Source organism: Heterodontus francisci, chromosome 2 (assembly GCF_036365525.1).
Source record: "Heterodontus francisci isolate sHetFra1 chromosome 2, sHetFra1.hap1, whole genome shotgun sequence".
NCBI classification, from domain to species: domain Eukaryota; kingdom Metazoa; phylum Chordata; class Chondrichthyes; order Heterodontiformes; family Heterodontidae; genus Heterodontus; species Heterodontus francisci.
In genome coordinates this window covers 52,848,781-52,992,959 of record NC_090372.1, presented here as the reverse complement: position 1 = coordinate 52,992,959, position 144,179 = coordinate 52,848,781, and the positions used below count along the sequence as shown (strand labels likewise).

The following is a 144,179-nucleotide window of genomic DNA, read 5'->3' as shown; positions in this document are numbered from 1 at the left end:
CCCCATCCAAGCCCCGAGCACTAAGTGAGACTCAGTCAATATAGGGGAAGTTAAAATCACCCACCATTACAACCAACTATCTACATATCTGCTCCTCTACCTCTCGCTGGCTGTTGGGAAGCCTGTAGTAAACCCCCAACATAGTGACTGCACCCTTCCTATTCCTGAGCTCCACCCATATTGCCTCGCTGCATGATCCCTCCGAGGTGTCCTCCCACTGTACAGCTGTGATATTCTCCTTAACAAGTAATACAACACCCCCACCCCTTTTACATCCCACTCTATCCCACCTGAAGCTTCTAAATCCTGGAACATTTAGCTGCCAGTCCTGTCCTTCCCTCAACCAAGTCTCTGTAATAGCAACAACATCATAGTTCCAAGTACTAATCCAAGCTCTAAGTTCATCTGCCTTACCTATTATACTTCTCGCATTGAAACAAATGCACTTCAGACCACCAGTCCCGCTGTGCTCCGCAACCTCTCCCTGCCTGCTCTTCCTCTTAGTCTTACTGGGATTATTTACTAGTTCCGCCTCATTAATTTCACTTGCTGTCCTACAGCTCTGGTTCCCACCCCCCCTGCCACACTAGTTTAAACCCTCCCGAGTGACGCTAGCAAACCTCGCAGCCAAGATATTTGTGCCCCTCCAGTTTACATGCAACCTGTCCTTCTTGTACAGGTCCCATCTGTCCCTGAAGAGATCCCAATGGTCCAGATATCTGAAACCCTCCCTTCTAAACCAGCTGTTCAGCCACGTGTTTAGCTGCACTATCTTCCTGTTTCTAGCCTCACTGGCACGTGGCACAGGGAGTAATCCAAAGATTACAACCCGAGAGGTCCTGTCTTTTAACTTTCTACCTAACTCCCTAAACTCCCCCTGCAGGACCTCATCACTCTTCCTGCCTATGTCATTGGTACCGATGTGTACCACAACCTCTGGCTGTTCACCCTCCTCCTTCAGAATGCCCCCTGTCCATTCAGAGACATCCTTGACCCTGGCACCAGGGAGGCAACATACCATCCTCGAGTCTCTTTCACGTCCACAGAAGCGCCTATCTGTGCCCCTGACTATAGAGTCCCCTATAACTATTGCTCTTCTGCGCTTTGTCCCTCCCTGCTGAACAGTGCCAGCCGTGGTGCCACTGCTCTGGCTGCTGCTGTTCACCCCTAATAGGCTATCCCCCCCAACAGTATCCAAAACGGTATACTTGTTCGAGAGGGGAATAGCCACAGGGGATTCCTGCACTGACTGCCTGCCACTTCTAGCAGTCTCCCATCTATCTGCCTGCACCTTGGGTGTAACCGCTTCTCTAAAACTCCTGTCTATGACACTTTCCGCCACCTGCATGCTCCTAAGTACATCCAGTTGCCACTCCAACCAATCCATGCAGTCTGTGAGGAGCTGCAACTGGGTACACATCCTGCAGACGTAGTCATCCGGAACGCTGGAAGCGTCACGGACCTCCCACATCTCACAGGTGAAGCACTTCACCCCACTGACTGACATTTCTAGCACTAATTAATAAATTAATTTAAAATAAATACTTATTAAATCCTTACTAAATTGTTATAATTAACTATATGGTCCCTCGTGCTAGATTCCTACTATGAATATTAAATGCTAAGTAAATACAGTAATCTCCTCCCTCTGGTTTAGTTACTCTACTTATTAGTTAGTTAATTAGGGTTTTAATCAATTTTTATCAATGTTTTATTTTCAAATTCAGTAAAACTTCTGAAGAAGGGTCACTGACCTGAAACGTTAACTCTGCTTCTCTCTCCACAGATGCTGCCAGACCTGCTGAGCGTTTCCAGCATTTCTTGTTTTTATTTCAGATTTCCAGCATCCGCAGTATTTTGCTTTTAATTAAGGGTTAGGCTGACTAGTTACAGGCCAGAGATAATGGTGTAGAGGTACTGATACTGAACTAGTAATCCAAAAACCCAGGCTAATGTCCTGGGGAAACAGGTTCAGATCCCACCATGGCTGTTGCTGGAATTTAAATTGAATTAATTAATAAAAAATGTGGAATTGAAAACTAATCTCAGTAATGGTGCAATGTAACTGACATCGATTGTTGTAAAATCCCACCTGGTTCACTCATGTCCTTTAGGAAAGGAAATTTGCTGCCCTTACCCAGTTTGGCCTGCATGTGACTCCAGACCCACAACAATGTGGTTGATTCTTAATGACTGTCTGACATGGCCTAGCAAGCCATTCAGTTGTCAAGGACAATGAGGGATGGTCAAAAAATGCTGACCTTGCCAGTGATGCCCACATCCCTGAAAGAATTTTAAAAAAAAGTCAGCCTAACTTCAGCAGCGGGCAAATTATTGGGAAAATCCTGAGGGACAGTATAAATTGTCATTTAGAAAGGCACAAATTAATCAAGGGAAGTCAGCATCAATTTGTTAAGGGAAGGTTGTGTTTATTAACTTGATTGGATTTTTTGAGGAGGTAACTAGGAGGGCCAATGAGGCTCGTACCTTTGAAGTAATCTGCATGGATTTTAGCAAGGCTTTCAACAAGGTCCAACATGGCAGACTAATCAGAAAAGTAGAAGCTCAAGGGATCCAAAATTGGCTCAGAGGCAGGTAATGGAGAATGGTCAACAGATATTTTATGATTGGTTAACTGTTTCCAGTGGGAATCTGCAGGGTTCTGTACTTGGTCCCTTGCTTTTCATGTTATATATCAATGATTTAGAATGAAATGTAGGGACATGATTAAGACGTTTGTAGCTGTTAGAATAATTAACCATATAATTGCTAGTGAGGAAGAAAACTGGAGACTGCAGGAAGATATCAATAGAGTTGTCCGGTGGGCAGAAAAATGGCAAATGAAATTTAATCTATAGAAGTACGAGTTTATGCATTTAGGGAGGTGGAAGAAGGCAAGGGAATACACAATAAACGGCAGGATACTGAGAGGTGTAGAGGAACATAGGGACATTGGAGTGCATGTCCACAGATTCCTGAAAGCAACAGGACAGATAGATAAGGTGTTTAAGAAGGCTTATGAGATACTTTCCATTATTGTGAGGCATAGAATCTAAGAGCAGGGAAGTTATGCTGGAACTGTATAAAACACTAGTTAGGCCATTGCAAGAGTACTGCATACAGTTCCGGCCATCACAGTAGAGGAAGGATGTGATTGCATTAGATAGGAGATTTATGAGAATGGTGTCAGGAATGGAGAATTTTAGCTATGAGGAGAGATTGGATAAATTGGGGTTGCTTTCATTTCAACAGAAAGTTGGCCCGAAAGCATAAATTCGCAGGAAAGAGCAAACCCGAGCGGCGGTCCCGAGAACATAATCCATTGGGAGAGAGCAAGAGAAGAGGTGGCAGTATTTATTCAAAAACATCAACAACAAAAATAATCAAGCAGTGACATCACCAGACTGCAGGTAGGCGATTGGTTAGTGAGTATTACACTTTGTTTGGCTCTCTAAGGTTTGGGAGTGGGTTAAACTCGGAGCTGAGAAACTAAAGCATGCTATTACTTTATTAAATTAATAACTTAAATTAGATAATTTAATTAATTAACAACACTAAAATCAGCAATTGAATAAAAACCTTAACTGATTAAATAAATAAAACAAGGCTAGATAGAGATGGCAAGACAGGTGGTGTGTCGTAACTATGAGAGTTTGTGGAGACCAACGAGATACAGCAACCACATTTGCGATAAGTTTCTGCAACTTCATCAGCTTTGACTCAGAGTTGTTGGGCTGGAGTCCGAACTGAAGACATTGGGCTGAATTTTATCAGCCCGTCGTGGGTCCTGGCAGATCAGGGTGGGGGTCGCCGTTTGTCACGTGTGCAGCCAGCTGACCGCGATCATGTGGCGGCCGACTGATTTCAATGCAGGAGGCGTGAGGTCCATCCCATTGGAAGATGGCGTCATCAGCGGAGACAGATGCTGGTGCCATATTTAAAGCACTGTCAGACTTACTTAAACTGCTGCTTTGCCTTTGATGCTGCTTTGTTTTTGCTGCTGCTCTGCTGCTGACCCCCGCTGCCTGGAGTCCCCGTGCTGCGGATTCCCTGCCTAGAGTTCCTGTAGTGCTATGCTGCTGATCAAGGCCTCAAAAGGTCAGGTACTCTCTGGAGGCCAAAGAGGGATAATGTCAGGAAGAAGACATCGTCTGGTCCAATGGTTCAGAAATGAGTCCCTTCAGATTCTCCTCCCGGTTGTAAGGGAAAGGCAGGAGGTTCTCTTCCCAAGGGACGGATGGAAGAGATTCTCCAGCCTGACCAAGCAAGCCTGGACAGAGATCGCGGAGGGGCCATGGGGTCACCCTCCAAAACTGGGTCCAGTGCTGCAAGGGAATCAATGACCTCCTTTGTTCCACCAAGGGGAGTCCTCCATATCCATCTCATCTTTGGGGCTTGCGGTCACACGGAAGGGAATGTGACATGGTCAGGGAGTAGCTGCAAAGTGGGTGGCAAGAAGCTGAGGCAACAGTAGATCATGTTGGACGCATGGTTGCATGCCAAGACAGCCAGTCTTCTGTTCGAGCTTGCCCCCTGAGGGTCCCTTGAGAGCAGACGTGAGAGGAGGCATTCGGGAGTTCCCAACAGGGTCCAAAGAGCTGTCACCAGAACAAATGGCCTGCTGGTCTCCTTGGGAAGACTAACAATGTTCCTCTTTCTGCTTGCAGGAGGAAATGGCACAGTGGCGCAGTGGTTTGCAGCGCAGCCTCACAGCTCCAGCGACCCGGGTTCAATTCTGGGTACTGTCTGTGTGGAGATTGCAAATTCTCCCTGTGTCTGCGTGGGTTTCCTCCGGGTGCTCCGGTTTCCTCCCACAGCCAAAAGACTTGCAGGTTGATAGGTAAATTGGCCATTATAAATTGCCCCTAGTATAGGTAGGTGGTAGGGGAATATAGGGACAGGTGAGGATGTGGTAGGAATATGGGATTAGTGTAGGATTAGTATAAATGGGTGGTTAATGGTTGGCACAGACTCGGTGGGACGAAGGGCCTGTTTCAGTGCTGTATCTCTAAATCTAAATCTAAATCATAACAGTAGGGAAAGGGTGAAGACTGAAGGTGGGATCCTGGACATCTGAGAATTGGCCCTGGAACTAGAGGGTTCCCAGGATGGCCCATCCAGAGCAAATGGAGAGGCTGGAGTGTCCACCCAAGAGAGTGAGGAGCCATTGTTATCATGTGGTAACCACCAACCTTCTCGAGAACCACATCTTGCATGGTTGGCATGGGAAGATCCATGCAGCAGAACCCTGAAATGTTTGTATTTTCTCATGCAGGTCATGGCACCTTGGAGGGAAGATCATATGCTGGTGCGTCTGGAATCCTGTTGGCCTCTGAGGACGAGGAGGAAGAATCCACAGATGGTGCACTGTCATACCATTCCCCTGTGCCCTCCACCAGTGCAGATACTCTCACCTTGGTGGGTATGTGCTCGGGCTTAGATGCAGGGTTACAAGTGGGTGAGAGCACCACATGAGCGTTCAAGCAGCTGACAGAAGCTGTAACTGGCAAGGCCACTAACAACTGGAGGACATCCCTCTTGTGACAACAGCACAGAACATGCTGGAGTTGCAGAGATGTAGTGGACAAGGGCTTCATCATCCCATGATGCCTGCTTGGTGTCCTCCTCCATGTTCCCCTCATTGGATGAGGAATGGTGTTCAATCATGTCCTCTTGATGCAAGGACCCTCTCACTGCCGCAACTGCAGTGCTAGATTGTGCAGAGCACAGCAAACCACAACGATATGCAAGACCCTCACTGGGGCATACTGCAGGGCTCCACAAGATCGATCGAGGCACCGGAATCGCATCTTCAGCAGCCAATGGCCTGATTAATGGTTGCTCAGGTGGACCCATGGCAAGTGTTGTATCTCTCCTCTGCTGCAGTGCGAGAATTCCTCACAGGGGTGGGTCACCATGACTTCAGTGGACAGCCTTTGTCCCCGAGAATCCATCCCTGAAGGTGACCGGGGGTCCAGAAATGTTGTGGCATCTAGGGCTGCCGAAGTATGTAGGTGTCGTGGCTGCTTCCCAGGAAGTGGGAACACATCTGTAGGTAGCACTTTCGGTGGTCGCAGTCCAGTTGAACATTGAATGGAAGCCCTTCCTGTTGATAAAGGCCGATGGCTGCTCCATGGGAGCCTTGATCATCACATGCGTGCAGTCGGTGACACCTTGCACCTGGGGTAATCCAGCAATTGCTCCAAAGCCGATGACCCTCTCTGCCTGACTGTCATGGTCAGTCCAGTACCGCACACAATTGCCGGCCCTCTTGAACAAGGCATTGGTCACCTCCTTGATGTAGTGGTGGGCTACTGCCCGGGACACCCCACACATGTCCCCAGTAGATCCCTGGGAAGATCTGCAGGCATAAAAGTTGAGTGCCACTGTGATCTTCAGGCCCACAGGCATAGGATGTCCATCGAAGCCCATGGGTCACAACTCATCCTGCAGTATGGTGCATAAGTCGGTGACGCTGTCCCTGGAGAGCCGCAGTCCTTGCTGGCACTGGCACTCCAACATCTGGAGGTAACTGAGGCGAGTCCGTTTCACTCTGCCACAGATCAGCCCTTCTTGCTGCCGCCGGCTGCTGTGGCTCCCCTCGTCAATCTTCACCAGCTTGCCCAGCCACCGCATGGCCCTGCCTCCCTCTGAGTCTCTGCATGGGGATTCACAAAGACTGGGTGTATGAGACCCATTTCAGCTGGTCCTCCTCACTCCTGTGTGCTGTCAATGGAGATATGAGCTTGCCTTTGGAGCCTTTCCCTTTCCTCTCGCCTCTGATCATGCACTGACGCCCCCTCTATGCCCACCCTTGCTCTGAGGGCTGCACTGCTGTCTGGCAATGGCTGCCACAAACCCCTGTTCTCCTTCCTGGAGTCATGTACCACTTCCTATCTCTGCCTTCCTGCCTCATCTCGGTACCACCACTTTTAAATGGCCGGGGATCTGAAGGCACGTGATCGCTGTGCACCGTTTAGTAAATAGGAAACCCCCCATTAAATCCAAGTCAGGCCGATGCAGATATATGCTGAATACCTTTTCAAAAATTATTACTGCAGTCCCGCCACGTCATAGTGGCATCGTCACTTTGGAGCTTTCCTGCCACTCACAAAATCCGGAACCAACTTCACAGCATTGGGTTTCCAGGCCAGAGCTTCCCAACACCTCCACTCTCACTCCTGCTGGCCAGATTAAAACAAGCCCATTGTGAGCACTAAAATAAAAGCAAAATACTGCGGATGCTGGAAATCTGAAATAAAAACAAGAAATGCCGGAAATACTCAGCAGGTCTGGCAGCATCTGTGGGGAGAGAAGCAGAGTTAACGTTTCAGGTCAATGACCCTTCCTCAGAACATTGCGAGCACTTTCAGGCAATGGGTAGAGTTATCTGGACACTTTGTTCCAGGAGGCAGTTGGGTAGTACTTTAGGTAATCAGTGATCAGGGACAGGAGGGTCATAGAGTCATAGCGTTATACAGCACAGAAACAGGCCCTTCGGCCCATCGTGTCTGTGTTGGCCATCAAGCACCTAACTATTCTAATCTCATTTTCCAGCACTTGGCCCATAGCCTTGTATGCTATGACATTTCAAGTGCTCATCTAAATACTTCTTAAATGTTGTGAGGGTTCCTGCCTCTACCACCTCTTCAGGCGGTGCGTTCCAGATTCCAACCACCTTCTGGGTGAAATTTCTTTTCCTCAAATCCCCTCTAAACCTCCTGCACCTTACCTTAAATCTATGCCCCCTGGTTATTGACCCCTCCGCTAAGGGAAAAAATTTCTTCCTATCTAACCTTTCAATGCCCCTCATAATCTTGTATACCTCAATCATATCTCCCCTCATCCTTCTCTGCTCTAAGGAAAACAGCACAAGCCTTTTCAGCCTCTCTTTATAGCTGAAATGCTCCAGCCCAGACAACATCCTGGCGAATCTCCTCTGCACCCTCTCCAGTGCAATCACATCCTTCCTCTAGTGTGGTGCCCAGAACTGTACACAGTACTCCACCTGTGGCCTAACTAGCATTTTATACAGCTCCATCATAACCTCCCTGCTCTTATATTCAATGCCTTGGCTAATCAAGGCAAGTATCCCATATGCCTTCCTAACCACCATATCTACCTGTGCTGCTGCCTTCAGTGACAAGTACACCAAGGTCCCTGTGACCCTATGTACTCCCTTGGGTCCTACCATCCATTGTATATTCCCTTGCCTTGTTAGTCCTCCCAAATTGCATCACCTCACACTTCTCAGGATTCAGTTCCATTTGCCACAGCTCCGCCCATCTTACCAGCCCATCCATATCGTCCTGTAATCTAAGGCTTTCCTCCTCACTATTTACGTCACCACCAATTTTTGTGTCATCTGCGAACTTACTGATCATACCTTCTATAGTCATGTGCAAATCATTAATGTACACTACAAACAGCAAGGGTCCCAGCACCGATCACTGCAGTACACCACTGGTCACAGGCTTCCACTCACAAAAACAACCTTCGACCATTGCCCTCTGCCTCCTGCCACTAAGCCAATTTTGGATCCAATTTGCCAACTTGCCCTGGATCCCATGGGCTGTTACCTTCTTAACCAATCTCCCATGCGGGACCTTATCAAAAGCCTTACTGAAGTCCATGTAGACTACATCTACTGCTTTACCCTCATCTACACATTTCATCACCGCCTCAAAAAATGCAATCAAGTTAGTCAGACACTATATCCCCCTGACAAAGCCAAGCTGACTATCTTTGATTAATCCCTGCCTCTCCAAGTGGAAATTAATCCTGTCCCTCAGAATTTTTTCCAATAGTTTCCCAACCACAGATATTAGACTCACCGGCCTGTAATTACCTGGTTTATCCCTGCTACCCTTCTTGAATAATGGTACCACATTCGCTGTCCTCCAATCCTCTGGTACCTCTCCTGTGGCTACAAAGGATTTGAAGATTTGTGTCAGAGCCCCCGCTGCCTGCGCCTACTACTCCTCCTGGTGGTCACCCATCCCTTTTCTGCCTGTGCAGCCATTACCTGCGGTGTGACCACCTCACTAAACGTGCTATCCATGATGTCCTCAGCATAGCGGATGCTCCACAGTGAATCCAGTCAGCCAGTAGCTGCAGCTGGACACACTTCCTGCACACATGGTCACCAGGGACACTGGTTTCCCCCTGATTTCCCACATAGCACAGGAGGAGCATGCCATGGGGCTGAGCTCTACTGCCATGACTTAGCCTTAGATTAAGCTCCTTAGTTACTCCCTTTAATTTAGAGTACTAATTACGCTAGGGACCTTATTCTACTCCAAACACTACCTACAACAATCTAAATTCCCTACCTTTACTTTTACTTCAGCTATTGAAAGTAGTAAAAAGGGGTAGAAAATACTCACCTGTTCCTACTTAACAATCAGCTGCCTCCCCTTGCAATCCGTCACTTTCTGAACTGTGATGTCAGTCCTGAAACTCTCTTGCTGTCCCTGTGAGAGTGTGTGAGAGTATGTGAGCCACTGAAACTACCACTCGCCAGTGGCTGTCTCCTCGCAGGTCCACTCGGTCTCGCTCTATCCCTGGCTCTTGCAGCCTCTTTTCAACTGCTGGAACTCACACTTGCCGGTGCCTGTCTCCTCGCAGGTCCGCTCAGTCTCGGTGTGACTGCAAGTCAGGCAGGGGACTCCAGGGGCAGTACGGCCCTTGAACTTGTCCGACATGTGTGATGTACTTGAGACATTTGTGAATGGGAACAGGACTACAGGGAGGATGGGCAAACTGACCATAGCACCATGGTACAGGAGGCCATCCAAGTGGGGGGAAAAATGAAAGTGACATTGGTAGGGATAGTACAGTCAGGGGAAAAGACACTTCTCTGTTTCCACAACTTGGACTTCTGAAGGATATGTTGCCTGCTCGGTGCTAGGGTCAAGGATATTTCATTGCTGCTGGAGAACAACTTGGAGTTGTGGGGGTGGATGGGAGGAGGTTTAGTGGGAGGAGGAGGAGGATCCAGTTTTTTTGGTTCACGTAGGAATCATAGTTAGAACTATGAATGAGATTCTGCGGAGGAGCTAAGGTCTAAATGAATAAGCAGAACTCCAAGGGTAATAATCTCCAGATTAGTACCTGAGCCACATGCAAATTAGCATAAGGACAAGAGAGTTAAATGTGCGGCTCAGAGTGTTGTGGGAGGCGGGGGTTTTGATTCAAGGGTATGAAGAAGCTATTCCATTGGGATGGGCTTTACTTAAACAGTGATAGGTTCAGTGTCCAGGAAAATCAAATAAGTTAAAGAAAATAACTTACCTGAAGACAGGAGTGGCGGCGGCTGGTGGACCTGGGCGGAAGCTGGTCTGGAGCGGGAGCTGCAAAAGAGAGTGCAGGGCTCGAGGCCCTCACTTACCTGAAGACAGGAGTGGCGGTGGCTGGCGCACCTGGGCGGAAGCTGATCCGGAGCGGGAGCTGTAAAAGAGAGCGCGGGGCTTGAGGCCCTCACTTACCTGAAGACAGGAGCGGTGGCGGCTGGCGGACCTGCAAGGTGATTGGTTGGGTGAGTAGCAGCTGTTAGTGCATTTAAATCGCTTAAAAAATAAGGAGAATGTTTTTTTTATTGAAAAAAAAGCCTCTTGTGATAAGGTGAGTACTACTAAAGTGTTTTTTTTAATTCAGTGTAACTCATTAAGGACTTTGGATTGTAGTGGGTAGAACAAGGCCCCTAGTCTAAATAGTATGTTTTAATTAAGAATGGTATGTTGCCTCCCTGGTCAAGGATGTCACGGAGTGGCTGCAGGACATTCTGAAGGGGGAGGGTGAGCAGTCAGAAGTCGTGATACACATTGGTACAAACGACATAGGTAGAAAGAGGGATGAGGTCCTGCAACAAGAATTTAGGGAGCTAGGTAGCAGATTAAAAAGCAGGACCTCAAAGGTTGTAATCTCTGGATTTCCCCCTCTGCCACATGCTAGCGAGTATAGGAATAGGAGGATAGAGCAGATGAATGCGTGGATGAGGAGGTGGTGCAGGAGGGAGGGCTTTAGGCTCCTGGATCACTGGGTCACTTTCTGGCAAAGGTGGGACCTGTACAAGTTGGACGGGTTGCACCTGAACCAGAACGGGACCAACATCCTTGCAGGGAGGTTTGCTAGTGCTGTTGGGTGGGGGGATGGGATACAGAGTGGAGGTACAGTAGGAGGTGAGGCACAGCCAAATATAGAAGAGAAACTGAGTCAGTCTGGAAGGCAGAGCAAATATAGACCTGTTAAGGCACAAGTGAAAAATGCAAAGCTGTATTGCATCTATTTTAATGCAAGAAGTCCAACTGATAAGGCAGATGAATTGAGGGCATTGATTAGCGCATGGCATTATGATATTTTTGCTATCACAGAGACATGGCTGAGGGAGGGGCAGGACTGGCAACTCAATATTCCAGGGTATAGAATCTTCAGGCATGATAGGGGAGGGGATAAAAGAGGAGGTGGCATTTGCACTGTTGATCAAGGAGTCAATTACTGCAGTAAGGAGGGTTAATGTCTTAGAAGGTTCCTCAAATGAGGCCATATGGGTAGAACTGAAGAACAAAAGGGGGCAATCACTTGGTTGGGCGTGTACTACAGGCCTTCAAACAGTCAGGGAGAGATAGAGGAACAGATATGTAGGCAAATCTCAGAGAGGTGTAAAAATAATAGGGTAATAATAGTAGGGGATTTCAACTTACCTAATATCAACTGGGATAGTCTTTAGTGCAAAAGGCTTAAAGGGGGAGGAATTCTTAAAATGCATAGAGGAGAGCTTTTTGAGCTAGTACGTAGAAAATCCTACAAGAGAAGGGGCAGTACTGGACCTAATCCTAGGGAACGAAGCTGGACAAGTGGTAGAAGTATCAGTGAGGGTGCATTATGTGGATAGTGACCATAATTCTGTAAGATTTAAGGCAGTTATGGAAAAGGACAAATACGGGCCAGAAATAAAGGTACTGAATTGGAGGAAGGCAGATTTCAATTTGATAAAACAGGATCTGGCCAAAGTGGACTGGGAGCTACTACTTGTAGGAAAGTCTACATCAGGCCAGTGGGAGTCATTCAAAGAGGAAATAGTGAGGTTTCAGAGCCAACATGTACCCATTAAGGTGAAGGGTAGGGCCATCAAGTCCAGGGAACCCTGGATGTCAAGGGATATAGATTATTGGATCAGGATAAAAAAGGAGGCTTATGGCAGATTCGGAGCATTGGAAACAGTGGAGACACTGGAGGAGTATAGTAAGTGTAGGGAGGTACTTAAAAAAGTAATTAGGAGAGCGAAGAGGGGACATGAAAAAACATTGGCGGTTAATATAAAGGAAAATCCTAAGGCATTTTATAAGTATATTAAGGGCAAGAGGATAACCAGGGAAAGAGTAGGGCCCATTAGGGACCAAAGTGGCAATCTGTGTGTGGAGCCGGAGGAGATAGGTGAGGTTTTAAATGATTACTTTTCATCTGTTTTCACTGTGGAGAATGACAATGTAGGTGTAGGGATCAGGGAGGGGGATTGCGATATACTTGAACATATTAATATTGAAAGGGAGGAAGTATTCACCGTTTTAGCGGGCTTAAACGTGGATAAATCCCTAGGCCCGGATGAGAATTATCCCAGGCTGTTATGTGAGGCAAGGGAGGTGATAGCAGGGGCTCTGACACAAATTTTCAGATCCTCTCTGGCCACAGGAGAGGTGCCAGAGGACTGGAGGACAGCAAATGTGGTACCATTATTCAAGAAGGGTAGCAGGGAAATGCGAGGTAATTACAGGCTGGTGAGTCTAACATCTGTGGTAGGGAAACTATTGGAAAAAATTCTGACGGACAGGATTAATCTCCACTTGGAGAGGCAGGGAATAATCAGGAATAGTCAGCACGGCTTGGTCAGGGGGAGATTATGTCTAACTAACTTGATTGAATTTTTCGAGGAGGTGACTAGATGTGTAGATGAGAGTAAAGCAGTTGATGTAGTCTACATGGACTTCAGTAAGGCTTTTGATAAGGTCCCACATGGGAGATTGGTTAAGAAGGTAAGAGCCCATGGGATCCAGGGCAATTTGGCAAATTGGATCCAAAATTGGCTTAGTGGCAGGAGGCAGAGGGTGATGGTTGAGGGTTGTTTTTGCGATTGGAAGCCTGTGACCAGTGGTGTACCACAGGGTTCGGTGCTGGGACCCTTGCTGTTTGCAGTGTACATTAATGATTTCTTCTTTCTTTCTTTCTTTTGGGCCTCCTTATCTCGAGAGACAATGGATACGCGCCTGGAGGTGGTCAGTGGTTTGTGAAGCAGCGCCTGGAGTGGCTATAAAGGCCAATTCTGGAGTGACAGGCTCTTCCACAGGTGCTGCAGAGAAATTTGTTTGTTGGGGCTGTTGCACAGTTGGCTCTCCCCTTGCGCCTCTGTCTTTTTTCCTGCCAACTACTAAGTCTCTTCGACTCGCCACAATTTAGCCCTGTCTTTATGGCTGCCCGCCAGCTCTGGCGAATGCTGGCAACTGACTCCCACGACTTGTGATCAATGTCACACGATTTCATGTCGCGTTTGCAGACGTCTTTATAACGGAGACATGGACGGCCGGTGGGTCTGATACCAGTGGCGAGCTCGCTGTACAATGTGTCTTTGGGGATCCTGCCATCTTCCATGCGGCTCACATGGCTCACATTAATGATTTAGACGTGAATATAGGAGGTATGATTAGTAAGTTCGCAGATGACACGAAAATTGGTGGTGTCGTAAATAGTGAGGAGGAAAGCCTTAGATTACAGGACGATATGGATGGGCTGGTAAGATGGGCAGAGTTGTGGCAAATAGAATTTAATCCGGAGAAGTGTGAGGTGATGCATTTTGGGAGGACTAACAAGGCAAGGGAATATACAATGGATGGTAAGACCCTAGGAAGTACAGAGGGTCAGAGGGCCCTTGGTGTACTTGCCTATAGATCACTGAAGGCAGCAGCACAGGTAGATAGATAAGGTGGTTCGGAAGGCATATGGGATACTTACCTTTATTAGCCGAGGCATAGAATATAAGAGCAGAGAGGTTATGATGGAGATGTATAAAACGTTAGTTAGGCCACAGCTGGAGTACTGTGTACAGTTCTGGTCACCACACTATAGGAAGCATGTGATTACACTGGATTCACCAGGATGTTGCCTGGGCTGGAGCATTTCAGCTATGAAGAGAGACTGAAAAGGCTAGAGTTAGTTTCCTTAGAACAGAGAAGTATGAGGGGAGACATGATTGAGGTATACAAAATTATGAGGGGCATTGATAGGTTAGATAGGAAGAGAGTTTTTCCCTTAGCGGAGGGGTCAATAACCAGGGGGCATAGATTTAAGGTAAGGTGCAGGAGGTTTAGAGGGGATTTGATGAAAATAAATTTCACCCAGAGGGTGGTTGGAATCTAGAATACACTGCCTGAAGTGGTGGTAGAGGCAGGAACCCTCACAACATTTAAGAAGTATTTAGATGAGCACTTGAAACACCATAGCATACAAGGCTATGGGCCAAGTGCTGGCAAATGTGACTAGAATAGTTCGGAACTTGATGGCCGGCACAGACACGATGGGCCGTAGGTCCTTTTTCTGTGCTGTATAACTCTATGACTCTTTGACTGTCAATAGGAGATAGCGAAGTGTGGCAAGAAGGGACAGAGAAAATAGTAATAGCACATCAGCGAATAAGGATATAAAGTAGCAGACGTAGGCCATTCAGCCCCTCTAGCTTGCTCCGCCATTCAATAAGATCATGGCTGATCTGTTTGTGTTTCAAATTCCACACTCCCATCTACCCCTCATAACCTTTGATTCCCTTGCCTAACAAGAATCTATCTACTAAGCCTTAAATATATTCAATGACCTCACCTCCAACACCTTCTGAGGCAGAGCGTTCCAAAGTCACACAACCCTCTGAGAAAAAATATTTCTCCTCATCTCTGTCCTAAAAGGGCGACCACTAATTTTAAAACAGTGCCCCCTAGTTCTGGACTCCCTCACAAGAGGAAACACCCTTTCCACATCCACCTCTCAAGACAGTTCAGGATCTTATAAACTTCAATCAAGTCTCTGCTCACTCTTCTAAACTCCAGTGAAAACACACCCAGTCTGTCCAACTTTTCTTCATAAGACAACCTGCTCATTCCAGGTATCAATCGAGTTAGTTAAAGCAAAATACCGCAGATGCTGGAAATCTGAAATAAAAACAGAAAGTACTGGAAATACTCAGCAGGTCTGGCAGCATCTGTGGAGAGAGAAGCAGGTTTCAGGTCTGTGTCCTGTCATCAGAATTGAGTTAACTCTGCTTCTCTCTCCACAGATGCTGCCTGACCTGCTGAGTATTTCCAGCACTTTCTGTTTTAATATCAATCTAGTAATCCTCCTCTGAATCGCCTCCAATGCATTTAGATCCTTCCTTAACAAAGGAGACCAAAACTGCACACATTATTCAAGGTGTGGTCTCACCAATGCCCTGTATAACTGAAGCATAATATCCTTACATTTATTTTCAATTCCTCTTGTAATAAAGGATAGCATTCCATTAGCCTTCTTTATCACTTGCTGTGCCTGCATACTAATCTTTTGTGACTTATGCACTAGAACACCTAGATCCCACTATAGCTTGGAATTCTGCAGTCTTTCTCCATTTAAGTAATACTGTGCTTTTTTATTCTTCCTGCCAAAGTGAACAACTTCACATGTTCCCACATTATTGTCCATCTGCCAGATTTTTGACCACTCACGCAACCTATCTATATTGGTCTGCAACTTCTTTATGTCATCTTCACAGCACACTTTCCGACCTGTCTTTGTGCCATCTGCAAATTTAGCTACCATGCCATCGCTCCCCTCATCTAAATCATTGATATAAATTGTATAAAGTTGAGGCCCCAGCACAGGCCCCAGCAGAACTCTACTCGTCACATGCTGCCAATCAGAAAAGGACACATTTATGTATACTCTGTTTTCTGGCTGCCAGCCAATCTTCTATCCATGAATCACAGAATCACAGATTAATACAGTGCAGAAGAGGACCTTCAGCCCATCAAGTCTGCACCGATGCATTAAAACACCTGACCTGTCTACCTAATCCCATTTGCCAGCACTTGGCCCATCGCCTTGAATGTTATGATGTGCCAAGTGCTCATCTAGGTACTTTTTAAAGGATGTGAGGCAACCTGCCTCTACCACCCTCCCAGGCAGGGCATTCCAGACCGTCACCACCCTCTGGGTAAAAAAGTTCTTCCTCAAATCTCCCTTAAACCTCCTGCCCCTCACCTTAAACTTGTGTCCCCTTGGAACTGACCCTTCAACTAAGGGGAACAGCTGCTCCCGATCCACCCTGTCCATGCCCCTCATATACTGTACACCTCGATCAGGTCACCCCTCAGTCTTCTCTGCTCCAGCGAAAACAACCCAAGCCTATCCAACCTCTCTTCATAGCTTAAATGTTCCATCCCAAGCAACATCCTGGTGAATCGCCTCTGCACCCCCTCCAGTGCAATCACATCCTTCCTATAATGTGGCGACCAGAATTGCACACAGTAGTCCAGCTGTGGCCTTACCAAAGTTCTATACAACTCCAACATAACCTCCCTGCTTTTGTAATCTATGCCTCGATTGATAAAGGCAAGTGCCCCATATGCCTTTCTCGCCACCCTATTAACTTGCCCTTCTGCCTTCAGAGATCTATGGACAAACACGCCAAGGTCCCTTTGTTCCTCGGAACTTCCCAGTGTCAGGCCATTCATTGAATACTTCCGTGTCACATTACTCCTTCCTCACACTTTTCAGGGTTAAATTCCATCTGCCACTTTTCTGCCCATTTGACCATCCCGTCTATATCTTCCTGTAACCCAAGACACTCAACCTCACTGTTAACCACTCGGCCAATCTTTGTGTCATCCGTGAACTTAATATGTTACCCCCAATACCATGAGCTCCTACTTTGCGCAATAACCTTTTATGTGGCACCTTGTCAAGTGCCTTCTGGAAATCCAAATACAGTACGTCAATGGGCTTCCCTTTATCCACAGCACATGTTACTCCTTCAAAGAACTCCAATAAATTGGTTAAACATGATTTCCCTTTCACAAAACTGACTATTCCCGATTACCTTGAGTTTTTCTAAGTGCCCAGTTATAGCCTCCTTAATGATCGATTCTAACACCTTCCCCACGACAGATGTCAAGCTATCTGGCCTATAGTTACCTGTTTTCTGCCACCCCCCTCACCTCCCCCCATCCCCCTTCTTGAATAGATGGGTCATATTTGCTGCTTTCCAGTCTGATGGAACTTTTCCAGAATCTAGAGAATTTTGAAAAATTAATATCAACGCATCTGCTACCTCATTAGCCACATCTTTTAAGAACCTAGGATAAAGTCCATCAGGACCCAGTGACTTGTCAGCCCGCAGCTCCATCAGTTTTTTCAGTACCGCTTCCCTGGTGATTGTAATTTCCCTAAGTTCCTCTCTTCCTTCCACCTCCTGGTTTACAGCTATTACTGGAATGTTTTTGTATCCTCTATAGTGAAGACGGAAGCAAAATATTTGTTCATTTCATCTGCCATTTCCTTATTATCTACTGTTAATTCCCCATTCTCACTCTCTAGAGGACCAACACTCACTTTACTTACTCTTTTCCTTTTTAAATGCCTGTAGAAACTCTTGCTGTCTGTTTTTACATTTCTAGCTGGCTTCCTCGCATACTCTAATTTCTTTCTCCTGGTTAACCTTTTAGTCATTCTCTGTAGTTCTTTACATTCGGACCAACCGTAACGACCTGCCACTCACCTTTGTGCAGTTATATGCTTTTTTCCTTAAGTTTCTTGTTTTCCTTAACTTCTTTAGTTAACCACGGATGATGGGTCCTCCCTTTAGAATTTTTCTTTATAGTAAGGATATACTTATCCTGAGTATTCTGAAATAGCCTCTTAAATGTCTGCCACTGCTTCTCTATTGATCTATCTCCTAGCCTTGTCACCAAGTTCACTTCAGCTAGCTCAGTTTTCATGCCCACATAGTTGCCCTTATTTAAGTTTAAAATACTAGTCTTAGACTCACTCTTCTCTCTTTCAAACTGGATGTAAAATTGAATCATGTTGTGGTTGCTGCTACCTAGAGGTGCCTTTACTCTGAGGTCATTAATTATTCCTGTCACATTACACCACACCAAGTCCAATATAAGCTGCTCTCTGGTTGGTTCCAGAATGTGCTGCTCTGCGAAACTATCTCGAAAACATTCTACGAACTCCTCATCCAGGCTACTTTTGCCAATCTGATTTTTCCAGTTTATATGTAGATTAAAATCACCCATGATTTTTGGTGTCACTTTATCACAAGCACCCAATAGTTCTTCTTGTATACTTTGTCCTACATTGTGGTTACTGTTAGGAGGCCTGTAGACTGCTCCCACGAGTGACTTCTTTCTCCTACTATTCCTCATCTCCACCCAAACCAATTCTAAATCCTGATCTCCTGATCCAAGGTCATCTATAAATATTGCCCCAATGCCATCCTTGATTAACAGTACTACCCCTCCACCTTTACCTAGCTTCCTGTTCTACTTGAATTTCATATACCCGTCAATATTCAGGACCCAATCCTTGTCATCCTGCAGCCAGGTCTTGGTCTTGGTATTGGCTATCACATCATATTTATTTACTTCAATGTGCACTATCAGTTCGTCTACTTTGTTATGAATGCTATGTGCATTCAGATACAGAACCTTTAGTTTTGTCTTTTTGTTATTTTTGTAACATCTAGTCTTGACTGTTGGTGTGTCCTTAGGTTTTTTTCTCTCTGTCCCTTCTTCTGACATTCTCTGACCTTCATTTCCCCTATTACTATTCTGCTGTTCTGCCTTGGTTCTACCCCTTGGTTTGCTACATCTACCTAGGCTTGATCCCTCCCCCCTCTCCCCCCATCCCCCCAATTTAGTTTAAAGCCCTCACTACTTCCCTAGTTATACAGTTTGCTAGAACACTGGTCCCAGCATGGTTCAGGTGCAGACCTTCCCAACGGTACAACCTCCACTTTCCCCAGTACTGGTACCAGTGCCCCACAAAGCGAAACCCACTTCTCCCACACCAGGCTTTGAGCCATGTATTCATTTCACTAATCTTATATGCCCTCTACCAATTGGCACATGGCTCAGGTAATAATCCAAAGATTATTACTCTTGAGGTTCTGCTCTTCAATTTGGTGCCTAGCTCCTCATACTGTCTAAGCAGAACCTCTTTCCTAGTCCTACCTATGTCATTGGTACCTACATGGACCATGACAACTGGATTCTCCCCCTCCCACTCCAAGTTCCTTTCAAGCCCTGAGCAGATGTCCCAAACCCTGGCACTGGGTAGGCAACACAGCCTTCTGGATTCACGTTCTCGGCTGCACAGAACAGTGTCAATCCCCCTCACTATACTATCCCCTACTACCACTACATTCCTTTTTGCTCCCCCACTTGAATGGCTTCCTGTACCACAGTGCCATGGCCAGTCTGCTCATCCACCTTGAGGACCTCGCTTTCATCCACACAGGTTGAGAACACCTCAAACCTGTTTGACAAATGCAAAGTCTGAGGCTCCTCCACCACTTCTGCTCGGTCCCTTTACCTGCCTCGCTCACAGTCACATCCTCCTGTCCCTCACTGCTGATCATAACAGATGATCCTGTCCTAAGAGGTGTGACCGTCTTCCGGAACAAAATGTCCATGTATTTCTCCCCCTCCCTTACGTTGCGCAGTGGTTAAAGGTTAAAGCAGAGAATAATGGTAAGAAATTAAAATTAACGGCTCTTTATCTGAATACAAGAAGCATTCGTAACAAGATTGATGAACGAGTGGCACAAGTAGAGATAAATGGGCTTGATTTAATAGCTATTGCAGAGATGTGATTGCAAGGTGACCAAGGTTGGAAACTAAACATTTCTGGATATTTGACATTTTGAAAAGACAGGCAGAATGGAAAAGTATCCCTGATAATAAAGGATGACATCAGGTCAGTAGTGAGAAAGTATCTTTGCTCAGAAGACCAGGAAGTAGAATTAGTATGGATGGAAATAAGGAATAACAAGAGAAAAAAACACTGGTAGGAATAATTTTTCAGGCCCCCTAATAGTAGCTATACTGATGGACAGAATACTAATCAAGAAATAATAGGAGTTTGCAACAAAGTTTAGACAATAATCATGGGGTCATGAATCTTCATATAAATTGGACAACCAACTAATATAAAGATATATTAGAACTTGTATTGTGTAATGAGATAGGGTTAATTAGTAATCTCATACTGACGAATCCTATGGGGCATAGTGATCATAATATGATAAAATTTTACAATAAGTTTGAGAATGACATACCTAAGTTGGAAACAAGAGTCTTAAACTTAAAGAAGGCCAATTATATTGGTATAAAGGGCAAGTTGGACAAGGTTGGTTGGGGAAATAGATTAAAAGGTAGATAAGCAGTGGAAAATATTTAAAGAAATAATTCAAAATTCTCAACAAAACAGGAGGAGCAGGAATTTAGCGAGACCGGAGCAGATAAGAAGAGCAACAGCAGAACCTACCCAAGATACAGAGGAGTGGGAACTCAGTGAGAAAGAAGGGGACAAGAAAGCAGTGCCAGAACAGGCCCAAGACCAGGAGGAGAGGGATCAAAGGAAATCAGGTAATTGATTGGTTGGCGATTATTTCCCTTTTTTCTCTCCAAACTAGGGCATTCATCTAAATGAGGAACTGGGATATTAAAAATTTCAAGCGAGGTTAGTAAAACAGCAAGTGAGTTACAGCATTAGCACAGAGCAGGTCTAGAGGCATTAATCAAAATTAAAAGTTTAAACAAGGTTAAAAACTAGATTCTTTTGAGATCATGGATGGGCAACTGAGAGCTGTTGCATGCAGTTCCTGCTCCATATGAGAACTTCAGACGCTTCAGGCTGGATTATGTAGCACCGGCAGAGCTCTCGGTGACGGGCCAAAAAGGAGAGGGGAACCCGCCTCGGCCTTTCCAGGCCCCCCCTGCAAGACCTTGTGTTGTTCCGGCACTTAAGTGGCTGGCACCGGGATCCCCATGCCCTTAAAGACAGGGATCTCACCTCCAAGAGCTGCAGTTCAGAAGTATCAGCAGCGCCACTGGGAGTGGTGGCCACTGCCAGCACTGCAGAGGCCTTGGACTCAGGCCCAGTGCTGGAGACCTGGACTTCAGATAAGTGAGGTAGGGTCGGCGGGGCCAGTCGGAAGGCCCTGATGATGGGGTGGGGGTAATTGAGGGCGGGAACCTAGTGCAGGAGGAGGGGGGGCCAGGGAGTTGGAGTTTGTCCTGACAGTGGTCCTCCATGTGCCACAGAGGAGGGACCCGCCCCAAGCCGGCAGAGAGGATGCCTCATATTACTGGGTGACCTTCCCGCATGGAAGAGGCAACCCGCACCCCGCCCCATGCCCACAGTGGCGGGGGAAAGAGCCCCTGACAAAATCACTTGGCAAAAGGGAGGCGACGGGCCCTCTGCCCCCCACCTCCCATTGCAATTCTATGGGCTCCTCTGCCTCAGGCCCCGCCTCAAGGGAGGGGCGCATAAAATCCAGCCCATTATGTCTTGGCGGAATCGTGTGGAGGAAGTGTCTTCAGCTGCTTAAATTCAAACTCAAGGTTTCCAAGCTTGAGATGCAGCTGGAGTCACTGCAGAGCATCAGGGAGGATGAGAATATCCTGGATCATATGTTCCAGGAGGTCGTCACCCCACAGGCAGTGAGAGCTCAGGATAATAGATGAGTAGCCATCTGGAAGAGTAGAGGCAGGAAGTCACAGAATCACAGAATTTTTACAGTGCAGAAGTTGGCCATTTGGCCCATGGTGTCCGCACTGGCTCTCTGACAGAGCAATTCACTCAGTTCCATTCCTCTGCCTTCTCCCCATGATCCTGCACATTTTTTCCTTTTCATATAACATTCTAATTCCCTTTTGAATACTTCAATTGAACCTACCTCAACCACACTGTCAGGCAGTGCATTTCAGACCTTAATTACTCGCTGCGTGAAAAAGTTTTTCCTCATGTCACTTTTGCTTCTCTTACCAAATACTTTAAATCTGTGCCCTTTCATTCTCGATCCTTTCACGCGTGGGAACAGTTTCTCTCTATCTACTTTGTCCAGACCCTCATGATTTTGAATACCTTTATCAAATTACCTTCTCCAAGGAAAATGATCCTAACTTCTCCAATCTATCTTCATAACTGAAGTTCCTCATTCCTGGAACCATTCTCATGAATCTTTTCTGTACTCTCTCCAATGCCTTCACATCTTTCCTAAAGCACGGTACCCAGAACTAGATGTAATACTCCAGCTGAGGCTGAACGAGTGTCTTATACAAGGTCAACATAACTTCCTTGCTCTTGTACTCTATGTGCCTATTGATAAAGCCCAGGATACTGTATGCTTTATTAACTGCTCTCTTAACCTGTCCTGCCATCTTCAATGTATGCACACATACACTCAGGTCCCTCTTCTCCTGCACCCCCTTTAGAATTGTACCCTTTATTCTACATTGTCTCTCCATGTTCTTCCTATCAAAATGAATCACTTCACATTTCTCTGCATTGAACTTCATCTGTCACCCGTCTGCCCATTCCACCAACTTGTCTATGTCCTTTTGAAGTTCGACACTATCCCCCTCATGGATCACAATGCTTCCAAGTTTTGTATCATTTGCAAACTTTGAAATTATGCCTTATACACCAAGGTCTAGGTCATAAAATATATCAGGAAAAGCAAGGGTCCCAACACTGATCCCTGGGGAACACCACTACAAACCTTCCTCCAGCCTGAAAAACATCTACTAGCCACGACTCTTTGTTTCCTGTCACTCAGCCATTTCTATTTGCATGTTGCTACCTTCCCTTTTATTCCATGAGCTCTCACTTTGCTCACAAGTCTGTTGTGTGGCACTGTATCAAACACCTTTTGAAAGTCCACGTACACCATATCAACAGCATTGCCCTCATCAACCCTCCCTCTTACCTCCTCAAAAAATTCCAGCAAGTTACTTAAACATGATTTTCCCTTAAGAAATCCATGCTGGTTTTCCTCAATTAACCCGCATTATTCCATGTGACTATTAATTTTGTCCGGAGTTATTTTTTCTAGAAGTTTCCCCACCACTGAAGTTAAATTGACTGGCCTGTAGTTGCTGGGCTTATCTTTACACCCTTTTTTGAACAAGGGTGTAACGTTTGCACTTCTCCAGTCCTCTGGCACCATCCCCAAGTTTAAGGAAGACTGTAAAATTATGGACAGTGCCTCTGCAATTTCCACCCTCACTTCCCTTAGTATCCTTATATGCATCTCATCCGGTCCTGGTACTTTATCCACTTTAAGTACAAACAGCCTATCTAATACATCCTATTTTTCAATTTTAAACTCTTCTAGTGTTTGAATTACCTCCTCTTTCACCATTGCCTGGTTTGCATCTTCCTTGATAAAAACAGATGCAAGGTATTCATTTCATACCTTAGCTATGCCCTCTGCCTCAATGCGTAAATCCCCATTATAGTCCCTAATCAGCCCCACCTCTCCTTTTTACCACCCTTTTACTACTTATATGCACATGGAAAACTTTGGGATTCCCTTTAATACTAGCTGCCAGTCTCTTTTCAAGTTCACTCTTTGCTTCTCTTATTTGCTTTTTCACTTCCCCTCTGGACTTTCTATCTTCAGCCTGGTTCTCAATAGTATTTTCTAACTGGCTTTTCTCATCCAGGGAGCTCTGGTTTTGTTTGCCTTACCTTTCCCCTTTGAGGGAACATACCTTGATTGTGCTCGAACTATCTCTTCTTTGTTCATCTACTGTTTTTCCTGCCAACGTTTGACTCCAATTTATTTGCCCAAGCTCCATTCTTACCCCATTGAAGTTAGCTTTCCCCCAGTAATTATTCTTACTCTGGATTGCTCTTTGTCCTTTTCCATAGTCAGCCTAAACCTTATGATACAATGATCACTGTTCCTTAAATGCTCTCCTACTTGATCCACTTGGCCCACTTCATTCCCAAGAACCTGGTCTAGCAGTGCCTCCTTTCTTGGACTTGCAACATTCTGCTGTAAAAATGTTTCCTGAGTACACTCTAGGAATTCTTGCCCCTCACTGCCCTTTACACTACTACTATCCCAGTCTATGTTTGGATAATTAAAGTCCCCCATTATAACTACCCTTTACTTTCTGCACCTCTCTATAATTTCCTTGCAAATTTGTTCCTCCACCATCCTTCCCACTAGCTGGTGGCCGATAAACACTAAGCAATGCAACCAAACTTTTTTGTCAGGAGAGCAAAGAGGGGATATGAGAAAGCTCTGGCTGGTAAAAATAGGGAAAATCCCAAGATATTCTATAAGGACATCAATGGGAAGAGGATAACCAGGGAAAGAGTACGACCCATTAGGGACCAAGGGGGAAATTTGTGGGTGGAGCCAGAGGACATTGGTAGGGTGTTGAACGAATACTTCACATCTGTCTTCACCCAAGAGAATGAGGATGTAGATATGGAACTTAGAGAGAGAGACTGTGAGGTTCTTGAGCAAATTGTCAGAGGGAGTGACAAGGTATTGGAGGTTTTGGAAGGCTTAAAAGTGGACAAATCTCCAGGTCTGGACGATTTGTGTCCCAGGATGCTGTGGGAGGCGAGGGTGGAGATTGCAGGGGCTCTGACCCTAATTTTTAATTCCTCTCTGGCCACGGGGGAGGTGCCAGAGGACTGGAGAACAGCTAATGTGGCCCCACTATTTCAGAAAGGTTTTAGAGATAAGCCAGGGAACGACAGACCAGTGAGTCTCACGTCAGTGGTAGGGAAACTATTGGAGAAAATTCTGAAGGAGAGAATCGATCTCCACTTAGAGAGGCAAAATTTGATTAGGGATAGTCATCATGGCTTTGTCAGAGGGAGGTCATGCCTAACAAATTTGATTGAGTTTTTTGAGCATGTGACCAGGTGTGTAGCTGAGGGTAGTGCAGTTGATATAGTTTACATGGATTTCAGCAAAGCCTTTGACAAGGTTCCACATGGGAGACTTATCAAGAAAGCAAATGCACATGGGATACAAGGTAACTTGACAAGGTGGATTCAAAATTGGCTTCGCTGTAGGAGACAGAGAGTGATGACAGACGGCTGTTTTAGTGACTGGAAGCCAGTGTCCAGTGGCGTACGACAGGGATCTGTGCTGGGTCCCCTATCGTTTGTCATTTATATAAACGACATAGATGACTATGTCAGGGGTAGGATCAGTAAGTTCGCGGATGACACAAAGATTGGCCGAGCGGTTAACAGTGAGGTGGAGTGTCTTAGGTTACAGGAAGATATAGACGGGATGGTCAAATGGGCAGAAAAGTGGCAGATGGAATTTAACCCTGAAAAGTGTGACGTGATACACTTTGGAAGGAGTAATGTGACACGGAAGTATTCAATGAATGGCCTGACACTGGGAAGTTCCGAGGAACAAAGGGACCTTGGCGTGTTTGTCCATAGATCTCTGAAGGCAGAAGGGCAGCTTAATAGGGTGATGAAAAAGGGATATGGGACGCTTGCCTTTATCAATTGAGACATAGATTACAAAAACAGGGAGGTCATGTTGGAGTTGTACAGAACTTTGGTAAGGCCACAGCTGGAGTACTGTGTGCAATTCTGGTCGCCACATTATAGGAAGGCTGTGATTGCATTGGAGGGGGTGCAGAGGCGATTCACCAGGATGTTGCCTGGGATGGAACATTTAAGCTATGAAGAGAGGTTGGATAGGCTTGGGTTGTTTTCGCTGGAGCAGAGAAGACTGAGGGGTGACCTGATCGAGGTGTACAAGATTATGAGGGGCATGGACAAGGTGGATAGGGAGAAGCTGTTCCCCTTAGTTGAAGGGTCAGTTACGAGGGGTCACAAGTTGAAGGTGAGGGGCGGGAGGTTTAAGGGGGATTTGAGGAAGAACTTTTTTACCCAGAGGGTGGTGACGGTCTGGAATGCCCTGCCTGGGAGGGTGGTAGAGGCAGGTTGCCTCACATCCTTTAAAAAGTACCTAGATGAGCACTGGGCACGTCATAACATTCAAGGCTATGGGCCAAGTGCTGGCAAATGGGATTAGGTAGTCAGGTCAGGTGTTTTAATGCATCGGTGCAGACTCGATGGGCCGAAGGGCCTCTTCTGCACTGTATTATTCTGTGACTCTGTGTTCCGTGCAGAGTCTTCAGGGTGTGTGCCACTTTTAAGCTGGTACTCAGCATTTGAGACTGCTGGGAGTGACGACATTGTGAAGGAGTGCAGTCCAACCCATGGCACCAATGGGCAAGGGACTGCACGGGGGAACAGCAAAGCATAGAAATGCAGTCATTATCGGAGTTTCTGTAATTAGGGGGACAGGCAGGCATTTTTGTAAGTGTCTGTGAGACCCACATAGTGTTTGGCCTCCCTGATGCCAGGATAAAGGACATCATAGAGAAGGTGCGATGGTACCAATAGACTTTCAGGAGCTAGGAAGGAAGTTAAAAGTAGGACCTTGAATGCTGGCATGAGTAAAAATAGTAGGAAGCTATCAATGCATGGCTTGAGGCATGGTGTATTGGGGCAAGGCTTCAGATTCTTGGGGCATTGGGATCAGTTCTGGGGCAGAAGGCCAAAAGAGATGGGTTGCACCTTAACAGGACTGAGACCACTGTCCTTGTGAGGAGGTTCGCGAGTGTGGTTGGGGAGGGTTTAAACTGAATTGGCAGGGAAGAGGACACCAGCATATAGAAGTAAAAAGGTGATTAAGGAGTGAGAGTGTTGGATAGTAGTAGAGAAGAAAGTAGCATCATATTAGATTGGAGCACACTAAGAGGACTATAAGGAGTACGAAGACAGGTTTAGAATGCATGTATGTAAACACAGAAAGTGTGGTGAATAAGGTTAGTGAGCTATAAGCACATACTGTGTGGGAATATGATATAGTGGCAATTACAGAAATGTGGCTTAAAAATGGTGAGGACTAGGTACTTAATGTTCAGGGATACAAGTGTTCAGAAAAGATAGGGAAGGCAAAAAGGGAGGTGGAGTGGCAGTGCTGATTAGAGAAGAGATAGTAGTGTTGGAAAGAGAGGACGTCCTTGAGGGGGCAAAGACAGAATCCATTTGGTTAGAGCTGAGAAGCAAATAAAGTATGATCATGCTACTGGGTGTACTCTATAGGCTTCCAAATAGTGAGAGAGATGGAGGAGCAAATCTGCAGGGAAATCACAGATGTGCAAGAACTATAGAGTGGTGATATTAGGGGACTTCAATTACCCAAATATCGATTGGGATAATGTTAGAGTTAAGGATAAGAAGGGGGAGGAATTTCTGAAATATGTTCAGGAGAACTTCTTTTACTAGAATATTTTTTTTTATTCATTCATGGGATGTGGGCGACGCTGGCCAGGCCACCATTTATTGCCCATCCCTAATTGCCCTTGAGAAGGTGGTGGTGAGCTGCCTTCTTGAACCGCTGCAGTCCATGTGGGGTAGGTGTACCCACAGTGCTGTTAGGAAGGGAGTTCCAGGATTTTGACCCAGCGACAGTGAAGGAACAGCAATATAGTTCCAAGTCAGGATGGTGTGTGACTTGGATGGGAACTTGCAGGTGGTGGTGTTCCCACGTATTTGCTGCCCTTGTCCTTCTAGTTGGTAGAGGTCGCTGGTTTGGAAGGTGCTGTCTAAGGAGCCTTGGTGCATTGCTGCAGTGCATCTTGTAGATGGTACACACTGCTGCTACTGTGCGTCAGTGGTGGTGGCAGTGAATGTTTGTAGATGGGGTGCCAATCAAGCGGGCTGCTTTGTCCTGGATGGTGTCGAGCTTCTTGAGTGTTGTTGGAGCTGCACCCATCCAGGCAAGTGGAGAGTATTCCATCACACTCCTGACTTGTGCCTTGTAGATGGTGGACAGGCTTTGGGGAGTCAGGAGGTGAGTTACTCGCCTCAGGATTCCTAGCCTCTGACCTGCTCTTGTAGCCACAGTATTTATATGGCTACTCCAGTTCAGTTTCTGGTCAATGGTAGCCCCTAGGATGTTGATAGTGGGGGATTCAGCAATGGTAATGCTGTTGAATGCCAAGGGCAGATGGTTAGATTCTCTCTTGTTGGAGATGGTCATTGCCCGGCACTTGTGTGCCGCGAATGTTACTTGCCACTTATCAGCCCAAGCCTGGATATTGTCCAGGTCTTGCTGCATTTCTACACGGACTGCTTCAGTATCTGAGCAGTCATGAATGGTGCTGAACATTGTGCATTAATCAGCGAACATCCCCACTTCTGACCTTATGATTGAAGGAAGGTCATTGATGAAGCAGCTGAAGATGGTTGGGCCCTGGACACTACCCTGAGGAACCCCTGCAGTGATGTCCTGGAGCTCAGATGATTGACCTCCAACAACCACAACTATCTTCCTTTGCGCTAGGTATGACTCCAGCCAGTGGAGGGTTTTCCCCCTGATCCCCATTGACCTCAGTTTTGCTAGGGCTCCTTGATGCCATACTCAGTCAAATGCTGCCTGGATGTCAAGGGCTGTCGCTCTCACCTCACCTCTTGCGTTCAGTTCTTTTGTCCATGTTTGAACCAAGGCTGTAATGAGGTCAGGAGCTGAGTGGCTGTTGGATCCCATTAGTTACACAAAGAGAGACGAAGTCCGACTGTAGCTTTAAGAAACTTTATTGCAGTACTTCTTGGTTACATCATCAGCAAAGCAAACAACAACATCACCTGGGCTCTTCTCTCCTCTCCTGCCTGAGCAGGGAAATCAAGCCTTTCTTATAGTTCTTCATACAAATCAGTGACACCCCCTTTATGTTCCCAATTGGTTTACAAACTCTGCAGTTTCTTGGTGTCATGGCCTGATTGGGGTCCTGCCTTGTTACCTTCCCCTCTAGCAGTTTCTCATCCCCCCTATCTCCTTGGACCGTTAAGCTGATTGCTATACAATGGGCTACTATTAAACAGCTTGCAGCTGTCCTGTTAGTTTTTGCTTGTTGTCTACTTCTAATGATAAGCTGTCTGTGCAGCCCTGAAACTATGGATTCTGATAAGCTGTCTCTGCAGCTCCGAGGTTAGTTTGTTAGTAGTACATGATTGATTAACTATTTCACCTTAAATATCCCCATATTAGTCTGTCCCCACAGTGGCCCTGGCGGAACCCAAACTAAGTGTCACTGAGCAGGTTATTGCTAAGCAAGTGCCACTTGATGGCACTGTTGATGACACCTTCCATCACTTTACTGATGATTGAGAGTAGGCTGATGGGGCGGTAATTGGCTGGGTTGGTCTTGTCCTGCTTTTTGTGTACAGGACATACCTGGGCAATTTTCCACATTGCAGGGTAGATGCCAGTGTTGTCGCTGTACTGGAACAGCTTGGCTTGGGGCACGGCATGTTCTCAATCCAACTAGGAAGAAGGCATTGCTGGAGCTGCTACTGGGGGAATAAAATAGGCCAAGTGGACTAACTGTGGGTGAAGTGATCATCATATCATAAAGTTTAGATTAGTAATGGAGGAGAGCAAGGAACAATCTAAAGTAGTACTTCTAAATTACAAGAGGGCTAACATCAATGGGATGAGAGGGGTCTAGCAAGAGTAAAATGGAAACAAAGACTGACAGGAAAAACTGTAACTGAACATTGGGTGATCTTTAAGGAAGAGATCCTTCAGGTAAAAGCTAGGTACATTCCAACAAAAGGGAAAGGCAGCAGAACCAAAGGCAGGGCTTCTTGGATGATGAGAGAATGTGATGAAAAGAAAGAGTGTATGATTCATGTCAGGTGGCTTCTTCAAGCCAGAACCAAGCCAAATACAATAAGTTGAGAGGGACAGGGAAGAGGAAAATATGATGGGCAAAGAGAGAATATGAGAATAGAATGGCAGTTAACATAAAAGGGAACCCCAAAAATCTTTGACTGACATGTAACTAGTAAGCGGATAGCAAGAGATGGGGTAGGACCTATTAGGGACAAAGAGGGTGATATATGCTTAGAGGCACAGGGCAAGGCTAGAACACTTAATGAGTGCTTTGTTTACGATGTTTAATAAGGAAGAGGATGCTGACAAACTGTCGGTAGAAGTGGAGATGGTACAGTTAATGGATGGGGTGAAAAATGATAAGCAGGATGCAATGGAAGGGCTGGCTATGCTTCGGGTGGATAAGCCACTTAGTCCGGATGCCTTGTATCCCAGGTTTTTAAGGGAAGTGGGGGTGGAGATAGCGGAAGGGCTTGGCATGATCTTCCAATCTTCCCGAGATACGGGAGAGGTGCCAGAGGATTATAAAGTGGCAAATGTGACACCCATTTTCAGGAAAGCGTGTAAAGACATTCCTAGTAATTATAGGCCAGTCAGTTTAACATCAGTGGTGATTAGGTTTTAGAAACAATAATCAGGGGGGAAAAATCAACAGGCACTTGGAGAAGTTTGAGTTAATTAAGGAAAGCCAGCACAGATTTATTGAAGGCAGATCGTATTTGACTAATCTAATTGTATTTTTTGATGAAGGGATGTTGTCTGTATAGATTTTAAGAAAATGTTTGTCAAAGTACCATATAAAGGCTGGTTAACCCTATTGAGCTCATGGAATAAGAAGTCAGTGTCAGCTTGGATAAAAAATTGGCTTATGGTCAGAAAACAGCAAGTCATGATAGATGGTTATTTTTCAGACTGGAGGATGGTCGACAGTGGTGTTCCCCTAGAGTCAGTGCTAGGACTCTTTTTTTGACATATATAAATTACTTAGATATTGGAATGCAGAGTAGAATTTCACAATGTGCTGATGATTCTAAACTTGGAGGAGTGTCAAACAGTGAATATAATACCAATTAACTGCAACAGGCCATGGATAGGCTAGCAGACAAGTGCCAGATGGAATTTAATACAGAGAAGTGTGAGGGGATGCATATTGTCAGAAGGGATAGGGAGAGGTAACATATGCTTAATGGCACAGTTCTAAAGGGTATACGGGAACAGAGGGAACTGGGGGTTCATGTGCATAGATCTTTGAAGGTGGCAGGACATATAGATGGAGTAGGTAGCAAAGCATATGGCATCTTGGGCTTCACAAACGGAAGTATTGAGTACAAAAGCAGGGAAGTTAAGCTGAACTTTTATAAAGCTCTGATTAGGCCACAACTGGAGTATTGCATCCAGTTCTGGTCACTACACTTTAGGAAGGATGTGAGAGTTCCTCAGTGGGTAAAGAGGAGATTTACAAAAATGGTTCCAGGGATGAAAAATTTTAGCTACAAGGTTAGGTTGGAGAATTTGGGGTTGTTCTCCTTCGCACAAAGAAAGTTGAGGAGGGATTTGATAGAGGTGTACAAGATTATAACAGGTTTGGATAAGGTAGGCAAAAAAAAGCTGTTCCTATTAGCGGATGGTACAAGGACTAGGGAACATGGAATTAAGGTTTTGGGCCAGCGATGTAGGGGGTATGTGAGGACGAACTTATTTTACACAATGAGTGGTAATGACCGGGAACTCGCTGCCTATGAGGGTGCAGACGATGAATGATTTCAAAAGGAAGTTGGAATGTTGTACCATTGTTTACTGCAAACATTATACTGTTGTTTAAAAAGGGTGCGAGGAATAGGCCATTATTTATAGGCCGGTCAGTCTGACCTCAGTGGTGGGTAAGTTATTAGAATCAATTCTGAGGGACAGGATAAATTATAACTTAGAAAGGCACGGATTAATCAGGGATAGTCAACATGGATTTGTTCGGGGAATGTCATGTCTTACTAACTTAATTGAGTTTTTTGAGGAAGCAACAAGGAGGATTGATGAGGGTAGTGCAGTGGAGGTGGTCCACATGGACTTTAGTAAAGGCCTTTGACAAGGTCTCACATGGCAGACTGGACAGTAAAACGATAGCAACAAAAACAAGAAATGCTGGATTCACTCAGCAGGTATGGCAGCATCTGTGGAAAGAGAAGCAGAGTTAACGTTTCGGGTCAGTGACCCTTCTTCGGAACTGACAAATATTAGAAAAGTCACAGATTATAAACAAGTGAGGTGGGGGTTGGGCAAGAGATAACAAAGGAGAAGGTGCAGATTGGACCAGGCCACATAGCTGACCAAAAGGTCACGGAGCAAAGGCAAACAATATGTTAATTGTGTGTTGAAAGACAAAGCATTAGTACAGATTAGGTGTGAATATACTGAATATTGAACATCAGCAAGTGCAAACCTGAAGAAAAACAACCTGAAAAAAACAATGGGTAAGCAAACTGAACAAACTAAGATGAAATGAAATAAATGCAAAAAAAGATTGTAAAAAATGTAAAAAGGAATGCAAAAAAAAAAGGAAGAAAAAATAACTAAAAATGACTAAAAATGAAAGTAAAGTGGGGGGCTGTCATGCTCTGAAATTATTGAACTCAATGTTCAGTCCGGCAGGCTGTAGTGTGCCTAATCGGTAGATGAGATGCTGTTCCTCGAGCTTGCGTTGATGTTCACTGGAACACTGCAGCAATCCCAGGACAGAGATGTGAGCATGAGAGCAGTGGGGAGTGTTGAAATGGCAAGCAACCGGAAGCTCAGGGTCCTGCTTGCGGACTGAGCGGAGATGTTCCGCAAAGCGGTCACCCAGTCTGCGCTTGGTCTCCCCAATGTAGAGGAGACCACACTGTGAGCAGCGAATACAGTATACTACATTGAAAGAAGTACAAGTAAATCGCTGCTTCACCTGAAAGGAGTGTTTGGGGCCTGGGATAGTGAGGAGAGAGGAGGTAAATGGGCAGGTATTACACCTCCTGCGATTGCAAGGGAAGGTGCCCTGGGACGGGGACGAGGTGGTGGGGGTAATGGAGGAGTGGACCAGGGTGTCGCGGGGGCAACGATCCCTTCGGAATGCTGACAGGGGAAGGGAGGGGAAGATGCGACTGGTAGTGGCATCACGCTGGAGGTGGCGAAAATGGCGGAGGATGATCCTTTGGATATGGAGGCTGATGGGATGAAAAGTGAGGACAAGGGGAACCCTGTCACGGTTCTGGGAGGGAGGGGAAGGGGTGAGGGTAGAGGTGCGGGGAATGGGTCGGACACGGTTGAGGGCCCTGTCAACCACAGTGGGGGGAAATCCTCGGTTGAGGAAAAAGGAGGTCATATCAGAAGCACCGTCATGGAAGGTAGCATCATCAGAGCAGATGCGTCGGAGACGGAGAAACTGGGAGAATGGAATGGAGTCCTTACAGGAGGTAGGGTGTGAAGAAGTGTAGTCGAGGTAGCTGTGGGAGTCAGTGGGCTTATAATGGATATTGGTAGACAACCTATCCCCAGAGATGGAGACAGAGAAGTCGAGGAAGGGAAGGGAAGTGTCAGAGATGGACCATGTAAAGGTGAGAGAAGGGTGGAAATTGGAAGCAAAGTTGATAAAGTTTTCTAGTTCGGGGCGGGAGCAGGAAACGGCACCGATACAGTCATCAATGTACCGGAAAAAGAGTTGGGGGAGGGGGCCTGAGTAGGACTGGAACAAAGAATGCTCGACATATCCCACAAAAAGACAGGCATAACTAGGACCCATGCGGGTACCCATAGCGACACCTTTTACTTGAAGGAAGTGCGTGGAGTTGAAGGAGAAGTTGTTCAATGTGAGAACAAGTTCCGCCAGGCGGAGGAGGGTGGTGGTGGATGGGGACTGGTTGGGCCTCTGTTCCAGGAAGAAGCGGAGAGCCCTCAAACCATCCTGGTGGGGGATGGAGGTGTAGAGCGATTGGACGTCCATAGTGAAGAGGAGGCGGTTGGGACCAGGAAACTGGAAATTGTCAAAATGACGTAGGGCGTCAGAAGAGTCACGGATGTAGGTGGGAAGAGACTGGACCAGCGGAGAAAAGATAGAGTCTAGATAGGAAGAAATGAGTTCAGTTGGGCAGGAGCAGGCTGACACAATGGGTCTGCCGGGACAGTCCCGTTTGTGGATTTTGGGAAGGAGGTAGAAGCGGGCTGTCCGGGGTTGCGGGACTATGAGGTTGGAAGCTGTAGAGGGAAGATCTCCAGAGGAGATGAGGTCAGTGACAGTCCTTTGGACGGTGGCTTGATGTTCGGTGGTGGGGTCATGGTCCAGAGGGAGGTAAGAAGAGGTGTCTGTGAGTTGGCGTTGAGCTTCTGCAAGGTAGAGGTCGGTACGCCATACAACAACAGCACCACCCTTGTCTGCAGGTTTGATGACCATGTCGGGGTTATACCTGAGAGAACGGAGTGCCTCAAGTTCAGAGGGGGACAGGTTAGAGTGAGTGAGGGGGGCAGAGAAATTGAGACGACCAATGTCTCACCGACAGTTTTCAATGAAGAGATCAAGAGCGGGTAAGAGGCCAGGGTGAGGGGTCCAGGTAGAGGGAGAATGCTGGAGGCGGGTGAATGGGTCTGCTGGTCGGGGGGAGGACTCCTGGCCGAAGAAGTGAGCCCGGAGGCGGAGGCGACGGAAGAAGAGCTCAACGTCATGCCGAGCGCGAAATTCATTGAGGTGGGGGCGTAAGGGGATAAAACTGAGACCTTTGCCGAGTACAGAACGCTCAGCATCAGAGAGGGGGAGGTCAGAGGGTATAGTGAATACACGGCAAGGGGTCAGATCAGAAGGGGTGGGGTCAGAGGGAAGTGAAGCGGAAGGAGAATCTGGAGGGGCATTAGTCCCCATCAGCTGCTGGAGCTTGCGTTCCTTAACACCTGAAAGGAAGAAAAAAAGAAAAAAAGTAAAACGATAGCCCTTTGGAAGCAGGAGAATGTGGCAGGTTGGATCCAGAATTGGCTCAAGGACAGGAAACATAGAAACATAGAAAATAGGAGCAGGAGTAGGCCATCCAGCCCTTCGAGCCTGCTCCGCCATTCATTATGATCATGGCTGATCATCCAACTCAGTAGCCTGTTCCAGCTTTCGCTCCATATCCTTTGATCCCTTTAGACCCAAGAGCTATATCTAACTCCTTTTTGAAAACATTCAATGTCTTGGCCTCAACTGCTTTCTGTGGTAGCGAATTCCACAGGCTCACCACTCTCTGGGTGAAGAAATTTCTCCTCATCTCAGTCCTAAAAGATTTACCCCATACCCTTAGACTATGACCCCAGGTTCTGGACTCCCCCATCGTCGGGAACATTCTTCCTGCATCTACCCTGTCAAGTCCTGTTAGAATTTTATAGGTTTCTATGAGATCCTCCTCACTTTTCTGAACTCTAGTATAATTGCAGCAAGACATCCCTGCTCTTGTACTCGAATCCTCTCACTATGAAGGCCAACATATCATTTGCCTTTTTTACCACCTGTTGCACCTGCATGCTTACCTTCAGCGACTGGTGTACGAGAACACCCAGGTCTCATTGCATATTCCCCTCTCTCAGTTTATAGCCATTCTGATAATAATCTGCCTTCCTGTTTTTGCTACCAAAGTGGATAACCTCACATTTATCCACATTATACTGCATCTGCCATGCATTAGCCCACTCACTCAACTTGTCCAAATCACCCTGAAGCCTCTCTGCATCCTCCTCACAACTCACCCTCCCACCCAGTTTTGTGTCATCTGCAAATTTGGAGATATTACATTTAGTTCCCTCATCTAAATTATTAATGTATATTGTTAGTAACTGGGGTCCTAGCACCGATCCCTGCGGTACCCCACTAGTCACTGCCTGCCATTCAGAAAAAGACCCATTTATCCCCACTCATTGTTTCCTGTCTGCCAACCAATTTTCTATCCATCGCAATACACTACCCCCAATCCCATGCCCTTTAATTTTACATGCTAATCTCTTATGTGGGACTTTGTTGAAAGCCTTCTGAAAGTCCAAATAAACCACATCCACTGGCTCCCCCTCATCAACTCCACTAGTTACATCCTCGAAGAATTCTGGTAGATTTGTGAAGCATGATTTCCCTTTTGTAAATCCATGCTGATTCTGCCCGATTCTACCACTGTTCTCCAAGTGCACTGCTATAAAATCTTTGATAATGGACTCTAGAATTTTCCCCACTACTGACGTCAGGCTGACTGGTCTATAATTCCCTGCTTTCTCTCTACCTCCCTTTTTTAATAGTGGGATTACATTAGCTACCCTCCAATCTGTAGGAACTATTCCAGAGTCTCTAGTTTCTTGAAAGATGACCACCAATGCCTCTACTATTTCTAGGGCCATTTCCTTAAGTACTCTGGGATGCATACCATCAGGCCCGAGGGATTTCTCAGCCTTCAATCCCATCAATTTCCCCAAAACCATTTCTCTACTAATACTGATTTCCTTCAGTTCGTCTCTCTCACTAAGCCCTGTGTTCCCCAACATTTCTGGTATGATATTTGTGTCGTCCTTTGTGAAGACAGAACCAAAGTATGCATTTAGTTGGTCAGGAATTTCATTGTTCCCCATAATAAATTCCCCTGTTTCTGACCTATATTTGTCTTCACCAATCTTCTTCTCTTCACATACCTGTAGAAACATTTACAGTCAGTTTTTATGTTCCCCGCAAGCTTGCTTTTGTACTCTATTTTCCCCTTCTTAATCAATCCCTTGGTCCTCCTTTGCTGAATTCTAAACTGCTCCCAATCCTCAGGTCTGTTTTTTTTTCTGGCAGATTTATATGCCTCTTCCTTGGATCTAATGTTATCTCTAATTTCCCTTGTAAGCCATGGTTTGGCTACCTTCCCCATTTTACTTTTGCGCCAGACAGGGATAAACAATTTTTTGCAGTTCATCCATGCACTCTTTAAATGTTTGCCATTGCCTAACGACCATCATCCCTTTAAGTGGGAGGTAAGGGTCGCCAAGGGTGTCCCTGCTGACTGCATCTGCGGGAAGTGCACCCAACTCCAGCTCCTCGAGAACCGCGTTAGGGAACTGGAGCTGGAGCTGGAGGAACTTCGGATCATTCGGGAGGCGGAGGGGATTATTGAGAGGAGTTATCGGGAGGCAGTCACACCTCAGGTAAAAGAAGAAGGTAGATGGGTTACCGTCAGGGGAAGGAGAGGGAACCAGCAGGCAGTGCAGGGATCCCCTGTGGCCGTTTCCCTCAACAACAGGTATACCGTTTTGGATACTGTTGGGGGAGATGACTTACCAGGGGTAGGCAATGGGATACAGGTCTCTGGCGCAGAGTCTGTCCCTGTTGCTCAGAAGGGAAGGGGTAAGAGGAGCAGAGCGTTAGTCATTGGGGACTCCATAGTTAGGGGAACAGATAGGAGGTTTTGTGGGAACGAGAGAGACTCACGGTTGGTGTGTTGCCTCCCAGGTGCCAGGGTTCGTGATGTCTCGGATCGTGTTTTTGGGATCCTCAAGGGGGAGGGGGAGCAGCCCCAAGTCGTGGTACACATAGGCACCAACGACATAGGTAGGAAGACAGATGGGGATTTAAGGCAGAAATTCAGGGTGCTAGGGTGGAAGCTTAGAGCGAGAACAAACAGAGTTGTTACCTCTGGGTTGTTGCCCGTGCCACGTGCTAGCGAGGTGAGGAATAGGGAGAGAGAGGAGTTGAACACGTGGCTGCAGGGATGGTGTAGGAGGGAGGGTTTTGGTTTCCTGGATAATTGGGGCTCTTTCTGGGGTAGGTGGGACCTCTACAAACAGGATGGTCTTCACCTGAACCAGAGGGGTACCAATATCCTGGGGGGGAGATTTGCTAGTGCTCTTCGGGGGGGTTTAAACTAATTCAGCAGGGGGATGGGAACCTAAATTGTAGTTCCAGTGTGCAGGATGTTGAGAGTAGTGAGGTCAGGGATAAGGTTATAAGGACACAAGAGGGCACTGGCAAGCAAGAGCTTGGTTTAAAATGTGTCTACTTCAACGCCAGGAGCATCCGGAATAAGGTGGGTGAGCTTGCAGCATGGGTTGGTACCTGGGATCTCAATGTTGTGGCCATTTCAGAGACATGGGTAGAGCAGGGACAGGAATGGATGTTGCAGGTTCCGGGATTTAGATGTTTCAGTAAGAACAGAGAAGATGGTAAAAGAGGGGGGGGTGTGGCATTGTTAATCAAGGAAAGTGTTACAACGGCAGAAAGGACGTTTGAGGACTCGTCTACTGAGGTAGTCTGGGCCGAGGTTAGAAACAGGAGAGGAGAGGTCACCCTGTTGGGAGTTTTCTATAGACCTTCAAATAGTTCCAGAGATGTAGAGGAAAGGATAGCAAAGATGATTCTTGACAGGAGCGAGAGTAACAGGGTAGTGGTTATGGGGGACTTTAACTTTCCAAATATTGACTGGAAATACTATAGTTCGAGTACTTTAGATGGGTCTGTTTTTGTCCAGTGTGTGCAGGAGGGTTTTCTGACACAGTATGTAGACAGGCCAACCAGGGGCGATACCACATTGGATTTGGTACTGGGTAATGAACCCGGCCAGGTGTTAGATTGAGAAGTTGGTGAGCACTTTGGTGATAGTGATCACAATTCGGTTAGGTTTACCTTAGCGATGGGCAGGGACCGGCATATACAGCAGGGCAAGAATTATAGCTGGGGGAAAGGAAATTATGATGCGATTAGGCAAGATTTAGGATGCGTAGGATGGGGAAGGAAACTGCAGGGGATGGGCACAATCGAAATGTGGAGCTTATTCAAGGAGCAGCTACTGCGTGTCCTTGATAAGTATGTACCTGTCAGGCAGGGAGGAAGTGGTCGAGCGAGGGAGCCGTGGTTTACTAAAGAAGTTGAAGAGCTTGTCAAGAGGAAGAAGAAGGCTTATGTTAGGATGAGACGTGAAGGCTCAGTTAGGGCGCTTGAGAGTTACAAGCTAGCCAGGAAGGATCTAAAGGGAGAGATAAGAAGAGCAAGGAGAGGACACGAGAAGTCATTGGCGGATTGGATCAAAGAAAACCCTAAGGCTTTCTATAGGTATATCAGGAATAAAGGAATGACTAGAGATAGGTTAGGGCCAATCAAGGATAGTAGTGGGAAGTTGTGTGTGGAATCGGAGGAGATAGGGGAAGTGTTAAATGAATATTTTTCGTCAGTATTTACAGTGGAGAAAGAAAATGTTGTCGAGGAGAATACTGAGATACAGACTACTAGGCTAGATGGGATTGAGGTTCACAAGGAGGAGGTGTTAGCAATTTTGGAAAGTGTGAAAATAGATAAGTCCCCTGGGCCAGATGGGATTTATCCTAGGATTCTCTGGGAAGCCAGGGAGGAGATTGCAGACCCTTTGTCCTTCATTTTTATGTCGTCATTGTCGACAGGAATAGTGCCGGAAGACTGGAGGATAGCAAATGTTGTCCCCTTGTTCAAGAAGGGGAGTAGAGACAGCCCTGGTAATTATGGACCTGTGAGCCTTACTTCGGTTGTGGGTAAAATGTTGGAAAAGGTTATAAGAGATAGGATTTATAATCATCTGGAAAAGAATAAGTTCATTAGAGATAGTCAGCACGGTTTTGTGAAGGGTAGGTCGTGCCTCACAAACCTTATTGAGTTTTTCGAGAAGGTGACCAAACAGGTGGATGAGGGTAAAGCAGTGGATGTGGTCTATATGGATTTCAGTAAGACGTTTGATAAAGTTCCCCACGGTAGGCTATTGCAGAAAATACAGAAGTCTGGGATTGAAGGTGAATTAGTGCTTTGGATCAGAAATTGGCTAGCTGAAAGAAGACAGAGGGTGGTGGTTGATCGTAAATGTTCATCCTGGAGTATAGTTTCTAGTGGTGTACCGCAAGGATCTGTTTTGGGGCCACTGCTGTTTGTCATTTTTATAAATGACCTGGATGAGGGTGTAGAAGGGTGGGTTAGTAAATTTGCGGATGACACGAAGGTCGGTGGAGTTGTGGATAGTGTCGAAGGATGTTGTAGGTTACAGAGGGACATAGATAGGCTGCAGAGCTGGGCTGAGAGATGGCAAATGGAGTTTAATGCGGAAAAGTGTGAGGTGATTCACTTCGGAAGGAGTAACAGAATTGCAGAATACTGGGCTAATGGGAAGATTCTTGGTAGTGTAGATGAGCAGAGAGATCTTGGTGTCCAGGTACATAAATCCCTGAAAGTTGCCACCCAGGTTAATAGAGCTGTTAAGAAGGCATATGGTGTGTTAGCTTTTATTAGTAGGGGGATCGAGTTTAGGAGCCACGAGGTCATGCTGCAGCTGTACAGAACTCTGGTGCGGCCGCACCTGGAGTATTGCGTGCCGTTCTGGTCACCGCATTATAGGAAGGATGTGGAAGCTTTAGAAAAGGTGCAGAGGAGATTTACTAGGATGTTGCCTGGTATGGAGGGAAGGTCTTACGAGGAAAGGCTGAGGGACTTGAGGTTGTTTTCGTTGGAGAGAAGGAGGAGAAGAGGTGACTTAATAGAGGCATATAAGATAATCAGAGGGTTGGACAGGGTGGATAGTGAGAGCCTTTTTCCTCGGATGGTGATGGCAAACACGAGGGGACATAGCTTTAAGTTGAGGGGTGATAGATATAGGACAGATGTCAGAGGTAGTTTCTTTACACAGAGAGTAGTAGGGGCGTGGAACGCCCTGCCTGCAACAGTAGTAGACTCGCCAACTTTAAGGGCATTTAAGTGGTCATTGGATAGACATATGGATGAAAATGGAATAGTGTAGGTCAGATGGTTTCACAGGTCGGCGCAACATCGAGGGCTGAAGGGCCTGTACTGCGCTATAATGTTCTGTGTTCTATGTTCTATAAGTAACGTTTCCCAATCCTACATAGCGGTCGACGGATGTTTTTGTGAATGGAAAGCTGTTTCCAGTGAAGTTCCACAGGGCTCAGTGTTGGGTCCCTTGCTGTTTGTGGTATATATTAATGATTTGGACTTAACTGTGGGAGGCATGATTAGGAAATTTGCTGATGACATAAAAATTGGCCAAGTAGTTGATAGTGAAGAGGATAGCCATAGACTCCCAAAAGATATCAATGGTTTGTTTGAGTGGGCGGAAAAGTGGCAAATGGAATTCAATCCAGTCAAGTGTGAGGTAATGCATTTGGGGGCAAATAAAGCGAGGGAATACACAATATACAGGAGGATATTGAGAGGGGTAGAAGAAGTGAGAGACCTTGGAGTGCATGTCCACAGGTCCCTGAAGGTAGCAGGACAGGTAGCTAGAGTAGCGAAGAAGGCATATGGAATACTTTCCTTTATTGGCCGAGGTATAGAATACAAAAACAGGGATGTAATTCTGGAACTGTATAAAACGCTGGTTAGGCCACAGTTGGCGTATTGTGTACAGTTCTGGTCACCACGTTACAGAAAGGACATAATTGCTCTGGAGGGAGTATGGAGGAGATTTACAAGAATGTTGCCAGGGCCTGAAAGTTGCAACTATGGGGAAAAATTGGATAGGCTAGGGTTGTTTTGCTTAGAACAGAGGAAGCTGAGGGGTGACTTAATTGAAGTGTACAAAATTATGAGGGGCCTAGATAGAGTAGACAGGAAGGACATGTTTCCCCTAGCAGAGAGGTCAATTACCAGGGGACACAGATTTAAGGTGATTGGTAGAAAGATTAGAGGGAACATGAGGAAAAACTTTTTCACCCAGAGGGTGGTGAGTGTCTGGAATTCAGTGCCAGGAATGATGGTGGAGGCAGAAACCCTCAATTCATTTAAAAGATACCTGGACATGCACCTGAAGTGCTGTAACCTGCAAGGCTATGACCAAGTGCTGGAAGGCGGGATTGGATTTGGCAGCTAGTTTTTTTTTTTGGCCAGCATGACCCGATGAGCTGAATGGCCTCCTTCTGCACTGTAATTTTTCTATGGTTCTATGGATGGACACTTGAGGGAAATAACGTTGCAGGGCCATGGGGATAAAGTAAGGGATTGGGAGTGATTGGGTTGCTTCACAGAGAGCAGGCATGGACACAATGGGCTAAATGGCCTCCTTCTGTGCCTTAATGAATCGGTGACTCTATGGGCTGAATTTTACCATCCCCTCGATGTCGGGGGTCATGGCGGGGGTGCCCCATAAAATTCTGCCGGAGAGGCCCGCCTTGACCTCTGTTGTCGAGAAGGCTCCGCCACATTTTTCTGGCAGCGGCAGGACCTCGCTGCGCTCCCCCCTGCCGCTTAGCAGCAGAACCCCAATTAACATATGTAAAGTGCCACTTACCTTTCCCGATTATGCATCCCACTGCCTGCCGCTCCCCACTTCCATATTTTTCGCTGAACGGGCGGCTGTCACATGCTGTCCCGTTCACGAATATGAAACCCAGACAGGACAACAGTGCAGGTAAGTCCGGGATGATCATGATCTCAGCTCTGCACTCTTAAAGGGAGCTGGGAGGGAGTCTGGGATGATCGGGGTCTCAGCTCTGCACTCTTAAAGGGAGCTGGGAGGGGGTCTGGGATGATCGGGGTCTCAGCTCTGCACTCTTAAAGGGAGCTGGGAGGGGGTCTGGGATGATCGGGGTCTCAGCTCTGCACTCTTAAAGGGAGCTGGGAGGGGGTCTGAGATGATCGGGGTCTCAGCTCTGCACTCTTAAAGGGAGCTGGGAGGGGGTCTGGGATGATCGGGGTCTCAGCTCTGCACTCTTAAAGGGAGCTGGGAAGGGTCTGGGATTACTGGAGGGAAAGCTCTGCAGACATGAAGGGAGGTACTGCGTACCTTCCCTCCATAAACAGTGCATGCTCTGCATTTGTTTGTTTTTGTGAAGGAGCAATGGCACTCTAGTCACCCTGTGTGTGGGGAGGGTGCTAGAAAGGGCAAGAGCGTTAAGGTTATATGAATGGTGGAGGCAATCAATGCAGCTGGTAGGATCTTTATGTGGTCATGCTGTGCCACTCAGTGTGAGCCAAGATGGGCAATGCCATGCCACGCCACATAGTTGATCCATGAAACCACCTGATTACCTGTCAACACCAATCCCTGCCCTGTTTGGAAGCTTCAAATAAATGAAGGATACAACTTTATTTATCACATGGAAATGGGTATGGCTCATCCTTGATTGTGTGATCCGCTTCTCCTGAAGATCCATACGCGCAGGAGGCAACATCAACAGGCAGGTATGATCCACATAGAGGCCCCCATCATAAGCAAAAGTCCCCAAGGGGAGCTCACCATTACAGGTCACCTCGCAGCTGCAGGCCCCACATGACATGGATGTCAGAGCATCAGTGTCAGAGGCGATTGCACCTGTAGAGAGTGTGGTGACACATCTCTGTGCCCTGCTTAATGATGACCTGCAGCCCTTGGGCTTCGGTGGACATCCTATGCCTGTGGTCCTCAAGGTGGCAGTAGCTCTTAAGCTTGACGCTATGCAGCATTTCAGGGGCCGACCATAGTCCTTTGTGGGGTCACACAGTCAGCAGTGCACCACTGCATCAGGGAGGTCACCAGAGGGCCAGTGAGTATGTCCGCTTCGGGACGGACCTTCACAGCCAGGGCCAGAGGGCTATCGGTTTCGGAACCTGGATAACCAAAGGTTTTAGGGTTCATAGACTGCACCCATATGGCCATCAGGCCTCCCGCCAACTGCAGAGTTCCCATTAAAGGAATTCTCTTAATTTAGGTGCAGCTGGTACATGATCAACCGAGATGCTTCATGCAAATCTGTGCCCACTTCTCAGACAGCTGCCATGACACCTGGGTCCTGCTCCAGTCCCAGCTGCCACTGCTGTTCACTGAACTGGCTCAGATGGAGGGGTGGCTTCTTGGAGACAAGGGCTATCCCTTGTAGATATGGCTCCTGACACCAGTGAGAGACACCACCACTGCTACAGAGGAGAGATACAACGCCAGCCACTGAGCTATAAGAGCCTCTATTGAGCAGGAGATCAGCATGCTGAAAACACCAGTCGCTGAAGGTAAGCATGCAGGTACAACAGGCGGTAAAAAAGGCAAATGGTATGTTGGCCTTCATAGCAAGAGGATTCAAGTACAGGAGCAGAAATGTCTTGCTGCAATTATACAGGGCCTTAGTGAGGCCACACCTGGAATATTGTGTGCAGTTTTGGTCTCCTTATCCGAGGAAGGATGTTCTTGCTATCGAGGGAGTGCAGCGAAGGTTTACCAGACTGATTTCTGGGATGGCGGGACTGACGTATGAGGAGAGATTGAGTCGATTAGGGTTATATTCGTTGGAGTTCAGAAGAGTGAGGGGGATCTCATAGAAACCTATAAAATTCTAACAGGACTTGACAGGGTAGATGCAGGAAGGATGTTCCCGATGGTGGGGGAGTCCAGAACCAGGGATCATAGTCTAAGGATACGGGGTAAATTTTTCAGGACTGAGATGTACAAAATCATGAGAGGTATAGACAGGGTGGATAGCAAGAGGCTTTTTCCCAGAGTGGGGGTTTCAATTACTAGAGGACACGAGTTCAAAGTGAAAGGGGAAAAGTTTAGGGGGGATATGCGTGGAAAGTTCTTTACGCAGAGGGTGGTGGGCACCTGGAACGCATTGCCAGCGGAGGTGGTAGATGCGGGCACGATGGATTCTTTTAAGATGTATCTAGACAGATACATGAATGGGCAGGAAGAAAAGAGATACAGAACCTTAGAAAATAGGCGACATGTTTAGAGAGAGGATCTGGATCGGCGCAGGCTTGGAGGGCCGAAGGGCCTGTTCCTGTGCTGTAATTATCTTTGTTCTTTGTTCTTTGAGATGAGGAGAAATTTCTTCACCCAGAGAGTGGTGAGCCTGTGGAATTTGCTACCACAGAAAGCAGTTGAGGCCAAAACATTGTATGTTTTCAAGAAGGAGTTAGATGTAGCTCTTGGGTCTATAGGGATCAAAGGATATGGGGGGAAAGCGGGAACAGGTTGCTGAGTTGGATGATCAGCCATGATCATAATGAATGGCGGAGAAGACTCGAAGGGCCGAATGGCCTACTCCTGCTCCTATTTTCTATGTTTCTATGTTTCAATGCTGCTCTGCACAAGTACCCACCCAATAGAGGGCATGCCTGGCATGATGAGGAGAGATGTCAACAGAATTCCTCCTCGGACAATGAGGACGCTGAGGACCTACAACAGGAAAGGCACATGGGAGGGCAGATGGCACCCAGGCTCTGTATGCATGGCTAGCTGTGATCTAGGGATGTACAGCTCTCTGCTCCATAGAAACCGACATGAGCTCTGCAAGCCACACATCACCCTCACTTACCTGCTGTGCACCAGTCCACATCTGCAGCATCTCTCTGTAAACCATTAAAGCCTGCAGCTGACTAAGCCAATGTCCATGTCACCATATTCGTGGTGACGCTCATGAGCAATGGTGGCATGGCAATGATATTGCATACATTGGCTTTTCTGAAGGGCCAACGGTGCAAAGGGTTGTGACATTGGCGCTACATGCTGGCGCACATCATTCACACAGAGAAAAGTACACACATGTTGGTGAAGAACATTTAGTGTTGACGTATTTACATTGCTGTGACACCTGTGCATTCCTATTTGTGTCAGTGTGTTCTCTTTAAATGCTTGTGAGTATCCCTTCTCGATGCAACCTCTGCGCTAGCAGCCTGACTGGAGGAAGGCTGCTGATCTGATTGCCCTTTGGCTGTGGATGACTTTGGTGGTCGTCCTGTGTGTGCACAAGGCCTGGAGGGCCCCGGCTGGCTGGGGGAATAATCGGTCATCCTCTTCCGACATTGGACCCTTTGACACCGGATGGCCCCACGGCTAATCACCTCCCTAGCCATCTCCAGCCAGGCTGCCTTGATCAGGCGGGAGGGCCTCGTCTTACCATCACTGGGGAAAAGGACCTCCTGCCTTGCCTGCACAGCCTGGAGAAGAGTGAGCAGGGAGGCATTGCTGAACTGTGGGGCCATCCTAGAGTGCCCCTCTGCCATCCTCGGATTTTGGTGTGGTCCTTTAAATGCAAAGGTGACTCCACAGTGTAACTGCTCTAACTTCTGGCTGCAAGGTTTTTCTTGCACATGTTTTAAAACCAATGTAGGACCGGTGAGGAAATCTGAGCTGTTGTCATGGTTTTTCATCTATTACATATCAACACATGTTCACATACACTTTGCTTCTGCAGCAGTTGATCATAATTATTGATGTAATATTTCTAGTTGGTATTGCAGCTAGAATATGAACATATTTTCCTGCTTCTTTACAAAGATCGTTTAATTGCTGTTACATGTCTTTTCACATAACAGTTAGCAGAGTAATGGATACTGATTCCAAATGTATATTCATCTGTGGCTTTTCACAGATGATTAGAAGCCCGTAGTATGTTTTTTAAAATTCATTCATGGGATGTGGGCGTCAGTGGCCAGGCCACCATTTATTGCCCATCCCTAATCACCCTTGAGAAGGTGGTGGTGAGCTGCCTTCTTGAACCGCTGCAGTCCATGTGAGGTAGGTACACCCACAGTGCTGTCAGGAAGGGAGTTCCAGGATTTTGACCCAGCGACAGTGAAGGAATGGAGATATAGTTCCAAGTCAGGATGGTGTGTGACTTGGATGAGAACTTGCAGGTCGTGGTGTTCCCATGCATTTGCTGCCCATGTCCTTCTAGTTGGTAGAGGTCGCAGGTTTGGTAGGTGCTGTCTAAGGAGCCTTGGTGCATTGCTGCAGTGCATCTTGTAGATGGTACACACTGCTGCCACTGTGCGTCGGTGGTGGAGAAGTAAATGTTTGTGAATGGGGTGCCAATCAAGCGGGCTGCTTTGTCCTGGATGGTGTCCATCCAAGCTTGCTGATGATACAAAGTTAGGTGGGAATGTAATCTGTGAGGAGATCAGAAAGAGGCTGCAAAGGAATATAGACAGGTTAAGTCAGTGGTCTATAAGGTGACAGATGGAGTGTAACGTGGGGAAATGTGAGGTTATTCACTTTCCTAGGATGAACAGAAAAGCATAACATTTTTTTAAATGAGAAACTTTTAAATGTTGATGTTCAGGAATATTTGGGTGACCTCATACAAGAAACACTGAAAGTTAGCATGCAGGTACAATTAGGAAGGCAAATGGCTTGTTGGCCTTTATTGCAAGGGAGTTGGAGTACAAGAGTAAGGAAGTCTTCCTACAATTGTACAGATGACAACTGGAGTACTGTGCACAGTTTTTTATTCTCCTTACCAAAGGAAGTATACACTTGTCTTGGAGGCAGTACAGCGAATGTTTGCTGGATTGATTCCTGGGATGAGAGGGTTGACCGATGATGAAAGGTTGATTAGAGTGGCCTATACTCTCTTGAATTTAGAAGAATGAGAGGTGATCTCATTGGAACATATAAGATTCTTGATAGGGTAGATGTTGAAAGCTTGTTTCCCCTGGCTGGTGAGTCTAGAACTAGAGGCACAGTCTTAGGATAAGCAGTTGATCATTTAAGACAGAGGAATAGGAATTTCTTCATTCAGATATTTGTGAATCTGTGGAATTCTCTACCCTAAAGGGCTGTGGATGCTCAGTCGTTGAGTATATTCAAGGCTGAGAGGGATAGATTTTTCTCGGGGAATCAAAGGATATGGAGGATAAAAACAAGAAATACTGGAAGTACGCAGCAGGTCCGGCAGCATCTGTGGAGAGAGAAGCAGAGTTAATGTTTCAGGTCAGTGACCCTTCATCAGAACTGGCAAAGGTTAGAAATGTAATAGGTTTTAAGCAAATAAAGTGGGGGTGGAGCAAGAGATAGCAAAAGGCAAGGTGTTGATAGGACAGGGTCACAGAGAATAACTGACCAGAAGGTCATGGAGCAAAGGCAAATGGTATGTTAATGCTGTGTTGAATGACAAAACATTAGTGCAGAGAGGGTGTTAATGGACAGAAAAATACACAGCCCTGGCCCAAAGTACAAACATGAAAAAACAGTGGGCAGGCACATGGTAAGAAAAATGAATGATGAAACAAACAAAAGGATATGGGAGATCTGGCACAAAAGTGGAATTGAGGTCCAAGATCAGCTATGATCTTATTGAATAGCAGAGCAGGCTTGAGGGGCCATATGACCTACTGATTAGATTAGATTAGAGATACAGCACTGAAACAGGCCCTTCGGCCCACCGAGTCTGTGCCGAACATCAGCCACCCATTTATACTAATCCTACACTAATCCCATATTCCTACCAAACATCCCCACCTGTTCCTATATTTCCCTACCACCTACCTATACTAGTCACAATTTATAATGGCCAATTTACCTATCAACCTGCAAGTCTTTTGACTTGTGGGAGGAAACCGGAGCACCCGGAGAAAACCCACGCAGACACAGGGAGAACTTGCAAACTCCACACAGGCAGTACCAGGAATCGAACCCGGGTCCCTGGAGCTGTGAGGCTGCGGTGCTAACCACTGCGCCACTGTGCCGCCCCTATTTCTTATGTTATTATGTTCTGAGGTGAGATTTAATTGAGGTGTATAAAATTATGAGGCCCCAGATAGAGTGGATAGGGAGGGCTTATTTCTCTTGGCAGTCAGGGCAATAAACATAGATTTAAAGTATTTAGCAGAAGTGCTAGAGTGGAATTGAGGGGAAAAAAATCACCCAGGGGGTAGTGGGGGCCTGAAACTCTCTGCCTGAAAAGAAGCAGAGACTGTCATTGCATTTAAAAAAATACTTGAATAACCACAGACCGAGAGCTGGAAGTGGGATTTGGCTGGATAGCAGTTTTTCGGCTGGCAGATACAACAGGCTGAAGGGCCTCCTTCTGTGTCATAAATTTTCGATGTTTCTAACTTTTCCATATTCCTACATAATCTAGATAGGGGATTGTTTACATATTTTAGTTACATGGCGTTCCAGAAAGGATTTGATAAGGTTCCGCAAAGGGAATATTAGCAAAAATGAGAATGCACGGAATTGGAGGTAATCTTTTGATTTGGGTTGCCAAATTGGTTGGGTGGTAGAAGACAAAGCGTGGGATAAATGGGACTTACATTGATTGGCTGGATGCGACAAATTGTCAGAGATCTGTTCTAGGTCTTCAACTTTTCGCTTTATTTATTAGTGATTTGGATGCAGGAATGTAGAGTTGTAGATTGAAGGGCTGAATGGCCTACTCTTGCTCCTATTTTCTATGTTTCTATTAAGTTTTCAGATGACGCTAAGTTAGGAGGACGGTGGGCTGGATTTTAAGTTCAGCGGGAGAGAGCCATCCACCGGCCGAAAAGTCAGTGGCAATACCGCCTCCGCCGGGCCTGGGGATCCAGAATGGATTTTATGGTCCCCAGGCCTTTAATTGGTCTTGGGCAGGACTTTCACCTCATTGTGGCCACCGCTGGGACTGTAACCCAGCTTGAGGATGAAGATGACAGAGAGCACCAGAAAAGAGGTAGGTTTTTGGTGCCTCGCCGGGGACAATCAGTCGTCCCTGGCGAGGCAAGGGGGTTTGGTTAGGGGGAGGGGAGGCATGTTGGGCATTGGAGGCGGTTGGGGTTTCTGGTGCGGCTCTCTGTGGGGCACAGGGTGCCCGATCAGGAGGGCCCCACTGCCAGAAGGCCACCTAGTTTTATCAAGCGACTTTTCTGAGGCCTCAGCCATCCGCCAACCAACCGTAAAATCCCTGTGGCGGCAGGCGGAGGCCCTTATGTGGCCGTTAATTGGCCACTTAAGGGACTTGATTGGCCTGGGGCGAGCAGGCTGTTTCTCACCTCTGCTGCCCTGCGTAAATTGACAGCGGAGGTGGGAGCAGGTCAGGATAGGCCCCCCCAGCCTCCCATTCCATTTTGCGCACCCCCCTCCCCATCCCCAACTGCCACCAGCCTGCTCTTTTGGGGGGCATAAAATTCCAGCCAGTGAGTAGTGCAGATGGGAGCAGGATGTTGCAAAGGGATTTAGACAAATTAATTGACTGGGGAAAGCTATGGCCAATGGAGTTCAATGTGGACAAGCATGAAATCATCTACTTTGGACCCAAGAAAGATAAATCAGAGTATTTTATAAATTATGAGAAACTAGGAATTGTAGAGGAGCAAAGAAACTTATGACTCCAAGTACATAAATCGTTAAAAACTAATAGGTACAAAATGCAATCAAAAAGGTTAATCAAATGTTGGCCTTTATCTCAAAGAGGCTGGAATAAAGAGAGGAGAAAGTTATTTTCCAGTTGTACAGAGCCTTGGCCAGACCCCCATCTGCAGTACTGCATTCAGTTTCGGACATCACAGCTCAGGAAGGATATATTGGTCTTCGAAGGGGTGCCTTCCAGATTCACCAGAACAATACCAGGATTTAGAGAGTTGAGGAAAGGTTGCACAAACTTGACTTGTATTCCATTGAGTAGAGGAGATTGAGGAGGAATCTGATTATGGTGTTTAAAATGTTAAAAAGATTTGATTGAGTAGATACAGAGAAACTATTTCCTCTGTTGGGGAAATCAAAAAAGGAAACATCATCTTAAAAATATAGCCAGTCCATTCAGGTGTGAAATTGGGAAGCATCTTTTCACACAAAGGGTAGTAGAAATCTGGAACTCTCTCCTCCATAAGGTTGTGGGTGTTAGGACAATTTGAGCTTTTAAAGTCAGAGATCTTTGTTCAGTAATTATATCAAGGGATATGGAGCAAAGGCGAGTAAATGGAATTGCGGTGCAGATTAGCCATGATGTAATTGAATGAGGGAACAGACTCGGGGCACTAAATGGCCTTGTTCTGTTTCTAATGTTTCTGTAGCAGCATCCCTGGGACAGAACCTGACAGAAATGGAATCTGTCACAGCATCACGTTTCTCCAATATATTTACACCTCAACTGCACACCAAGAAGGTGCTGAATCTCTGCTATATATGTTTTAAAGGTATGTAGAAAATGTATAAATTGTAACACCAAAAATGGTGCTAGGTGTCAGCCATGGTTGAGTTGTTAGTTCTCTCACCTCTGAGTAAGAAGGTTATGGTTTCAAATTCCATTCCAGAGAGTTGAGCATAAAATCTGGGGTGACACTCCAGGACAGTATTGAAGAACTGCTGCACTGTCTGAGGTGTTACCTTTCAGATGAGGTGTTAAACCAAGGTCCTGTGTGCCCTTTCAGGTGATGTAAAAAATACCATGGCACTATTTAAAGAACAACTGGAATACTAAGATCATAGGAACCAAAGGCGCAAGGGGAGAGCCAACTGTGCAACAGCCCCAACAAACAAATTTCTCTGCAGCACCTGTGGAAGAGCCTGTCACTCCAGAATTGGCCTTTATAGCCACTCCAGGCGCTGCTTCACAAACCACTGACCACCTCCAGGCGCGTATCCATTGTCTCTCGAGATAAGGAGGCCCAAAAGAAGGAACCAAAGTAGACCATTCAGCTTCTCAAGTCTGTTGTGCTACTCAACGAGATCATGGCTGATTTGTATCTTAACTCCATTTTGTTTTTTAACCTTCAAGATGTTTGCCGAGCAAAAATCTAGCAATCTCAGTTTTGAAATTTTCAATTGACCGAACCTCAAACAGTTTTTCGGGGGAGAGAGTTCTAGAGTTCCACCAGCCTTTGTGTAAAGAATTGCTTTCTGACATGACCGTTGAAGGGTCTAGCTCTAATCTTAAGGTTATGCCTCCTTGTTCTGGACTCTCCTAATAGAGGAAATAGTTTCTTTCTATCTACCCATCAAATCCTTTATTCATCTTAACACCTCAATTAGATCAACCTGTAATCTTCTATTACAAGCTTAGTCTATGCAACTTACCCTTATAATTTTACCCTTTTAGCCCCAGTATAATTCTGGTGATTCTGCACTGCACCCCCTCCAAGGCCCATATATCCTTTTAAATACAATATTTCAGATGGGGTCTAACGAGAGCTCTGTACTGCTGGAACATCATTTCCACCCATTTGTATTCCAAATCTCTTGAGATAAAGGTCAATACTCCATTTGCCTTTCTGATTATATTTTTGTTGTACCTGTCAACTAGCTTTTAGTCATTTCTGGAGCTCTAAATCTTTCTGTTCATCCACAGTTCCTAAGCTTCTCACCATTTGGAAAATACTCTGATCTTTCTTTCTTTCTTAGATCTATAGTGAATGACCTCACACTTCTCTGCATTGAACTCCATCTGTCACAATTTTGCCCACTCACTTGATTTGGCAATGTTCATTTGCAATTTTCTGCTCCCATCTATACTATTTAGGTGGCACAGTATACACTATAGTGTCATATCCCATTGTCCTGGCCAATATTTATTCCTTACCCAACATCACTAGGAATCAAATTATTTGGTCATGTATCTCATTGCTGTTTGTGGGACCTGGCTGTGTGCAAGTTTTTTTTCCTCCATTAGAACAGTGACCACACTTCAACAACTTAAAGATGTCCCAAGGTTGTGAAACACATTATATAAATGCAAGTCCTTTCCGGTTCCTTTTTAAAATGACTTATCAGGTGATTGGATGGCTCTGTCAGCTCATCCTATTTAAGTGGCAGCTTGGCTTAATGGTCGTACACCTGTTTCGGAGATAGAAGATTATGGTTCAAATACTAATTCAGTGCTTGAGAGGATTTTACGTGGTGAGAAGTGGAACTTTTTGGATGAGAAATTAAATTGTCTGCATGTTTTGCACTTTTTTTTTAAGACAAACCAGGAGTTTTCTCAATGTCCTGACCAATGTTCCCTCTAATTCCCCTTCACTGTGCAAGGCCCATTTGTTGCACCGAATGGTCCCTTTAAGATTGCCGTGTGACTGCATATATGCGCATCTTAAAGAGACCCACTGCTTGCGCACAGCTTGTTTTCGGGATAAATGGGTCTTTTTCGGAATGGCAGGCAGCGACTAGTGGGGTACCGCAGGGGTCGGTGCTAGGACCCCAGCTATTCACAATATATATTAATGATTTAGATGAGGGAACTAAATGTAATATCTCCAAATTTGCAGATGACACAAAACTGGGTGGGAGGGTGAGTCGTGAGGAGGATGCAGAGAGGCTTCAGGGTGATTTGGACAAGTTGAGTAAGTGGGCTAATGCATGGCAGATGCAGTATAATGTGGATAAATGTGAGGCTATCCACTTTGGTAGCAAAAACAGGAAGACAGATTATTATCTGAACGGCTATAAACTGAGAGAGGGGAATATGCAGCGAGACCTGGGTGTTTTTGTACACCAGTCGCTGAAGGTAAGCATGCAGGTGCAACAGGCGGTAAAAAAGGCAAATGGTATGTTGGCCTTCATAGCGAGAGGATTCGAGTACAGGAGCAGGGATACCTTGCTGCAATTATACAGGGCCTTGGTGAGGCCACACCTGGGATAATGTGTGCAGTTCTGGTCTCCTTATCTGAGGAAGGATGTTCTTGCTATCGAGGGAGTGCAGCGAAGGTTTACCAGTCTGATTCCTGGGATGTCGGGACTAACGTATGAGGAGAGATTGAGTCGGTTAGGATTATATTCGCTGGAGTTCAGAAGAGTGAGGGGGGGATCTCATAGAAACCTATAAAATTCTAACAGGACTTGACAGGGTAGATGCAGGAAGGATGTTCCCGATGGTGGGGGAGTCCAGAACCTGGGGTCATAGTCTAAGGATATGGGGTAAACCTTTCAGGACTGAGATGAGGAGAAATTTCTTCACCCAGAGAGTGGTGAGCCTGTGGAATTTGCTACCACAGAAGGCAGTTGAGGCCAAAACATTGTATGTTTTCAAGAAGGAGATAGATATAGCTCTTGGGTCTATAGGGATCAAAGGGTATGGGGCGAAAGCAGGAACAGGTTACTGAGTTGAATGATCAGCCATGATCATAATGAATGGCGGAGCAGGCTCGAAGGGCCGAATGGCCTACTCCTGCTCCTATTTTCTATGTTTCTATGGAATGTGCAAAGTTCTGCTGAGATCACTCTCAGATATCTCCCGAGGAACTAAATAAAAATACAAGTGATGCAGAGACATTCAGTAACATTCCAACTCACAATCAGACCATTTTTAGGTTGTACATGTTTAACACCAAGTCTAATACGTTTATTTAATCATATTTTATATCAAGCATTCAACTATACACATACTAAAAGCTTTCCTAATGACCAGACTGTGAACTATGAGCATAGAAATATACAGGAGATGAAATAATTATAGTCTTTAATCGAGCAAGTCTCAATGGTAGAATTTCAGTACTATATCTGAAATATATATGTTTCAGGTTGGCCATAACTAAAGAAAGTTTTTAAAGAAGTGGAACAGAGATTTGGAAACAGTTCAGTTCAGTTGATTCCACTCAGGCTTTTCCTGGTTTCACTGGGCTTTTTTAAAGAAAAATGTGGGATTTTATCCTGAAGGTCCCAAATTAAATAAAAGTTTTTTTAAGCATCAGCAAAATACACATTCTAATTAAAAATTATGCTCAAATTATAAATTCATTTTTGATGCAAACAAAGGTTTCCATTTAGGATTCGAAAGCATTCAATAACACTGTCACTTGCAAACCAGGTTTTGAGTAGTTTGAAATTCCAAAGGGATACTGTGCTTATAAAGAATTGAGGATCAGGAGCATGGACATTGGGTGACATGTAGGACTGGATTTTACGGTGGGCGGACAGGAGCCAGCCTCCAACGTAAAAGTCGGTGGCGGACACGCTTCTGCCTCGCCTGGGGCTCCGTTCCGTATTTTATGGGTCCCCAGGCTTTAATTGTTCTGAGGCAGGACTTCCATCCGCTTGAGGTAGGAAGTCCTGCCTAATAGAGCTGCCGGCCAATCAGACGGCCGGCAGCTCTTAGTCCCAGCAGCGCCACCGGGAGCGGTGGCCACTGCTGGGACTACAGCCCAGCATGAAGAAAGGATGCCTGGGAGCTGGGAAATAAGGTAAGTTGTGGTTGCCTCGCCGGGGGTAATCAATCGGGCCCCAGCGAGGCAAGGGTGGTTATTTGATGGGGGGGTGGGGGAGGGGGGGGGCGTGGTGGGGCTTGGGGTGGTTGGGGAAGCAGGGGCGGCCTTCCATCGGGCACTACGTAAAATCCGCATGGAGGCGGGCGAAGTCCCTTAAGTGGCCGCTTAAGGGCCTTGATTGGCCTGGAGCAGGCGGGCCGTTTCTCCCCCTGTCCCCCCCACCCTACATAAAGGGAGGCGGGAGCAGGTTGGGAAATCCTCCTGGAGCCTCCCGCTCCATTTTACACCATTCCCCCCACCCCCGCTACCATCCAGCTCGTTGGGATGGTATAAAATTCCAGCACTAAGCTCAAAAAGATGAATATTTTGATCAGTTCATTTTCAGTATTCTCCTGTATCATATCTGAAGGAGTGAGCTAATCGGTCAGTGTAGGAGTTTGTGGAATAACCTCCATATCTGTAGCTTTCCTGTCCTTCGGTCCGCTCTGTTTTAGAGGGCCCTTCCTGTTGATACGCTGATTTGATCATGCCATTATCTTCTTGGAACTTTGCCTCGGGGTAAATGGTAGGAGGTATAGAGTCTGCCAAATGGTTGCAGTTTGGAAGATTTTTGGCATCACATATGTTGTCGCCAAGCTTAGTCACAGGTTTGTAAGTTTGGTAGGAAACCTTAGTAGTTGTGGTTATGATAGTCTGCAAAGCTGGAGGAGTAGAGCCAGTGCCACTCAATCTGCAGGGGTATTCTCCATTGTAATAATGACTCGCATTGGGTGTGATATGCCCACACTCATTTCTGTCTCCATATCCTCCTTTCAATATTTGCTTCCATCCATGATGTTTACTTGGCCCATCAAAGTTCCGATCATGGACATTCAGAGTGCCCATACTGTGCTGGGATCCATTAAGTTGCATACACATCTTTCCTGAGTCAGCTTCAGATTGCATATTACTGGAATCTTTATAAAGAGCTGGATAAGAGTTGGAACCCATGTAGCCAGGCATAGTAAAATCATAGCCACAGGAGCCTCGAGGTACGTAGATCCTTGGGTTAGAGACCTTCTGAAGTGGGGAAGCTGTTTCCATAAAACTGCCGCTGGGATCATAAGCAGGTTTGAAAGACTCTGCATTTTGGAATGGTGAGTAATGATGTGATGAAATAGGAAAATTTGATTCTGCTATTATGCCAAATCTATCTGGAGCTTCCATACAAGGCAAGTGGTGGAGGCTGCTGAAGGGACCACCACTGTCATGGTATCTACTTGCCTGGAGAGAAGCAAATAACAAAAATATTAACTATAATAAGCAGTGCAAGAAATACATACAAACACACGAATTAGGAGCAGGAGTAGACCACTCGGCCCCTCAAGCCTGTTCCGGCCATTCGACAAGATCATGGCTGACCTGATTGTAACCTCAACTCCACATTCCCGCCTATCCCCAATAACCTTTGACCCCCTTGCTTATCAAGAATCTATCTATCTCTGCCTTAAAAATATTCAACGATTCTGCTTCCACTGCCTTTTGAGGAAGAGAGTTCCAAAGACTCACGGCCCTCTGAGAGAAAAAAATTCTCCTCATGTCTGTCTTAAATGGGCGACCCTTTATTTTTAAATAGTGACCCCTGGTTCTACATTCTCCCACAAGAGGAAACGTCCTTTCCACATCCACCCTGTCAAGACCCCTCAGGATCTAATATGTTTCAATCAAATCGCCTCTTACTCTTCTAAATTCCAGCGGATACAAGTCCAACCTATCCTCATAAGACAACATGCCCATTCCAGGTATTAGTCTAGTAAACCTTCTCCGAACTGTTTCCAACACATTTACATCCTTCCTTAAATAAGGAGACCAATACTATACACAGTACTCCAAATGTGGTCTCACCAATGCCCTGTATAACTGAAGCATAACCTCCCTACTTTTGTATTCAATTCTCCTTGCAATAACCAATAACATTCTATTAGCTTTCCTAATTACGTGCTGTACCTGCATACTAACCTTTTGTGATTCATGCACTAGGACTCCCAGATCCCCCCGTATCTCAGAGCTCTGCAATCTCTCACCATTTGGAAAATATGCTTCTTTCTTATTCTTCCTGCCAAAATGGACAATTTCACATTTTCCTAGAAAATCTAGAAAAATTGTGCTTTATATATTAGAAGTGCATGATGTTAAGAGATTGCTGGTAATACTGTCATTTTACCACCATAATATTTGTCTATCTATACAAAGTACAGAAATTTATCTCCAGAAAAATGTTGTTCTAAAAGTAAATCTGACTATTTTCAAATGTTGCCACTTTTGGAGTGGGAAATAGCTTTGTTATTTTTAACCTTTGTTATTTTTAAGGGCGGCACAGTGGCGCAGTGGTTAGCACCGCAGCCTCACAGCTCCAGGGACCCGGGTTTGATTCCAGGTACTGCCTGTGTGGAGTTTGCAAGTTCTCCCTGTGTCTGCGTGGGTTTGCTCCCACAAGCCAAAAGACTTGCAGGTTGATAGGTAAATTGGCCATTATAAATTGTCACTAGTATAGGTAGGTGGTAGGGAAATATAGGGATAGGTGGGGATGTTTGGTAGGAATATGGGATTAGTGTAGGATTAGTATAAATGGGTGGTTGATGTTCGGCACAGACTCGGTGGGCCGAAGGGCCTGTTTCAGTGCTGTATCTCTAATCTAACCTCTCTCATTCTACAGTCAGCCCATGACATCATGACTCACATGACTAGCAGAGTGTGTTGCACACTTTGAGAGATATTTTCTCTGTTTAACCACAGTGGTAGAGACATAAATTAAAACTGACAGCAAACTGCAGGATATGCTGAAATCACCATATATTTTCTGTTCTAAGTTACTTCCAATTTTCCACCCTCATATAAAGGGAGTAGTAAAATCAAGAATATTTTTTGCTGCAAAGTTGCATGATGAAGCCCTACCAGCTAGCTTCCAGGGAAAAATATGTCAGTTTTCTGGAGAGGAAATGAAAATGATCAGATAGGACTTAGCTCATCCTTGAAATTGGAATCAGTTCAAAAATGGAGCAGTCAAATACTTCAGTGGAAAATCTGTTCAGCATAGACTTTGCTGAAAATATTATTTTAAGTTGCTCTGTGTTTGAGAGAGGGCTGCCCAGGAGGGCAGGCTTTACTGGAGACTAAGTACTAACCTAGTGACAGGGCTAGTTCTAGTCCATTGCCCTGATCTGCATTTTAATCAGTTGAATAATGTTCAGCACAGAGCAATGGGTGGATTTACCAATGTGCTGCTCAGCTGTATATTTCAATATCATGGGCAGAGTTGGATTCAGTATTTTTGGTTCTCTGGGCATCAAGAACATTCGGGCTTCTTCACACCCTCTGCACAAACCCAATCACACCAGGTGCAAAAGCCACATTATCAGCCACAAGCACCCCCCACCCTGCCCCACAGCCGACAGAACTACCCCCAGAATCCCTGCACTAACCTCCCATCCATAAAACATAAACGTGTAGTAAACTGCCTGTGCAGAGTTTGCAAGTTCTCCCTGTGACCGCGTGGGGTTCCTCCGGGTGCTCTGGTTTCCTCCGACATGCCAAAGACTTGCGGGTTGATAGGTAAATTGGCCATTGTAAAAATTACCCCTATTGTAGGTAGATGGTAGAAGAACTAAGGGAAGCCGGGGATGTGAAAGGAAAAAAATAGGATTAATGTAGGACTAGTATAAATGGGTAGTTGATGGTCGGCGCAGACTCTGTGGGCCAAAGGGCCTGTTTCAGTGTTGTATCTCTCTATGACTCTAAAATGCATACAAAAGTAGTTCCATAGAATATTTGCATACCACATCCATATTAATTAAAATCATCTCACATAATGCTTAAATGAAACTGGTCCAACAGATATATTGTTACAAAAGTACTTCCATTTTTTGTTAAATTTTTTTGAGGACTTGTGTTTTAAAACTGAAAAGGATTCCATAAATGCTGGAATGCGTTTTTTTTTTAAAAAGAGGTCATTGGAAGGTCTTTTGGACTTGGTTTGTAAACTATCCTTACTGGAAGTCATCTGTCTACACATAAGTACCCAACAGGGACTTTTTGACCTGGGAAAGATGTTTACGGAGAAGTGACAGGTCAGGATTTATAGGGGTCAGGAGACTTGACTCTTGAGATATTGTTTTGGTTCCACTTTGGACAGTCAGTTGGGGTGTGGACAGTGTTTTGAGAAGAGTTAAAAAATCAACCTGTCAATGACAAAACCCCAGCTCAGCCTTTTTCCATCTCTTTGAAAAACCTGACAACTTTTCCATTTCTTTGAGAAGCTCTTAGAAGCGAGTGTGAGCAATAGAGAAATTGATGCCGCATTCCTCCTGAAAGGCCTGCTAGAAACCCTGTTGCCGCATTTCTCCTGGAAAGCCTGTCAAACTGATTTTCAACATCACCTGAAAAGAACTGTTCTAGGAAGATCCCAGGGGCAGCTGTCTATGCATATTTGGGACACCACAATAAAGGCCAACTGACATCTTTCCATATCTCTCTTTTTCTTCAAGAATTAGCAAGTATTTGGCCAAAGTATTCTTTTTGTGTCTTTTTTTTGTAACGGAGCTCTAAAGAGAAAATCTCTTTATTTTTTGGTTAACGTGTGTGTTGTGTGTGTGGACTAAGGTAAAAAGGGAACTTTCATATTTCAATCAGTGTGTTAAGCTCTGCTACATTCCTGGCTGAGTCTTGTTTTATAATAAACCAATAACGTTGTTGTTTATTAAAGAAACCTGGTTGGTGTATTTTATTCAGGGATAAAAAGTTGAGTAAATGATTGACCGCATCGGTATCTGGGTAAATATTTAAATATATGTTGTGACCTTTTGGAGAAATGGAACTAGGAAAGACAGTGCACTACTTGGTCATAGCAATATACTGTACAGATAGATACAGTATCTCTGTGTTATGTTGAGTTTTACCAGGGGGTCTATATTTGGCTAGAGTCTCTGGGTGCAAGTACTGTAGGCTGCTGGTTATGGGGACTCACTTAGATGTTTAAATAATTCATCACAGGCACAAAGAAAGCCAGAATTAAGAACTAAATTTAAATATAATTTTTAAACAACCAAAAAGTAAAGCATTTAAGAATGTGAATTGTGTACCTTTTGTGTCTGATTTCAAAACTCAAGAGATTGATTAGAGATATAAGTTTGGCCCTAATACCATGGGTCGCTAAACTCTCAGCACCTTGCTGCATGGCTGTGAAACATGGGCGACTTACAGCTACCAGGAAAAGAAGCTCAATAATTTCCACCTTTGTTGTCTGCGGCACATGGGTATATCCTGGCACGACAAAATCACAAGTGCAGCGGTCCTCTCAAAGGCAGAGCTCCTGCCTTTGTATGTTGGCACTAATCAAACAGAGGTGGCTTCGGTGGATCAGACACGTCTGCAGGATGGAAGACGGTCACATACCCAAAGACCTTCTGCATGGTGAGGTATCTGGGGACAGATGACCAGTGGGGTGTCCAAAGCTCCACCTCAAGGATGCTTGCAAGCATGACATGAAGGCCCTAAATGTCGACTATCACACATGGGCGTCACTAGCTGGCGAAAGAGGGAAATGGAACACATTCTGTGTGTGCACTACAATGACAATCAGTTGCCACATCAGCTTGGCAACAGGTGCCAACGTCAAAAACAACAACTCACAGCGTCACTTGGCAGCTCCATGTGCAGCATTTGTGGCAGAACCTGCCTCTCAAGGATTGGCCTTCACAGCCATCAGCAAAGGTGCACCAAGTGAAGACACCGCACCTAAATGGATTGTTTGCTGTGTGTCCATCATCTTTCATAGATGGAAGGATGCCAACCAACTAAGCTTGTGTTTCAAACGCAGAAATATCCATGTTGATGAATCAAAAATGTTTGCCCTGAGATTTATGGGGAAGCGGGTGAGGCCAAAAATGCCCAAAGAATCTGGTAAGGCCAGAGACGTGGAGGCCACGCTGATCTTAACAGCAGGGACTCATTTGCATATTTTAGATTTATCAGAATGGTTCCAGGGATTTTTTTGATTTTTTTTATTCATTCATGGGATGTGGGCATCGGTGGCTAGGCCACCATTTATTGCCCATCCCTAATTGCCTTTGAGAAGGTGGTGATGAGCTGCCTTCTTGAACCACTGCAGTCCATGTGAGGTAGGTACACCCACAGTGCTGTTAAGGAAGGGAGTTCCAGGATTTTGATCCAGCGACAGTGAAGGAACAGTGATATAGTTCCAAGTCAGGATGGTGTGTGACTTGGAGGGGAACTTGCAGGTGGTGGTGTTCCTGTGGATTTTGGTTACAAGGTTAGGTTGGAAAAGCTGGGGTTGTTCTTCTTGCAGCAAAGGAGGTTGTGGGGAGATTTGATAGAGGTGTACAAGATTATGACAGGCTTAGATAAGTTAGACAAGGAAAAGCTGTTCCCATTAACTGATGATACAAGGACTAAGAGGACACAGTTTGAAGGTTTTGGGCAAGAGGTGCAGAGGGAATGTGAGGAAGAACTTTTTACACAGCGAGTGGTGGTGGAAGCGAAGACAATCAATAACTTCAAAAGGAAATTGGATGGGCACTTGAAGGAAATAAAGTTACAGGGCAATGGGGATCGAGTGGAGGTGTGGGACTAACTGGATTGCTCCGTTGGGAGACGGCATGGACTTGATGGGCCAAATAGCCTCCTTCTGTGCCGTAAATGTCTATATTACTCTATAATCAGAAACATGTGGGTGTAGAACATAGGAACATAAGAAATAGGAGCAGGAGTAGGCTATTCAGCCCTTTGAGCCTGCTCTGCCATTCCATAGGATCATGGCTGATCTGGTTGTAGTCCCAAGTCCACTTTCCTGTCTGCCCTCCATAACCCTTGACTCCCTTGTCTATCAAAAATCTATCTAACTCAACCTTGAATACATTCAATGACCCAGCCTCCACTGCTTTCCAGGGTGCAGAACTCCATAGACTAAAGACCCTCTGAGAGTAAAAGTTTCTCCTCATCTCCATCTTAAAAGGGAGACCTCTTATTCTTAAACTGTGTTTTCTAGTCTAGTCTCCCCCATAAGTTAAGAAGGCAAATGGTATGTTGGCCTTCATAGCGAGACGATTCGAGTACAGAAGCAAGGATGTCTTGCTGCAATTATACAAGACCTTGGCAAGACCACATCTGGAGTATTGTGTGCAGTTTTGGTCTCCTTATCTGAGGAAGGATGTTCTTGCTATGGAGGGAGTGCAGCGAAGGTTCACCAGACTGATTCCTGGGATGGCAGGACTGACGTATGAGGAGAGATTGGGTCGAATAGGCTTGTATTCGCTAAAGCTTAGAAGAATGAGAGGGGATCTCATAGAAACCTTCAAAATTCTAACAGGTCTGGACAGAATAGATGCAGGAAGGATGTTCCCGATGGTGAGGGAGTCCAGGACCAGGAGTCACAGTCTAAGGATAAGGGGTAAGCCATTTAGGACTGAGATGAGGAGGGGTTTCTTCACCCAGAGGGTGGTGAACCTGTGGAATTCTCTACCATAGAAAGCAGTTGAGGCCAAATCATTAAATATATTCAAGAAAGGGTTAGATATAATTCTTAGGGCTAAAGGGATCAAGGGATACGGGGGAAAGCGGGAACAGGTTACTGAGTTTGGATGATCAGCCATGATCATATTGAATGGCAGTGCAGGCTCGAAGGGCCGAATGGCCTATTCCTGCTCCTATTTTTCTATGTTTCTAAGAGGAAATCTCCTTCTGGTATCCACTCTATCAAGTCCCCTCAGGGTCTCATATGGCTCAATAAGATCATCTCTCATACTTATAAACTCCAATGGATATAGGCCCAGCCTGTTCAACCTTTCTTCATAGGATAAGCCCTTCATCCCCAGAATGAGTTGAGTGAACCTTCTCTGAACTGCTTCTAACTCAATTATATCCTTTTTCAAATAAAGAGACCAAAACTGTACATAATACTCCAGGTGTGGTCTCACCAAGGCCCTGTACAACTGCAGTAAAATTTCTATACTTTTATCTTCCATTCCCCTTGCAATAAACACCAATATTCCATTTGCCTTCCTAATCATTTGCTGTACCTACATACTAACTTTTTGTGATTCATGTACCAGGACACCCAGATCCCTCTATACCACAGAGTTCTGCAGTCTCTCTTCATTTAAATAATATTATTTAATAATGCTCTTATATTCTTCCAGCCAAAGTGGACAAGTTCACATTTTCCCACATTATACTCCATCTGCCAAATTTTTGTCCACTCTCTTAACTTATCTATATCCCTCTGTAGACTCTTTACCTTCTCTTGACAACTTACCTTCCTTCTTACCTTGCTGTCATCGGCAAATTTGAAACCATGGAGATTGGAGGACCAAAAGGAAACTCTACTGCCTCATTGTAAATGGGATTTCAATTAAAAATCCCAATTAAATCTTATAGAGTCATTTACAGCAAATCCATGCCAGCTCTCCACGGAGCTATACAGTTAGTCCCACTCCCCAGCTCGATCCTCATAGCCCTGTAAGTCTATTTCTCTCAGGTGGCCATCCAACTTCCTCTTGATTGTCTCTGTTTCCACCATCCTTGTGGGCAGCAGGTTCCAGGCCATTAGCACCCGCTTCAACATAACTTCCCTGCTTTGTACTCAATGCCTCTATTTATGAAGCCCAAGATCCCATATGCTTTACTAATCACTCTCTTGTTATGTCCTGCCACCTTCAAAGATCTATATACCTCCAGGTCCCTCTGTTCCTGCACACTCCTTAGAATTGTGCCATTAAGTATATATTGCCTCTTACTATTCCTTCTGCCAAAATGCATCCACCTCAAACTTGTCAGTACTAAATTTCATCTGCCACCACTCTGCCCCTTCTACTAGCCTATCTGTGTCTTGTTGTGGGTGGTTCATATCATTCTCACTGTTTGCCGCACTTCTAAGTTCGGTGTCGTCAGCAAATTTGTATTCCAAGATCTAAGTCATTTATATATAGCAAAAGAAGCAGTGGTCCCAGCACTGACCTTTGGGGAACACCACTGTCTACCATCTTCCAGTCTGAAAAGCAACCATTTACTATGACTGTCCTTAAGCCAATTTCTTATCCAATTGAACACTGACCCTCCTATCCATGAGCCTCAATTTTCTTTACCAGCCTTTTATGTGGTACCTTATCAAATTCTTTCTTAAAATCCATATAAACAACATACACCGCATTCCCTTCACCAGCCTTCTCTGTTACTTCATCAAAACATTCAATTAGATTAGTCAAGCATGATCTGCCTTTTACAAATCCATGCTGGCTCTCCTTAATTAACTTGAACCTCTCTAAGTGTCCATTAATATTGTCCCTGATTATTGTTTCTAAAACTTTACCTACCACTGCTGTTAAACTAGCTGGCTTTTAGTTTGCTAGGACTGTCCTTACACCCTTTCTTGAATAAGTGTGTCACATTTTGCACTCTCCAATCCTGTGGCACCTCCCCCATATCCAGGGAAGATCAGAAGATTATAGCAAGCCCTTCCAATATCTCCATTCCTAGTTCCTTTAGCGACCTGGATTGCAAGCCATCCGGACCAGGTGACTTATCTACCCAAAGCAGAACCAGCCTTTTTAGTACCTCCCCCCTCTCAATTTTTATCCTATCCATTTCCTCTACTCTCTCTGCTTCTACTGATATTTTGTCAGCCTCCATTTCCTCAGTGAACACTGATACAAAGTATTCATTAACTATATTCGCCTTGCCTTGTGCCTCTAAGCATATATTATCCTCTTTATCCCTAATAGGCCAAACTACTCCTCTTACTATTTACATGCCGGTAGAAGGTCTTTGGGTTCCCTTTTACATTGACTGCCATTATATTTTCCTCTTCCCCTCCCTTCTCAACTTATTGAATATGGCCTGGTTCTCACTTGATGAGTTCCAATGACATGCATCATACACCCTCTTTTTTGTTTCATTGTCATCTCTATCTCCCTCATCAACCAAGGAGCCCTGTTCTTTGTTCCCCTAACTTTCACCCTGGTTGGAATGTTCCCAGCCTGTACCTGAAGACTTTCTTTCTTAAAGATAACCCATTGTTCCAATACAGCTCTTCCTGCCTGTCTTTGGTTCCACTCTACCCTGGCTAGATCCCTATCATTGCATTGAAATTAACCCTCTTCCAATCTAGACATTCTACCTTATTTTGTTCCTTGCTTTTCTGCATTACTAGTCTAAATCTTATGATACAATGCTCCCCACTAAACACTTGGTCCACATGGCCCACCTCATTTCCCAGCACCAGATCCAGCAATGCCTCTTTTCCATTTGGGCTGAGAACGTACTGATCAAGGAAGTTCTCTTGAACACACTTTAGAAATTCCCCCCTCTCTTTACCCATTACTCTAAAATTATCCCGATCGATATTTGGGTAATTAAAGTCCCCCAATATTACCACTCTACAGTTCTTGTACATCTCTGATTTTCATGCAGATTTGCTCCTCTATTTCTCTCTCACTATTTGGAGGCCTATAGAATACCCCGAGTAGCGTGATCATACCCTTTTGCTCCTCAACTCTAACCTTCAAGAACATCCTCCCTTTCCAGCACTGCAATGTCTCCCATAATCAGGACTGCCACCCCACCTCCCTTTAATCAAAATACATAGACGTTATAATACAGAAATAACACGTTCAGACCAATCGTTCGATGTCGGCACTTACCCACCACAAAGGTTCTAACTTTTTGAAGTTATAAATGTTATCAATTATTCATTTCAAATGACGGTGAAGCAAACTGTACCTCCCAGCGCACAGTCAGTGTTATTTGGGGGTGGGGGTGGTTTGGGAGATGGGAAGAGAACCTAAGTAGTCCTGTTGCAATGTATTGCCAGCTGACTGAGCAATTAGTGGAAATATCCTACCCTTATTGCACCATTACTACCAAAGTCTGAAGCAAATCTCTTCCGATCTGTCTCCTACCTCTGATTCCATATGCCTCTTTTTCTGTGAAAAGTGTGGGGAGGACATTCGTCTCTTAACAGCACTTCTTCTTGCTTCTGTTTCCGATTTACTCTCTGGTCTTGGATGGTCATGCACTCCTTTAGCCTGTGTTTGTAATATGTAAATTTTGATAAGTATGGCCCTTACATAGCCCCGACCAACAGTATGATAGCCAAAAATGTTATTTTACATTAAAGAGAAATAATTTGTTTATGTTTAGAAAATTATACATTATTAGGCTGACCCAGAGATCATAGTTTCAAATGATCGTACATGGAAAATATGTGAATAGTTACATTTATTATCATTGTTCACTCACAATAAGATAAAAATGGATGTGACATAATGACATACCATATTTAACAGTCCAATTCAAACTGATTACAATGGGAAGTATACAGTAAATGGCACAACCCTTAGAAGTATTGACAGGCAGAGAGATCTGGGCGTACAGGTCCACAGGTCACTGAAAGTGGCAACGCAGGTGGAAAAGGTAGTCAAGAAGGCATACGGCATGCTTGCCTTCATCGATCGGAGCATAGGGTATAAACATTGGCAAGTCATGCTGCAGCTGTACAGAACCTTAGTTTGGCCACACTTGGAATATTGTGTGCAATTCTGGTCGCCACACTCCCAGAAGGACATGGAGGCTTTGGAGAGGGTACAGAAGAGGTTTACCAGGATGTTGCCTGGTCTGGAGGGCATTGGCTATGAGGAGAGGCTGGATAAGCTCAGATTGTTTTCACTGGAACGATGGAGGTGGAGGTGCGACATGAGGTTTACAAAGTTATGAGTGGCATGGATAGAGTGGATAGTCAGAAGCTTTTTCCCAGGGTGGAAGAGTCAGTTACTAGGGGACATAGGTTTAAGGTGAGAGGGGAAAAGTTTAGAGGGGATGTGCGAGGCAAGTTCTTTACACAGAGGGTGGTGAGTGCCTGGAACTTGCTGCTGGGGGAAGTGGTGGAAGCAGGTAAGATAGGGACGTTTCAGAGGCATCTTGACAAATACATGAATAGGATGGGAATAGAGGGATACAGTCCCCGGAAGTGCAGAAGGCTTTAGTTTAGACAGGCATCAAAATCGGCGCAGGCTTGGAGGCCGAATGGCCTGTTCCTGTGCTGTACTGTTCTTTGTTCTTTGTATGAAACCTGGTTATATCGGTTAAAGTTTTCAAATGCATGCTCCTGGTATGGACTCTCATCCATCAGCAGCAAATTTCAGAAAACTGCAGACATGCTCCCTGTGATTTTTCCATCTATTGGACAACAAATTGTGGGAAGTGTGTCAAAGATTTCCCAGCGCGCCCTTCCGGTCAGTAAAGGTCAGACTGGGAGAAAATATGTAAAATATACTATTTTTTACTTGCTCCTATTATATAACAATATTGCATTGAATATTTCTACAATCTACATAATATTATAATGCCTTTTTGTCAGTCATGTGCTTTCCCATTCATCCATTCTTCTCTGTGTAGCACAATGACAGTTATGGGTTTTTCTTCATAAAACATTTACTCACTATAACATACTTCCAGCCATTTTATAATCTCTGTGCCATTCATCTATACAAAACTGAAACAGAGCCAGAAAATGTTGGAAACACTCAGCAAGTCATTCTATGTCTGTGGAGAAAACAGATAAGTTAAAATATCAGGTGTCGCTATCTTGTCAAAACTAGGTTTGCAATCTAACACAGGACCAGATTTTACTTATTTATTTATTTAGAGATGCAGCACTGAAACAGGCCCTACGGCCCACCGAGTCTGTGCCGACCATCAACTGCCCATTTATACTAATCCTATATTCCTACCACATCCCCTATATTCCCCTACCACCTACCATTACTAGGGGCAATTTATAATGGCCAATTTACCTATCAACCTGCAAGTCTTTGGTTGTGGGAGGAAACCGGAGCACCCGACGAAAACCCACGCGGTCACAGGGAGAACTTGCAAACTCCGCACAGGCAGAATCCAGAATTGAACCCAGGTCGCTGGAGCTGTGAGGCTGCGGTGCTAACCACTGTGCCACTGTTTGTTGCGAAGATGCTGGTCCTGCCATTGGGTCTGGAAAAGGGTGCGCGGCACATCGGGGGCATATGCAGCTGGCCGCACGCGAACCAGTGGCTGACGGCCAATTAAGGGCAATGAGGCGCGGGACCCGACCATTTGCGTGGCCAGAGACAGATTCAGAGGAGGAGAGGCTGGCAACAGCTGATGCCTCGGCAGGTGCTGGCACCATCTTTAAAGGACTGACAGTCCTGCAGTTAATGTTGCAGTCTGCAGTCTGGGAGAGGAGGTCATAGAGGATACGGACAGATGACTGACAGTAGACCCTGGGCGGCCCTTAATGCCTCCCTCCAGAACACCAGGGACAGGAAACACATTCTATTCCAGAGGGATGGGTAGGAGGAGACCTGGCAGCCTAAACAAACAGACCTGGCTTCACATAGCAGAGGAAGTCAGCAGCCATGGGGACTTGGATCCAGTGCCTCAAGAGGCTCCATGACCTCATCAGGGCAGCGAAAGTTAGTATCTCTTAATGCCTTCTCCTCTTGGGCCTTGCATCTGACAAAGCAGGAGGGTGCGGTGGGTGGAGAGGGAGTATCCACCCAGAAGTGGACAAAGGGCAAGGGGATGCATGCAAACTGACTGCGCCATGGCGAAGTGGCCCTGAAAGGAAGCTGCTTCTCATCGCAGATCCTCGCAAGGTCCCTGGACTGAAGAATGGACGTAGCGTTGCAAACGGTTAGACAGGGGTACCTTCCCAACACAGTAAACAAGGTCGTCATGGGGCACAAGGGTGCATCTGCTTATCAGGCATTTGGTGTCTACAGGGGTCTCCAACATAGTAGCACGTGATAGGGTCTCTGTTTAAAAATAAGGTGTCACCTATTTAGACAGAGATGAGGAAAAAAAAATTTCTCTCAGAGGGTCATCAGTCTTTGGAACTCTCTTCCTCAAAAGGCAGTAGAAGCAGAGTCTTTGAATATTTTTAAGGCGGAGGTAGATAGTTCTTGATAACAAGGGGGTGAAAGGTTATTGGGGTAGGTGAGAATTTGGAGTTGAGGGTGCAATCAGATCATCCACCATCTTTTTGAATGGCAGGCTCGAGGGGCCAAGTGGCCTACTCCTGCTCCTAATTTGTATGTTCGTATGTTGGGAGGGGAGGCCCTTGACCCTTACATGGCTATGTCCTCTCATGCAGGTCATGCCATGCGTGCTCAACAAGTCTCTGAGACTGCGGGAGAGCCTGCCACCTCTGAGGAGGAGGGTGGCACCCCAGAAGGTCTAGTGTCACCCCATACCTCTGCACCCTCCACCAGTGCAGATACCAGCACAATGGTTAGATCTGGGCACACAACCCGGCGAGCACAGCACACACACACCCAAGCAACTAGTGAAGGCTGTGACTGCCCAGGCCTCTGACAGTCGGAGGGCTGTGGGAACCCACACCCATGCTGAGCCCTAGGCTCATGACGTGCCTCTGGTGTCGCCTGCATCTTGGGAAATGCTGCAGCTGCAGCGAGAGGTCAGGCAACATCTAGCAGAGATGCCAGAGACAATATGCACCCAAGGGTGGGCACAGCAGGAATCTATCCAGGCCTCGGTATTTTCTCTGACTGGTGGCATCCTCCATTGAAAAGTTGCTGGCTTTGACGGAGATCCACATCCAGCAGGGCATTCAATGTCTGCAGGACAGTTGTGCAGATCTGCATACCCTCATCTTGACCATGGAAACAAGGCACCAGTGGCAAGGCGAGAAAGTGGTAATGCACTTGGAGTCACCACCAGGTCCCCTAGACTCTCAGGTCAGCAGGGAGCCAAATGATTGCCTTGCTAGGGAGGAGGAGCGACTGCCTCTTGCAGCTCCTAGTACAGGTAGCTGCTCCTCTGCCCCTCTGCCAGTGCTCCTCCTTCATCCTTGCCAACAGAGGGTGGTACTGCTTCTGTGTAGGGGTCCCTCAGCATGCCAAGGCCCGGAGGCCTAAGGCATCCAGAGGATGCCTGCCAAGGGGCAACAAGGTCAGCAGCCTGCCTTCACTTCAGCTGACAGCATACTGGTCTTAGACCCACACTTCTCACCCATTTTAGACAGAGATGAGCAGAATATTTTTCTCTCAGAGGGTCGTTAGTCTGTGGAATTCACTTCGTCAGAGAGCAGTAGAGGCTGGGTCATTGAATATATTCAAGGCTGAGTTAGAAAGATTCTTGATAGACAAGGGACTCAAGTGTTACGGGGGACAGACAGGAAAGTGGAGTTGAGGCCACATTCATCAGCCATGCTCTTATCAAATGGCAGATCAAGCTTGAGGGGCCAAATGGCCTACTCCTGTTCCTAATTCATATGTTCGTATCTGTGTCCCATCTCCTGACTCCCCAAAACCTCTGTTCAGTCTAAAAGATGTAAGTAAGGAATGTGACGAAATACTCTCCACTTTGCTGGCAGTCCACTTGATCAGCAACACATCCACCACCATAAACATCCACTCCCTCCACCACAAGTGCACCGTGGTTTCATTGTTTAGTATCCATAATCCAAAACTGCAACTTGCCAAGGCATTTTTGCTAACACCTCCCAAACCTGTGACCTCCACCACTGAGAAGGACAGGGGGTATTGAGATTGGGAAATCGGCATCCGTCCATCTGCATAAGATGATGGGAATACAGCCCTAGAACTTTGGTGAGGTCAGATGAGATCATCTCTGCACTTCTTATGATGGTTGAACAAGCCGAATCTGGAAAGGCAAAGTCTGCCAATAGTGCCACACATGAAGGTGTCCCTTTTTTGTTTGGGTCATATAGTGATACAGCACTGAAACAGGCCCTTCGGCCCACCGAGTCTGTGCCGACCATCAACCACCCATTTATACTAATTCTACATTAATCCCATATTCCCTACCACATCCCCTCCTACATTAATCCCATATTCCCTACCACCTACCTACACTAGGGGCAATTTACAATGGCCAATTTACCTATCAACCTGCAAGTCTTTGGCTGTGGGAGGAAACCAGGGCCAAAGCAGAAACCCACACAGTCAGAGGGAGAACTTGCAAACTCTGCACAGGCAGTACCCAGAACCGAACCCGGATCACTGGAGCTATGAGGCGGTGGTGCTAACCACTGCGCCACTGTGTCACCCTTGCCAGTGGTGTACGTTTTTACTTTGCCTTGTTGTTTCGTGATTTCTTTTGATTTCACTCTGACATTCTCGTTGGATGGCAGTGATTGCTAAAGAATGGTCAGCGGCCTGCAAATATAGCGACCAATCATAAGTGCGGCTGCTATCTTTCTGGTCAAAGAGTGTGGGGTGAATCGATATGTGCGAAGTATGATATGAATAGATTGTTCAAAGGTTTTCCCCTCTGACATGGTCGCTCTCAAACTGTCCTTGATCACTGTGTTGAAATGCTCGATGCCACCATTCGAATGCAGGTTGTATCACGATGTCAGATGGTGGTGAATTCCATAGATTTCTAGGAACTCCATGAACTGACTAGAAACAAACTGCAGTCCATTGTCCATAATGCTAGTTTCCTGCAAACTCCACTTTGTAAACAGCTTGTCTAGAATGTCAATGACCGAAGTAGTGGTTACAGAATTTGCTGTAGTGATTTCCGGCCACTTGTCATGTAGATCACAAATAACAAGGAAAAAATGTTGATTGCTAGGAGCTGCATGCACTTCCCCGAAAATATCTTCTTGGAGTTGTTGCCATTGTTTCGTTGGCCATGGTTACAAACATACATATGAACATTTGGGGCAGTGCAGTGGTTAGCACTGCAGCCTCACAGCTCTAGCGACCTGGGTTCGATTCTGGGTACTGCCTGTGTGGAGTTTGCAAGGTCTCCGTGACTGCGTGGGTTTCTGCTGTGTGCTCTAGTTTCCTCCCACAGCCACAGACTTTCAGGTTGATAGGTAAATTGGCCATTGTAAATTGCCCCTAGTGTAGGTAGGTGGTAGGAGAATTGTAGGGATGTGGTAGGGAATATGGGATTAATGTAGGATTAGTATAAATGGGTGGTTCAGTGCTGTATCTCTAAATAAATAAATGAACATACGAATTAGGAGCAGAAGTAGGCCACTTGGTCCCTCAAGCATGCTCCACCTTTCAATAAGATCATGGCGGATCTGTTTGTGTCTTGCATTCCACACTCCCATCTACCCCCAATAACAAAGAACAAAGAACAGTACAGCACAGGAACAGGCCATTTGGCCCTTCAAGCCTGCGCCGATCTTGATACCTGCCTAAACTAAAACCTTCTGCACTTCCGGGGTCCGTATCCCTCTATTCCCATCCTATTCATGTATTTGTCAAGATGCCTCTTAAACGTCTCTATGGTACCTGCTTCCCCCACCTCCCCCGGCAACAAGTTCCAGGCACTCACCACTCTCTGTGGAAAGAACTTGCCTCACACATCCCCTCTAAACTTTGCCTCTCTCACCTTAAACCTATGTCCCCTAGTAACTGACTCTTCCACACTGGGAAAAAGCTTCTGACTATCCACTCTGTCCATGCCGCTTATAACTTTGTAAACATCTATCATGTCGCCACTCCACCTCCGTTGTTCCAGTGAAAACAATCCGAGTTTATCCAACCTCTCCTCATAGCTAATGCCCTCCAGACCAGGCAACATCCTGGTAAACCTCCTCTGTACCCTCTCCAAAGCCTCCATGTCCTTCTGGTAGTGTGGCGACCAGAATTGCACGCAATATTCTAAGTGTGGCCTAACTAAAGTTCCGTACAGCTGCAGCATGACTTGCCTATTTTTATACTCTATGCCCCGACCAATGAAGGCAAGCATGCCGTATGCCTTCTTGACTACCTTTTCCACCTGCGTTGCCACTTTCAGTGACCTGTGGACTTGTACGCCCAAATCTCTCTGCCTGTCAATACTCCTAAGGGTTCTGCCATTTACTGTATACTTCCCACCTGCATTAGACCTTCCAAAATGCATTACCTCACATTTGTCCGAATTAAACTCCATCTGCCATTTCTCCGCCCAAGTCTCCAACCGATCTATATCCTGCTATATCCTCTGACAATCCTCATCACTGTCCGCAACTCCACCAATCTTTGTATTGTCCGCAAACTTACCAATCAGACCAGCTACATTTTCTTCCAAATCATTAATACTTACTACAAACAGCAAACCTTTGTTTCCCTTTCCTAAAAAGAATCCGCCTACCTCTGCCTTAAAAATATTCAATGACCCCACCTCCACCATCTTCTGAGGCAGAGAGTTCCAAAGTTGCACAACCTTCATAGAGTTATACAGCACAGAAACAGGCTCTTCGGCCCACTGCGTTGGCACTGGCCATCAGGCACCTATCTATTCTAATCCCATTTTCCAGCACTTGGCCATAGCCTTGTACGTTTTGGCGTTTCAAGGGCTTATCTAAATACTTCTTAAATGTTGTGAGGGTTCCTTCCTCGATCACCCCTTAAGGCAGTGCATTCCAGATTCCAACCACCCTCTGGGTGAATTTCTTTTTCCTCAAATCCCCTTTAAATCTCCTGCCCCTTACCTTAAATCTATGCCCCCTGGTTATTGACACCTCCGCTAAGGGAAAAAGTTTCATCCTATCTACCCTATCAATACCCCTCATAATTTTGTATACCTCAATCAGGTCCCCCCTCAGCCTCCTATCCTCTAAGGAAAACAACCCTAGCCTTTTCAGTCTCTCTTCATAGCTGAAATGCTCCAGCCCAGGCAACATCCTGGTGAATCTCCTCTGCACCCTCTCCAGTGCAATCACATCCTTCCTATAATGTGACGACCAGAACTGTACACAGTACACCAGCTGTGGCCTAACTAGCATTTTATCCAGCTCAATTATAATCTCCCTGCTCCTATATTCTATGCCTTGGCTAATAAAAGCAAGTATCCCAAATGGCTTCCTAACTGCCTTATCTACCTGTGCTGCTGCCTTCAGTGATCTATGGACAAGTACACCAAGGTCCCTTGACCTTCTGTACTTCCTAGGGTCCTACCGTCCATTGTATATTCCCTTGCCTTGTTAGTCCTCCCAAATTGCATCACCTCACACTTGTCAGGATTAAATTCCATTTAATGCTCATCTTACCATCCCATCTATATCATCCTGTAATCTAAGGCTTTCCTCCTCACTATGACACAACCAATTTTCGTGTCATCTGCAAACTTACTATTCATACCTCCTATATTCACATCTAAATCATTAATGTACACAGCAAACAGCAAGGATCCCAGCACCGATCCCTGTGGTACACCACTGGTCACAGGCTTCCAATCGCAAAAGCAACGTTCAACCATTACCCTCTGTTTCCTGCCACTAAGCCAATTTTGGATCCAATTGCCAAATTGCCCTGGATCCCATGGGCTCTTACCTTCTTAACCAATCTCCCATGCGGGACCTTATCAAAAGCCTTACTGAAGTCCATATAAACTACATCAACTGCTTTACCCTCATCTACACACCTTGTCACCTCCTCGAAAAATTTAATCAAATTTGTTGGACACGATCTCCCCCTGACAAAGCCATGCTGACTATTCTTGATTAATCTCTGCCTCTCCAAGTGGAGATTAATCCTGTCCCTCAGAACTTTTTCCAATAGTTTTCCTACTGCTGATGTTAGACTCACTGGCCTGTAATTACCTGCTTTATCCTGACTACCGTTATTGAATAATGGTACCACATTCGCTGTCCTTCAATCCTTTGGCACCTCTCCTGTGGCCAGAGAGGATTTGAAAATTTGTGTCAGAGCCCTTGCAATCTCCTCCCTTACCTCACATAGCAGCCTGGGATACATCTCATCTGGGCCTGGGGATGTATCCACTTTTAAGCCCGCTCCTCATCTCTGTCCTAAACGGGCGACCCCTAATTTTAAAACAGTGCCCCCTAGTTCTGGACTCACCCACATCCTTTCCACATCCACCTTGTCAAGACCATTCAGGATCTTATAAACTTCAATCAAGTCTCCCCTCACTCTTCTAAACTCCAGTGAAAACAAGCCCAGTATATCCAACATTTCCTTACAAGACAACCCGCTCATTCCAGGTATCAATCTAGTAAACCTCCTCTGAACTGCCTCCAACGCATTTACATCCTTCCTTAAATAAGGAGACCAAAACTGCACACAATATTTGAGATGCGGTCTCACTAATGCCCTGTATAACTGAAGCATAGCGTTCTTACTTTTATTTTCAATTCCTCTCGTAATAATGGATAGCATTCCATTAGCCTTCTTTATTACTTGCTGAACCTACAGACTGACTTTTTGTGACTCGTGCACCTCAGAATTCTGCAGTTGCTCTCCATTAAAGTAATACTCTGCTTTTTTATTCTTCCTGCCAAAGTGAACAACTTTGCATTTTCCCACATTATACTGCATCTGCCAGATTTTTGCTCATTCACTCAACCTATCTATATCGGTCTGCAGCCTCCTTATGTCCTCTTCGCAACATACCTACCTGTCTTTGTGTCATGTGCAAATTTAGCTACCATGCCGTGGCTCCCCTCATCTAAGTCATTGATATAAACTGTAAAAGTTTGAGGCCCCAGTTGGTTGTCGAGTGGGGGGCACACTTTAGCAGATTGTTCACTGAGTGTACATGCTATGCAGTTTCTGATGAGCTCTTCTATGTGGTGATCTATTGCTGGCCACCAGACTGCTTCACAGGATCATTATTTCATCTTAACGACACCTTCATGGGCAAGATGCAACACCCGTTGCAAGACAGTTGTCATCAAACAATGCAAACTCATTGTGTACTCTGTAGTATGGAACCAGTTCTTCCTCTATTTTGCGATGCCAGTCAGTTTTTGGGTACTGGCTCACTTTCTGCAGTATGCTGTTTGCCGCCGGCTCTGCCTTCAACTCCTCTCACATCACAAGATTCGCGATCACATACAAAATCACTGCAACTACGTAGTCTTCGATGCTGCAAGTCACTTCGCTATCACTAACACTGTCTGTGATACTAGTGCGGCTTAGTATGTCAGCTACTTGATTGTGTGAACCTGCAAGACACTCAACCTCAAAGTTGTACTGATGAAGGCGATCAGACCATCGGTCGATGCGTGGTGGTAGATGACCAGATCCTGACATGGCTAACAATGTAGTCAGCACTTGGTGATCAGTACGGAGGGTGAATTTCCTGCCATAGAGATACATGTGCCATTGCTCACAAGCGTAGATGCAGGCTAGTGCATCCTGCTCTCCAGTGCAGTATTTGCGTTCAGTTTTTGATAACGGGCGTGACGTGTACGCAATCGTTCATTTGTTTCCTGCTATGTACTGTCAGAGTACAGTTCCTATCGCATTTCTTAGTGGGAAAGTATATTTCAAATCCAGAAATCTATCTGTCACACAGAATGGGAGGATCTCCCGGCAATGACAGGAAAGGCGCTTGCGCCGCTAAATTTAAATTGCTCACCATCTTCGTCTGCAGAAGTTATGTTTCATACCCCAAGTATGAAGAAACTAGACTCACAATTTCTGTGTGTGTCGGCTTTATTCAAGATGACTGCCCGGATCTGTCTTAGTTTCATTTTTGGAACCACGCTCCCTCAGGGTTGACTGACAGCATAATGAGCAGTCTTACAAACACAGCACAGAGTAATCAATCACTCAGCAATCAAACACAACATACAAAAGGACCTAATCATAAATTTAGATTCTAGCTCTGTAACAAAATAAAAATGTAATTCCATAAACTGCCTTTTGTCTAATACCTGATTACATGAGCATCAGATACTAATATCATAACCGTTTTCTTAATAAGTTTGCAGTACAGCACAAGAAAATCAAATGACAAATTAGTTTAAAAGTTTCACGCGGCATTGATGAGTTAAGTCATAATTTTCATACAAAAGCTATATAACTGAGAATACAGTCACTGGTATATATCTGGTGTATAACTCACATAATTCAAGGGAGAAATTAACAAAAATACCAACAAATGGAACATGATATTTGACTACATCTGTGCACATGGCAAACAGATGTCAGCTTTGTTCAACAAATGGGGCCAGATTTTCCACTGTTCCTCGTCATGGATGAAATGTGTCAAAGAGTCATAGGGTCGTACAGCATAGAAACAGGTCCTTCGGCCCACCACGTCCATGCCGACCATGATGCCTATCTATACTAATCCCACCTGCCTGCATTAATTCCATATCCCTCTATGCCTTGCTCATTCAAGTACCTGTCCAGATGCCTCTTAAATGTTGCTACTGTTCCTGCCTCCACCACCTCCTCAGGCAGCTCATTCCAGATACCCACTATTCTTTGTGTGAAAAATTTACCCCTTTAATCCCCTTTAAACCTCCCCCCTCTCACCTTAAATCTATGCCCTCTAGTTTTACTCACCCTTACCATGGGAAACAGACTCTGGCTATCTACCCTATCTATGCCTCTCACAATTTTATATACCTCTATCATGTCCCCTCTCAGCCTCCTTCGCTCCAGGGAAAACAGACCCAGCCTATCCAATCTCTCCTTTATAACTCAAGCCTTCCAAACCAGGCAACATCCTTGTGAATCTTTTCTGCACCCTCTCTAGCTTAATCACATCTTTCCTGTAGTGCGGCGACCAGAACTGCACACAATACTCCAAATGCGGCCTAACCAATGTTATGTACAACTGTAACATGATGTCCCAACTCTTGTACTCAATACCCAATATCCAGTCACTTTTTACAAAATATTGCCAACCTTAACACTGTATCATTCTGCTTTCTCCTTCCTTCTTTTTGACTTTCAATGCACATGTATAATCATATAGTTGTTTAATAGTACAGAACTTGAGTTTTGCTGAAAATAGAGACATGTTGTCGAAGCTTTTCGTCTTGCACTCATCAGGACAATCTGAAAGAATAACCAACGTAAGGGAAAAGAACAACTTATATGCATGAGAAGAGAGTGCTAATTGGTTGGCAAGTGAATTGGACACAAAGCAATTGGACAACATTTGCTAAATGATCCACAGTGTGCTAAGAATTACGTTGACAACCAATTTCAGATTGTCAGTAGGGCTCGCAGTGTGGCGCATTTGCATGTACTGTAAGCTACATATATTAATACACAGGGCCCTGTTCTTTACAGACAGAAAGAATACTTACAAACATTGCGTCTGTTTCAGCTGAACAAAATAAGTGACAGCCATTCGCTGGTTCATTCCTCAGGACAATGCCTTGACCAGAGTCAAGTTGCCTGGTTTAAATTTCAAATAAAGCTTGGCAGTTAACTGTCAGTCACCATAAACCGGTACATTCTCCATGGCAACACCTCTACCAATCAGAGTTCACTTGCCAACCAATCAGTACTCTCTTCTCATGTTGTTTTCCCTTACATTGGTTATTCTTGCGGATTGTCCTGATGTATGCAAGATAAAAAGCTTCAACAACATGTCTCTATTTTCAGCAAAACACATGTATAATCCTTTCAGACAGTCCTCTTTTTACTTTGATATTGTTGTCCCAAGTATAATCTTTCTTCAATTTATTTTTCAAAAAGATTGGTCAAGCAGGCTAATACAGCTGGACCTCATTCCCCATTTGCTCCCTTGTTGCTAATTAGAAGTAATAAAGGGAGAAAAAATACATGCCACCCCTTCTCGTATGACACGTCTTATTGCTCCTGGTGCAAATGTATATGAGCGGTGTCAAGAATTGGATGAGACCTGCACCCTTTAACTGTGTCACATCCCAGGCTGAAGAATCACACCTGAAGTCACAGATTTAATTTTATCAAAGATTTAACAAGCTTTAATAAAAAGACTTCTGTAGAGTTCTTGCTTACTGCTGCTCACTACAGCAGCATACGCTTATCTGAACTTACAACAATCCCCAGATCAGGTGTTTTCCTCAAAACACTGAGTTCCTTTCAGTTTCACTTCCAAGTACCATATAGTATCTAATACTCAAACCCACACATACAATCATGACAGTGTTGTATAAGTAATTTTTTATATTAGATGTATAATTTTTAACTTTTAATCGAGACAGCTTTTTGTGATCAAGATGGATAGTTTCTGGGAAGATTAAACCCGAGTTAAGATTTTCTCCATTTTTATGAATCCATTCCACACAAGAATTGCAAACCTCACAGTTGGATTAATAACATTTTTTGCAATTGTATTAGTTGCAATCTGGTTACTTGGGAAGTGTGAGAGGAGTATTATCACAGGAATATTGCTCCTAATTGTTTAAATATTCACAAAATTTGTATGCAGACCTATCACTCTCAGCTTGATAATTACTTTTGCTTGATAGCTTGTGAAAATGTACAAAAAATTTTGGTATTAATATTTTTCTGCTAAAGAACATATGAGCATATATGTTACAACAATTATCAAAAAGGAGCAGTATGTTTGAGGGAGTTGGTGTGGTGGTAGACCAGGCTGAAGCAACAGCTCTGGGTTTATTATTGGGGTATTTTACTATGTTAAATGCTATATAAATGCAAGTTCAATTCAATGCACTGAATATTGTGATAGAGATGCCTCAAGCAGATGAAAGAAATTGGCAGGTGGTTTGAGACTTGGCTGCTCGCACCACTTTTTAGTGACCATTACAGAGATCTCAATTGGAGGCTTTGGAGCAGGTCATCCTCTCTACCTCAATTATTGACCCGGAGTTTGCAGTTAGCTATAAAAGGAACAGTGCTCACCAGGAATAAAAACAAGAAATGCTGGAAATACTCAGCAGGACTGGCAGCATCTGTGGAGAGAGAAGCAGAGTTAACGTTCGGGTCAGTGACCCTTCTTCAGAACTGACTCTGCTTCTCTCTCCACAGATGCTGCCAGACCTGCTGAATATTTCCAGCATTTCTAGTTTTTATTTCAGATTTCCAGCATCTGCAGTATTTTGCTTTTATTTTAGTGCTCACCAGGAACGTGGTGGGGCTAGCAACAGCATGGCTCTTTAACTAATTAGACTGAAGAATCCTCACTGAGCCATACAGGGCTAAATTTTCATTATTGGGGTCGGGAACCTGACACCCAGAACATTTCCGGGACACGGCACTATTATTAAATGGAAATCACTTCATTGATCTGGGTGTGAAGCCTGCGCCGGATTAGAGGTGCAAGAAGCGTCCTAGAGGCAGGAACACATAACTGAGGGCAATTTTTTTTAAAAGCAGCAGCCATAACTGGGCTGCTGTTGCCTTCAGTAATGCAGCACTAGGGAGATTGGAGGATTTGTGTGGCCATGGGCATGCATATCTGGGTGGCACCCCACTTCTCTGATGCCTCCCTGGAGACATTCATTGATGCAGCGGCAGAGAAGAGAGAACAGTTCTTTCTGGCCTCAGGGAAGAAAAATCCACCTAGCGAGACCACGATGGGATAGATGGAGGTGGCCACAGAGGGCAGCTGCCGGGAATCCACGAGACAGACTTGAGTCCAGTGTAGAAAAAGGTTCAATGGCCTCTTGAGGTCTGGTAAGGTGAGTGGCCAGCGTACCTGGTTCATTGGGCACCAACTCTCTTAAGCACCAGAATGCACACGAGCTGACCTTACAGAATGTCTGTAGTCCTCCCTCACATTGTCAGAATAAGTGAACGGTCGCAACACTGAGACACAGCCATGCTCACATATGGGGCGACATTCAGATGGAGACATCACTGAGGGGGCCATCAGCACACATGCATGTCATGCTGGAAGAGATAAGAGAGGACAACCTACTTATGAATCTTTCTCCTCTCATTCTACAGGGCGGCACAGTGGCGCAGTGGTTAGCACCGCAGCCTCACAGCTCCAGCGACCCGGGTTCAATTCTGGGCACTGCCTGTGTGGAGTTTGCAAGTTCTCCCTGTGTCTGCGTGGGTTTTCTCCGGGTGCTCCGGTTTCCTCCCACAAGCCAAAAGACTTGCAGGTTGGTAGGTTAATTGGCCATTATAAATTGCCCCTAGTATAGGTAGGTGGTAGGGAAATATAGGGACAGGTGGGGATGTGGTAGGAATATGGGATTAGTGTAGGATTAGTATAAATGGGTGGTTGATGGTCGGCACAGACTCGGTGGGCCGAAGGGCCTGTTTCAGTGCTGTATCTATAAACTAAACTAAACTAAAAGAGAGCCCATAATACATGGGAAATGGCCAGATCAGGCAGCTCCACATGCTGACAGCAGTAGAGCAGGTGGCACTGGAGATCGTCAGGGTGCCATTGAGGCATTTGGTGGGGGATGGCAAGACAGGAGGACATAAGCAATAGGGTCATTGGATAGCTCTTCCTTGAGGTGAAGGGCATGAAGGAGACTCCTGCCCAATGTGTGCTATAAATCTTAGACTACTGTCATCTGAAGGGGTGGTTGTGCTGAGGCACGTGTTGAGAAGGACCAGTTCTCATTGCCATTTTCTTGTGCCCCCCGCAGGGTCAGTTGCAGAGCAGGACCAAAGTGGACCTGGTTTATCAGTGCCATCATCCTCGACTGGGCTGGGGGGAGGGAGTCAATGGAACCTGCACCGTCACATCATACCTCAGCGCCTTCCACCACCACAGCACACTCACCCCAGTTGGGTCACATATTAACATAGAAAGGGGAGCACTGGGTGAACCTCATAGCACATGAGCAGGAGGAGGAGGGTGAGGCAAAGTCACCTGTAGCGGTCCCCCTCAGAGGACGGAGAACAGTCACAACGATGCTTCACTGGGCAAAGAAGCAGGGCCTCGGGTGTAACAGACAAGGAGGGCCTTCCTCGAGAACCAGACGCAGATAAGTTCTTGTTTGTCGGAGTTCCCTGAGGCCTTGAGGAGCCATAGGCAGACAGTGGAGGAGTCCATGCAGCTCATGTGCTCTGTCATGCCTCAGGGATTCGATTGTATGAGCTCCTCCATTGAGAGATTGGGCAACCTCTTAAAGAGCCATTCGCAGGACCACTCTGATTGGCTGCAGGAGCAGCAGGCTGATAAACACAGTAAGAGTGAAACTTTCTGTAGCATTGACTGCAGTGTCGCTGATGGCGCAAAGATGCTTGGAATGGATGCCAGCTGCATCCCAGTCGGAGGCTGCTTCCAGAACCACGGGCCCCAGGAAAGGTCCTAGCAGCAGAAAAAGAAGCCACCACTCCGGGGCACCGCTGTTATACTTCGGCTCCTCACTCCCACCGACTCAAGAGCTATCTGTATGCCAGCGCACTGTGACAGAGGCAGGCCTGCATGACGCAGGTGCAGCAGTCACGGGCACCTCCAAGATGAGGATGGAAGCCACAGGCATATCAGCCGGAGGCAGAGAGTAGAGAGCAGGCTGTCTCCACCTCATCCTTTGCCACAGGCGGAGCATACTGTAGAAGTGTTAGTTAGAGGAAGGTGCCATGATGTTTAATTCACTTAATGGGTCCCTGAGTGCTATTGTCTACATCTGGATGTTATTTTGTTTCCTTCACAATATCACTTCTTAATTTCACGACTCAGACAGGTATGTTGTTGATATCTCATCTCAAAAGGGGGATGTTGCATTGTGGGGAGTGTGGTAAGGACTTTGGCCCTCAGAATGTTATGTACCAATGTCTTATGATGTTGGACAATGGTGGAAGGAGGAACTCTCCATCTGCATGCTCATGGCTGCCAATGGAACCTCGCAGTTAAGGGTCATTGCACTGAAATAGCTCTGTACGCTGGAAGGTGAGCTTTGGGGTCATCAGCTGCTAGGGCTTGGGGGTGATCAGGTGAAGCGTTGCTGAATCAGTGTGGCCCTTGCTGCCATACCCACCTGCAGTTCACCATGAGGTCTGGCACAGAATGGCCTGGCATCATCCACTGCCTGGCCGCATGGCCAACTCTGGAGTGATCTGTTCCTCCTCCTCTTCCTCCTCCCAGTTCTTCTCCGAGGTGGAGAGGCGTTCCAGCTTCTCTTCCTCATCCATCGCCAGGCCTCTTTCCAGTGGCATGTTGTGCAGCAGACGATCACGATACAGGAGACACTGATGGCTCGTACTGGAGCGCACCACCTGATCGGACAAGGCAACAGAAGTGCATCTTCAAGAGGTCAATGGTCTGCTCAATGCAGGTCCTTATTAGGACATGGCTCTGGTTGTGGTACTTCGTTCCATCCATAACTAGGTTTTGAAAGGGTGTCAGGAGCCACCTCCTTAGGGGATAACTCTTATCCCTCAGCAGCTACCCATGGAGTATGGATGCGGGTCTGAAGCGGGGCAGCACCTGGGACTCTCTCAAGATGAAGGAGTCATAACAGCTGCCCAGGAACCAGGCACAGACCTGCAAGCTTTGCTTCCTGTGGTCACAGATCAGCTGGCCATTCAATGAGTGGTAGCCTTTCTGGCTGGTCTGTCAGTGCCTTGATGACTATGTGGGTGCAACCGATGAGCCCTGGATCTGAGGGAATCCATCGATGGCAGCAAAGCCCAATGCCCTCTGTGCCTGTGCAGGTCCATCTGTGTCAAAGTGGATGTAGTCCTCCACCCTCCCGGATGTGGCAACTGTGACCTGCCTGACTGCAAGATACCACCTAGGTCCACAGCTGATCCCTGAAATGACCCGGTTACATAGAAATTACCTTGACAGTTGCAGGTAAGGGTATGCCATAGAGACCGCGAGGCCTCAGGTCATTGTAGATCAGAGCATGCAGCTTCAAAACCATCTGCCTGGATAGGCCTAGCCTCTTACGGCACTAGCACTCTGTCATTTGCAAGTTGCTGACTCTTGGGTGGTAGACCCAATGTCATCCCCCCTTGCAGCCCCTCTCTGTTCTCCTCTGGCCTCCTGCTGTCCAGCAAGTTGCGTCTTCTGAAGCTCATCCTGGCTGCTGTGGCCAATGTTCCCATCTGAACTCACTCATCTGGGCTTGGTGTGTTCAGTAGGCCTTCTCCTGCCAACCCCAGCTGCCCAAGTGATGTCAGTGGTCTCATGTCCCTCCCCAGATTTCTACCACTCACCACTGAGCAAAGCAAGTCCTACAGCTGCAGCAATGGCCACTCTGTGGCACTTTTGGAGCAGCTGAACTTTGTTTTGTGCCTCTGCATTTTTTAAATAAGCCCTTCTCACAGCCCTGATTCCCCCCGCAGTGTTCATGACTTGTACACCCTGCCATGTTCCTGACATGGCATTATCCACGTTCCCTTCCTTTAAAAATTGCAAACTTCTGCTGAAAAACCTGTTAATGAGCTCTTCAATGAGCTCAACTGGCACTCAATTGGAGGTGTGCAGGGTTGTCGTTCCATCCCTGCCAGTGTCCCTTTAAAAGTGGTTTCGCGTTCCGGAGGCAGTGGGACCCAGTGCCAACCAGCGAACATGCGATCTTTAAATCGCACACGCATTTGCTTCCACCCCCAGTGGGGCTTTAAAACTCTGGCCTGCAGAGTCTAAACCAGGAAGTTTAACCAGGATTACAATCATAGAATGGATACAGCACAGAAGGAGGCCATCCAACCCCATCACGCCGTGCCAGCTCTCTGCAAGAGTAACTGAGACAGACCCACTCCCCATCCTTTCCCTGTAGCCTTGCAAATCGTTTCTCTTCAGGTGCTTTTCCAATTCCCTTTTGAAAGCCATGGTTGAATCTGCCTCCACCACATGCTCAGGCACAGCATTCCAGAGCCTCACCACTCGCTGTGTAAAAATGTTTTTCCTTATGTCGCCTTATGTTGGTTCTTTTGCCATTCACCTTAAATCAGTGCTCCCTGGTTCTCGACACTTACACCAGTTTCTCTCTATCGACTCTGTTTTATCCCATCATGATTTTGAACACCACTATAAAATTTCCAATCAACCTTCTTTTTAAGGAGAACAACCTCAGCTTCTCCAATTTATCCATATAACTGAAGTCCCTCACTCCCTTGAACCAGGCTGGGCCTTCCCAGTGTCAAGGCCCATGGCAGGCCTCTGCCGGAGGCATTTTCCTACACCCCCCGCCACGACCCCCGACGTCGGAGGGGGGAACTGTAAAATCCAGCCTATTGCCTCTCCTCGTTTTCCTGCCAAAATGTATCACTTTACACTTCTCTGCATTAAATTTCATCTGTCACGTGTCCGCCCATTCCACCAGCCTGTCTATGTCCTTGAAGTCAATCACGATCCTCCTCAAAGTTCACAATACTTCCAAGTGTTGTGTCATCTGCAAATTTTGAAATTGTACCCTGTACATCCTAGTACTGACGCCGAACAGTTCACGCAGAACACTTCAACTAGATTTTGCACCTCCAATTCTTACTCAGGACAGCTGACTTTAGATAGATTGTGAAATGAAAGGAAGAGAAGCATTTACTGTGAAACACTGTATACCTTCCTCCAGTCCGAGAAACAACTCTTTGCCACTACTCATTGTTTCCTGTCACTCAGCTAACTTTGCTTCCATGTTGCCACTATCTCTTTTATTCCATGGGCTTCAACTTTGCTGACAAGACTATTATGTGGCACTTTATCAATTGCCTTTTGGATGCTCACGTACATCATATCAATCGCGTTACCCTTACTGACCCTTTCTGTTACCTTATCAAAAAACTCAATTAAGTTAGTTAAACACGATTTGCCCTTAACAAATACATGCTGTCTTTCCTTAATTAATCCACATTTGACCACATGACTGTTAATTGTGTCTCGATTTATTGTTTCTAAAATTTTCCCACTACTGATGTTAAACTGACCGGCCTGTAATTTTGGGTATATTCTTACACCCTTTTTTGAACAAGGGTGTAACATTTGCAATTCTCCAATCCACTGGCACCATCACCAATTCTCAGGCGGATTAGAAGATTATGGCCAGTGCCTCTGCACTTACTTCCCTCAGTGTCTTCAGATGCATTCCATCCAATCCTGGTGACTTATCAACTTTAAGTACTGCCAACATTTCTAATACCTCCGCTTTATCAATTTTTATTCCACCAGTATCTCAGCTACATCCTATTTCATTTTGACTTTGGCAGCATCTTCTTTCTTGGTAAAGACAGAGGCAAAGTACTCATTTAGTACCTCAGCCACACCCTCTGCCTCCACGTGTCCATTTTCGGTCCCTAATTGGCCCCACCTCTCCTCTTACTACCTTTTTACCATTTATATGCCTATAGAAGCCATAAGAACATAAGAACATTAGAAATAGGAGCAGGAGTAGACCATACAACCCATCGAGCTTACTCCACCATTCAATACAATCATGGCTGACCTTCGGCTTCAACTACACTCTCCTGCCAGCTCACCTTGATGCCCTGAGAGACCAAAAATCAGTCTAACTCAGCCTTAAATATATTAAAAGCTGGAGCATCCACAACCTTCTGGGGTAAAGAATTATAAAGATTGAAGAAATTTCTCCTCATCTCAGTCCTAAATGATCACCCTCTTATCCTGAGACTGTGCCCCCTCCCCGAGTTCTAGATTCCCCAGCCAGGGAAAACAATCTCTCAGTGTCTACCCTATCAAGCCCCTTTGGAACCTTGTATCTTTGTATCTGTCAATAAGATCATCTCTCATTCTTCTAAACTCCAGAGAATATATACCCAATTTACTCAGCCTCTCATCACAGGTCAACCGTCTCTTCCCATGGACCAATCTAGTGAACCTTCACTGTAGTGCCTCCAAGGCAAGTATATCCTTCCTTATCTATGGAGACCAAAACTGCACACAGCTGGCTGGATTTAGTGAAGCCGGCAGGGTTCTCAACGCCAGGCCAAAAAGGCAGTGGGAAACCCGCCAGCCATTTGGAGCTCCCCCGGCTCTATTTAACAGCGCCTGGTCAATTAACTGTCCACGAATGGGGCCCACCCCTTTAATGATGGATCCAGCCTTTCAGAGCTGCCAGCCAGTCAGAGGGCTGGCAGCTCAGTAGTATTGGCAGGACCACCAGGAGCAGTAGCTACTGATGGTGGTGCAGGATGTCTAGGAACTAGACTCAGTGCTGGAGACCAGGACACAAGGTAAGTGAGGCGGGGTTGTCAGGGCCAGTTCGGCAGGCCGTCAATGAGGGGAGGGTGGGTATTGAGTGCAGGGGGACTGGGGTTCAGGGAGGTGGGTTGTTTTCTATTGGGGGCCATCCATAGGACACAGATTGCCCAAAGAGGTGGGGGCTGCCCCCTCCAAGCCCACAGGAAGGTCTCCTCATTTTACTAGGAGACTTCCCTGCTTGCAGAGGCCCCTCCCCCACCACTAGCTTAATGCCAGCAGCAGGGTGACGAAGCCCTTAAGTGGCTGATAATAGGCCTCTTAACGGCCTCAATTAGCCTCTTGGCGGGAAGGCCGTTGTCAGCCTATCCCACCCCAACTAAATTGACGTGTGACAGGAAGATGACGGGCCCTCCGCCTCCTGCCTCCAGCCACAACTCTATGGGATCCCGCCTCCCCAGCCTATCTCCGGGAGGCCCAGTATATCCAGTCCAGTATTCCTGGTGTGGTCTCACCAAAGCTCTGTACAATTGTAGCAAGACTTCTTTATTCCTGTACTCCAATTCCCTTGCAAAAAAGGCCAAAAATGTTATTTGCCTTCCTAATTGCTTACTGTACGGGCGGCACAGTGGCGCAGTGGTTAGCACCGCAGCCTCACAGCTCCAGCGACCCGGGTTCAATTCTGGGTACTGCCTGTGTGGAGTTTGCAAGTACTCCCTGTGTCTGCGTGGGTTTTCTCCGGGTGCTCTGGTTTCCTCCCACAAGCCAAAAGACTTGCAGGTTGGTAGGTAAATTGGCCATTATAAATTACCCCTAGTATAGGTAGGTGGTAGGGAAATATAGGGACAGGTGGGGATGTGGTAGGAATATGGGATTAGTATAGGATTAGTATCAATGGGTGGTTGATGGTCGGCACAGACTCGGTGGGCCGAAGGGCCTGTTTCAGTGCTGTATCTCTATCTCTATCTATCTCTAAACTGTACCTGCATACTAGCAATTTGCTGTGTTCCTTGTACAAGTACACCAAGTCCCTCTGAACATAAACATTTACAAGTTTCACGCCTGTTAAAAAATATTCTTACAACCAAAGTGAATAACCTCACACTTCTTCACATTATACTCTATCTTCCACCCTGTTGCCCAGTCACTTAACCTGGCTATATCTCTTTGCAGCCTCCTGGAGTCCTCACAATTTTCATTCCCACCTGGCTTTGTATCATCTGCAAAACCTAGATAAATTACTCTTTGTCTCTTCCTAAGTCATTAATATAGATTGTAAATAGCTGAGGCCCTAGCACTGATCCTTGTGGCACTCCATGTGTCACAGCCTGCCAATTTGAAAATACCCTATTTATCCCTACTCTTTGCTTCTTGTCCATTAACCAATCCTCTATCCAAGCTATTACATTAAACCCAACTCCAGGAGCCCTTATCTTGCATCCTTCTGTGTGGCACCTTGCTGAATGTCTGTTGGAAATCTAATTACTAAGTACATCTACTGATTCCCCTTTATCTATCTGATTAGTTACATCCTCAAAAACCTCTAATAAATTTGTCAAACATGATTTCCCTTTTTTAAACCATGTTGACTTTGTCTGATCATACTATGATTTTCTAACTGTATTGTTAAGACTTCCCCAATAAAAGATTCCAGCAACAACTGCTGTCAGGCTAACTGGCCTGTAGTTCCTTGTTTTCTCTCTCCCTTCTTTCTTGAATAACAATGCTCCATTTCCTTACATCCAATCTGCTGGGACCATTCCAGAATCTAGGGAATTTTGGAAAATCATAACCAGTGCATCCACTATCTCTGCAACTACCTCTTCTAGAACCCTAGGATGTAGGCCATCAGGTCCTGGGGATTTGTCAGATTTTAGTCCCTCAAGCTTCTCCAATACTTTTACTCTGCTGATATTAATTACCTTAATTTCCTCACTCATATTAGCCCCTAGGTTACCCTTTATTTCTGGTATGTAATGTGTGTCTTCGCCTGTGAAGACAGACACAAAATATTTATTCAATGTCTCTGCCATTTCCTCATTTACCATGATAATTTCTCCTGTCTCTGACTCTAAGGCACAAGTTTTACTTTAGCTACTCTCTTCCTTTTGATATACCTATAAAAGCTCGAATGATCTGTTTTTACATTCCGGGTTAGTTTACTCTCATAATATTTTTTCCCTTTTCATCAACTTTTTCATGGCCCTTTGCTGGTTCTAAAACACTCCCAATCCACAGACTTACTATTATTCTTTGCAAGATTATAAACGTCTTCTTTTAATCCAATACTGTCCTTAACCTCCTTAGTAAGCCAGGATGGATCTTTCTTGCTGAATTTGATTTTTCAATTGAATATATTTTTGTTGAACATTTTGAATTGTTTCTTTAAATCTTTTGCACTGTTTATTTACTGTCATACCTTTTAGTCTATTTATCTAATCAACTTTATCCAGCTCTCCCCTCATACATATGAGATTGGCTTTGTTTAAATTTATGATTCCTGTTTGTGATTGGAGTATGTCATTGGAATTCAACTGTATTATGATCACTATTTCCCAGTGGATCCTTTACTATTAGAACATTAGAACATTACAGCGCAGTACAGGCCCTTCGGCCCTCGATGTTGCGCCGACCTGTGAAACCATCTGACCTACACTATTCCATTTTCATCCATATGTCTATCCAATGACCACTTAAATGCCCTTAAAGTTGGCGAGTCTACTACTGTTCCACGCCCCTACTACTCTCTGAGTAAAGAAATTACCTCTAACATCTGTCCTTATCTATCACCCCTCAACTTAAAGCTATGTCCCCTCGTGTTTGCCATCACCATCCGAGGAAAAAGACTCTCACTATCCACCCTATCTAACCCTCTGATTATCTTATATGTCTCTATTAAGTCACCTCTCCTCCTCCTTCTCTCCAACGAAAACAACCTCAAGTCCCTCAGCCTTTCCTCGTAAGACCTTCCCTCCATACCAGGCAACATCCTAGTAAATCTCCTCTACACCCTTTCCAAAGCTTCCACATCCTTCCTATAATGCGGTGACCAGAACTGCACGCAATACTCCAGGTGCAGTCGCACCAGAGTTTTGTACAGCTGCAGCATGACCTCGTGGCTCCGAAACTCGATCCCCCTACTAATAAAAGCTAACACACCATATGCCTTCTTAACAGCCCTATTAACCTGGGTATCAACTTTCAGGGATTTATGTACCTGGACACCAAGATCTCTCTGTTCATCTACACTACCAAGAATCTTCCCATTAGCCCAGTACTCTGCATTCCTGTTACTCCTTCCAAAGTGAATCACCTCACACTTTTCCGCATTAAACTCCATTTGCCATCTCTCAGCCCAGCTCTGCAGCCTATCTATGTCCCTCTGTACCCTACAACATCCTTCGGCACTATCCACAACTCCACCGACCTTCGTGTCATCCGCAAATTTACTAACCCACCCTTCTACACCCTCATCCAGGTCATTTATAAAAATGACAAACAGCAGTGGCCCCAAAACAGATCCTTGCGGTACACCACTAGTAACTAAACTCCAGGATGAACATTTGCCATCAACCACCACCCTCTGTCTTCTTTCAGCTAGCCAATTTCTGATCCAAAGCTCTAAATCACCTTCAACCCCATACTTCCGTATTTTCTGCAATAGCCTACCGTGGGGAACCTTATCAAACGCCTTACTGAAATCCATATACACCACATCAACTGCTTTACCCTCATCCACCTGTTTGGTCACCTTCTCGAAAAACTCAATAAGGTTTGTGAGGCACGACCTACCCTTCACAAAACCGTGCTGACTATCGCTAATGAACTTATTCTTTTCAAGATGATTATAAATCCTGTCTCTTATAACCTTTTCCAACATTTTACCCACAACCGAAGTAAGGCTCACAGGTCTATAATTACCAGGGCTGTCTCTACTCCCCTTCTTGAACAAGGGGACAACATTTGCTATCCTCCAGTCTTCCGGCACTATTCCTGTCAACAATGACGACATAAAGATCAAGGACAAAGGCTCTGCAATCTCCTCCCTGGCTTCCCAGAGAATCCTAGGATAAATCCCATCTGGCCCAGGGGACTTATCTATTTCCACACTTTCCAAAATTGCTAACACCTCCTCCTTGTGAACCTCAATCCCATCTAGCCTAGTCGTCTGAATCTCAGTATTCTCCTCGACAACATTTTCTTTCTCTACTGTAAATACTGACGAAAAATATTCATTTAACGCTTCCCCTATCTCCTCTGATTCCACACACAACTTCCCACTACTATCCTTGATTGGCCCTAATCTAACTCTAGTCATTCTTTTATTCCTGGTATACCTATAGAAAGCCTTAGGGTTTGCCTTGATCCTATCCGCCAATGACTTCTCGTGTCCTCTCCTTGCTCTTCTTAGCTCTCCCTTTAGATCCTTCCTGGCTAGCTTGTAACTCTCAAGCGCCCTAACTGAGCCTTCACATCTCATCCTAACATAAGCCTTCTTCTTCCTCTTGACAAGCGCTTCAACTTCTTTAGTAAACCACAGCTCCCTCGCTCGACAACTTCCTCCCTGCCTGACAGGTACATACTTATCAAGGACACGCAGTAGCTGCTCCACATTTCGATTGTGCCCATCCCCTGCAGTTTCCTTCCCCATCCTACGCATCCTAAATCTTGCCTAATCGCATCATAATTTCCTTTCCCCCAGCTATAATTCTTGCCCTGCGGTATATACCGGTCCCTGCCCATCGCTAAGGTAAACCTAACCGAATTGTGATCACTATCACCAAAGTGCTCACCTACATCTAAATCTAACACCTGGCCGGGTTCATTACCCAGTACCAAATCCAATGTGGCATCGCCCCTGGTTGGCCTGTCTACATACTGTGTCAGAAAACCCTCCTGCACACACTGGACAAAAACTGACCCATCTAAAGTACTCAAACTATAGTATTTCCAGTCAATATTTGGAAAGTTAAAGTCCCCCATAACAACTACCCTGTTACTCTCGCTCCTGTCGAGAATCATCTTCGCTATCCTTTCCTCTACATCTCTGGAACTATTCGGAGGTCTATAGAAAACTCCCAACAGGGTGACCTCTCCTCTCCTGTTTCTAACCTCGACCATTACTACCTCAGTAGACGAGTCCTCAAACGTCCTTTCTGCCGCTGTGATACTCTCCTTGATTAACAATGCCACACCCCCCCCCTCTTTTACCATCTTCTCTGTTCTTACTGAAACATCTAAATCCCGGAACCTGCAACATCCATTCCTGCCCCTGCTCTACCCATGTCTCCGAAATGGCCACAACATCGAGATCCCAGGTACCAACCCATGCTGCAAGCTCACCCACCTTATTCCGGATGCTCCTGCCGTTGAAGTAGACACACTTTAAACCAAGTTCTTGCTTGCCAGTGCCCTCTTGCGTCCTTGTGACCTTATCCCTGACCTCACTACTCTCAACATCCTGTACACTGGAACTACAATTTAGGTTCCCATTCCCTTGCTGAATTAGTTAAAACCCCCCCGAAGAGCACTAGCAAATCTCCCCCCCAGGATATTGGTACCCCTCTGGTTCAGGTGAAGACCATCCTGTTTGTAGAGGTCCCACCTACCCCAGAAAGAGCCCCAATTATCCAGGAAACCAAAACCCTCCCTCCTACACCATCACTATGAGATTACGAATTAGCCCTGCCTCATTACACAAGGGTGGCACAGTGGTTAGCATCGCAGCCACACAGCTCCAGCAACCCGGGTTTAGTTCTGGGTACTGCCTGTGCGGAGTTTGCAAGTTCTCCCTGTGACCGCATGGGTTTCCGCCGGGTGCTCCGGTTTCCTCCCACAGCCAAAGACTTGCAGGTTGATAGGTAAATTGGCCAATGTAAATTGCCCCTAGTGTAGGTAGGTGGTAGGGAATGGTGGGGATGTGGTAGGGAATATGGGATTAATGTAGGATTAGTATAAATGGGTGGCTGTTGGTCGGCACAGACTCGGTGGGCCGAAGGGCCTGTTTCAGTGCTGTATCTCTAAATAAAATAAATAAATAAAATATTAGATCTAAAACAGCCTAGTTGGTTCCACAATGTATTACTCCAGGAAATTGACATGGAAGCATTCTACAAACTCATCTTCCAGATTACCTTTGTCAATTTGATTGGTCCAGTCTATATGAAGATTATTTGGGACATTGGAACAGGAGTAGGCCTTTCAGCCCTTCAGACTTGTTCCGCCATTCAATTAGATCATGGCTGATCATCTACCTCAATGCCACTTTCCCATGCTATCTCCATATACCTTCTTGTCATTTGTCTCCGGAAATCTATTGATTTCTATCTTGAACATGCTCAGTGATTGAGCTTCCACAGCATGACATTGCTTTTGTTGCATGCTCCAATAATTTCTTGTTCAATGCTCTGTCAAATGGTTTAGCTACTGTCATGGGAGCCTATAAACTACTCCCACCAGCATTTTCTGACCTTTGCTATTCCTAATCTCCACCCTTAATGACTCTACTTCATGATCTTCTGAGCCAAGATCCATTCTCACTAATGTCCTTATGTCATCCTTTACTATCAGGGCTACTCTTCCTCCTTTTCCATTCTGCCTGTCTTTTCGAAATGTTGTGTACCCTGGAATACTTATTTCCCAAACTTGGTCACCTAGTAACCATATCTCTGTCATAGAGTCATAGAGCCAGAGAGTTATACAGCACTGAAACAGGCCCTTCGGTCCATCGTGTCTGTGCCGGCCATCAAGCACCTAACTATTCTAATCTCATTTTCCAGCACTTGGCCCATAGCCTTGTATGCTATGGGATTTCAAGTGCTCATCTAAATACTTCTTAAATGTTGTGAGGGTTCCTGCCTCTACCACCTCTTCAGGCAATGTGTTCCAGATTCCAACCACCCTTGGATAAAAAAAATTCCTCAAATCCCCTCTAAACCTCCTGCACCTTACCTTAAATCTATGCCCCCTGGTTATTGAGCCCTCCGCTGAGAGAAAAAGTTTCTTCCTATCTAACCTATCAATGCCCCTAATAATTTTGTATACCTCAATCATGTCTCCCCTCAGCCTTCTCTGCACTAAGGAGAACAACCCTAGCTTTTTCAGTCTCTCTTCATAGCTGAAATCCTCCAGCCCAGGCAACATCCTGGTGAATCTCCTCTGCACCCTCTCCAGTGCAATCACATCCTTCCTATAGTGTGGTGCCCAGAATTGTACACAGTACTCCAGCTGTGGCCTAACTAACGTTTTATACAGCTCCATCATAACCTCCCTGCTCTTATATTCTATGCCTTGGCTAATAAAGGCAAGTATCCCATATGCCTTCCTAACCACCTTATCTACCTGTCTTCAGTGATCTATGGACAAGTACATCAATATCCCTCTGACCCTCTATACTTCCTAGGGTCCTACCATCCATTGTATATTCCCTTGCCTTGTTAGTCCTCCCAAAATGCATCACCTCACACATCTCAGGGTTAATGGTGATTAGATCTAAACCATTTATCTCTATTTGTGAGACTCATTTATCTAACTTATTGTGGATGCTCTGTGCCTTCAGATAAATAGGCTTTAATTTTATGTTTTACTTCTATTCCCTGCATGGACCTTACTCGTTGTTGCCCTATTACCATTCGATGCTCTGTCCCTTCCTGTCCCACTCTGCTTGTCTTTACCCACATCATTACACTGTTCTATTGCCTCAACCTTTCTCTTTGGATTTCCAATTCTCCCTTCACCTGAACCCTACCCCTCAACCACCACCCCACCCCCCCATTAGATCAAAGCTGTATCCACAGCTCTAGTTCCATGTTTCTCCAGGACACTTGTTTCAGCCCAGTTTAAGGGGAGCCCATCCCAACAGAACAGCTACCTCTTTCCTGAGTACCGATGCCAGTGCCCCATGAATTGAAACCCCTTCTTCCCACACCACTCTTCAAGCCACACGTTTAATTCTCTAATCTGCTTGCCCCTATGTCAGTTGGTGCATGGCTTAGGTAACAGTCTAGAGATTATCACCTTTGAGATTCCACATTTTAATTTGGACCCTAACTCCTCAAACACTCTCAGCAGAACATCATTCCTAGTTCTAACTATATACCCAAGACTTTTCGATTCTCTTATTTGTTCACTGCCAGTCTCTTCTCATATTCTCTCTTTACCTCTCTATTTCCTTTTTCACTTCCCCTCTGAGCTATCTATATGCAGCCTGATTCTCACTTTTCTTATCAATCTAACATCTGTCATACGCATCCTTTTTGTGCTTCTGATCCCTGAAGGTAGCTGGACAGGTTGATAAGATGGTTAAGAAGGCATATGGAGTTCTTTCCTTTATTAGCCAAGGTATAGAATATAAGAACAGGGAGGTTATGCTGGAACTGTATAAATCATTAGTTAGGCCACAACTTGAGTAGTGTGTGCAGTTCTGGTCACTTCATTATAGAAAGGATGTAATTGCACAAGAGAGGGTACAGAGGAGATTTACAAGGATGTTACCAGACTGGAAAAATGCAGCTATGAGGAAAGATTGGATAGGCTGGGGTTGTTCTCCTTGGAACAGAGAAGGCTGAGGGAACATTTGATTGAAATGTACAAAATTATGAGGGGTCTGGATAGAGTGGATGTGAAGGGCCTATTCACCTTAGCAGAGAGGTCAGTGACGGGAGGCATAGATTTAAAGTGATTGATAAAAAGATTAGAGGGGAGATGAGGAAAACGTTTTTCACACAGATGATGGTGGGGGTCTGGAACTCACTGCCTGAAAGGGTAGTTGAAGCAGAAACCCTCAATTCATTTAAAAGGAGTCTGGATATGCACCTCAAGTGCCGTAACCAGCCGGGCTATGGACCAAATGCTGGAAAGTGGGATTAGGCTGGGTAGCTTGTTTTTACCGGCGCAGACACGATGGGCCATGTAGCCGCTTTCTGTGCCGTAAATCTTCTCTGATTCTGTGATTCATCTTACTTTCTATCCCTTTTTTCATCCAGGGATCTACCTTTTCCCTCATGGGAATGTACCTCGACTGTACCAGAACCATCTCCTCCTTAAAGGCACCCCATTGTTCAATTACAGTTCTGCCTGTCAATCTTTGATTCCAATTTAATAAAAGCAAAATACTGCAGATGCTGGAAATCTGAAATAAAAACAGAAAGTGCTGGAAATACTCAGCAGGTCAGGCAGCATCTGTGGAGAGAGAAGCAGAGTTAACATTTCAGGTCTGTGACCTTTCATCAGAACTAGCAAAGGTTATAAAAGAATTAGGTGTTAAGTAAGTCAAGGGGGTGCAGTTGGTGGGGAAGGGAACAAAAGGGAAGGTGTGTGATAGGGCAAAGGGCAGGAGAGATTAAATAACAAAGCTGTCCTGGGACAAAGCAAAGAGTGTGTTAATGCTTGTGGTGAAAAACAAAGCATTAGTCCAGAGAGAGTGTTAATAGCAGAATAATGAGCAGCTCTGTCTACATGAAAAACAGGCACATGGTTAAAAGATAAAATAAACTAAAATGAATTTAAAAAATAGAAAAAAAGGCCAGTCATGCTCTGAAGTTATTGGACTCAATGTTCTGTCCGCAAGGCTGTAGAGTGCCTAATCGAAAGATCAGGTGCTGCTCCTGGAGCTTGCATTGATGTTCACTGGAACACTGGAGCAGGCCAAAGACAGAAATGTGGGCATGAGAGCAGGGGCGGGTGTTGAAATGGCAAGCGGCCGGAAGCTCAGGGTCATGCTTTCAGACTGAGCGGAGGTGTTCCACAAAGTGGTCACCCAATCTGTGTTTGGTCTCCCCAGTGTAGGAGAGCACGTTGTGACCACATTGGATACAGTATACTAAATTGAAAGAAGTACAAGTAAATTGCTGCTTCACCTGGAAGGAGTATTTGGGCCTTGGATAGTGAGGAGAGAGAAGATAAAAGGGCGAGTATTAAACCTCCTGTAATTGCATGGGAAGGTGCCGTGAGAAGGGGAAGACGTGATGGGGGTGATGGAGGAGTGGACCAGGGTGTCGCGGAGGGAACAATCCCTTCGGAATGTTGACAGGGGAGGTGAAGGGAAGATGTGCTTGGTGGTGGCATCACGCTAGAGGTGGCGGAAATGGCGGAGGATGACCCTTCGGATGTGGAGGCTGGTGGGGTGGAAAGTGAGGACAAGGGGAACCCTGTCACAGTGCTGGGAGGGAGGGAAAGGGGTGAGGGCAGAAGTGCGAGAATTAGGTCGGACACAGTTGAGGGCCCTGTCAACCACAGTGGGTGGGTGAGGGGAATCCTCAGTTGAGAAAAAAGGAAGACATGTCATAACCGCTGTTGTGGAAGGTTGCATCATCAGAGCAGATGTGTTGGAGACGGAGAAACTGGGAGAATGGGATGGAGTCCTTACGGGAAACAGGGTGTAAGAAAGTGTAGTCAAGGCAGCTATGGGAGTTGATGAGTTTATAATGAATATTAGCAGACAGTCTATCTCCAGTGATGGAGACAGTGAAGTTGAGGAAGGGAAGTGTCGGAGACATGTAAAAGTGAGAGTAGGGTGGAAATTGGAAGCAAAGTTGATGTAGTTTTCCAGTTCGGGGCGAGAGCAGGAAACAGTACCGATATAGTCATTAATGTACTGGAAAAAGAGGTGAGGGATGGGGCCTGAGTCGGACTGGAACAAGGATTCTAATTTACTTGGGAGAGATCTGTTCTCACACCACTGAAATTGGCCCTCCTCCAATTAAATAGTTTTACTCCAGATTGTTCCTTGTTCTTTTTCATAGTTATCCTAAATCTTATGATACAACGATCAGTTTCCTAAATGTTTCGATACTGACATGTGATCCACTTGGCCCATGTCATTTCCCAGAACCAGATCCAACGATGCATCCTTTCTTGTTGGGCTGGAATCATACTGATTAAGAGAAAACTGCTGAACAAACTTCAGAAACTCCTTACCCTCTCTGCTCTTGGCACACTTACTATCACAGCCTATGATAAGGTGATTATAGTCCTCCATTATCACTATTCTATGGTTTTTGCACTTCCCTGTGTTTTCCCTGCAAATTTACTCCTCTATATCTTTCTGATCAGCCTATAGGATATACCCAGGTATATAAAGGTATCTTTTTGTTTCTTAACTGTAAACACAGGGGTGACGGTGGCATAGTAGTAATGTCACTGAACTAGTAATCCAGAGGGCAGGCTAATACCCCGGTGGAATTTAAATTTAATTAAATTCAGTCTGGAATTGAAAGCTAGTATCAGTAATGATGCCATGAAACTATCATCGTTTGTCATAAAAACCCATCTGGTTCATTAATGTCCTTTAGGGAAGGAAATCTGCTGTCCTTACCTGGTCTGGCCTACATGTGACTCCAGACCCACAGCAATGTGGTTGACTCTTAACTACCCTCTAAATGGCCCAGCACTCAGTTGTCAAAGGCAATGAGGGATGGGCAACAAATGCTGGCCTTGCCAGAGACACCCACATCCCATGAAAGAATTTTAAAAAGAATTCTGTCCTTGATCCCTCCAGGACATCCTCTCCCTCCAGCATTGTAATATTCTCCTCAAGCAATAGCGCTACGCCTCCTTTTTTTTCTTCCCTATCTTTCCCGAACACCTTGGGCTGAATTTTTGGACCCAATGGGTTCGAGCACAGAGGCGGGTGGGCACCAATTTTAGCACCGCTGGCCGGAGTGTCATCCATCCACAGGCCATTTTCATGGGGTGTGACATGGTTACCCTGCCACAAGCAGTGTGCAGCCAATTGAGCTATTTAAAGGCCATTTGAGACCTATTGTCAGAAGCCAAATGAAATTTTCTAGTCCCTGGAGGGCCTCCCGAAGGCAGACCAGTGGGGCCAGCACTCTAGGCAGGCTTTGGGGCCTTCCCCGCCTGCCAGGCTTCAGCTGCAGCCACAGTCCACCGTGTGTAGGGGTTCCCCTCTTGAAGCACCCATTCTCTCACTTACCTGAAAATGCACCCTGCTGCTTCTTCAGCACTGGGGGGCCTGCTATTGGCCCTACAGCTTTGAGAGCCCAGCCGCCGTCCTTAATTGGATGGAGAGCCCACCCTCTAGCCACTAATTGGCTAATTCGGGAAAAATCGCTGACGGGTGACTGTTTCCCCCACAGTCCAGGCTTCTGACCCCGATTTGACCCTGATATTGGGGTTATGAGGCCAACAGGGAAAAGCCTGCCCCTTGTATACAGGACTATTTAGTGCCCAGTCCTGCCCTTTTATGAGCCAGGTCTCCGTTACTGCCACAACATTCCTATCTGCACTGCAGGTCAGCAACCTTATTTACGCTTTTTGTGTTTGAGTATATGCACTGTAAACCTAATTTAGACCTTATTGCATTCTCTCTTAGTCTGAACCCACATAATGCCTTACTATTTCTTATTCTACTGCTATCTGACTCTCCCAATCCTTTGTGCACCTTGTTTCTCCTTTCTAATCCTACATTCTGATTCCCAGCCCCCTGCCAAGTTAGTTTAATCCCCCCAACGGTCCTAGCAAACTGTCTCATGAGGACATTGGTTCCAGCTCCGTTGAGGTACAATCTGTTCAGCCTGTATAAGTCACACCTCCCCTAGAGCCAGTGCCAATATCTCAGGAATCTAAAGCCTTCTCTCCTGCACCATCTCTCCAGCCGCGTATTCATCTGCTCTATCCTCCTATTTCTATACTCATTAAAAAATCATGTACAGAAAGTAAAATAAATAGAGGGAAAGAAAGATGGGATTGAGAGTGAAAACAGAGGCAGAAAGAAAAAGATTTTTGTTTAATCCAACATTAATTAAATTCTGAAGAAATGAGAGTATAAAATTAAACTTTCAGTGCCAGAGAGATTGTTTGGCAGTAATTATGATTTATCACAGTGTTAGAAATTCATTTACACCTTAATTCACAATCCCTCACTTTATTAGGCATGTTTAGTGGGTATCTAGTGGGTAAGTATGGCAACTTCACCTTCTTACATGGATTTCAATGCTAAGTCTCTTGGCAAGCTTTGTCTTGGCATAGCCTGTAGAGGAGCAGGGTAATTCAGACAGCAGCTTTCAGATTTCTGCATTTAACTGCACATATATGGACTCCGGAAGTTGCTGTCCAATTTACTCCATAATAATGGTGAGCACAGTTAGCATCGTTATTATTCTCAATGCAAAATTCAGGCAAAGTGTGGCACAGAGGACAGATAGAGAAATAGTATGATAGTTTGTCTTGAAAAAGATTGAAGAATGTGTTTAATATTTTCATTTAATTAAACACCTTTGTGTCTATTATAACTTACCTGAAAAAATATGGCTTTGGTATCAAGTCTCCAAAAGTTTGTAACTGGATAGCCACTGTGACCTCGACATGATATCAGTTCCAGTGCTGAGTTACAGTTCGGACACACTCTTTCTGCAAAACATGAAACTACACATTAGGACTATTGCAATTACAGGAACAGGGAACAGTAAAGGCCCGCTTACTATTTCAGTGTTGTTTCAAATTTACACCTGAGAAGTAATTTTTGAATTAGTGTTACCAGTGGAGAGCCTCGCCCACTGGCTGCATTTATCAAAGATTCAAACTTGTGTCTCAGCTTCCATTATCCAAAGCCACAGGGTGAGGCTTTTCACTAGAGGTTGAAATTCCAAGATTACCCCTCTAATTTCCACTAAATAGCATATAATCTATGTTAACAATTCAGTACAGTACTGAGAGAATGCTACAATGTCTTTTAGATGAGACAGTTAAAAAAAGATTCCATGCCATTATTTGAAGAACAGCAGGGAAGTTAGGCTATTTAGGAGTAAAAGCAGGAAGCACTTTTTCACACAAAGGGTGTGAAAATCGATACCAAAAGGTTGTGGATGCAGGATCAATTGAAATTTTCAAGATTGAGATTGAAAAATTATTAGGTAAGGTTATCAAGGGATCTAGTGTAAAGGTAGATAATTAATTTGAGGTGCAGACCTAACTGAATGGGAGAATAGTCATATGCATAAATGATGCACATATAGGCATAGAGAGTTTAATTTTGAAGTTTGCGGATGACACAAAACATGGCAACAGAGTAAGTAGTGAGCATGATAGTAGCTGACTTGAGGAGGACAAGATCAGAGGGATCTGACAGTGCAAATTCACAAATCTTTGAAGGTGGCAGGGCAAGTTGAGAGATGGTTAAGAAAGAATGGGATGCTTAGCTTTGCAAATAGGGCCATTGAATACAAAAACAAGGAAGTCATTCTAAACTTTTCCAAATCCTTGGTTAGGCCACAGCTTACATATTGTGTCCAATTCTGAACACCCCATTGTCAAAAGGTTTGCCAGGATGATATCAGGGATGAGGGAGTTCCATGTGGAGAGATCGGAGTCCCACTGCTGCAGGAAGATGCTGCGAGGTAAAGCCTGGTGGTCTCCTAGCAGAGTGGTGGGAGTCTTTCCTTTAGGGGCAATCCAGGGCCCCTGGTGGGCCCTCCCAGTGGGGATTGCCATGCCCCCCCAACCCCAGGAAGACAACCCCACCCTCACTAACCCCACTTCCTGTTGGTACTACAGAGCTGCCAGCCTTCCAATTGGCCGACAGCTCTGAAGGTAGGATCTCGTCCCTCAAAGGAATAGCATCCCCGACTGTGGGCAGTAAATTGCCTGCTCACCGTGCAATAGCTTTGAGGGTCTGATGGAGGCCCAAGCATGGGTCTCCTCCAGCCTTCTGGCCTGCCACCAGAAACCCCATTACACAATAGAATGCAGCATTTTAATTCTAACAAGCTTGAGGGGCTGAATGGCCTTCTCGAATTCCTATGCGTCCTGACTAACATTTATTCTTCAACCCCCAAAAATAGATTATCTGATCATTTAGCTCATTGTTGTCTTTGGAAATTGCTTTGAACAAATTGACTGCTGCATTTATCTACATAACAACAGTAATTACACTTCAAAAGTAATTAATTGACTCTGAAGTCATTTGGATGCCGTGCAAGGCCAAGATTACTCTCAAACTGAGACAGTCTGATCATACAGGTTCTCTCAGTACAGCGTACTAGTTGTTGTAAAGTTATTGGTGGGTATTGCTCCTGTTCCCTGAAATGCAGAGGATAAAAAAAAGAGAGCAGGGGAACAGCATGGATCTGATCGGTGTTTTTCCAAAAACAGCAAGGAGTGATGTCTGAGGACAGCAAGTTGGTTGGTAAAAATTAATTTAGTTTTTAACTAGAGCATTGGTTTAACCTAGGACTAGGAAACTACAAAATACTGTATTAAATATATAGCTTAGCTAGTTAAACTAATAGCATTTCAATCAGGGTAAGGGAATTAGTATTAGCACAGAGCAGGTCAAGAGGCATTAATTAAAATTAATAGTTTAAACAAGGTACTAACTAGATTCTAAAAGAGAGAATAGATTTTTTTTTGATCTTGGATGGGCAGCTGAGACCTGATGCTTGCAATTCCTGTGCTATGTGTGAACTTCAGGATGCTTCATGTGTATTGATGACCACGTGTATAGGAAGCGTCTCCAGCGGCTTGAGCTTTGAGCTCAGGATTTTCAAGCTTGAGGGGCAGCTGGAGTCACTGCTGAGCATCAGAGAGGATAAGAGATTCCAGGAGGTGGTTATCCAGAGGCAGTGAGAGTTCAGGATAGTAGATGGGTGGCCATCCGGAACAGTAGGAAGATGCAGGAGGTGCAGGAGCCTTTGGTAGAGCTTTGAAGACTGTTGGCAGTGACGACACCTTGATGGAGTGCAGTCCAGACAATGGCCAGGAAGGAACAGCAAAGGGTAGAAAAGCAGAGGTTCTATAGTTCAGGGGACAGACAAGCATTTCTGTAACCATCATCGTGAGTTCCTCATGGTGTGTTGCCTCCCTGGGTAAAGGACATCATGGAGACGGTGCAGAATATTCTGCAGGGGAAAGGGAGTGAGCCGGAAGTTGGGTACATATGGGTACTGATGACATGCAGAGAGCAGGTATTGAGGTCCTATGGTTAAATTTTCAGGAGCCAGGGAGGAGATTAAGAAGTAGGATCTCGAATGTAGTAATCTCTGGATTACTGCCAGTGCTATGCGTGAGCAAAAGTAGAAATAGGAAGCTAGGGAGAATCAATGCTTGAGGCATGGTGCATGAAGGAAGGCTTCAGATTCTTGGGACATTACAACCAGTTCGACGACAGGAGACACCTATTCAAAAGAGATAGGTTGCACCTCAGTAGGACTGCGACCAATATCCTCACAGGGAAGTGCACTAGTGTGGTTGGGGAGAGCTTAAAATAAATTGGCAGGAGGATAGACACCAACATATAGAAGTAGAAAAGAGGAATAAGGCGCATTAAGGAGTGAGAGTGTTGGATAGTACTAGAGAGGAAGTAGTACCATATTAAATAGGAGCAGACTAAGAAGGACTATGAGGTTTACAAAGACAGGTTTACAATGTATGTATGTAAATGCAGAAAGTGTGGTGAATAAGGTTGGTGAGCTACAAGAACAATTAGCCTTGTGGAAATATGGTGTAGTGGAGGTAACGGAAACGGAGCTTAAAAATTTTGAGGACTGGATGCTCAATATTCAAGGAAACAAAGTGTTTAGGCAAGATAGAGAAGGCAAAAAGAGAAATGGTGTGGCAGTACTGATAAGGGAAGAAATTGTAGTGTTGGAAAGGGAGGATGTCTTTGAGGGGGCAAAGACAGAATCCAGTTGGTTAGAGAGTTGAGAAGCAAAAAGGGGATGATCACGGTACTAGGATATTCTATAGACCTCCAGATAATGAGATAGGGGAGCAAAACCGCAGGGAAATCACAGAGATGTCCAAGAACTGTAGTGTGGTGATTTTGGGGGACTTTAATTACCCAAATATCGATAAGGATTATGCTGGAGTAAAGGGTAATGAGGGGGAAGAATTGCTGAAATATGTTCAGAAGAACTTCCTTGACCAGTATGTTCTTGGTCCAACTAGGAAGGAGGCACTGCTGGATCTGGTGCTGGGGAATGAGGTGGGATTGGCAGGAAAAACTATAACGGAACAATGGGTGCTCTTTAAGGAGGAGATGTTTCAGGTGCAGGCGCGGTACATTCCAACAAGGATGAAAGGTAACAGAACCAAAGCCAGGGCATGACCAAGGAGATAGAGAATATAATGAAACTAAAAAAGAGGGTGTATGATGCATGTCAGGTGAATTCTTCAAGCGAGAACCAGCCCAAAGACAATAAGCTGAGGGGAGCTGAAGAGGAAAATAAGACTGGCAAAGAGAGAATATGAGAATAAAATGGCAGTTAACATAAAAGGTAATCTAAAAATCTTCTACCGGCATGTTAATAGTAAGCTAGTAGTAAGATGGTGGAGCCTATTGGGAACAAAGAGATTGCTATTTGCTTAAGGTACAGGGCAAGGAGTACTTAGTGCCAGTGTTTACTAAGGAATATGTCCTCAGAGACCTTGGATTCCCAAGGACATACTTCGTGATTTCTTGTTTGCCAATGACGGTGCACTAGTTGCCATTTCAGAGCTGGATATGCAATGTTGCATGGGCTTGTTTTCCATTGCATGCGACAACTTCGATCAACACAAAGAAAACTGAAGTAATGTGCCAGCCTGCTCCAGGAAAGCCCTATCATGAGCCCAAGCTTTCAGTACATGATCAGAATCTGTCAACAACAGATAAGTTCACTTATCTCAGCAACATATTCTCTCGAGCTGTCCATATCGATGACGATACACATGCAAGAACTGGCAGTCTAGAAATGACAAGGAGTAAGTCTGCCTCCCAAATTGAAAGTCGATAGAGCAATAGTCCTGTCCACTGCTGCTGTATGCATGTGAGACTTAGACTGTGTACCAGCATCATGCCAAGAAGCTCAACCACTTTTACTTGAGCCGCCTTCAGAAGCTTCTGAACATCAGATGGCAGGACAAAATACTGAGGTGCTCACCCAGGCTGGCATCCACACCACACTGAGGCAGTTACAACTGAGTTGGGCTGGGCATGTAGCCAGAATGCCTGACACTCGCTTACCAAAGTGGATCTTCTACGGAGAGCTTGAGTCTGGGGTGTGCTCTCATGGCGGTCAAAGGAAGCACTACAAGGACACTCTGAAGGTTTCACTTAGGAATTTTCATATCATCTCCAAGTCCTGGGAGAAGATTGCCCAGGATCACAGCACCTGGCACAATGAAATAAAAAAGGCTACAGCCTCCTTTGAAAGCAAATGCAAATCAGAGGCAGTAAGATAACACAAGGAGAGGAAACCCTGACCTAGCAGCTCATCCAAAACTCAATCGTCTGTAGTGTCCTGCCCTTATTGCAACAGAACCTTCCAGGTGCAGATCAGCCTTAGAAGTCACCTGCGTACCCATCGGAACACTATGAAACTAGCCAGATGATGGACATGGTCTGCTTCGTCTCAAAGGATGAACAACTAAGGAAGAGAATGCTGACAAAATATCAGTAGAGGCAGCGGTGGTAGAGGTAATGGAAGGGGTGAAAATTGATAGACACAATGTACTGGAAAGGTTGGCTATAATTAGAGTGGATTAATCACCTGATCTGAATGACTTGCAACCCCGGTTGCCATAATCTTCTAATCTTCTCTAGATCCAGGGGAGACGACAGAGGATTGGAGAGTAGAAAATGTGACAACTTTATTCAAGAAAGGGTATAAGAACATTTCTAGTAAGTAGTACCAGTTTAACATCAGTGATGGATGAGATTTTTGAAACAATAATCAGAGGTTTGAGTTAATTAAGGAGAGCCAGCACAGATTTGTAAAAGGCAGATTGTGCTAGCAAATCTAATTGAATTTTTTGATGAAGTAACAGAGAAGGTTGATGAAGGGAAATAAATGGATATTGTCGAAATGGATTTTAAGAGTTTGTCAAAGTATCACATAAAAGGCTGGTGTACAAAATTAAGGCTCATGGAATAGGGGGTCAGTATCAGCTTGAATAAAAAATTGGCTTTAGGACAGAAAACAGCGAGAAGTGGTAAATGGCTGTTTTTCAGACTGGAGAATTTTAGTCGATGGCATTCCCCAAAGTTCAGTGCTCAGCCCACTGTTTTTTTGATATTCATAACTGTCGTGGATATTGGAATACAGAGCAAAATTTCAAACTCTGCTGATGGTACCAAGCTTGGAGGTGTGGCAGACAGTTAGGATACCAATCAACTGTAACAGAACATAGATAGACCAGTAGAATGGGCAGACAAGTGGCAGTTTAATGTAGAGGTGATGCATTTTGGCAGCAGGGATAGGGTGAATCAATATAGACTAAATGGCACAGTTCTAAAGGGTATACAGGAACAGAGGGACCTGGGGGTTCATGTGCATAGATCTTTGAAGGTGGCAGGACATATTGAGAGAGTAGTTAGCAAAGTATATGGGTTCATGGGCTTCATAAATAGAGGATTGAGTACAAAAGCAGGGATGTTACGCTAAACCTTTATAAAGCTCTGGCTAGGCCACAACTAGAGTATTGCGTCCAATTCTAGTCACTACACTTTAGGAAGGATACAAGGGTCCTTGAGAGGATGCAGAGATTTACCAGAATGGTTCCAGGGATGAGAGATTTTAGCTACAAGGTCGGGTTGGGGAACCTGGGGTTGTTCTCCTTGGAGCAAAGGAGATTGAGGGGAGAATTCATAGGAGATTACAAGATTATGACAGGTTCAGATAAGGTAGACAAAGAAAAGCTGTTCCAATTAGCCAATCATTCAAGGACTAGGGCACACAGATTTAATGTTCTAGGCAAGAGATGCAGGGGGGATGTGAGGAAGAACTTGTTTATGCAGTGAGTTGTAATGTCCAGAAACTTACTACCTATGAGGATGGTGGATGCAGAGACAATGAATGACTTCAAAATGAAATTGGATGGGTGCTTGAGGGAATTAAATTCGCAGGGCTTTGAGGATAGAGTGGAGAAATGGGATTGATTGGATTGCTCGACAGAGAGCCAGTATGGACTTGATGGGCCGAATACCCTTCTTCTGTGCCGTAATGACTCTTATGACTATGACTCTTGTAATGTAGTGTAGTGGTGACCTCACCTTTAAGTAACCTTACCCTTAAGAGACCAGGTCACTGATGTAACAGATGACATCACCATATGCAAATATATATGTGTGTATATATATTTTTTCTATTTGTTCATGGGATGTGGGTGTTGCTGGCTAGGCCAGCATTTATTGCTCATCCCTAACTGCCCTTGAGAAGGTGGTGGTGAGCTGCAGGAGACACCATCTTGAAAGGAGACACTGAGTACGCGGCCTGCAAACGGAGCACACACAGCAGCATGGACAAGACCTGGACCTGAGTAATGTGTAGAGCTCATACAATGTAAATAATTAAGGTAATAGAGTGTTGTGTTGAATGTGAATGTCAAGCCTGTGTCTATCCTTAAGAAGACCCAGCTCTACATGAAAAGAAACGCAGCACAACATTACATTTTCTAACGATGAGGAGAAAAATAGAAAAAAAAAGACAAGGCACAGAAGAATCCAAGGAATGGGGACACTGAAGGAGAAAACGATGAGAGAAAACCAGGACTAGATCAGAGAGAAAACGTGGACTGGTATAGGGAGAAAACCTGGGCTGGAACAAAGAAGAATAAAAAAGCTACATAGAAATAAGAAAAAGAAATGTGATGCAGCCATAAATTACTTATTAAAAGGGGTGCAAACCTGAACATACTAGCCATTTTAAGAAAAAAAAGGGTTTACGAGAAGGCAAACCACACAGACAATGCGGGAACATACAGAAGAGTTGCATCGACGATTCCAGATTTAAGCAAAAAGAACCACCATGGGGCTGAATTTAGTGAGCCTGCCCCCGGAAATGGGCGCCATTGCCGAATGTGACGTGGACAGCCGGCCCACCACAATCAGTCAGCAGGCGACCGTTTTACATATTGCAGGACAAGAGAGTCCACAGCATGAGGGAGACGCAACAGACTGACAGAGGGATCCCTAACATTAGGCCTCCTCTCCATGGTGGAGGAGGAGGCACTCGAACTGGTGGGGACCCAGGGCAGCCGCTCCATAGCGGATGGCAAGTCTTGAGTCTCCACAGAAGAGAGTGAGGATTAACTCCCATCAACATACAGTTGAATTCTGTAGACCCACATCACGCATGGTTGGCATGGCCAGATCTACTCATCCTAACCCGCACAGATTTGCGCTCTCTCATACAGGTCGGCATCCGCTGGAGACCGAGTGGAAGGGGGACAAAATTCCACCTCTAAGAAGGAGGAGCAGTCAGAAAATGCATCGTCCCATGACTCTCCTGCACCATCCACCAGTGCAGATACTTTCACCTCGGTGGGTTTGCGTTCGGCTGTAGAATCAGGGTCACAAGCTAATGAGAACACCACATACCCATCCAAGCAGCTGGCTGAGGCAGAGACAGCCAAGACCACTGACAGTCAGAGGACTATGGGTAGCCAGGCCCATGCTGAGCCCCAGGATGATGACAAGCCTTTGCTGTCGATAGCACAGGGCATGCTGGAGTTGCAGAGAGGGGTAAAGGCAACATCTGGCGAAGATGCCAGAGGCTATGCTGAGCATTCAACACACAATAGAGGAGTCTATCCATGCCATGAGTGCTACCATGTCCCAGGCATGCAAGCACATGGCTTCCTTCATTGAGAGGTTAGCGACCCTCATGGAGAGCCGGATTGCAGATAGGCACACAGCTGCTTACCATCGCCTTGGCCAGGAGCTCAACACAGCAGTGGCAAAGCGAGAGAAGCAACAGGAGCCTGGAGACATCTCCTGTCCTCATCCTTCTCTGCTGAGCAGGGAGATTCAAGTGAATCTTGAAAGGGAGGAGGAGAGGCTGACCTCCACAGCTAGGGGCTCCCGTCAGGGCACTCCAAGTATGGACACAGCTCCTCAGCCCCTCTCCCAGTGAGCCCAGCTCCAGCAGCCGCGAGGCCTGTGGAGAGTCATGCATCTGTTCCTGAAACCCTCAGTCAGTTGGGACCCTCCAGGCCTCAGGCACCAGAGGACGCCCATTGAAGTCATCTCAGGCCAAGGGGCAGACTGGTCAGCAGCCTGCCTCCAGTCTAGCTGCTGTCGCAGGGTCACACCATGTAGGAACACTCAGAAGCGTATTAAGAAATCCACCTAGCCTCACTTGGGGACTCATGGATGTAGAACATATGCAATTTATTGATAATTAAAAGTTCTTTTGTTATAATCATTAATGATCATTGTCTGAAAGCCTTTTTCCATGATGCCTTTATTGTGAGCTGCTGACTTCCCAGTTCCTCCTTAATGCAATGCCAATGTGCCCATAGCCCTCATTAACATATGTTCTCCCATAGGCGGGCAACATTTTGGAAACACAAATGGAAAGGAAGCAACCGAATACATGCGCTAAAGTGAGTCTTTATTGGATTCTCTGAGTGGATTTCAGGGTGCCTGGAAGCTGAGGTTTCTCTTGCCTCCTTGGCATTTCACTCAATCTGCCTGGCCTCCGGTGCAACAGCTTCAGTATCCAGTGCTGCTTGCTCCTCTCCCTCCTCTGCATCCTCCTCATCCATGGAGAGGTGTTGCTCAGGCAGCTCAGCTTCATGTAAGGCCTCCCCCCTCTGCAGGGCTAGATTTTACAGAGTACAGCAGACCACCAAGATGCGCGAGACCTTCACAGGATTATATTGCAGGGTTCCACTGGATTGATCGAGGCACTGGAATCTCATCTTCAGTAGGCCAATGGCCTGTTTGATGGTCACTCGGGTGGAGCCATGGCAAGTGTTGTACCTCTCCTCCACTGCAGTGCGAGGGTTCCTCACAGGCGTGAGAAGCCAAGTCTTCAATGGGTAGCCCCTGTCCCCGAGAATCCATCCCTGAAGGCGAGTGGAGGGCCTTAAAAGTGTCATCTGGAACTGTCAAAGTATGTAGCCATCGTGGCTTCCTCCCGGGAAGCGGGCAGAGGCTTGCAGGAAATGCTTTTGGTAGTCACAGAACAGTTGAACATTGATTGAATGGAAGCCCTTCCTGTTGATGAAGGCAGCTGGCTGGTCCGTTGGAGCCTTGATGGCCAGCTGCTGCTACTGTCATCGTGGAGCTTCACGGACAGGCGCAGAGGCCTGTTGGCCCTCCCTCTGTCGGACACACCGCATCACGCCATGGGGGTCCAAAAAGATAGGGTGTATGAGACCCATGCCAGGTGACCTGTGAGTCTACAGGGTGCTGTCGATGCAGAAATGACCCTGCCTTGACAACAGATCTTTTCACAAACCCAACCTTGCAGATAGCCAATCTTCTCTTCCAGCTGCATATGTGAACAAACACATCACACAGCAGTTTGGTAACCCATTTCAGGCCCCCGAGACTCCGAGCCCCCTTGCAGAGTCCCCGAGACCCTGAGACCCCTTGTTGAGCCTCCGAGACCCCAAGCCCCCTTGCAGGGCACACAACACCCCGAGCTCCCTTACAGAGCCTTACAGCTTACAGAGCCCACAAAACATGGAACCCCCTCGCCGAGCCCCCGAGACCCCTTGCTGAGCCCCTGAGCCCCCTTGCAGAGCACACAGCACCCCGGGCCCCTTGATAGAGCCCCCGCGACTCCGAGACCACTTTCAGAGCAGACGGTAACACAGTCTGACAGTAGCCTGCTAATCCCACTCTTCACCTATACAGCAATGCCTAGGTCTCCCTCCCTGTCGAGGCACTGAAGCCTCTCGCCTCGGTGCTGCCAAGTTTTAACGGTTGTAAACCCAAAGGCATGTGAGTGCCACCCATCATCCACTAAATCCGGAGTTAACCATTAAATCGCAAATAATGATATGTAAATGCATTATAAACATCATCTCAGCAATTTAATACAGATTCTCGTCATGTAGGGGCAACATTGCCACCTTGGTGCTGTCCCACTGCTGACAAAATCTGGATTTCTGGGCAGACGGTTCCAAAATGATTCTCTGTGCCCCCATGCCACCATACCTGCATTAAATAGCCACATTAAATTCCGCCCTAGAAATGCAAATTCCTTCTTTTAAAAGCTACCGAGATAAACCAAGGACATTCGACTGGAGTACAGAAATGCCATTTAAGGGAGGGATGATGGGCCAAGTGACTTCTTCAGTACTGAGATTTCAGATTTTCAATTCTTTGTTGTCAAGATAAATAGATCAGTGAGTAGAAAAGAAAATTCAGGGCATCCTGAGATGTCGACAATATACGTGGTTAGCTTAAGTCACAGACAACAGTATTATTAGTATTGTGTTTATATGAACTTACTTTGTGCACTATTTTAACAACAGCATTGCATGGCAATATATTAGTAATAACACATAGTGAGATTTCACCGTAGACTTTAAAGTCTATACATGTTCCAATTCACAGATGTATTTAATCTCATCAGTGCCATCTGAAATATTCCATAAATTTAGGATCTGTGGGTTTTGTTAAAAACCCTAGTTACTAGCCTCTTCCTTTAACCTTATAATGTCTAGGTGGCTCATGAAAATTACTTTGAAAGTAGTCTATTGTTCCCAAAACAAATGACTTAATGTAGATGAACTTCCAGATTAAACAAATGATTCAATGGAAATAGTATGAAAAAAACTTGCATTTATATAGCGGCTTCCATAACCACAGGACCTCTCAAAGTGCTTTACAGCCAATTAAGTAGTTTTCGAAGTGTAGTCACTATTGTAATGTAGGAAAAGCGGCAGTCAGCTTGTGCACAGCAAGTTCCCACAAGCAGAAATGTGATATTGACCAGATAATTGTTTTTGTGATGTTGATTGAGGGGTTAAATATTGGCCAGGTATAACTCCCCTACATTTCTTCGGAATAGTGCAGTCGGATCTTTTACATCCACCTGAGAGCACAGATGGGGCCTTGGTTTAATGTCTCATCTAAATGACGGCACCTCCATATTATAGCATGATAAAATAAGTTGCTTATGATGTTATGTTAATTGCATCTACTGTTTATTGAATAAGAAATCCTTATGTAAAAGGCAAAAGCTAGGAGTTGTGACACTACTGTGAGGAAGGTTCTGGGCTGGAATCCCACTGAACCTTTTAAAATGTGCACTGAGAAAATTGAACATATACTACTTTCTGCTTATTATGCATAATCCATTTTCATCATTTAGAATAACAATAATTCAAAAGAAGTTATTTTACAACATCCTGATTCTTCTTGACGCAGCGCACAAGTTAGAGAGCAGGGTGATGTGCAATATCAACACTAGTATTGAACCAGCTATACATAAGGCTTGAGTCCACTCTGTAAGTGGTGGATAGTTCAAATGTGACTCAGGATCGAGTTAGGTAGAAATTTCTCCTGGATAGGAGTGCAAAATCAGTGGCATGGAATAGACACTGCCAATCTGCTATTGTTCATTTCAAGCTGCCACCCAAGACAAAATTTTACCCTGTTGTATCAGCAGATGTAGGTCAAAGGCTGTATTTGCATAATATGAACTGGTCTTAATTTGCACCATTGCTGCAATTTTCATGTGAATGCAGCTTGAATCCAGATCAGGGCCCCATCTGACACTGAAAAACTACCTGGTGGAGAGAGTTTCATTCCACTTTGCTCCAGAATCATTTGGGTCTGAACACTCCATAGAACCATAGAAAAATTATGGCACAGAAGGAGGCCATTCAGCCCGTCATGTCCATGCCAGCTGAAAAAAATTAGCAGCCCAATCTAATCCCACCTTCCAGCACCTGGTCCATAGCCTTGCCGGCTACAGCACTTCAGGTTCATGTCCTGGTACTTTTTAAAAGAATTGAGGGTTTCTGCCTCCACCACCGTTCCTGGCAGTGAATTTCAGATGCCCACCACCCTCTGGGTGAAAAGGTTTTTCCTCATGTGCCCTCTAATTCTTCTACCAATCACCTTAAATTTGTGCCCCCTGGTAATTGACCTCTCTGCTAGGGGAAACAGGTCCTTCCTGCCTACTCTATCTAGGCCCCTCCTAATTTTGTACAGTTCAATTAAATCACCCCTCAGCTTCCTCTGTTCTAAGGAAAACAACCCTAGTTTATCCAATCTTTCCTCATAGATGCAACTTTTGAGCCCTGGCAACATTCTTGTAAGTCTCCTCTGTACTCTCCCTCGAGCAATTATGTCCTTTCTGTAATGTGGCGACCAGAACTGTATGCAATACTCCAGCTGTGGGCTAACCAGTGTTTTATACAGTTCCATAATTACATCCCTGCTTTTGAATTCTATACCTCAGCCAATAAAGGAATGCATTCCATATGCCTTCTTCACCTGTCCTGCCACCTTCAGGGACCTATGGACATGCACTCCAAGGTCTCTCCTTTCTTCTACCCCTCTCAATGTCCTCCCATTTATTATGTATTCCCTCACTTTATTTGCCCTCCCCAAATGCATTACCTCACACTTATCTGGATTGAATTCCATTTGCCACTTTTCTGCCCACTCAACCAAACCATTGATATCTTTCTGGAGTCTACGGCTATCCTCTTCACTATCAATTACACGGCCAATTTTTGTGTCATCAGAAAATTTCCCAATCATGCCTCCCATATTTAAGTCCAAATTATTAATAGATACCACAAACAGCAATGGACCCAATACTGAGACCTGTGGAAAGCCACTGGAAACAGCTTTCCATTTGCAAAAACATCTGTTGACTTCTCAACTAACACTATACAAATTTGGCGCCTATGTAAAACTGGTAGTGTATGTGAAACTCTATGATCACTCTATGACCATTTTAATTTATTCTTCATGATTCCAAACATTGACAACATACCCATCCTTGGCTTTGTCCTGTCCTTCTAGCAGACCAGAAAGGTGGGGACTCAGTGGTATACTGTTGAGTGGGAGATGTTCTGGAAGCTCTCAACAATTACTCTGCATCCCGTGATGTCTCACGGCTTCAGATCAAACAAGGTCAGGCAAACCTCCTGCTGATCATAGCATACTGATCTCTGTAATTCATGAATCAGTCCTCCTGTATGTTGAATGTCATTTGCATGCTCACCGCCAAAAGAAGAATTATGTGATCCCGCAGCCAACAAATCAGAACAATTTTCCAGTCCTACCATCTCCAGTCAAGAATGATAGTTACCTGGCTGGGCACTAACAGGAAGAGACACTGTACATTTCCCAGTCTCAACCACGGTGGAGCCCAGCACATGGGATGTTTGCAAGTGTCTTCAGTCAAAAGTGTTGAGTGCATGATGCTACTTGACCCCTTCCAAGGAATCTACCATCTGAAATTCCAGTGTCCAGCTAAAACAGTTCACTACAGATTACATTAAGAAGCAGTTCAGCACACTGGACACAACAAAGGCTTTGGGTCCTGACAATATCCAGGCTGTACTGCTCAGGATTTATCAAAAGCTAGCTCTTCCCCAGGCTAATGTTTACAGTATTGTAGTTCTGTTACAGAAGTGATTGTTTTCTTGGTTTTGGCCTTCAGCCAGTTGAGGTTGACGAGTTTACCATCAGTGCAGTAATGTTTACAGTATGATACTAGTATTGATTCCACAATGTGGAGGTTTGCCCACATAAAGCCTATTCACAAACAAGGGCAAATATAGGCAGATCAATTACCACTCTATCAGCCTCTTCTTGATGGCATCCGTCCGTTCTAATACATCTAATTTATCAATATCGTGCTGGAAGGACTCATCAATTAGCATGCGACATCTATTCAGTTAATAGACTTTTCACCAATGCTTAGCTTTGCCAGAACTACTCTGCTCCATTGATGCAAGAGCCATAAAATCATAGTTATTATAACACAGAATGAGGCCATCAGCCCATCGAGTCCATACCTGCTCTCTGTAGAGCAATCCAAATCAGTCCCATTCCCCTGCTTTATCCCAAAAGCCCTGCAAGTTTATTTCACACCAGTGCTTATCCAATTTCCTTCTGCTTCCACCACCCTCGTAGGGAGTGAGTTCAAGGTCATTGCCACTCTTCACAGCCCCACTGTATCTCTTGCCCAAAACCTCAAATCTGTGTCCCCAAGTTCTTGTACAATTAGCTAATGAGAAGCAATGGGAAAAACCACTGCCGATAGACTGAGTTTAGTGTCGGGTCTGATATCACAATTCTCAAAAACTTGAGTAATTTACCTAGCACATTGAATTTGGTGGTGTACCTTTTCATCAATGTCAGTTTTTTGGGATAGATAGCTTCCAAGATATGGGAAGTGAAGGGCATTTTCCAATAATTCACCATGAATTTCAGTTGAAGATGTTGGATTTGATACATTTGGTGTGGGTTGGTAGAGGACTTTGGTCTTCCTGGTGTTCATGGCAGGTCTTATGCTCTCATAAGCTTCAGTGAATGTGTCAATTATCATTTGTAGTTCTTCTTCAGAGTGAGCACTAACTTATGCGTTGTCAGCATATTGTAATTCTGTTACAGAAGTGATTGTTTTCTTGGTTTTGGCCTTCAGCCAGTTGAGATTGAAAAGTTTACCATCAGTACAATAAGTTATTAGCACACCTGGGAGGAGCCTGTCAGTAGTAAGCTGCAGCATTGCTGCAAACAAGATTAAGAATAGTGTTGGTGCAAATGACACACCCCTGTCTAACACCTGTTTTGACAGGGAATGAGTCTGTAGTGGAGCCATTGGATAGTAGGCTGTTCCTCTGGTGGGTTAGAAGGTGCACTGGACCTCTGGAAGGACCTCCTCTGTAATTGTCGAAAGGCGATTAAGAAGTATCCTAGCCAGGGTTATGCCAACAGCTGAGAGCAATGCTATGCTGCTGTAGTTACTATAGTTTGACTTGTCTCCTTTCTTAAGAATTGCGATCATCATGGCGTCTCTAAGGTCACTTGGAATTTTTTCATTCTGCCAGAGCTTCACAAATAGGACACGCATCAGAGAGATCAGTATGCCTCCTCCATGTTTCAGTACTTCTACATGGATATTGTCAGTACCAGAAGCTTTGTTGTTTTTCATCTGGTTGACAGCAGTTATCACTTCATCGAGCACTGGATCATCGTCCAGCTCATTTCTGATTGTATGTTGTGGGAGGTTCTTCAGCAGCTGCATGTCCACCGTGGAGTTCTGATTGAGTAGTTCTACAAAGTGTTCTTTCCAGCAGGTGTTGATACTATCCATGCCTTTGAGAAGAGTTTTGCCATCTTGGAATCTTACCGGTGTTGGTCCATTTGTTGAAGGTCCATAGATTTCTTTGGTTACGCGGTGTTATGCATGTCATTGAGGAGTTGAATTTCCTCAGCCTTCTCTGTCCACCACTTGTTCTTCAAATCGCAAGTACTTCTTTGAACTTCAGCTTTGGCTCTCTGGTGAATGAGCTTCCTTTCTGTTGAGTCTGAATCCCGTTGCCAGGTTTGGAATGCTGTCCGTTTACAATCGATTAGTTTGCATATTTCTGCATTGCTCTCATCAAACCAGTCTTGGTGTCTTTTAGTGGTGTGTCCAAGGATGTCTTGGCATGCATCAGTGCTGATGGATTTCAGTGATTTCCAGTCATTTTGGACGTTGCTTGATGGTGTGGCCATCCATTCCTATAGCTTCCGATTGATTTGTTCTTGAAATTCTTTAAGTTTGGTGTTGTTTGATAGGCCAGAAAGCTCAAACTTTCTCCATCCCTGTTGCAGTTGTCGGTTCCTTTTGGGGGCTGCCTCAAGTGCCAATAACAAGCGAATAAGTCAGTGGTCTGTCCAGCATTCATCGGCCATAACCATAGCATGTGTCATGTGCACATCTTTTTGATCCTTGGTCCTGACTATCACATAGTCTATTAGATGCCAGTGCTTCAATCTTGGATGTTGCCAAGATGCCTTGAAATGGCTTTTTTGGCACAAAGGGTGTTAACGACCACAAGATTGTGTTCAGTGCACAAGGTAAGGAAGCTTACACCATTGGGGTTAGTAAAGGAAGAGATCAATGCTGTAGTGAGAAATGATATAGGCACTGGAGATCAAGATGTAGAATCAGTCTGTTTAGAGATAAGAAGTAGCAAGGGAAAGAGGTCCCTGGTGGGAGTAATCTATAGGTCCCCAAACAGTTGTTCCGCAGTGGGGCACAGTATAAACCAGGAAATACTGGGGGCTTGTAAGAAAGGTACGACAATAATCATGGGTGATTTTAATATGCATATAGACTGGATTAATCAAATTGGCAAGGGCAGCCTCGGGGGAGAGTTCATTGAATGTATTAGAGATTGTTTTTTGGAGAAATATGTTGTGGAATCAACCAGGGAGCAAGCTATTCTCGATTTGGTATAATGTAATGAGGTGGTATTAATTAATGATCTAATTGTTAAGGATCCTCTAGGGAAGAGTGATCATGATAGAATTTCAAAGTCAGTTTGAGGGCAAGAAACTGGAGTCCCAAACTAGGGTTCTGGAGTAAAACAAAGGTAATTACATAGGCATGAGGACAGATTTGGCCCCAGTAGACTGGGCAGGAAGACTAAAAGGTAGGACAGTTGATGAGCAATGGCAGATGTTTAAGGAGATATTCAATTCCTCCCAACTAAAATATATTCCAGAGAGGAAGAAAGATTGTAAGAGGGAGAAAAACATCCATGGCTGAGCAAGGAAGTTAAGGATAACATAAAGACAAAAACTAAGGCCGACCATATTGCAAAGGCCAGTGGCAGGCTGGAAGATTGGGAAACTTTTAAAGATCAACAAAGGGTTACTAAAAAAGTAATAAGAAGAGCAAAGGTAAAATATGAAAGAAAACGAGCACAAAATATAAAAATGGAAAGCAAAAGCTTCTATAAGTATATAAAAGGGAAGAGAGTAGCTAAAGTGAATGTTGGTCCCCTGCAGGATGTGACTGGGGAGTTAATAGTGGGGAACACAGAAATGGCGGAGACACTACATCAGTATTTTGCCTCAGTTTTCACGGTGGAGGACACTAGTACCATCCCAATAGTAACAGGTAATGCAGAGGTTATAGAAACGGAGGAATTTAGAACAATCATCATCACTAGGGAAAAAGTACTGAGAAAACTATTGGGATTGAAGGCAGACAAGTCCGCAGGACCTGATGGCCTACATCCTAGGGTCTTAAAGGAGTGGCAGCGGAGATAGTGGATCCATTGGTTATAATATTCCAAAGTTCCCTGGATGTGGGGAAGGTTCCAGTAGATTGGAAAAATGCTAATATAATGCCCTTATCCAAAAAGGGAGGGAGGCAGAAAGTAGGAAACTATAGACCAGTTAATTTAACATCTGTCGTTAGGAAATTGTTAGAATCCATTGTTAAGGAAGTAATAACAGGACATTTAGAAAGTCAAAACGCAATCCATCAGTGTCAGCATGGTTTTATGAAGGGTAAATCATGTTTGACTAATTTGCTAGAGTTCTTCAAAGATGTAACAAGTAAAGTGGATAATGGGGATCCTGTAGATGTAGTATATCTGGACTTCCAGAAGGCATTTGATAAGGTGCCACACAAAAGGTTAATACACAATGTAAGATCACATGGGCAATTTATTAGCTTGGATAGAGGATTGGCTAACCAACAGAAAACAGAGAGTCGGGATAAATGAGTCCTTTTCTGGTTGGTAAGATGTAACTAGTGGGGTGCCACAGGGTTCGGTCCTCGGGCCCCAACTACTTACAATCTATATTAATGACTTGGATGCAGGGATAGAAGGTACTATAGCCAAATTTGCTGATGACACTAAAATAGGTAGGACAGTAAGTTGCAATAAAGAAATAAGAAATTTACAAATGGATATGGATAGGTTAGGTGAATGGGCCAAAATTTGGCAGATGGAGTTTAACGTGGATAAGTGTGAGGTTATCCATTTTGGTCGGAAGAATAGCAAGGCAAATTATTATCTAAATGGAGAGAAACTTCAGAGTGCTTCGGTGCAGAGGGATCTGGGTGTCCTTGTGCATGTATCGCAGAAAACTACTATGCAGGTGCAGCAGGTAATAAGGAAGACAAATGGAATTTTGACAGTTATTGCTAAAGGAATAGAGTATAAAAGTAGGGAAGTGTTGCTGCAACTGTACAAGGCATTAGTGAGACCACACCTGGAGTATTGCATACAGTTTTGGTCCCCTTACTTGAGGAGGCAGTTCAGAGGAGGTTCACTAGATGGATTCCAGAGATGAGAGGTTTGTCTTATGAAGAGAGATTGAGCTGTTTAGGCCTTTACTCTCAGGAGTTTAGAAGAATGAGAGGAGATCTAATTGAGGTAAAAAAGATGATTAAGGGGATTGTGGGACAATATAGAACGAGAGATCATAGTTTTAGGATAAGGGGTAGCAGATTTAAAACGGAGATGAGGAGAAATTACTTCTCTCAAAGGGTCGGGAGTCTGTGGAATTCACTACCCCAGAGTGCAGTGGATGCCGGGACATTCAGTAAATTTGAGGAGGAGATAGACAGATTTTTAATTAGTAATGGGTTGAAGGGTTATGGAGAACGGGTAGGAAAGTGGAGTTGAGGCCGAGATGAGATCAGCCATGATTATATTGAATGGCGGGGCAGGCTCGAGGGGCTGAATTGCTACTCCTGCTCCTAGTTCTTATGGGGTTGGACTTTGCAACTCCAGGCTTTTCAATGGTGTTCGGCCTAAGGACATGGTTGTCCCCCACCCTGACATTGAAATCTTCAAGGAGTATGATCTTTCACTGTGATGGTACAGCTGCCAGAGTTGCGTCTAGGTTGAAATAGAAGGTTTCTCTCACTTCATCATCAGAGTCTAAGGTAAATGCCTAAGCACTGATGAGGATGGCAGATTGATTGCCTTTGAGCTTAAGGTTGAGTGTCGTAAGATGCTCATTGATCTCAACATAGTGTTTGTGGAACCTCTTCATGAGTTTGATTTTTGATGTCAAAGCCAACTCCATGAATTCTGCATTCTTCGCGTGATTTCCCATTTCAGTAGAAAGTATTATCAATCTCTATTTTCCTTGATTTGTCCCTCATCTGCTCTGCAGGAATCTCTAAGCGCCATTATGTCAATGTCTAGGCGCTGAAACTCATGGGCTACTGTTACTGTTTGTCTCTCAGGTTGTTCTGAGTTATCCATTAGTGACCTGATATTCCAAGATCCTATCTTGACTGTTTTTGTGAGTTTCAACCGCTGAGGGTTGATCCTGCTGGATATGATTTTCCAGCCGGGTTTGGAGTGAGGCAGGCTATTTTTAGGGCACCTTTTATTTTATTTATTTTTTTATTTAGAGATACATGACTGAAATAGGCCCTTTGGCCCATCAAGTCTGTGCCGACTATCAACCACCAATTTATACTAATCCTACATTAATCCCATATTCCTACCACCTTCCCTCAATTCCCCTACCACCTACCTATACTAGGGGCAATTTAGAATGGCCAATTTCACTATCAACCTGCAAGTCTTTGGCTGTGGGAGGAAACCGGAGCACCCGACGAAAACCCACGCAGTCACAGGGAGAACTTGCAAACTCCGCACAGGCAGTACCCAGAATCAAACCTGGGTCGCTGCAGCTGTGAGGCTGCGGTGCTAACCATTGCGTCACTGTGCCTAGTGGGGTGAGAAGGGCTAATCCTGACAAGGCCTGCTCAGACACTGTTACAAACACCTGAACCACCCATCTGCCTCAACTATGAGTGGCGCAGTTAATTGGTAACTGCCGCCTTTGTGTCAGGTTGTGACTGGAAGCTCCAGATATCATGACCCTGCCCCCATCACCACTAGCTGATTGCCAAAGGGCTTGAGGAATTTGCCATCCATAGAAGGGTCTGTCTTTTAGAATGGGAGGCCGATTGCACAGTGTCGCATGTTGTCATGGCAGGGCATTGTTTGGTTTCATTGATCAGGCCTGTATAATTGAGGACAAGACTCTGCTGCAACCTTTCGTCTGCCTTCACAGCCACTAGCTGATACACCATTGAAGGATTTTGTTGCAGTTGGCCCTTGCTCGCCATGTCACAGGGTGCTGCAAAGTAGGATCTGGGGGCTTTTGAATGATGTAGAGACCGCCTTCTACCTCGCTTCATACTAAACACCCCACCACTGCGGTCCACGACTGCTTATTTGTTAAGAGAGGTGCTGCTTATTTCACAGCTCACCTCCATATCTGGAGGTTGTTCCGGCTATCCGCCACCAGTTGATGCGGTTGGTAGCTGCAGCTCGCCCTACAAGGATCCTCTGTACTAATTCATTCTACTACTCATTTCTTCTTGGACAATGTTTAATCACTGTCAGACATTTTGTTTACCAATTTTTTTTTGATATTTCAAATAATGCATGAATTATTTAATCAAGTTTTTTTTAACTAAGATCGTGAAAATTTTCTGAAATGATAAAAGATCAACAGGACCAACAAATCTGCCTTGTTTGATAGAGCTTAATCCCTCTGTGTGACCATAAAATTAAGCACATTATTGGTACAAGAAAACATCCCTTTCCACACAAGGGATAAAACATTTTTTTAATTTTGCAAAATGTAAAAGAGACAAAAGGGCAATACAGCAATTTCGCTGATCCCACATTCCCAGTGAGCAGCTGTACTTGAGGGGGTTAAACATCAGAGAATCGGTTCTACAGTGTTATAGCCCTATCTCTGATCCATACTCCATTTCCATTTGGCTTCCGACTGGGAGCACAGGGTCCAGAAAATGACTCAATTTATTATTTTTAAATTAAATATAAAGAAAAGTCTTCCTCTATTTGCTGCAGAAGGAAATTTCAATATTCTTGGACTGCAGTTTTAGAGCCAGTTTTGCATCAATGTAAGATTTTTTGGAGTGCACATGGGAACAAAGTGCCAGTGAAGTGTCCAGCCCCAATGCGACTTCTGAACACTCTAAAACCAGAAGTTGCACGACTCTTCCCAGACATTGCTTTCACACTGAGTGCAATATAAGTCAGCCTGTCCATTGAATACCCTGGGCACTGCATAAATCTACTTTTTAATGTTTCTGATGTTTGCTTCTATCTGTAATCTTCTAACTTGAAAACCTATTTGCTCAGGGACTGGGGTTCCGCAGGTACATTCCTTGTTCCTTTGTCACTGACCTCAGAATAACCTGCAGTTATGTGGTTGACAGTAAACTTGCATCTGCCAGCTGCACATTGCATTCCACAAATAACAATAGCTGCAGTACAACTGCAGCCTCAGAACAGAACATCAATATCCTTAAATATTAAGAGCTCTACTTAACTATTTTGTTGATGGTTGTCAGACAATTTGGATCGCTGCCCTCCTTAGCCATCCTAGCAATTATCAAACCACTTTTCATTAGTATCTCTGGCACAAATATATTACTATGCTATCAAAGCTGCGGTTTAAGGTTATGAAAAAGAGGCTTGAGAAGTTGGGACTTCTTTTTGCTGAAGCTGAAAATATTAACTGTAACATGACAGAGCTATTCTAGGTTATCAAAGAGAATCACAGAATCATTACAGTCCAGAAGGAGGCCATTCGGCCCATTGTGTCTGCACCGGATCTCCAAATGTCACTTATTGCCATTCCCCTGCCTTCTTCCCATAATCCTGCACATTATTCCTTTTCATGTAACTGTCTAATTCCCTTTTGAATGCTTCAATTGAACCTGCCTCCACCACAGTCTCAGGCAGTGCATTCCAGACCTTAACCACTCGCTGTTTGAAGAAGTTTTTCCTCATGTCACTTTTGCTTCTTTTGCCAATCACTTTAAATCTGTGCCCTCTCGTTCTCGATCCTTTCATAAGTGTGACAGTTTCTCCCTATTTACTCTGCCCAGAACTCTCATGATTTTGAGTACCTCTATCAAATCTCCTCTCAGCCTACTTTTCTCCAAGGAAAGCAGTCTGAACTTCTTCAATCTATCTTCATAACTGAAGTTCCTCATCCCTGGAACCATTGTCATGAATCTTTTCTGTACTCTCTCCAATGCCGTCACATCCTTCCTAAAATGTGGCGCCCAGAACTGGATGCAATATTCCACCTGAGGCCGAACTAGTGTTTTATATAATTTCAACATAACCTCCTTCCTCTTGTACTCTATGTCCATATTAATAAAGCCCAGGATACTGTATGCTTTATTAACGACTTTCTCAACCTGTACTGCCACCTTCAATGACTTATGCACATATACACCCAGGTCCCTCTGCTCCTGCACCCCCTTTATTTTATATTGTCTCTCCATGTTCTTCCTATCAAAATGAATCACTTCACATTTCTCTGCATTAAACTTCATCTGCCACTTGTCCATCCATTCCACCAACTTGTCTATGTCCTTTTGAAGTTCTACACTATCCTCCTCACAGTTCACAATGTTTCCAAGTTTTGTATCATCCACAAGCTTTAAAATTGTGCCCTGTACACCAAGGTCTAGGTCATTAATATATATCAGGCAAAGCAAGGGTCCCAACACTGACCCCTGGGGAACTCCACTACAAACCTTCCTCCAGCCCGAAAAACATCCATTAACCTCTACTCTTTGTTTCCTGTCACTCAGTCATTTCCGTATCCTTATTGCTACTGTCCCTTTTTTCCATGAGCTATAACTTTGCTCACAAGTCTTTTGTGCATCAGTTCTGATGAAAGGTCACAACCTGAAACGTTAACTCTGTTTCTCTCTCCACAGATGTTGCCTGACCTGCTCAGTATTTCCAGCATTTTCTGTTTTTGTTGTGACAGATGTTTTCACTGGTTGGTGGAACAGTAACAAAAGAGCGCAGGTTTAAGTTAATCACAAAGAATTAAAGGATAGATGGCTAAATAGAATTAGATAGCTGCTTGAAAATAGCAGTATTAAAGGGTATTTTTTTTTTTAGAATTAGAATTAGAACATTACAGCGCAGTACAGGCCCTTCGGCCCTCGATGTTGCGCCGACCATCTGACCTACACTATTCCATTTTCATCCATATGTCTATCCAATGACCACTTAAATGCCCTTAAAGTTGGCGAGTCTACTACTGTTGCAGGCAGGGCGTTCCACGCCCCTACTACTCTCTGCGTAAAGAAACTACCTCTGACATCTGTCCTATATCTTTCACCCCTCAACTTAAAGCTATGTCCCCTCGTGTTTGCCATCATCATCCGAGGAAAAAGACTCTCACTATCCACCCTATCTAACCCTCTGATTATCTTGTATGTCTCTATTAAGTCACCTCTCCTCCTCCTTCTCTCTAACGAAAACAACCCCAAGTCCCTCAGCCTTTCCTCGTAAGACCTTCCCTCCATACCAGGCAACATCCTAGTAAATCTCCTCTGCACCCTTTCCAAAGCTTCCACATCCTTCCTATAATGCGGTGACCAGAACTGCACGCAATACTCAAGGTGCGGCCTCACCAGAGTTTTGTACAGCTGCATCATGACCTCGTGGCTCCGAAACTCAATCCCCCTACTAATAAAAACTAACACACCATATGCCTTCTTAACAGCCCTATTAACCTGGGTAGCAACTTTCAGGGATTTATGTACCTGGACACCAAGATCTCTCTGCTCATCTACACTACCAAGAATCTTCCCATTAGCCCAGTACTCTGCATTGCTGTTACTCCTTCCAAAGTGAATCACCTCACACTTCTCCGCATTAAACTCCATTTGCCATCTCTCAGCCCAGCTCTGCAGCCTATCTATGTCCTTCTGTACCCTACAACACCCTTCGACACTATCCACAACTCCACCGACCTTCGTGTCATCCGCAACTTTACTAACCCATCCTTCTACACCCTCATCCAGGTCATTTATAAAAATGACAAACAGCAGTGGCCCCAAAACAGAACCTTGCGGTACACCACTAGTAACTAAACTCCAGGATGAACATTTGCCATCAACCACCACCCTCTGTCTTCTTTCAGCTGGCCAATTTCTGATCCAAAGCTCTAAATCACCTTCAACCCCATACTTCCGTATTTTCTGCAATAGCCTACCGTGGGGAACCTTATCAAACGCCTTACTGAAATCCATATACACCACATCCACGGCTTTACCCTCATCCACCTGTTTGGTCACCTTCTCGAAAAACTCAATAAGGTTTGTGAGGCACGACCTACCTTTCACAAAACCGTGCTGACTATCGCAAATGAACGTATTCTTTTCAAGATGATTATAAATCCTATCTCTTATAACCTTTTCCAACATTTTACCCACAACCGAAGTAAGGCTCACAGGTCTATAATTACCCGGGCTGTCTCTACTCCCCTTCTTGAACAAGGGGACAACATTTGCTATCCTCCAGTCTTCCGGCACTACTCCTGTCGACAATGACGACATAAAGATCAACAACAACGGCTCTGCAATCTCCTCCCTGGCTTCCCAGAGAATCCTAGGATAAATCCCATCTGGCCCAGGGGACTTATCAATTTTCACTCTTTCCAAAATTGCTAACACCTCCTCCTTGTGAATCTCAATCCCATCTAGCCTAGTAGGCTGTATCTCAGTAATCTCCTCGACAACATTTTCTTTCTCTACTGTAAATACTGACGAAAAATATTCATTTAACGCTTCCCCTATCTCCTCTGATTCCGCACACAACTTCCCACTACTATCCTTGATTGGCCCTGTTCTAACTCTTATCATTCTTTTATTCCTGATATACCTATAGAAAGCCTTAGGGTTTTCTTTGATCCTATCCGCCAATGACTTCTCGTGTCCTCTCCTTGCTCTTCTTAGCCCTCCCTTTAGATCCTTCCTGGCTAGCTTGTAACTCTCAAGCGCCCTAACTGAGCCTTCACGTCTCATCCTAACATAAGCCGCCCTCTTCCTCTTGACAAGCGCTTCAACTTCTTGAGTAAACCACGGCTCCCTCGCTCGACAACTTCCTCCCTGCCTGACAGGTACATACTTATCAAGGACACGCATTAGCTGCTCCTTGAATAAGCTCCACATTTCGTTTGTGCCCATCCCCTGCAGTTTCCTTCCCCATCCTACACATCCTAAATCTTGCCTAATCGCGTCATAATTTCCTTTCCCCCAGCTATAATTCTTGCCCTGCGGTATATACCTGTCCCTGCCCATCGCTAAGGTAAACCTAACCGAATTGTGATCACTATCACCAAAGTGCTCACCTACATCTAAATCGAACACCTGGCCGGGTTCATTACCCAGTACCAAATCCAATGTGGCATCGCCCCTGGTTGGCCTGTCCACATACTGTGTCAGAAAACCCTCCTGCACACACTGGACAAAAACAGACCCATCTAAAGTACTCGAACCAGAGTATTTCCAGTCAATATTTGGAAAGTTAAAGTCCCCCATAACCACTACCCTGTTACTCTCGCTCCTGTCGAGAATCATCTTCGCTATCCTTTCCTCTACATCTCTGGAACTATTCGGAGGTCTATAGAAAACTCCCAACAGGGTGACCTCTCCTCTCCTGTTTCTAACCTCGGCCCATACTACCTCAGTAGACGAGTCCTCAAACGTCCTTTCTGCCGCTGTAATACTTTCCTTGATTAACAATGCCACACCCCCCCCCCCTCTTTTACCCTCTTCTCTGTTCTTACTGAAACATCTAAATCCCGGAACCTGCAACATTCATTCCTGCCCCTGCTCTACCCATGTCTCTGAAATGGCCACAACATCAGGATCCCAGGTACCAACCCATGCTGCAAGCTCACCCACCTTATTCCGGATGCTCCTGGCGTTGGAAGTAGACACACTTTAAACCAAGTTCTTGCTTGCCAGTGCCCTCTTGCGTCCCTGTAACCTTATCCCCTACCTCACTACTCTCAACAGTATTATATTAGAGCATTATATTAGATTGTTTTTGTTCAGAAAAAAACATTTCTGTGTTGTAACAGATTCTATAATTCTCTGTTGATGCTCAACATCAAAAATTAGACTGAAGAGGGTGGATTAAAATTCTAACAATATTCCCAAGAAAAGTTGTGACCTGCTCTGCATTTTATAAGATTTACACACAGAAATACATACTGGATATTGATAACCATTCCATAAAACGTTTTTCTACAGATTTAGGCTGAACGAAAAAGGCAATAACTTTTAACTGTGGTCTTTACCTGAGTGGTGGAGCAATGCGTGGTGTTGGGGGAGTACTGCTAGAAATCAAAAAACACCTGAACCCATAAATACTGGGGCCCAATTGGCAACTACAGAAATTACGCCACCACCAGGTGCTGGAAGGATAGAATTTTAGGACACAGTAAGAGACCATAGAGATCGGGGGTTCTCTGAAAGAGCAACTTGATTATTTGGAACCTCTTCAAGAGATCCTATGGCTTCACATGCAGTGATTTGAGTTTTCTGACGTATAGTCATTGTTGTGATGTCGGCAGATTAAGTCTCGTTCCCATGCCCTTCGCCCACCCACAACTAAACCTGCGTATTTTTTCAAGTATATACCCAATTCCCCTTTTGTTGGGTGATGAGCGGAGTGTTTGATCAGTGCATTCCGGCACCCACCGTGCTTCCTGATACAAATTTAGCTCACTCCCTTTAAACCACAATTTGAGCTAGTAACATAGGCTTCTCTGTAACGAAAGTTATAGTAATCCAACAACGCACAATAGTTAATTGTCGGACGCTAGGACACTCACTCTGCTGTTTTTGACGAGCCTTGTCACAGATAGCCGGTCTGAGCTGCAGTTTGCTGCCATTAGGTAGGGTGCAGTTTCTGCCGCAGATCACCACTCCCAGGCAGGACTTTTTCAGGATCTGGCAGTTGTGGTTATTGGTGTTCCTCATGGCCCAGCCACTCAGGTGCCTCTGCGCATTTTTATCGTCTGCAGTGTAAATATATCGCACATAGCCATCCGTCCATTCCTGGAACGTGTCAAACTGCTTCACATCCTGAAAGTTGCACACAAAATTGCTGATTTCTCTTAAGTTATACAATACCGTCAGACAAGAATCATTATATGATCAAACATACATGGGTTGGTCGATTTTGGGGTCCGTGTCATACAATGTTAGACCATATTTTACAAGTTTTATTTCTCATTTATTGACCTGCGGTGATCTGTCTCTAAAATAAATCTAGCCTGTCAAACTGGAAGCGATTTACATGCCCCCTGTTCATTTTGAACGGATCTGTAAAATTTATAGGTTTTATTAAAAAGCAAATGCTGCAATTAAGTTCGTCCGAAGTCAGCCCCAAACTAGACATTATTAAAAATAATTACGATTTTAATTATTGAACATTTTCAAAGGAAGGAGGCAACGCTTAAATGAGTGCTGTCAGCGCGCGCGCAACCCACTTTTAAAAATTAAACAGGCTTCAGAGCCCGAAGTCAATCATTCTTGAACCATTGTAGAATCATAAAAAGTTTAAGACACAGAAAGAGGCCACTTGGCCCATCGTGTCTGTGCCGGCCGAAAAATGATCCACCTATTCTAATCCCACCTTCCAGCATTTGGTCCGTAGCCCTGCAGCTCAGGGCACTTGAGGTGCATATCCAGACTCCTTTTGAATGAGAATGATTTCTGCCTCAACTACCCTTTCAGGCAGTGAGTTCCAGACCATCACCACCTTCTGGGTGAAAAGGTTTTTCCTCATCTCCCCTCTAATTTTTCTACCAATCACTTTAAACCTATGCCCCCTTGTCACTGACCTCTCTGCTAAATTGAATAGACCCTGCACCTCCACTCTATCCAGGCCCTTCAAAATGTTGTACATCTGTTCCAAGGAGAACAACCCCAGCCTATCCAATCTCCCATCATAGCTGCATTTTTCCAGTCCTGGCAACATCCTCGTAAATCTCCTCTGTACCCTCTCTAGTGCAATTACATCCTTTCTATAATGTGGTGACCAGAACTGCACACAGTACTCAAGTTGTGGCCTAACCAATGAGTTATACAGTTCCAGCATAACTTCCCTGTTCTTATATTCTATACATCAGCTAATAAAGGAAAGGATTCCATGTGCCTTCTTAACCACCTTATCAACCTGTCCTGCTACCTTCAGGGATCTGTGGACATTCACTCCAAGGTCCCTTACTTCCTCTACACTTCTCAGTACTTTTCCATTTAATCGTTTATTCCTCTGCCTTGTTTGACCTCCCCAAATGCATCACCTCACACTTCTCCGGGTTGAATTCCATTTGCCACTTTTCTGCCCACCTGACCAGACCATCAATATCTTCCTGCAGCTTACAGCTATCCCCCTCGCTATCTACCACATGGCCAATTTTTGTGTCGTTCGCAAACTTCATGATCATGCCCCCTACATTTACTTCCAAATGGAAACAGCCCTCCAGTCGCTAAAACAGCTGTCAACAATTACCCTTTGTTTCCTGCCACTGAGCCAATTTTGTATCCACCTTGCTGCATTTCCCTGGATCCCACGGGATTTCATTTTTTTAACCAGTCTGCCATGTGGGACCTTGTCAAAAGCCTTGCTAAAATCCATGTAGACCACATCAACTGCACTACCCTCATCTATCTTCCTTGTTACTCCTTCAAAAAAAAATTGATCAAGTTGGTCAAACAAGATCTTCCCTTAACAAATCCATGCTGACTATCCTTGATTAACCTGTCTTTGACAAACTCAAAAATTCTGCACAATACTTGAAATACAACCCTGGCAGCAGTTGAAAGAACAAATGTGTTCACTTGAGAACTGGAATAACCACCCGACGGTAAACAACAATACGATCAGTGAGTTTAAAATGCAGGAACTGAATTGTCTCACTGAAGCAACCGATCTGGACTTAATACCGTGCTTTTAAACTGCTTGTTTGGGGACCGAGTCTGGTTCTCTCCCCACCCCATAAATCATCTATTATTCCAAACGTTTCCAGTTTAATTTTTGAAATTGTATTAAAGAGCATTAAAATAACGTACTTTTAAATATATAACGCAATGCACAGTTTGACATATGCCTTAAAAACATAAGAAATAGGTGCAGGAGTAGGCCATTCACCCTTCGAACCTGCTCACCGATTTCGCAAATTTCAGGATTTATTTTAGGAGCTACACTTGACTATCATTTGTGCCTTACTGTGTGGAAGTAAATACCAGATTTGAATTCGTTCTCTTACATAACGAAACTTTTCCAACAGTTACCTGAGGCAGTTTGGGGTCGTTAATGTCCCAAGCGATTTTCATTCCATAGGAACACACACAGTCAGCATCTTCGTACTGGTCCCCTTTGGACATCTTTCCTCTCACCCAGTAATCAGCTCTTCTCAATTACATCGGCTTGGCATCGGCTGTGCTGGGACTCCATTCGCACTCCGATTATGCACTGCACAAAATAAAGAGCAGGGAGAAAGAGTCGTGAGTGGTGATGGGGAGAAAGATAACAGACACAGAATGAGAAAATAAAAGTTATTTTTCTTTAACAAGAAGCCTGATAGAAAGTGCTCGTGTTCACTGAGAGTAACAAAACCTGTGGCACTTGAATTCCATTTGATCCCGTGCACTAAAGTTTCGCTGTGATGCGCCCCGCCGTGCACTTTTCTTTTTCTAAAGCACTGAGTCCGAAGATGACTGAAGATGTTGTGCACACTCGCTGGTTATCCTCTCAGTGATTCAGGATAGGCGCTCTCTTTTTGACACAGTTGGGTAGGAGTTGAACACCAGCACTAGCTTTTATCTCAGGTGAACCGTGCTCGTGACCTGCGAAGATAGCCTGTTCTATAATCTACACGTAGACACTCAGTCAGTCAAACATGACCCACCTGCCTGCCAGTGTCTGAAATACAGCAAAAGCCTCCCAGAGACATAACCAGCCGCAAACCGAGCAGAAAGCAACCACAAAGTCAAGGCTAGAAGCCACATCAAAACACAATCAGCAGGGATCTTGAAATGACCAAGTAAATACATTTGTAACAACATAGCTGTTTTACCGGATTTCGAATGGTAGCACGATGCAATTACTTATTCCTCAAAACAAAATATTATTAGGGCAAAAGTCACACTGTCCTCCTTGACGGTTTGTCTAATGCGGATTAGAGTCAAGTACACACATATTTCATGCGGATGGAATATGTCGTGAATTTTAAAGAAACGTTCATTTAATGTAAAATTGAGCTGTGGGTAGTGTAATGGCTTTGTGGGTGTGTTTCACATTACCTTACGGGTTATTTTGAACTGGAGATGACACAGAATATCACAGACATCGCTTGATGACACTGATGAGATACAGTTTAGCGCAAGCGGAAAAGAAAAGTCGAGTTAAACTCCATAGTTAACTCTGAGGTCCATCGCAAGTTTACAGAGGTTAGATCTTGACTTTTAGTCCAAACCGTGCAGTCAAAAATCAGAGTTATTTTGGGATCTACAAATTATTTGTTAACTGCAAAATGTTTTTTTTTAATCGGTATTACATAACTTTTAAAATATTTAAATAATATGAATCGGATCTTGGTTCAAGTGAAGGATGACATAGCTCTAATGGAAAACGTTTGCCATGCACGACGTTGTGGACTGTGAATGTAAAGGGTGTTTTGTTTTTTCCCTTATTTATATAACAACACTGCTAAACACTGCTTCACTTTGTGCGGCTAAGGTAGGAGCCTTTCCAAGTGTAGTGGATAAAACAGAGAAACAAGCAAAGCCGTTGTCTAATTGTTTTGTGTAAACCTAATAGATTTTCAGTTTAGCAATCAGACAAATCTTGTAAATCTAAAACCTGTTCTGGCAAAGCAGCCAAACTTGCTCCAATACTCGTTTTGATGGATGGATCAAAATTGATGGATTCATTACAGTCTTCATATATAAATGAAACTATGGACGATTCAAGGTTTATTGAGGCAATGGACTAAACATTATTATAGTTAAAATACAGGAGGAAATTGTGATAGTAACCCGGGACAGTAACATTACACAGTTAGATCTGAATCGCGTTGCTCAGTTGACTGACAGTATTGCGCAAAATAGATGCAGACATTCAACACGACAACCCTCACCTCACCCAACCCCCAAAGCTACTGGGCAGAGCGCGGAAGTCATAGCGCTGACTTCAGAACGTTTCATGATCTGAGCTGCCTATTGTATATTGGTCCATCCACCGATTTCATTCACAGTTTTGCACAATACTTGCTCTAAAAATCAACAAATGTTCATCCCCAAAAATAAATATTGATCACTATTAAACACTGATCCCAAAATATTAACCAGCACTGACTCCAAATTAAACCCTCACAGATCCCAAGGATAAAGCAAATACTGGCCTCGAAATTTAAACCAATACTGGACCCCAAAACTAAATCAATACCGAGTATATAGGGGAGTCCCAAGCTGCTAAACTTGGCCTCTGAGTAAGGAAGCCGTCCTCCCCAATTTAACGATACAATGGAACAGAGCAAACCACCTTAATTTGCACACACAATAGTTTGTAAATAGCCTCCAACGACAGCCCATTTGCTGAATGTAACAAACACTCAGACTGTTTATAACTATAGCCATTTGTCTGACTGTAATTAAGGACCACACGAAGTTTGAAAACAGTATACCATTTTTTGTTTTTGGTCTTAGTCGCGGCAGTTAAATAGCATCGCGACAAATTGACAAAACAATGAAGTTTTCCTGAAAGAAAAACCTTCAAGGAAATGTTCAGTAATATGATGCAAATTAGTTATAAATATCGTTTTCCTCAAATCCACGTGGTAAATGTCTCAAAAAATAAAGGAACCTTGAAATGAATACTTGGAATTGCCGTCGCGCTGCTCCAGAGTAATTACCCTGGACTATTAATCATTTCTTGGAATGAGTATCCTAATAGTTCCAAGAAATGGGAATCCCGTGGTATTTATAATTCTGGAACAAATAAGCATGTCGAAAAGGAAAAGAGAAAACAATAAGCCTTGAACAACTTGTGAAAGTTACTGAAGAGCTGGCTAAAGGCAGATCATGCCATGCAGTTACAAAAGAAGTAAATGCATCTAAAATCCAAATAGAACCACATCGCTCTTCTAACAATATCGCAGCAATAGAAGAAAAAGGAAACCAAAATGTATTCAAATTCCTTTAGAAATCTATAAATATCTCAACAAATTTTCACACTGTGTGCTGATACCCAAGAATTTTCCCGTGGCTGGCAAAATGCCCCAGGAAAAAGTACCACTTCCGACAATCCAAGTGAAATATAACGATTTCAAGTAAAGCTTTGAAAAGCAATTTTGTTTTATATATATTATATGTAGATTCAACAATAGATTAGCATATTATAATGAGTCTCATAAGTTAGTGCATATTTAATTTTCTAAAACAATTTATGACTCTAGTGCGAAGACATAACTTTAAATTGTGTAAATATGATGATAATGATTAAGGAGCACAAAGTCAAGTTGTTAATATATTATCAAAAGAAGCAATTGAGAATCTTTCACAACTGAAATACGTTTATGCAAGTCTAGGATATTTATCCTAGATGCTAGATTTATGCCAGATGTTGTTTGGAAGATTAATTAATTAATTAATAGAAAACAAATGAAAAAAAGTATAAACAGCCAAACAAATGCTGAAATTTTCTTCAAAAATAATTGAGGTAATGGTGTGTTAGTTAAAAGCTTGTCTACAGTATATTGTGCTTGCTTCATACATTTAACTCAGTGCTTCTGTTATTTAAAAAAATAAAAATTTGAACATATATTGTATTATTTTTGTGTGCTAATTTCCAGGCCACACGTTGGATAATAAAGAAAAGAATAGCACATTGAAATGTTTAGATGACCCCATAAACTGCGCAAGTAAAACTCTAGCAGATTAACAATCTAATCTGAACTTTAAAATATGTTACTGATTGAAACATGCTCCAATGCAATCATAAAATCAAAATATTTACCCTAGAAATGTGGAATCATAGAAGGCCATTAACGAGCTGCATTGCAATAAATGGAACTGCAAGTATCTGCATGTTTGAAACAGATTTTACACCCTAAATTTAGTGGCTTGCAGTTTAATCAGACTGATACTAAAGCCAAGCTGTGGCTGCAAAACACAGTCAACCAAGTATTTTTAAACTTTGAACAACATGCATTGTGTTATTTATTATCTGTTCATTTCCAGGGTCACCATGCAAAGCAGGGGCAATGAGGAACCACTAATTTTGAAACACCACACAAAACAGGCTGTCCAACAATTGGTTCCTCTATATATGCATGTCAGATAATAGACAGAATATAAAGATTATGGAGGAGCATGTTTTAAACAGCAACATATTTCAGGACTCAGATTAGGTTGATATTGTGGAGTTTTACTCTATTAAATTATGAGGTAATCCAAGTTCTTTGATGCATTACTTCACTGGGGTAAAGCTCTGCTTATGATGCTTGCATGGTGCAGGATGCTTGCATGAATGTATAGAGCTCTGCACAGGGTATTTACATGGAGGGTGCTTTCACATCTGTGTTCCTTGGACCAAGAGTTTTTGTTTTTTTTAATTTCCAAAATATACTTTATTCATAAAAATCTGCAAAAATTACATTGCCAAACAGTTTCAAACAGCACCAAAAAATACAAACATTGCAAGGGAGATCAGTTTCCTTTCATACTAACATGAGTTTCTTCACAACCCTTCCATTTCACAATTGTCATGCCAAAAACCGTTTTACATTTACAGCAAATGAAAATATTTACGATACAGTTCGAGGGGTTTCCCATGGATCCAGCCCCTCAGTTCAGCTTGCTGGGGGGACCTTACACTGTGGTCTTTCCCCATTGAGCCTTTGCTGCGGCTGCCCCAAGCTTTAGTGCGTCCCTCAGCACGTAGTCCTGGACCTTGGAATGTGCCAGTCTGCAACATTCGGTGGTGGACAACTCTTTGCGCTGGAAGACCAGCAAGTTTCGGGCAGACCAAAGGGCGTCTTTCACCGAATTGATAGTCCTCCAGCAGCAGTTGATGTTTGTCTTGGTGTGTGTCCCTGGGAACAGCCCATAGAGCACAGACTCCTGTGTTACAGAGCTGCTTGGGATGAACCTCGACAAAAACCACTGCATCTCTTTCCACACCTGCTTTGCAAAGACACATTCCAGGAGGAGGTGGGCGACCGTCTCTTGGACCAAGAGTTTTTTTTTTTTTTTTTTTTATTTCCAAAATATACTTTATTCATAAAAATCTGTAAAAATTACATTGCCAAACAGTTTCCAAACAGCACCAAAAAATACAAACATTGCAAGGGAGATCAGTTTCCTTCAATACTGTCATGAGTTTCTTCCCAACCCTTCCGTTTCTCAATTGTCATGTCAATTACAGTTTTACATTTACAGCAATTGAGAATATTAACGATACAGTTCGAGAGGTTTCCCATGGATCCAGCCCCTCAGTCTAGCTTGGTGGGGGAACCTTACACTGTGGTCTTTCCCCATTGAGCCTTTGCTGCGGCTGCCCCAAGCTTTAGTGCGTCCCTCAGCACGTAGTCCTGGACCTTGGAATGTGCCAGTCGGCAACATTCGGTGGTGGACAACTCTTTGCGCTGGAAGACCAGCAAGTTTCGGGCAGACCAAAGGGCGTCTTTCACCGAATTGATAGTTATATTCCATTCCCCAAAGGCCGCCTCTGGGAGGTTATTTATCGTCACTTGCCATCAGTGTATTGGAGTTTGGATATCACTCCAAAGTTATTCTGACCATTGACATCCATTCACATCTCAAATCACTTCATGTTCAGCTCTTGTCCAAGAAATGCCTTGATTAAATACACTTTTAAGGAATCAAAGTAAGCACATAGAAAAAAGTCCTATGCACTATTCTCAACACAAACATAAACAGCACAAGAAGTTATTCACTTTCTGTTTCCACACCTGCTGCTTGATTTTCCTAGTTACAAGAGATCAGTTATTCTCAGATGAAAAATTTACTTTACTTTTGAATAAGGTACCAGTAAATGATCAACCTTAGACTGTAATCTTAATTTTTAAAAAATAAAATGCAATATTGGAACACCCTGGGTTGCTACTATAACTGTGGGAATATATCACATAAATTAGAAGCAAGAGAAAACACCTTAACTATTATTCTGAAATAATACCTGGACATCCAAAAGGTATTAATAAACTTCGGGAAACAATGATCTGAAGCTATCCATGTAATGTTTTATTAAATAATACTTTTATGTCCTTGGTTATACTTGATTGCAAGTACGTTAATAAATATTGATTTGCATATCACTGAGTTAAATCGAAATTGAAACCAAAAGTAAAGAACAATACTGAATTTTTATTGTGCTTTTCATATCCACCCAAAGCATTTCACGGTCAATTATTTTTTTGACGTGCTGCTGTAGGGTAGGAAAGTCTTACAAACAGCAATGAGATAAATAACCAGCTAATCTGTTTTATTGATGTTGGTTGAGGGATAAACGTTGGCCAGGACACCTGAATACCTCTCCTGTTCTTTCAATAGTGCTATTGGATCTTTTATATCCATCTGAGAGAGCAGACAGAGCATCAGTATTACATTTCATCTGGAAGAAGACAGTACAGCACTCCATCAGTAGTATACTCAGGCGTCAAGTACCTGGAGTTTGTCTTCAGAGGAAGTACTACCATTGACCAAAATTAGCCGGCACATTAGCTCAGTAATCTATGACATATACGTTTAAAAGTTGCTAAACTGTACGTTTAAAAGAACCACAGTTTTATGGAGGATTGCTGGAGTTGTTTAAATATTTCTAACACTGCAATGGTTATCAATTGGCAAAATTATTTTTAAGGTTGGCATTTAGACAGAATGATGATTTCCCACCAAACTCCGGGCGGTGCTGATCCGGATTCCTCCAATCCGTTGAATCTGGCCTCTAGCGTTGCTTTTGGCTAGAAATAAGTTCAACTGGGAATTCGCTCAAAACTGCCACCACTCCGCCGCCCTAACTTCGCAGGAATCCTATTTTGGGCGTGTAAAGAGCAGGTGGGCGTTTCGGCTGAAGTTTGTACGGCCGAGCGAGAACAGCCCTGAAAACATTGCTCCGTGAATTTTTTCTGTTTAAGAGTTGGGAAACACTGTGAGCGATCCATTGAGAACGACATCCTGTTTCAGATTTTATACTTGACACGGAACTGGTTGAATAAAATAATTTAAGAATACTTATCGCCGCTCACATGATCAAGATTATCAGTTTTTTAAAACTGTTTTATTATTTACTATCGAGGAACAAAGAAAATGAGATATTAACAAATATATTTTTATTGATACGGACTGCAGGACCTCGGATATAGTCGGCAGAACAACGTGTCCAATTGTAAAATTCACCATAAATAAAACATTATCCCAAAATGATATTCAAATTATATTCAAATTAAAATATATTTGGAACTTCACATTGAAACTGGTTAACCGCACCACGGTTAAACTTACTGATATATGGCAGCCAATATTATTAACGCAATTGATGCTGATTATCAGGGAAGGAAGGACTTGTTTTAACAACAAAATAAATAAACGTTAGTGGTTCTCCGTACCTGAACGATTGGGATATTTTAGAAAAATGATGAATTGTGCTTTTGAACCATGTCGTTAGTTTTTATCATAATGTTAAGGTCACTCTACCCGAGCCCTGACAGGAACAACTTAATTCTTTGATTATAAACAGCAGAGAAACTTTGGAAAAAAGTTAATGACGAAAGTAATATTCGTTTCAGTTTGAAAGAGTTTAAACGCAGGAGACAGAAGGCAAAAACTTCAGTGACTAAAACAGACTGCACTGAGGGATGGTTTAAACTTTGAGAACTAAGCCAATCACAACATTTTAACGATAATTGTCAGGATGGACAGCACACGAATTATTTCCCGGTATATTGAATATTCATTATTCATTAATAAACTGACATATAGACAGGCAGGAAAAAAAATCCGATTCCACCTGAGGTCTGAAGGTAATTAATATCCCCTTTCCTAGACTGGAGGTTATTTATATTATCAGAAGTATAATTATTATTATTATACAGTTAGTAAGAATGAAGCTGAGCGAAATGTACATGTATAAATAAATCTGGGTATGATCGAGGGTTATGTGTTTCTTTTCCTGATCTGACTGGAAAGGTTTATATTGCAAAATCAGAGAATTAATTTACGTACGTACTGACTGAATCATGATTCCATTAAAAAGGCTTTTCACCGATAGAATAAACCGAGAGTTACGATGTTATCTATCTCACCATGCAGCAGTTGTTCATATTAGTTTCTTATTATATCTATGTTCATTTGCAAAGCCTCCAATGCCCAGAAAAATCTTTGAAATTTGTGTTTAAATGTGTTATTTGGAGAGGGGCTAAACTACCAGAAATGATGTATGGTTTTTCGTTTCTTGTTTTTGATGCAAATATGTAAACTAAAATAGTTTTTCTTCGCATCATTGCATTTCAATCAATCATTGATCAAACAAATTGAATAAGTTGAAAAAATCAATGGCAACATAAAATCAACAAATAGGAAACAAGAACCATTTGGTGTATTTATTCTGCTGATTTCAATATACAATGAACACGATAAACATCTATTTGCGTCAACATTGGAGGAGCAGAACTCGGGCACAGCAATTAGTGTTTCATGTTAAGATCCAATAGACTTATTCAACAATTGGCAGTGCAGTTGATAAACTCATTATGACAAAAATAATAATTTTGGCTTATTTTGTGGTTAGTCGTGGCTCCTTTAACTCAATCACAAGACATTGGGGGAGAGTTAACCCTCATTTACGCCAATAATAAAGAGTGCAATCCCTGGAATCGGCCAAGCCATCACAAAATATTGGACATTTTAAACATGTGAGTTACGCCCAAAGTCACTTAGTTTGTGTTTTCTGCAATCATTTACACTGGTTTAAGATTTAATACGCCAGATTAGATCCCGACCGCAAAACTAACCATGCCCGCAATTCAAAACTATGAGATTTCTTCGATTACCCTTGGGGCGTTTTATTAAACTAGAGGTGCTATATAAATACAAGTTGTTAATTCTTCAAAGTATGATTATTTTCTTAGTCGTACAGTCACTTCTAGGCACGTTTTTAAAGTTTTATCGTATCAAAATGTATTTTACTAAAAAAAATTGACCAGTGCATACCAATGAAACTATTAAATGACTCAGTATAGTTTTTTAAAGGTAATTTTCAATGATTTTTAAATCAAGTTAACCACAGGTGGAGGACTGGACACCCCTATTAATAATTTTTTTGTGATAAACCCATTTTCGGCTTTATTAGTAAAACTGTGCCAGGCTACCACTCTTAAATACATCAAGGAAGACTTTTCAATGGAAAGAAAAATTGAAACTTTTCCATTCCATTGCATTGCCCAAATGCAATGGTTCATTGCATATTTTGGCCTGGAGTGCTGCAAGTTCAGATGGAAATAGCTTACAGGGAGTGAGAGGTGCAGAGAGAAATTGAGATGACTGATGACATGCCAGCAGTTCTCAATAAAATGATCTGGAGAATATGAGAGGCCAGAGGGAAAGGTCCAGGTGATGGAGCAAAGGTCCGCATTGCGGGGGGACAACTGCTGGCCAAGGAAGTAGGTGTGGAGGTGAAAGCAATGGAAGAAGAACTCAGTGTTGCGTCGAGCTCAAAATTCATTGCAGTGGGGGTATAAGGGGATAACGGTGAAGCCTTTGCTGAACATACACACTGCTGGAATTGCTCAGATGTGTCTGACTGACAATTGTCTTTGAATACGGCTTACAGTTTTCAAATCCTGGTAAATGTTTTCAGGGATATTTAAGAAGTTTTTTTTTATTCATTCATGGGATGTGGGCATTGCTGTCCAGGCCAGCATTTATTGTCCATCCCTAATTGCCCTTGAGAAGGTGGTGGTGAGCTGCCTTCTTGAACTGCTGCAGTCCATGTGGAGTAGGTACACCCACAGTGCTGTTAGGAAGGGAGTTTCAGGATTTTGATCCAGCGACAGTGAAGGAATGGTGATATAGTTCCAAGTCAGCATGGTGTGTGACTTGGAGGGGAACTTGCAGGTGGTGGTGTTCCCATGTATTTGCTGCAGTTGTCCTTCTAAGTGGTAGAGGTCGCGGGTTTGGAAGGTGCTGTCTAAGGAGCCTTGGTGCATTGCTGCAGTGCATCTTGTGGATGGTACACACTGCTGCCACTGTGCATCGGTGGTGGAGGGAGTGAATGTTTGTAGATGGGGTGCCAATCAAGCGGGCTGCTTTGTCCTGGATGGTGTCGAGCTTCTTGAGTGTTGTTAGAGCTGCACCCATCCAGGCAAGTGGAGAGTATTCCATCACACTCCTGACTTGTGCCTTGTAGATAGTGGACAGGCTTTGGGGAGTCAGGAGTTACTCGCCTCAGGATTCCTAGCCTCTGACCTGCTCTTGTAGCCATGGTATTTATATAGCTACTCCAGTTCAGTTTCTGGTCAATGGTAGCCCCTAGGATGTTGATAGTGGGGGATTCAGCGATGGTAATGCTGTTGAATGTCAAGGGGAGATGGTTAGATTCTCTCTTGTTGGAGATGGTAATTGCCTGGCACTTGTGTGGCGCGAATGTTACTTGCCACTTATCAGCCCAAGCCTGGATATTGTCCAGGCCTTGCTGCATTTCTACACGGACTGCTTCAGTATCTGAGGAGTCACGAATGGTGCTAAACATTGTGCAATCATCCGCGAACAACCCCACTTCTGACCTTATGATTGAAGGAAGGTCATTGATGAAGCAGCTGAAGATGGTTGGGCCTGAGGAACTACTGCAGTGATGTCCTGGAGCTCAGATGATTGACCTCCAACAACCACAACCATCTTCCTTTGCGCTAGGTATGACTTCAGCCAGTGGAGGGTTTCCCCCCTGATTCCCATTGACCTCAGTTTTGCTAGGGCTCCTTGATGCCATACTCAGTCAAATGCTGCCTTGATGTCAAGGGCAGTCACTCTCACCTCATCTCTTGAGTTCAGCTCTTTTATCCATGTTTGAACCAAGGCTGTAATGAGGTCAGGAGCTGAGTGGCCCTGACGGAACCCAAACTGAGCGTCACTGAGCAGGTTATTGCTGAGCAAGTGCCGCTTGATGGCACTGTTGATGACACCTTCCATCATTTTACTGATGATAGAGAGTAGGCTGATGGGGCGGTAATTGGCCGAATTGGAATTGTCCTGCTTTTTGTGTACAGGACATACCTGGGTAATTTTCCACATTGCAAGGTTGATGCCAGTATTGTAGCTGTACTGGAACAGCTTGGCTAGGGGCGCGGCAAGTTCTGGAGCACAGGTTATCAGTACTATTGCCGGAATATTGTCAGGGCCCATAGCTTTTACAGTATCCAGTGCCTTCAGTCATTTCTTGATATCACGCGGAGTGAATCGAATTGGCTGAAGTCTGGCATCTGTGATGCTGGGGACTTCAGGAGGAGGCCGAGATGGATCATCAACTCGGCACTTCTGGCTGAAGGTTGTTGTAAATGCTTCAGCCTTATCTTTCGCACTGATGTGCTGGGCTCCCCCATCATTGAGGATGAGGATATTTGTGGATCCACCTCCTCCAGTTAGTTGTTTAATTGTCCACCAGCATTCACAGCTGGATGTGGCAGGACTACAGAGCTTAGATCTGATCCATTGGTTATGGGATCGCTTAGCTCTGCCTATCGCATGCTGCTTGCACAGTTTGGCACACAGATAGTCCTGGGTTGTAGCTTCACCAGGTTGACATCTCATTTTGAGGTATGCCTGGTGCTGCTCCTGGCATGCCCTCCTGCACTCTTCATTGAACCAGGGTTGGTTTCCTGGCTTGATGGTAATGGTAGAGTGGGGGATATGCCGGGCCATGAGGTTACAGATTGTGGTTGAGTACAATTCTGCTGCTGCTGATGGCCCACATGCCTCATGGATCCCAGTTTTGCATTGCTAGATCTGTTCGAAATCTATCCCGTTTAGCACGGTGATAGTGCCACACAACACGATGGACGGTATCCTCAATGTGAAGGCGGGTCTTCGTCTCCACAAGGAGAAAGAGGGTAACTAGAGAAAGGATTGGCCCACTAAAGGACAAAGGAGGAATGTTATGCTTGGACTCAGAGAAAATGGGTGAGATTCTAAACGAGTACTTTGCATCGGTATTCACCGAGGAGAGGGACATGACGGATGTTGAGGTTAGGAACAGATGTTTGATTACTCTAGGTCAAGTCGGCATAAGGAGGGAGGAAGTGTTGGGTATTCTAAAGGGCATTAAGGTGGACAAGTCCCCAGGTCCGGATGGGATCTATCCCAGGTTACTGAGGGAAGCGAGAGAGGAAATAGCTGGGGCCTTAACAGATATCTTTGCAGCATCCTTAAACACGGGTGAGGTCCCGGAGGACTGGAGAATTGCTAATGTTGTCCCCTTGTTTAAGAAGGGTAGCAGGGATAATCCAGGTAATTATAGACCGGTGAGCCTGACGTCAGTGGTAGGGAAGCTGCTGGAGAAGATACTGAGGGATAGGATCTATTCCCATTTGGAAGAAAATGGGCTCATCAGTGATAGGCAACATGGTTTTGTGCAGGGAAGGTCATGTCTTACCAACTTAATAGAATTCTTTGAGGAAGTGACAAAGTTGATTGATGACGGAAGGGCTGTCGATGTCATATACATGGACTTCAGTAAGGCGTTTGATAAGGTTCCCCATGGCAGGCTGATGGAGAAAGTGAAGGCGCTTGGGGTCCAAGGTGTACTAGGTAGATGGATAAAGAACTGGCTGGGCAACAGGAGACAGAGAGTAGCAGTAGAAGGGAGTTTCTCAAAATGGAGACGTGTGACCAGTGGTGTTCCACAGGGATCCGTGCTGGGACCACTGTTGTTTGTGATATACATTAATGATTTGGAGGAAAGTATAGGTGGACTGATTAGCAAATTTGCAGACGACACTAAGATTGGTGGAGTAGCAGATAGTGAAGGGGACTGTCAGAGAATACAGCAGAATATAGATAGATTGGAGAGTTGGGCAGAGAAATGGCAGATGGAGTTCAATCAGGGCAAATGCGAGGTGATGCATTTTGGAAGATCCAATTCAAGAGTGAACTATACAGTAAATGGAAAAGTCCTGGGGAAAATTGATGTCCAGAGAGATTTGGGTGTTCAGGTCCACTGTTCCCTGAAGGTGGCAACGCAGGTAAATAGAGTGGTCAAGAAGGCATACGGCATGCTTTCCTTCATCGGACGGGGCATTGAGTACAAGAGTTGGCAGGTCATGTTACAGTTGTATAGGACTTTGGTTCGGCCACATTTGGAATACTGCGTACAGTTCTGGTCGCCACATTATCAAAAGGATGTGGATGCTTTGGAGAGGGTGCAGAGGAGGTTCACCAGGATGTTGCCTGGTATGGAGGGCGCTAGCTATGAAGAGAGGTTGAGCAGATTAGGATTATTTTCATTAGAAAGACGGAGGTTGAGGGGGGACCTGATTGAGGTGTACAAAATCATGAGAGGTATAGACAGGGTGGATAGCAAGAGGCTTTTTCCCAGAGTGGGGGTTTCAATTACTAGAGGACACGAGTTCAAAGTGAAAGGGGAAAAGTTTAGGGGGGATATGCGTGGAAAGTTCTTTACGCAGAGGGTGGTGGGCACCTGGAACGCATTGCCAGCGGAGGTGGTAGATGCGGGCACGATGGAGTCTTTTAAGATGTATCTAGACAGATACATGAATGGGCAGGAAGAAAAGAGATACAGAACCTTAGAAAATAGGCGACATATTTAGAGAGAGGATCTGGATCGGCGCAGGCTTGGAGGGCCGAAGGGCCTGTTCCTGTGCTGTAATTATCTTTGTTCTTTGACTGTGCGGTGGTCAGTCCTACCAATACAGTCATGGACAGAAGCATCTGCAGCAGGCAGATTGGTGAGGACGAGGTCAAGTATGTTTTTCCCTCATGTTGGTTCCCCACCACCTGCCGCAGACCCAGTCTAGCAGCTATGTCCTTTAGGGCTCAGCCAGCAGTGGTGCTACCGAGCCACTCTTGGTGATGGACATTGAAGTCCCCACGCAGAGTACATTTTTTGCCCTTGCCACCCTCAGTGCTTCCTCCAAGTGGTGTTCAACATGGTGGAATACTGAGTCATCAGCTGAGGGAGGGCGGAAGGTGGTAATCAGTAGGAGGTTACCTTGCCCATGTTTTACCTGATGCCATGAGACATCATGGGGTCCGGAGTCGATGTTGAGGACTCCCAGGGCAACTCCCTCCCTACTGTATACCACTGTGCCACCACCTCTGCTGGGTCTGTCCTGCCGGTGGAACAGGACATACCCAGGGATAGTGATTGCAGTGTCTGGGACATTGCTTGTAAGGTATGATTCCGTGAGTGTGACTATGTCAGGCTGTTGCTTGACTAGTCTGTGGGACAGCTCTCCCAACTTTGGCACAAGCCCCCAGATGTTAGTAAGGAGGACTTTGCAGAGTCGACAGGGCTGGGTTTGCTGTTGTAATTTCTGGTGCCTAGGTTGATGCCGGGTGGTCCGTCCGGTTTCATTCCTTTTTATTGACTTGGTAACGGTTAGGTACAACTAAGTGGCTTGCTCGGCCATTTCAGAGGGAATGTAAGAGTTAACCACATTGCTGTGGGTCCGGAGTTACATGTAGGCCAGACCAGATAAGGACAGCAGATTTCCTTCCCTAAAGGACATTAGTGAACCAGAAGGGTTTTTACAACAATTGAGAATGGTTTCATGGCCATCATTAGACTAGCTTTTAATTCCAGATTTATTCATTAAATTCAAATTCTACCTTCTGCTGTGGTGGGATTCGAACCCATGTCCCAAGAGAAATACCCTGGGTCTCTGGGTTACTAGTCCAGTGATAATACCAGTACGCCACCGCCTACCTTACTACGCCACCATGCTGAACATTGTGCAATCATCAGCGAACATCCCCACTTCTGACCTTAAGATTGAAGGAAGGTTATTGATGAAGCAGCTGAAGATGGCCTAGGACACCTACCTTGAGGAACCCTGGAGCTCAGATGATTGACCTCCAACAACCACAATCATCTTCCTTCACTAGGTACGACTCCAACCAGCAAAGCGTTTTCCCCCTTAATCAATTTAGTTCTCCGTCACTGCCTCTTTAATCCTTCAATTTTAATCAAGCTTCAATTTTGATAACAAGTTTA

At 44.8% G+C, this 144,179-nt stretch overlaps 1 protein-coding gene across 1 annotated transcript; it reads right to left on the bottom strand.

Moving 5' to 3' along the window:
* Nucleotides 1-54,980: 54,980 nt before the first annotated feature.
* gcm2 (glial cells missing transcription factor 2) lies at nucleotides 54,981-129,319 on the bottom strand. The gene is made up of 5 exons (XM_068050363.1): nucleotides 129,227-129,319; nucleotides 126,760-127,012; nucleotides 99,649-99,761; nucleotides 65,549-65,674; nucleotides 54,981-55,862 (listed from the first exon to the last, which is right to left on the bottom strand). Exons 1-5 carry the CDS (start codon nucleotides 129,317-129,319, stop codon nucleotides 54,981-54,983), a joined length of 1,467 nt encoding a protein of 488 aa, XP_067906464.1.
* Nucleotides 129,320-144,179: the final 14,860 nt, after the last annotated feature.

What these genes read in the sequence shown, in the direction of transcription:
- gcm2 (XM_068050363.1), bottom strand. Translation starts at nt 129,319, where the DNA reads ATGTCCAAAGGGGACCAGTACGAAGATGCTGACTGTGTGTGTTCCTAT. An exon ending in ACGACCCCAAACTGCCTCAG is followed by an intron (nt 127,013 to 129,226) that starts GTAACTGTTGGA and finishes TGCAACTTTCAG; the next exon opens with GATGTGAAGCAGTTTGACAC. An exon ending in GGCTCGTCAAAAACAGCAGA is followed by an intron (nt 99,762 to 126,759) that starts GTGAGTGTCCTA and finishes CATGTTTTGCAG; the next exon opens with AAAGAGTGTGTCCGAACTGT.